This window comes from Strongylocentrotus purpuratus, unplaced genomic scaffold, assembly GCF_000002235.5.
Source record: "Strongylocentrotus purpuratus isolate Spur 01 unplaced genomic scaffold, Spur_5.0 spur5_scaffold_8, whole genome shotgun sequence".
NCBI lineage: Eukaryota > Metazoa > Echinodermata > Echinoidea > Camarodonta > Strongylocentrotidae > Strongylocentrotus > Strongylocentrotus purpuratus.
The window spans coordinates 33,081,472-33,220,439 of NW_022145614.1; the positions used below are offsets into that span (position 1 = coordinate 33,081,472).

At 36.1% G+C, this 138,968-nt stretch overlaps 4 protein-coding genes across 7 annotated transcripts; 3 read left to right on the plus strand and 1 right to left on the minus strand.

Moving 5' to 3' along the window:
• Positions 1-8,618: 8,618 nt before the first annotated feature.
• On the plus strand, positions 8,619-69,416 carry LOC583976 (WD repeat-containing protein 89). Of its 2 annotated transcripts, XM_030975264.1 has the most exons (15): positions 8,619-9,117; positions 13,953-14,084; positions 23,172-23,272; positions 41,630-41,714; positions 43,440-43,489; positions 44,772-44,874; positions 52,732-52,795; positions 53,961-53,984; positions 56,799-56,930; positions 58,470-58,556; positions 59,149-59,193; positions 59,607-59,692; positions 60,276-60,381; positions 61,059-61,214; positions 63,013-69,416. In XM_030975264.1, exons 2-15 carry the CDS (start codon positions 13,981-13,983, stop codon positions 63,085-63,087), a joined length of 1,218 nt encoding a protein of 405 aa, XP_030831124.1. In that variant the 5' UTR covers positions 8,619-9,117; positions 13,953-13,980; the 3' UTR covers positions 63,088-69,416. The 2 variants fall into 2 exon arrangements, with proteins under 2 accessions (XP_030831124.1, XP_030831125.1); XM_030975265.1 differs by lacking the exon at positions 53,961-53,984 and having other exon boundaries at positions 8,620-9,117.
• A 5,780-nt stretch (positions 69,417-75,196) lies between these two features.
• Positions 75,197-86,393, plus strand: LOC583941 (serine/threonine-protein kinase H1). 2 transcript variants are annotated; one of them, XR_004062243.1, is made up of 4 exons: positions 75,197-76,369; positions 82,154-82,465; positions 83,697-84,325; positions 84,376-86,393. XR_004062243.1 is itself a non-coding variant. In XM_783826.5 (3 exons), the coding sequence occupies exons 1-3, from the start codon at positions 75,488-75,490 to the stop codon at positions 84,228-84,230; spliced, it is 1,728 nt and encodes a 575-aa protein (XP_788919.2). In that variant the 5' UTR covers positions 75,197-75,487; the 3' UTR covers positions 84,231-86,393. The 2 variants fall into 2 exon arrangements, 1 of the variants encoding a protein (XP_788919.2); XM_783826.5 differs by having other exon boundaries at positions 83,697-86,393.
• Positions 86,394-89,745: 3,352 nt separating this feature from the next.
• LOC583920 (chromodomain Y-like protein 2) lies at positions 89,746-98,017 on the plus strand. Its single transcript, XM_783808.5, has 3 exons — positions 89,746-89,856; positions 94,353-94,682; positions 96,563-98,017. Exons 1-3 carry the CDS (start codon positions 89,839-89,841, stop codon positions 96,662-96,664), a joined length of 450 nt encoding a protein of 149 aa, XP_788901.2. The 5' UTR covers positions 89,746-89,838; the 3' UTR covers positions 96,665-98,017.
• Positions 98,018-102,299: 4,282 nt separating this feature from the next.
• On the minus strand, positions 102,300-114,566 carry LOC752926 (nuclear envelope phosphatase-regulatory subunit 1). Of its 2 annotated transcripts, none has more exons than XM_001175932.4 (6): positions 114,418-114,565; positions 111,296-111,367; positions 110,164-110,237; positions 107,810-107,919; positions 106,665-106,719; positions 102,300-105,591 (listed from the first exon to the last, which is right to left on the minus strand). In XM_001175932.4, exons 1-6 carry the CDS (start codon positions 114,455-114,457, stop codon positions 105,478-105,480), a joined length of 465 nt encoding a protein of 154 aa, XP_001175932.3. In that variant the 5' UTR covers positions 114,458-114,565; the 3' UTR covers positions 102,300-105,477. The 2 variants fall into 2 exon arrangements, with proteins under 2 accessions (XP_001175932.3, XP_030831348.1); XM_030975488.1 differs by lacking the exon at positions 102,300-105,591 and adding an exon at positions 105,644-105,742 and having other exon boundaries at positions 114,418-114,566.
• Between the last annotated feature and the right edge of the window lie 24,402 nt (positions 114,567-138,968).

Here is a 138,968-nt window from a genome sequence, read left to right on the forward strand (position 1 = left end):
ATAATCATGAAGTGCCTCAAAAAAGTAACAATCTTTGAGTGACCGGTTTTACCATACTTGTTTTCCCCAATACACTGTAGTGTTATGAAAACCGTTAAGATAACGCAAAATTTTATTTGGATTTAAGCGCCAGGTACCCATTTACACCTGGGTGGAGAGTAGCAAATGTGGATGAATGTCTTGCCAAGGGATGTTAGTGCAAGGCTTGGATTCAAACTCTCAACTCGTGGATTGAGAGGCAAGTGAATGAACCAAGATATCACAACATATTATAATATTAGAAATAGAAGTAGTAGTAGTAGTACATGTAGAAGTTTTTAAAAAGGGGGGAAACGAAGAGGAGGAAGAAGGGAAAGAAGAAGAAGACAAAGAAATAGAAGAAGAAGGAGAAGGAGGAGAGGAAGCTTATAAAGTAAAGCATTTTTGTTGCTAATTTCGTAGTGGTCCTCAAATTTTGTGGAAAAGTTACGGTTCTCATACTTTCAGAGTTCCTAAACCTTTCACTCACCTGTTTCTCTCATTTGTCTCTGTTGATGTTAAAGAATAGATACTATGTCCCTTTTGCAGCGAACATCAAATTCTGTAGAAGTTTGCAGGAATTATGAATATGTCATGTAAGTTCTATTTGTGAAATTTAAACATAAGCAGTGTCCTAGTATTCAAATTGTGCAAGGAAACCTGCTCACCGGTACTTTCTAGATTTCATTGCCAGATACTATTGAGTGACTGACTGACATCTGTTTTTCTTTGGTAATTACATAAAATGAGCTGTAACAGGTACATGAGCATTTGTCTACATCAATAACCCGCTACTTGTGATGGCCAAAATTAAACTGATTGAATCTTTGTGCAGCACAAAATGGTAAAAGGGTCTGAAAATCAGACTAGTACTTAGGTGATTGCAATCACTTAAGTCGATTCGACGACTAATGGTTGTTATTTTCCCACTAAATGCCATTTTCAAGCCCTTTTGTTGTGAGGAAAGTTCTAAATAAGAATTGTCTTTCAAACGCCGTTAGAACTTGACCTTTTCCTTTTTTATGCCTCCGTTACGAAGTAGCTGGAGGCATTATGTTTTCGGGTTTTCCGTCCGTCCGTACGTACGTCCCGTTCTTGTGATCGCGTTATCTGAAGATCCGATCGATGGATTCCTGCCAAACTTTGGTCATGTATGTATCTTGCAGAGCCGATGAACTGATTAGATTTTGGGGTCACAAGGTCAAAGGTCAAAGGTCACAGGGCTCATTAGGTATGCAAAAACAGCTCATGATCGCGTTATCTGAAGAACCGATCGATGGATTCCTGCCAAACTTTGGTCATGTATGTATCTTGCAGAGCCGATGAACTGATTAGATTTAGGGGTCATGAGGTCAAAGGTCAAAGGTCACAGGGCTCATTATGTATGCATAAACAGCTTGTGATCGCGTTATCTCAAGAACCGATTGATGGATTCCTGCCAAAATTAGGTCATGTATGTTACTTGCAGAGCCAATGAACTGAGTAGATTCTTGGTTCTCATAAGGTCAAAGGTCAAAGATCATGGGCTCATTATGTATGCAAAAATAGCTTGTGAACGCATTCTCATTAGAACTGACAGATGGATTACTATTTAACTCAGGACATCTTGCAGAGCCAATGAACTGAGTAGATTTTAGGGTCATGAGGTCAAAGATCAAAGGGTCATATATGTATATGAGAAATTGCTTGTAATCACGATATTCTGAGAACCTGTCAATGGATTACAATTGAACTTGAATTCGAAAAATTTCTTCTGTTTTGGTTTGTAAAATTGCTCTATGACGGAGGCATCATTTTCGACTGCGCGCAGTTGAATTCCATCTAGTTTGACCTGCAAATGGGACATGGTACCTTTAAGGTGGGATCATCATTTATATGCACTGTTTCCTTGCCGTGAGTGTTATCAATTTTTACAGAACCTTTTTGATTGAATTTTTGATTTAAATTCAGACACAGGTGTTGCAGAGAAATATCCATATTTTTGTGTTCTATAATAATGTGGTTCCAGAAATTTGAGGACACTAATTTTGTTGCTAATTTTTGTCCCCAATATTACGCAATCGCGAACAATAGCCAGTTCAAGTATCAACAGATAATTGTTGACAGCTGGTCACACTAGTAATCCTTGGTAGGAGAGTCTCAAATAGGCCAGTCAAATTGGTTTACTGTTTCTTAGATGATGTTATGTATCATGTTATGTATCACAAATCTTTATAAAAAAAAAACAACTATGCATTAACTTATGGAGTGCTCTGTCTCGCTTTGTGCAGGGATTTTAGGAAATATCTTTAAGAGAACTTAGATGTTTTAGGATGTTTTTATTTTTCTTTTCTAATTCCATTTCACTTTGGATGTGTTAAGAACTTGGTCACAACCACATTTGCTCATAATAGCAGTTGATAGCCATTATCACCCTTTTTGGGGGTGTTAAATTCATATGATTTACAATTGAAATGACATGGAGTTATATATTAGCCTATATTATCATGAATGAGAAATTCATTTATGTTTAGGATGTACTCCCTGCCCCATGTGCAGTATGGCTTAAAGATAAAGACCAGTTATGGTCGTGCGATTGCATTGTGAAAGAAATGTTGTGGAATCGATCAGAAAAGGTTGATCATCTAGCATATAACTATTGGTGTGTACTGCAAGGTTCTAGAATCATCAAAATGATAAGAAATTTGGCCCAGTCTTGGTAAAGTTACAAGCACTGTACACAGAAAGATGTATATGGGACTACGTGACACGTGCACGATATCTATCAGGTCCAAATAGATATAATAATTTACCAAATATATCAATTAGTAGGCGGTTTCTCTGCAAAATTTGTATCATCATGTATTAGTCAAAACATATTCTTTCACATGATTGGTATTTAAATAAGAGCTTCCATTTCATTTTTTGAGAGGCGTTTCCAAAACTGATCTTTACCTTTAATAAAAAGACACAACAGGAGGTAGAACACTTTATTATAATAATAATGATAATGGCCATGGCTTTTTGTATAGCACACATGTCTGTTATTCTGTGATGCTCCCTGCGCTCCAACAATATCACCCGGTCATAGCTGGCAGCCAAATATAAAATACTCTGGCGTATTGGTTACCCATCTACACCTGGGTGGAGAGTGACAAATGTGGATTAATGTCTTGCCAAAGGACAGTGGTGTCGGGCTGGGATTCGAACCCTCAACCTTTGATTGAGAGTTCAGTGATTGAACCACTAAGACCACAATACCTCTAATATGTCTTTAGGAATGATTCAGCTACCCTGTTGAAATGAAATAAAGTCCAATTACTATACCGAGATGGAGAATGGCAAATGTAGATTAATATCTTGCCAAAGGACGTTAGTGCCAGTCTGGGACTTGAACCATGAATCATGTGATCCATAGTCTGATGATATTACCACTAGACCAGGCCTAGACCATGACACATATTCAAAGAATATATATCAAGGGTGTAAACATGTGTTAAGTGTGTACAAGCATGATGCAAAAAACAAATTTAAGGCATAAAGTGCCGTTGTTTAAAATCAAACAGCGACATTGACACATTTAATAATTGCCTTCGAAAACACGCACCTGATTAAGTTACATTGTATGTAGTATTTCTTATGTAAACTCTTTTGCAGTATTATTTATGTCAACTCTATTACAGTATTATCAAGGCATTTATTTTCATGAACTGTTTTTTTTTTAACTGGTGAAGTGAACATAACATATATGATCGAGCACTTGTGCATACATATAATAAACTTACATGTTTATACAGAAAATACATTTACTGCAGTAATTGTCAAACAAAATGTTTTTTCCCACAATTGTCTTTTCCATTCTCCAATAAAATTAAAGTAGTTTTTTACAAGTGGTAATGTAGTTTTCTACATGTGAATTTACTTTTACTAAACAATCAATTTCTGAACATGATTTGATGGGAAAAAGTTTAGTACACATGCAAGTGTTGGATGCAGCTGGTGTTTTCCATTTTTGCATTGATTATTTTTCAGTTGAGTACATATGTTATTGATTGGCTGAATATGACATGTTTTTATCAGGAAACAACCAAATATTTGTTTTGTTTTTAGGATGTTGATTACTTTCCCTGAATGTTTTGTTTGTTGGTGCTAGATGCCTTGAAAATTGTACAGTTTTACATGATAATAAAGTGTTATATCTTTATATACAGTTCTAATGTTGGATTGTGATTTATAGTCCTTTGTTTGTTGCAATGAAGAAATGTGTTATCTACCCGTATGCAGTTCTTTTAGTTATTCATTTATTGAAACATTTATACAGAATAAAAACATGTCCATGACCCCTCTAAATTGTTTGAGTGCCCCAAACTTTTGATGGCAACATTTCACATAAATTGCATCATAATGTGACAGAGGATGTGATTTAAGACCTGTTTCTGCAAGGATTTTCAAAACAAATATGTTTGAAGTCGAATATTGATTAAAGAATACAAAATTTAAGTTTTCTGCATACAACAGAAAACCCAAATAATGTATTATTTAACAATATTTCTCTTCAAGCACATTTTTGGAGGGAAAGTGTGTTTAAAATGGCACCCCCTTTCACATTATGATACAATTCAAGTGAAATATTGCTTTCAAATTTTTGGCGGATTTCAGGCTCCCAACACTTTAGAGGGGCTTTAAAGACATACAATTGTAAAAATAAAATCATTTCAATTGTTTCAGAGCAAAATAATACCGAAATTCATAGATGCACATTTCAATGCAAAAAAATATTATCAATATTTTATTGTTAACATAAAGAAAATGGGATACATTGAAAAAAAAAAAAAAAAAAAAACATAGAAAGCACTAATCCAGTGAACTATCTGCTTTGTGGGCCCCGATCAAATTGTAAGACTGAGAAGAAAGCAAAAGTAGAAGGAGATCGAGAAGAAGAAGAAAATGAGTAGGAGGAGAAGGAGAAGAAAAGGAACAAGGTGATATAGAAATTTGACCTCTTAGAGACAACAATACTGATAAATTATATGGAAAAGAATGATTTCTATCTCAAATGAAGATATACACATTTTCCACTTCATTATAATTTTAGTTGAAAATCGACTCTTTTCTGTTCTGTTTCTGTAAATAAAAACTGAGAGAGAAAAGATAATAGGTCTTCATATTAGTCGGGGTTTATATTTCATTCAAAAAATCACTTCTCAGCGCCCGCTTGCAGCAACCCAGCGCCAACCACTTTTTTTCAGGGGACGATCACTGAACTGGAATAAAGGTTCAGTGGGGGGGGGGGGGCATCATGTATAGTACAGGAGCAGATCTACGAGGGGTTAGGGGATTCACCCCCCCCCCCCCCCCCTGGGCTGCCAAGTGAAAATGTGATGGGCACTAACACAATGGCATTGTGTGAGTAGATGCCAGGAAAACATCAATTACGGGGATTCAAAATATCCCCCCCCCCAACAACAACAACAACAAAAAACCCGCCTTACCGCTACGCGGCTCGTGTGGACGATGTCTGTATCGTCACTGGGCCAACCCCCCCCCCCCCCCCCACCCCTTAGCAAAATGCTAGATCTGCCCCTGTAGTACCACGCCCCCATGGTTCAACCCGTATTATAAGATTTGTATATCCGTTTGAGGACATCTCATTTCAAAAACAAACACCGAGCTATTCACGTCTGTGAGCTTCTCTCGCATACGTCAATAATTTATTGTTTTCTGTTCGTTTGTCGGCACTCATCTACAAGGCGATTAATATCACTTCATGTGTCGGATGCATGTGAAGAGGTAGTATTAAGACTTCTCCCAGATGTATATGACTGTTCCGTCTTTATTGCATGCTGGAGAATGATATGAGCAAAAATGCACGCTTCTATACTTTATTTGACCAACGGTATGATAATTATTATCGCGTACAAAAAGGTCTCCATCACAAAGAGCAAAACACGATCTTTTTTCATTTGCAGAATGTCCTTCTTTTTTAATCCACAAAATTGTTTTTGCAAGTTAAACGCAAAGTATTCAATTTGTCATACTTATCTCGTTAATGACATTCATACTATTTGATCCTTAATGCCCCCAAATGAACGCTTTTAAACCGTGATCAAGCGACTTGTTCACTAAGAGGTGATAATATTAGGGATGCTTCGGCTTCCAGTAACAATGTGGTATAGATAAATCTAACAAGAACAAAAAAGGGAAAGAGAGAAGAAAAGAAAGACAAGGGGAAAATGAAGGAAGAAATGGAGAACAGGGGGAAATGGGGAGGGGGGATTAGAAGGAGAGAGAGAGAGAGAGAGAGAGAGAGAGAGAGAGAGAGAGAGAGAGATGTATGCAGTGCTGATTTTTATTTTGTTGCCCGCTCTCGCAATTTTCCAGCAATTTTTTAAAAACATATTTTTGTTCAGATACATGTAAGTCAGAGAGCTTGTACTCGCCAGTCAGCCGAATTCATAATTAGCGGAGCGGTGGAGGCATGCATAAACGTGTCCCTATAGAGCGGGCTGAGAAACTCCATCTTATAGCCCCCCCCCCCCCTAACTGCAGGCTGAAAATGCAAAAGCTCACTAGAATGGGAGTTGAGGGGGGCACCGTGATATTTCAAAAGGGGTAGCCAGGTCGATGTGCCTGTTTAGCAAATTTATGAAGCCAACCTTCGAAATTGAAGAGAAGATTGAAGTTGGTGCACTTGACTAAGTTATGATTAAAGCTCAAATAATCAATAGAGCAACAACAACAAAATCAAAAATGAATGTCGACGCTCTTTCGTTATAAATGTAAAGTAATCTTCAGATATATACTAATCGAGAAATCATACATGCATTATTAATGCATCTGTTTCAAAAAAAGGAAATAAAAATAACTTGTGAATAAAAATTTTGCTCGCTCACTGGCATAAAAATGTCAACATAATTATACGACATGCAGCACCTAGTAATGACTGCAAAACAAAGTCTGTTGCCAGAATACACACTAAAACGTAAAGACTGGTTTCAACTTATCTATTTGTTCTGCATTAAGTCGGGGCTCAGAATACTAAATTTATCCACATTTTCAAATAAACAAAAAGGAAACTTAAAGGTTCAAATTACACTTGAAATGGTAATATAAATGCAGTTTATAATCATATTGCAATCAATGTATAAGTGTTATTTGATTTCCAATTAATTATTTTCAGAATGATATTATGCTTGTGATGATGCACATTTGCTATTATTGCTATTTGTATATTTCTTCTTGTACTATGTTTATGTACAATGATTGTAAAACCAGTGAAAAAAAAGAATTTCCCGAATTGACAATAAATGGCAATTCAATACAATTTAATTCAAGTCTTCTCTTGGAGTGCTCTCTCGTACCAACCCCTCATCTTGAGTCTATATTAGACCCCCCCCCCCCCCCCATGCAGGCGTAGGCTATTTATAAGGTAGGCATAATGTTGAAATGAAATTCATGGACAAACTTTTACGATGGGAATGTGTTGAAAACGCCTATAAAAAGCGTGTGAAACCCCCGTTTAGGTACTTTATAGAGTTAAAAAGTTATATAATATTTAACGAGGAGTTGGATAGGAGACAAGGGTTCCTTTCCGGTCTACCCTATAGTGATAAAAAAAATATATACATCTGATGTGAAACTTGCATGTCAGGTTTTATAATCAAAGGGTCCTCATAAGATTTGCTAACCATTGAGTTAACATTACAAATAAATTATAAAGAAAAGAAAAAGCTCATCGGAGCGACTAAGACAAGGAACATATGAAGGTAGATGAGGGGGGCGATCCAGGAGGGGGGGGGGCAGGGACACGCCCCCCCCCCCCCCGCGAAAATTTGAAAAAGTGCACACACACACATAATGTATAGCATAATACTGACTAAAGACTGCACTTTTACGCTCTGGAGGGCCAAAGAGTGCAGCGTTTAGACTAATAAAAATGCAAGAATCTTGTCGCTCCCTCGCATAATATCCTTCAAAATATACAAGTAAATATTGTAGAAATCTGTATTCCGTTGGTATCAATTAAGCACAGTTTATCCTGTATGTTTACAAGACTAAGAGTTATAGAAATAGTTCAGTGCTGCTCCATTATACTTACCGGTACTACAATTTACATACTATGTATTTACAACCCTTCGGACTGCAAAATAATTTACCGGCAAAGTAAAAGTGAAGTGTGAGAAAATTATCATATTGCTCGTTTTTATACTTTATATATATTTTTGCTTTGGAATATAATTGTTTAATCACAACAAAACTTCAAAACATGAGAGGGGGATAGTCACTTCTGTCACCTTGTCCCCTCTCGTTCACTATATGCTCCCTCCCTCCCCCACACCCCCCCGTCATGAAAAGAAATCACCACCCCTGGGTACGTATATAATTTAGTGGACTTATAAGTCCACTAAATTTTACATTTTTTGAAATAGAAATACAAAAATAACCGCATAGATTTGCTTACAGAATTTGTATCGGAAGGGGTGTCGCCTCTAACCCCCCCCCCCCCCTCCCCTCCACCTCCCCTCCCCCCCTCCACCTCCCCTCCCCCTCCTCCCCCTACGCTGACTCCAGCGACCTCCGATCCCCCATAGACGACGCGGCGCTCGTGCATAATATTTAGTAGCGCAATATGATCATGTGCGGATATGGTTCCGCACCGACACCACTATACCTGCCAGCGGCTCGCCACATAACTATAGATGTTAGTGTTACCCATACGTAGCCGTCACTGTGCTGTTCATCGCATTCATGAATACAATTCTCCAGATTCGAAGCTGATTTGAACAAATTAACTCTGAAAGATAACAGAAAATAGAATACAAGCCACGGACATCTATTCATTGTGTGCTGGAAAGACAGTTGGTTGGTAATAATAATTGGTTGTTACACATAGCCGAGGCCGAGCGAACGGGAGGTACCGATATACTAGCCCGGTAGGATCGGCTAAGTTTTCCATGGTTTCACGCTTAACACGAACGACAACTGTTTTGCACGTCGAAAGTCTCTTCATTCATTCCGCAGTCTCCTCGTGAAAGATCACATTTAATGGTAGTTTTCGCCCGATATTGACGGGAACCTCAATCAGATCAGTTTTCTGAAGATGCACACGTGTTTAATTGGGTAAGTATTCTTTACATCTCATTAAGTAGTTTACGTTAAATCCTTATATAAATCATATTTTGTGGGTTAATGATTGAATTCATAATCATGGGGTTAACACGATTTACACATGTAGTCGTTTCTTGAAGGATAACAGATTTGACTGTGAGTTAACAATAGACACCTAAAAACTGTATTGTCATGAATGTCAATTATATTGCAAATTTTCTTGATGATATTGAAGATAAGTAATAAACAACTATGTGCACAATTATATATTATTTCATATTTATTATTATTTATTTTATTTTTTATTTTTGTGTGTGTATAAATGGGGCATTTTCAAACTGTATTCAAATTTATGCATTTTCACCCAGCATCCAGCCTGTTGTATATTCACCTGTTTATTATTTTATCTTAAGAAAAAAAACCTAAATCACTGAATGTAGTTTGCATGCCATATTTGTTGCTAGGTCAGACAAATATTATGGCTTGCGGAATTCCTCTACCTCCGAACACCTAAGAACACCTAAGAAACTGCAGTATGCTTCTTGACTATTGAAAAATAGACCCTTCATATTGCAGGTGAACAAAATCATTCATAACCAGGCACTTCACAAAGACTTGGCATTAATTTGATTATGTGGCCCTTTTTAAAAACAAAGAAGCCCGGAGCTTTGAAGGCTAGATGGAGAGGAACTTATTGCAAAATGGTATGAACTCTGTGAAGTGAACAAGAATCATTCAGTTGGATTTGGATTGTACGTTTCTTTCTCTTGGAGATTTTCGTTTTTCTATAGATTTCTTGACCCTGTTATTGTCATTGTTATTATCATTATTATTATTATTATTATTATGATTATTAGTATTATTATCATTATTACCTGTATTATTATTATTATTACTACTATTGTATTTTTTAATAATTGTTATTATTGCTAGAATTATTATAATTATTATTCACAAATTGTAGGGTGTATTGGTAATTTGGTATCATCAAATCGTCCTTGTTTTCACGAAGTGACGGTAGCGAGGAAAGTCGTAATGCAAAGTGAATGCAATTTTTTTTCACTACCGTCACTTCGTGAAAACAGCAACGAAATGTATCAAATTTCAGAGCGCTTTAAACTTTAAAAAAATATACGGATTATGGATGTACAGGGGTACCTATATTTTGTGTGAATGTTTTCATATTTTTCAGAAATCCTTCTCAGAAATAGCTAGGTTTCTCTTTTCAAAATTTGAAGCATATGAGCACTCTATTTTAAGAAACTATGTCCCTTTTGCAGCCAACACTAAATTCTGTAGAACTTTGCAGGAATTATGAATGTGTCATGTATGTCCTATCTGTGAAATTTAAACGTTATCAGTTTCCTAATATTCAAATTATGCAAGGAAACCCGTTTACTTGCTAGACTTCACTGTCGGACACTATTGAGTAACTGACTGGCTTTTTTCTTCTTTGGTAATAACATACATAAAATGAGCTGTAAAGGGTATATGAGCATTTGTCTACATCAATAACCCAATTCCTGTAATGGCCAAAATGAAACTGTTTGAATCTTTGCCCAGCATAAAATATATACGACCTTTCGGTACAATGGTCTGAAAATCAGACTATTACTTATTGGCTCTATAGCTCCTAAGTCTTTATTTTCCCACTTAAAGACATTTTCAAGCCCCCTTTTTTTTAGGGAAGTTCTAAATTAGTATTGTCTTTCAAATGCCGTTGGAATTTAACCTTTTCATTTTTTGGGCCTGCAAATGGGACATAGTACCTTTAGTTTAAAGACATGTTTGCTATAAGTGCAACTACAGTATATGAGCCAAATTGTAATGTGCAATAGATTGAATTATTTTAGTCTATCATGCACACATGTACATGTATAGGATGTACTGTACTTGTTGTATTGTACGAGGCATAGACTGAGCATCATAACAGCATGACCAGCACCTACATGTAGCTGCATTAATGATGCTGGGGTTTTTGATGAATTATAAATGAATTGCTGCGTCCATGCTATATATACCGGTAGTGATGAACACCTTTTTAAGTTTCTATACATTGGATTCGGATCTCCATTTTGTAAACCCATTTCACCCTATTTAATCATGCATAAATTACAAGCAGAAACCAGTGGGTGAATGAAATCATTGCCATCGCAAGTACTGATTCTGTTGTCTAGTTGGTCAAATTGAGAATTATTCTGGCTTTCAGATGTTCACATAATCTCACTATACATGTTGATTAATTCACCTTTTCAGCTGATATTACTTCTGTGTGAAGATCAATTGATCATTGTATGCTACATTTAGCATTTTCCTGGTGCCTGATTTTACATTTTGTCAATTCATTATAATGTTTTCAGGCTTCTCACCCCTCCCTTTGGTGGGTTATTTTCATATTCTAAGGTAAAAATATTTTAGATTTGAAAAAATGCAAGATTGACAACACTGCTGTATACATGTACTTGTAACCTACAGTGTAACATCATTTTCACAAAAGAGAAATCATGCCAACATGTTCATGTACAATATGAGCTTGAATTAAAAAAAAAATCAACTAGATTTCCAACTTAGATATGGATGGTACATTTAAGATTTATGTTTATCTTCAATCATAACCCTTTATGTACCCTAATGGTCTGTGGTCTGGAGGTAAATGCACATTCAAACTAAAGTAGATGTAGATCGTACAGTCATCTTCATGGATGAAAGTTTAGCAATCCTGAGTGAGGTGTAGTGAATGTTAATGATATAGAGCCTATTGAATATCTCTAACTCTAAGGTCCTAGTATTTGATTTGGTCTGATTTTGAAGGTACAATGTACATGTTGTACAGGGCTCATATTCATTAAACCTTACTAAGATAAGAAGTCAAATAACTAACTACATACCATATAGCCTATGTCACTAGTTGACTAGTAAGCTTTTATGATGTATGTATGAGATTTTGACATGGCTGAGAAATATCAATTTTAAAAAATTGTTTCTTAATGTAAGAAGAAGAAGAAAAAAATAGAAAGTTTTTGAGAAAAAAAAAATCATTACATGTTTAGAAGGAAAATAATAAAAGGCAGTCCAATCTGATCAACAGATTGAATTGTGTGAAGAAAGTTAATCCGAGAAACAGGTTGGTCAAATCCTAAAAGAATTTTTTTTTAAATTGTTTGAAATCTGAGCTCATGCACTATAAAATCTTTGTGAATCTCGACTTTTATTAATTGTTCATTTGAAAGCAAGAGGACAAGTCTCCTATAGTATGGACATTTGCTTTCCTAACTTTAGGGTGTATTCCATGTACTGTAGGCCTATGTCTATAGCATGGTGTTATCAATAAAGAAAAGATCAAACTCAATAGGAACATTCAAAGTAATGATATTCTTGTCATTTTGTTATGTGTTTGAGACAATTGTAGAATTATCTGATATTTCATCTGATTTTGTTGTCACTTAACCCAGTTTGAAATTCCCATGATCTCAACTGAATATTTATAGATCTATCATGTTTCTCTGATGTCATTCAAACTGAATTAGTTGATCTGTTTCTATTAGTATTCTCTTTTTCCTTCAAACCTCCTTAAGTCATTAATGGTCGATTTCCCTTCGGATGTTTGTGATCATCTGTCTAGCATTTAGAAGAAAAAATAAGAAGAGAGACGTCAGCCAAGGAAATACTCAGAAGGTTTAGGTGTTTTGAAAAAGGCTTAAATGATGAACATGTTTTTGAAGAGTTCATTAAGTGCATTCATTAAGTGACCTTCGGCTTCACTAGCATCAGTTTTCTGTGAAGTACAAGCAACGATAATTAGGACAATTAAATGCTAATGATAAAGGGGAAAAATGAAAACACCGGAAGAAATAAATGAGAAGCAGATTGGCAGGAAGTAGCAAAGATACATTGTGCATTAGAACCAGAATAGACAAAATGATAGATGATGAACAAAAATGGGATCACCTTACATTACATGAAATTATGAGAGAAGAAAAGAATGAAGAACAGGAAGGTGAAAATGAATAGAATAATTAGAGAAAGAAGGTAAATGGAAGAAGAATTTGATATAAGTAGAAGAAAAACAGATGATAAGCATGTGTGATAATGAGAAAGTAAGATATGAAGAAGACGGAGATGAAGAAGAAGGTGGAGAAGAAGAAGAAAAGAAGAAGAAAAAAAGAAAGAAAAGGAGTTAAAAGAAGGAAGAGTTCTAGAAGAAGAAGAGGAAGAAGAAGATAAGGATGGAAACAGAATAACTGCAAATAATGAAAAGGAGGGTGGGGGAGGGGGGGCGGCAAGGTGGACTTGCAGGAGGAGAAGCAGAAGAAGAGACTTTATTAGAAAATAAAAGTAAATAAGTAAAACAGCAGAATAGGGGTAAGAACATACAGGGAGAAAGAAATTGATGTACAATTGAAGAACAAAATAGACATTTGCTACATTCCTTCTCCCAGGGGAAAATGATTTGGTTGAACTGCTGCAATAACCATGTAGAACCAGTCCCCCATCTTTACAATATGGAGTGCTTTCAAAGTTTCAAACGTAATGATCATGGTAAACAGTCTTTAAAAGCCCTGATTTTAAATATGTGAGAACGTATAAATGCATTCAAAGAATGAGGCATCAAAGGTACATCTACATAGAGTACAGTATGTGTACTACACTGTACATGTTCAAATAGTGGGGAACATGCAGATTTGTAATCTGTGATCTTTATTGATTGTAGGTCTAATGCTAGACCTGTTTTAAAGGGTAAAGGGGATCTCTTCAGGATGTTTACATGACTTTTCTTTTCAAAATATTTAGATTGTTGGCAAATGTGTGTACCATTGTTTGACATTCTAATGGATGTTATTTTGCAGGTAAATCCATCAACGAGCGCAATCTACGATGTCTCTCTTCACACCGATCACCAACCTAAGACTAGGAGGGAGTACCCCCATCGCTCCCGACAACCAAGCAGTCTACATCACAGAGGTGGATGCTCAGAAAAGGTAAGATCTAGGACCCGTTTCACAAAGCCTTTTTTCAATGACAATGACAAAAATCATTGACAAATCTGCTGATAACCAATCAGAAGCAAGGATTTCAGTAGCTTATCACAAAAACTGTCATTTGTCACTGATGACAAGTTTTGTGAAACACCCCCTGGTGTGATAGGACATGAATCAGAATCAATCCGCCTACATGGGATCCTAAAAAAATATACATACCGGTAAGCCTTGTATATCAAACATTGCCAGTTGTCTCAGCAAGTGTGATCTATTGGGCTAGTTACAGAATATAACATGCGATGTAGTTACCCCCTTTCCAGGAGAGTTGATTGTAGAATTATTAAAAAAAAAGGGGGGGGGTGGGGGGGGGGGGGGGGGAGGAAGAGTTACTTGTAAATTAGAAGTATAGTATTCCCTATTATAAGTGCATATCAACACAAATTTAATTATAAGTGCATATCAACACAAATTTAATTTAATTATACAGATATTCACCTCGGTGATCACATTTCAATGAATTCTCTGCATATTCACAAAAGGGAACCATTCATTTCCATTTATTATTTTAATTTCTGTCCAACTGAATTATAAACTATTTTTTTCAAATATTAATACAATAATAGGACTAGGGTGGATGGAAAAGGAATTTTGAAAACTGGCATATAGGAAATGACAAAAATATGTTATCACTCAAATGGAAATGTACATTTTTCAATTTTTCACAAGTGTTTTGATAAGATTATTTAAACTCTGATATATGAAATGAAAATATATTTTATCTTAATAGTAGCTTAACAATGTGATAGAAGGCCTCTGCATTAGAAGTTGTTCCATGCATACACAATTGGACTATAGCCTAGCCAAGATACAGTGGCGTAATGAGCAAAACTTTTTTGGGAGCAGAAAGAAAGTATAATTTACAAAAAAGTGAGAAAAAAACCCTAGAAAATCATATCATTTTGGCAACATTTGTAAATCACTGTTATGAAATTAGAATTAAACCATGCTTGAATTGTATTGGGGGGAGCGGCAACTGTCCCCCCCCCCCCCCCCCCCCCCCCTTCGCCCCTCATCAGCACGCCAGTGCTAAGATGTATTCATCTTTTACTGGTGTACACTCTGAAAGATTACTATCCTCAAAGACCTCAAGCCATGAAAAAAATGCTTTTTAATGAGCAGAGCCTTTCATGTATAAATACACCGTAATCTAGCTTTTATTGGCCTTGCAATTAGTACAGAGTGGAGATACCTTTTCATTTCTACTGACAGTGCGATACCTCTCTAAACAATACCTCGTGTACTGAACAAACCATAATTACTAGCTTGCAGCGCCGGAGCATTCCAGCGCTGGATTTATTTGCAGTAGTATTACAATCATGCTTTCATCATCCAACCATGGTCCGACTAATGAAAGGCTGGTTGGCTAGCTGGTAGGAGATGAGTGCTTATGTGGATTTTTTGCAATCATGATTGTTAACACGTAGATGTTATGAGCTAAAGTAGTCACGTGATATCGGCCAATCATGAGGATGATATTTTGAGCCTTGGGCCAAGTCATGAATCAATAAAATCATATTAGTGAACGGAGACATTAGTCAAGCGTATGTAATGACAGGAATAAATCATTTTCCTATGATTACGTCCCTCAGGAATCAAGTTTGCAAGTTGTGTAATAATGATATATATTCAACAAATGGAGACGAGTTTGGCCAAAAGGCTAAAGATCATATTAAAACTTTGGGTCTTTTCTTTGCCTCTCTGCACTCATTTGCCACACTTGCATTTTTGGCTTTTTGCACAAAACAATATATGTATAAACTGATGGAGAGAATTCTTTGTGCAACACAGTAGCTTGGTTAAATGATCAATATCCGTTTTTGATTAACTACTGAGTAGATGAAAACCCTAACATTGGTATAGATTAGTATACATGTATGATAGATACATATGTGGCATAAAGAGATTATTTGTGTGGCATGTAAAGAGTTAAGGTTATAAAGATAATTGGAACCATGAATGTGATCGTGCTTTATTAAAGACCCACAATACTAACCATGTAGGATGAAATAACCATCGTTTTCCTACATGCATTTTGAATACATTTGATAATATAAAAGTGATCTTTTCTTACAAGTTTACATTGTAGCTCTGTTTCATGCATGAGGCTGTATAGGTAATTAGATACTTTGTTTACTTTCTATAACTGAATCACTATATAGTATGAAAGCAACATCTATTACACAGAATCTTTGCTGTATGGTACATTACAAACCAAGCAGTGTTAAAAAAACCCAGGATAAACAAAGATTTTTGTCCAGGATTCAATGTAGAAATTCATGCTTTTCTATTCTATCCCTTGATATACATGAACATGTAGAATGTTGAATCATTGTAATTACAGTTATCATGAAGATACAGTTCATTTTCTTTTGAACTGGTTATGTTTATGATAGCAATGTGTTAGAAGCTAAAAGGGCGTTATATCATAAACATGTACTTTGACATAGAGTTAACTCCCTTTTGGCTCTGAACAGGTGGATTCCTGTCATACCCATCTCCCTAGCTCTTTTTGTATTTCTTAACCTGTACTGCATGTAAATCTATCTATTCCACATGCATGTCCAGTTGAGTGAGATGATGACTCACAAAGCTGTCACTATTCCTCTGAAATAAACACATATCATCCAGAAAGAGATGCATGCAAGTGGATATGGAAAGTGATGATGAAATTCTTAGAACTAGCATAATCCCCCCACCAGGGAATATTCACATCTAAATTGCCCAGAGTATATTGGGGAATGATATGTTTCCCTCTGAAGTTCACAGTCTTTGTACAAATTGTCGTCATGGCTCCATGCGATTAACATAATGCATGTGTTGATGATTGTACATGCAGGCAGGCTCACACATAGGGATTAATTTAGTGATGAGACGGTGTGAAAATAGAGTGCTTCGATCCAGACACCTGACCTACATGTACTCCTTATTCAGGAGACATTGAACTTGAAATGGAAAAATAGGAAGCAAGAAAGATGATTCTTTGAAACAATCAAAATACTGAAGTCAGTTACATTGTACATCTTGATAAATGAATGTGCTATTGAATGTGTTAGAAAGAAGCATCCAAAACGCAAAAGACAAAATAGTTAGTGATATCTGTTACTTCAAAGTTCCTTTTTGACATCTACATGTATAGCTAAATGAAAGTTGAGGTAAAATTAGGTCTAATCAAAATGTATTTACCAGGGATGTGGTTTCACCTCTGTGTGATGAAATGATGATTTTTCAACACATACACATTTTGCGTTCTGGACGCGTCTTTTTGTGCTAATATATTGCACTATGAAAGTTACCTTTACTGTTTGTTGTGTGTGAGTTATAGGACACAATGAGAGTAAGCTAATGTGAAAAGAATCCATTCGATTTCCATAATTCCATATAGTAATCATTTTTAGAATCACTGATGTTAAAGACTATATCATTAACCCCTCTCAAGAAATGTTAATGTCCCATTCAAATAGTGAATAACTGTTTTCTTCTTTTTTCTGTCTTCTTTTCTTCAAATGCCTGCAAGGCTGCAATGCTGCTTCAATTTCTGTCAACATTCTAAAATCTAGATTCCACCGTTTAATTTGTTATAGTTGTTGTTCGATAAATTTAAAGACATGAAACATAATCTATATCCTTAACTCTGTGTTACTACTTTGTTCAACAATTATGGAAACTATGAACATTACCGGTAGGTTAATTGTGAGCATGTCAGTCTCGGATGTAGACATGATTTCTCTTGTGTCGTTAACATGTCTCATCCTACTTTCTATCATCCTTCCCATCCTCCTAAATGAAGTCATTATTATGTATGGTAGTGGGTTCATTCTATATGACTGATTTATCATGGATGCGTGCACTGTATTTCAATGTTCATATTTGATCATTATGGGCCCATTCAGACTATAGGATATTTTTTACAATACTTGTATAAGAAAAGTTGTAATATAGAGAAACATTATAGCGAAAGGGGTGTACAATACTAGAAAACATTGTATAAAGAAACAAGTCTTGAAGAGGTCACTTACAGGACTGTTGGCTAAGTTACCGTTGGCTAATCATTAATGCTTGCTCACTCTAAACCCACTTAGTTACACATGAACATGAACATACATGTCGTTATTTGTATGAGTCGAGATTCAGAGTTTCAGTCTACAGTGGGAAACTTATCTTTCTCAAGTTTTCATTTGAAACGAAGCTCAAACATGCGTTGAGCTACCGGCATACAACGTTTTTGTTAGACAATATTTTGTTTTACAGTGTTTTGTTGTATGACGTTCAAACTAAGAAATAATGCTCAGCTACCGGTATACATGTACATGATGAATTCTTCTGGTGGACTGAACGCGCGCAGGCTAATATGTTTTCATGTTTAGAACTAGCGCTTTGAGTTTGGTTTTATTGCAAGTGTAGTGGAGCTGAATGATATGATTGGTAATTGAGGGGGTGTGAAATGGACTGGAAGCAAATTAACTGATCCCAGTCCAGGCAGGAGAGATTTATATCAATAAATATTTAATATCATATTTGGAATCTAGCTCCGATCCCATGTAATGAGTCTGAGATGAACTGTGTTCAATTCAAAGTGCGAAGTGAGCTTGTTACTGAGCTGGAGCAGCATGTAGGCCTATTCAGGTTTGTCTTTACGTTACTGTTTCATAATGGTGATGCTTATTACATGTACTATAAGTTTTTGGTAATATAGAACTGTGTTATCCAAAGAGTAAGTCAAGTCAAATTTAAATAAATGCAAACCTAAAGAGATTTTGTTGTGAATTAAATCAAAGTTGAGTAATTTTGCTCTACATTAGTTTGTCTACAAATAAACTTGAAAAAAAACATTCCAGGTAGATAACAGCCAATCTCAATAATTCTTATCTCAAGGCAAATTGAAGATTTTGAAATTCATATCGATGTTTGCACAAAATATCATAACTCTTTCTCATTGCTTCATACATGTATATTGTTTTCAGGCACAATTTCAAGTAATTACTTGGTTAGAAAGTGCCTCACAGCCCACTGTACTCTTTTACGATACATTATATTTGAGGAAGAGACAAGATTTATCGATTTGTGTGGGTGGTTGATGATCAAATTCTAAAGCAAATCATCTCTTTTACAGGAATTCAAGAAACGGTTTCAATACCCTGTTGACCCATGTATGTGACCAAGGCCCTGAGGTAACTTTATACTAGGATGCCCTATTTCCTAGTGGATAGCATCTATGTAAATGAGATGCTAGCTTGTCTACATCCTAGTGGTGAAAAGGGCTTAATCGTGACAGTGCATGATGATGCATCGCTACACTTAATTTAAAGGGATCCGCTAACTTTGTCTCAGATTTTGAAACAAAATCCTGGATTTAGCTTTATGCTGCAATCATAATTATAAACCTTTAGGTCAGTCAGGAACCCCATGACTTTTATAAGCCGATCACCTGTCTGATTATCAAGATATTTATGATTGGAATTACAAATTTTGAAAACCGTTTGCCAAACGGTTTTCATAACACTACAGTCTATTGGGGAAAACGAGTATGATAAAGCCGGTCACTCAAATATTTTTACTTTTTTGAGGCACTTCTTGATCATTTTGAAGCACAATTTTTTTAGGGCTTCAATATTACACCATATCACAGACACTGATAACACATAGGGTCATGCATCTCAGATTTAACAGTGTTAACGGATGCCTTTAAATGTAAAGATTCTTGTGAAATTGGTAAGTCACGAAATCAGTACCCTGCATTCAGACTTATAGTATTTATTGTATAGCTGTACGATTTAAGTATTTTTTTCTAGTCTCAAAGTCATATAAAGAAACGTTGTATAGCGAACCGCCTGTTTGCTCATCATTTTGAATGAAATCTCGATCATTGATGAAGAATCAGGTCCCTACTGTAGTGTGAATGTTGTTGTATCGTACAAATAAAATCATGTAACTGGGCGGGGCTTTTCATGTTAACTGACCTAGTCAAAATTTATTTCTTTATGAAATGTTTCTTGATACAATGTTGTCTTCTAATCTGTATGATCCTTTTGCTATACAATAATTTAAAATGGATTATTTTACTGAAACAACATTTTAAACAGAATGAATATAAGTGATTCTTATAAAATATGCTTTTGTTTTCCTTTCCTTACAAATTTGTTATGTACCCAACCTTAATGGAATTTTTACACTGGATTTCAATTATAAGCTTATGACTTTTTGAAATGTTTGGATCGCTGTTTCTCTGCATCAGTGATTTTGATAATAACAGAAAAATGAGACAATCCTGTTAGTGGAAATATTAGAAAAAATATCAGATAAATCATCCTGAACGTAATGCATTTTTCAAGATCACTTTACAGATTGGTGTGTGATTGCTGTACCACCTCCTCTCTTTTTGTATTTGATTATAACCAATATATCCCTTTTTTACAGTTGATGAAATAATAGATTATTTTTATATGTAAATTAATTGGATTTTTATACAATTTGTTGATTGCATCAGCAATTTTTTTTCCTGAGAAGAATAATTTCTGAAATTATAGCATTGCCTACACGTATTTCCTTCAAAAGTTTTTTTCCAAATATCCATAAACATTCACTGTCCTCTTTTTATCATTTTTTTGCATTTATTCCCAACCATATTGATTTCAAGGAAGGTTTTCCCTAGAAGTATACATGTATGTTTAGCAAAATGTAAAATGAGATAACTGGGTGTCAGTAAAGTTATCATCCATTTGTTGCAATTCTGTAAGAATCATAATTTTTTTCAACAAATTAACAACTCAAGGGGCAAGGGCAATTCAATACCCTATTGTTTTTCCCAGAAAAATCATGTTTAGATTACACAATATTTCAATATCACGTTCACACATTTCATTAGGTGATGCACAAGGCTATTGAAATCGCCTTAGATTGATTTTTCAAAGTAGTTGCTCTTGTGGTGTTTTTATAATGATTGTGAAGAGGAAAGGTGTATGGAGGAAGGTGGGGAGGGGGGGGGGAGGAGGAGGAGGGGGGGGGGCTGGATGGGATGACCCATTTCTGTTCCTGACTCTCTTTCCTATGGAGGGGTTGTAAACACTTGAGATGTGCAGGTTGTATCCATCCTCTGTGTCCTGTGTCTGTTTCAAGCAGGTAACTAAGTGCATGTAAATAGATCAAGATGTAGAGGATATGAAGACTTGACCTATAGATACAGTGCAGTCACTATTAAAGGCTGGCTGGCCTACAAACACCTGAGGTTCTGGGGTTTGAGCCCCTCCCCCTTTAAAAATGTTTGAAAAAAATGTTTAAAAAATAGATAAATAAGAATGAAAATAAATACATTTCCCCATATAAAAGGGATCCCCAAAACCATGTTTTTCTTTCTTCCTTGAGGTTTGTGGTGAGTGAAAATGCACCCCAAAATGTGAGGACTTTCCTGCTTCTGTACATTTACCGCTATACCTCAATGGTGTATGCTAGAGTCAAGGTTGTAATGAAACCAATTCAATTCACCACATATCCAATTGGCTATAATCCTATTGTGATCAATACAAGCTGTACAGGAGCTATCTCTCTGGTTTCATCATACATGACGTAGGGGTGTAGGAGGGGGGTATGTCGTGGGTTGATTGATTTGGTTTCCATCAATGGGCATACGAGAATCAATCAATTAGCATAGATTGGTTAGCGTGCCAAACCAAGCTCAATTTGATGACACTAGATGAGACCTCGTCGCTCTGAAGGCCACAGGTATTTTTAATTCTCATGATAAAAAACAATATGAACAGAGTATAAAGCAGGGTAGGTATTCAGGCATGGAGTGATAGTCATTCTAAAAAGGGCATTGGGAATATGGGATACAGTATAGCTATAAGCAGCTTATAGATTTGACTATAATCACTTAAATTGGGAGTGAGTAGAAAGAGTAGGGTTGCAGGCTATTGTTTAAAGGGAAAGTCCGCCTTGATATAAATTTGTTTTGATAGAAGTGGAAATATGGATGGGGGAGAGAGAGAGAGGAGTAACATTAAATCAATACATGCACCCTTAATATGATCGTTGCATACAAATATGTTTTCTGAAATATCTTTATTAAACAGGTTTTATCATTTCTTGATAATTCATGCAAAATTTAAATACCAATTCAATGGGAGAGATGCTTGCAAGATGCGTCATTTGATGGATGATACCAGTTAAAACTCACAACTTTCATATTCTTATCACATTTTGCTCAAACTTTCACTAATCTGTTTCTCACACTTTCCTGTCTTGTTTAATACCAACTAAATGTCAGGGTGGATTTGTCATTTAATTGGACACCACCGTGGCAGCTAGAATAACCAAATGTTATTGTCCCATGAGTTTGTAACACAGAGGTTATTTTTGTTTGCCTTTATTTCTCACAAACAATTTATAGTAAAAATATTTATTTGCCTTTATTTTCACAATAATATTGTATTTTTTTAAAGCTTTGTTTGGTTGCTCATCATAAATATATGGTTTAGGCCATCGCTTAGGTTTCAATTCCCTCCATGTGAAGAATATGAATACATAAATGATGTGTTCGAGTTCACACACCCTATCATATGAACACATGTGAAATCCTACTCAGTCAGTCAAAGCCAAGGGCATTATTGATTGCTAGAAGGAAAAGGCCAGATATCGGGAACGCTGAACATGTCTTCCAGGTCCTTGCATGGGTTGTATTGCGCGGTACCTTTTTTAGCTCATTGAAATTTTGTGAAGACAGTTATTTATTTGATGTCGATAGCTAGTGATGTGGGCATTTAATGACAACAAACCACAAAATCATGATTGTTTTATTTCAATTTTATAAAAGTCACTAGATGATTATCATTATTATATTTTATCATGAGGGCATCTTATTTTTTTCATATAATATGTATGTGTGGGTGTTTTTTCTTTTCTTTTCATAACATTATTTATCACAGATACTTGCTTCAGCCTCAACAGCTGTTTTCAGAGTACTATCTATGGACACTCTAACAATGAGAAATAAATCCACATACATGAATATGATACTGTTTGTTTGATTTGTAGGTTTGCACGATGTGGAGAGCCATTGATAGCGATGGTATGCTCAGATCATACTATCAAACTGGTTGGCAAGGAAACCATGTCATCAGCAGGTCAACTCAAAGGTGAGTAATCAATATCTCGAGTTAAACGCTTTCTCATCAGGTTTATCCCACAAAAGAGGGAAAAAAACTTGGTTTTCCAACTATTTCAGATTTCCATTTTTGTTTTCCCTTGATGGCCTCCACAATAAATGACTAGTGCCTTATGCAGGCCTGATAATTACCTGATTTTTTTTTACTCAAGGGGGGGGGGGGGGGTGCTCACTATCACCCCTGCTTATGTAAAAAAAAAAAAATGTTTTATTAATATATCTGTAGTAGCTCCTGAAGAAAAGATGATAAGTATTACCTAGAAGGTGGGTTTTTAAAGCAAGTGGATAGGAGCAATGGAATTTTCAGCAAATCAAATTTAAATTTCACTAACATTATGAAGATGAAGTAGTAGCAAATTTCATTTTTGTGTACGCTTGAAGAAATATATGTGGAAGCTTTAATTACAGGATTGTAAATATTACCAGAATAGGATGATCATGCATCATAGAGGAGTCATCTTTCCCAGTATGAATTCTTTTGAATGTTTCTTGCTGCCTGCATGCTATCAATATTTCTCAATGGTGTTACGATTGATGAGACATCCATTGCTGACTGTAACAATTCATCATGTGTTCATGGGTATACACCAGTATATTGAAGAGATAGTGATATAAAGTGTGTGTTTGTGTGTGTGGGTGTGTGTGTGTGAGAGAGAGAGAGAGAGAGAGAGAGAGAGGAGAGATAAAGGGAGAGAATGGAGAGAGAGAGAGAGAGAGAGAGAGAGAGAGAGAGAGAGAAGTTATAAAGGGAGAGAATGGAGAGAGAGAGAGAGAGAGAGAGAGAGAGAGAGAGAGAGAGAGAGAGAGAGAGATAAAGGGAGAGAATGGAGAGAGAGAGAGAGAGAGAGAGAGGGGGAAAGAGAGGGGGACAGTACTGAGGAAGAAAGTGAGAAAGGCTGAGCATAGAGACAAGAATAGAAAGTGTGGGTGTGTGTGAGGGTGTGTGGTTAGCAAGCAAGGACACTCATATGAACTCTATCTTCACTTTGACGACAAAAAGAGGATGTCCTCATTTTAAGGACCCTGTAAATTGTTTGAAATTTGAGACCCATTTTATTTAGATGCTCTATTTGCATGGTAAAGGTAGATCCTCGGGTATGACTCTGCAGTCAAATAATTTCCAGATCATCCTCAGGATGTTATATTCCTACAAACATGTCTGTCCTTGAATATGAAATAACATACTGATGTGTATTATGAGTCCTTGATTTACACCAGAAATGCTTATGTGTGTGTGAGAGAGAGAGGGAAGATGAGAGAGTTTTGAAAGAGAGATAATATATATATATATAGAGAGAGAGAGAGAGAGAGAGAGAGAGAGAGAGAGAGAGAGAGAGAGAGAGAGGGGGGGGGGGGGGGGGGGGAGAGAAAGATGGTATTGTTTATGAGAGAAAGAAACATGAGAGTAAAGCAGGGTGACTGCTTCCGGAGGGATATATATTTACTGACATACTTTGTACACATCTACTATAGATACACATTTACTGTATAAAAGGAATCTCACATGCTTGGCTAAGCTGAATGTTAATCAATCGTTTCTATAATCATCCTTACAGGTTTTACATGATTTGTATCAATGCACTTCACAATGTGAAGTGCATTGATTTGCTTATGTTCTGAAAATGGCCTGTCTAGCTGTAAAAAAGAGAAGTTTTAGCTTAATATTTAAAATTGAACAAATTGAACATCACCCTGACTCTGGAGTCTTACATCTTCAGTAAAAGTATCTTCAGAAAATATCAAGCATTTATTGACTAGTGTTACCACCTGTTGTGACTCTGTAGAGAACCAGTTGAGAGCCCATGTTATTAACTCTTCAAGTCATGCAGTGAAACAGCACAAACAATCAAAACAATTACCTTCCCTTTCTGCTATCTGCCGTTTAAGAGAGAACGACCATGCCCAAAATGTTCCATCAAACTCAATTTGAAGTATGAGGCATACGCACAGCAAGGTACAGTCCACGCTTCCTCATTCCCCCAATGTAGCTTACAGATCAAATGAGAATCCAATTTAGGCTCAAATTTCCCTCGTAAAGCTGAAAATTGAAAAGAAATTGCTGGAAGTAAAGGGCAAAGGGATAAGCTAGCAGGCATCACAGAAGCTGAAGATGCCTCGATTTCTTTTCAATTACATCTAGGAATGTCTTAGCGACTAGCTCCATATGTTTCAAAAAATTAAACCACTGAAAAGTAAAAAACATTTTTCTTAAGGTACTTTAATGCATCATGCTGGTAGAAGTTATATGAAAACAATAGTTTATATTAAGACTAATAATAACATTGGGTTTTTGTATAGCAGTCACGTCTGTCAGATTTGATGCTCATGGTGCTCCACAAGTATTACCTTGGTGCTAGCATGGCTGCTATTACGACGCTCTAGCATTTCAAAGAATTAATTCCTGCCAGGTACCCATTCATCACCTGGTTGGAGAGTGGCAACTGCAGATTGATGTCTTGCCAAAGGATATTTGTGCCGTGGCGGGACTCGAACCCTGAACCATGTGATTCACAGTCCAGTGACGTATCCACTAGACCATAACACCTATATTTCTAATGTTTGTGATGTGCACCTAAATGTGTGTGAGTAGAACAAAACATTTTGCTCTGGAATGCCTTATTCAAAAGAAATCACATTTTTAGTGGGTGCTTACCTCATGGAGGAAATTTGTACAAATGTACAGGTCACAGTTAAGTTCTGATCAGAAATATGCATCTTAAAATGGTGAAATTAGGAATTTCCAAATTTGTCATCAGTCAATTTGATGAAAAAACCTGACACATATTGTCCTTACAGCTTGTGGAAACATTGTGTCACTTTGGTCTGAGACCAACTCTATGCACCAAGAATAAACCTTTTCAATGAATCATAACAAAACATTAAAGCAAACTTGACATATTAAAATCATCTCTTTTGTTTAACTGTGTTATGAATTTTCAGACGACAAAAGAGAAAATCAAATCAATAAACATTTTTTTTAAGTATAAGATCAAATTGAAGATGTTACACAGCAGGTTATTTTCAACGTGAGTATGAAATATGGTATCACTGAAATGTTAATTTCTCTTTTAACATGTTATTTTATGTTATGAATCTTTCCTGTGGGTTGCACAATACAATAGAATACAATTATAGATTCCATTCGCTGTTGTTGTTTTGTTTTTTTTGTAATGGCAATCAGTCAAGACCTCACTATTATCACCAATGCCTTTCTTTTTAATAATAATTTCTTTCTTTCTCTTTTTTCTCTCTTTTTTAAATAAAAGTATCAAAAATAAAATTAAAATATAGGCTTCTCTCTCTTTTTCTCTTTTTTTTCCCCCTTAAAATGAAATGAAAGAGAAAATAGATGAAGATTAGGTTACCGCGTAGTCCTGTCTGTTCTAAGACACCATCCAGACACCGTCCTGTCTCTCGGGTGTAGACAGGGGGCTCCCTTTGGGATACATTAATAATCTGGAAACTCGAAAGAAGAAAGGAATTGATCAACAATTTTCAAGAGGGTACTTTTCCGGGGAAATTTGCTTTGAGCGACCTCGCAGACTTTAATGAACCTTTGATTTAAAAACAATTTTGTGATAAAGTGATGTTTATAATACATATTGCATTGGAATAATTAAACTTTTTAGGGGAAACAAACAAAATGTGGGCTTTTGTGAATGATGCGATTTAGTCACCGAGTTTGATAGTAAGAATGTAACGTACAAGCTTGGTTACTTGAATGATGGTGTTTGTAAACCATCCCTGATGAGAAGTAGGTATATCATGATGGTCTTATAATGGAGATGATTTTAACATCCTATCTACTAATGTCTTTATTAGCACTCACTGCACTCTAAACCTAATTCATCTGGACTCTTCATCATGATGCCGTACTAACTAGACAAACAGTCCTCCGGCAATGTAGATCTTAGCAACCTCTATGATGCCAGCACTCTCTCTCTCTCTCAAGGCTCGTCTTGCAAAGCGTTTAGGAAAATCAATGTTATATCGGTGTAATGTATGATAATGATGTCATTTCCAATTATTATAAAGTCTTTCTGTATTACATTATTCTTGTTAATTATTTTAATTGAAGAAATTATTGAGACATTTCAATTATTGTGAAGTTACCCAATTCTATTCATCATGACATGTAAACTATCATAGCAAGAACATTATACCCTTTCTCTCATATGAGTAATTGTTATAATCTGAATACAAGTTGCACAATTTGTGTTATTTGTGAGGCTTCAAAAGAATTGTTTGGCATAGATCCGCGATGTTAGCTTGCTTCCCACAATCTTATTCCCATCTAAACACTAGGAGCCTGTGTGTATGCATCATATCATCTCTTGACTAATGCTACCCTATGATTGTTGATTTGAAGAATGCTTGCCGCTCAAGACATTTCCATATCCTGAATCTACCGCTCCGCTTCACATCTCTCACCGCTTTTCTGCTTTCATCTCGACAAACATAGCCACAGGCTTTCTCCAAACCCACTGCTCCATGCCAAATGCATTATGACCTGTGGAAGGAGAGTAAAGGAAGTGTGTGGGCTAGGAAGGAGAAACCTCTCGGCTTTCTATAATCTATCATGTTCAGCATTACATCATCACCAACTGCTTGATTCAAACACAAGATTTATATTGCTAATGAAATTGGTTGTTGAGGAAGAGAGAGAGAGAGAAATGTCTTTAGTTGTGTATGTGGATGCATGTATGTGGGTGTGTGTATGTAGGTGCATGGGTGGGTGGATACTGAGGACTCTCATAAAAACTTACCTTCACTTACAGTTGTATGTGGATGTCCTTTGTTTGAAAACCCTTAAAACAAATTTAAGCCTTTTCATATAGGGTTGCATTTACTTGGGTACTCTATTTGCATAGAAATAAGTACCGGAAGGTCCTCCCTCCAGTTAATTTTCAGATCGTCCTCACTCCTTCCTTTTCCTGTTCCTCTTCTTGCCACCGCTGGGCCGAGGTGCCTTGACTCTAAAAATGTAAGTCCTTGAATATATAATAACATACTGATGTGTACAAATGAGTCCTTGATTTACACCAGAAATGTATGTGTGCTGGTGTGTGTGTGTTATATATATATATAGAGAGAGAGAGAGAGAGAGAGAGAGAGAGAGAGAGAGAGAGAGAGAGAACAGAGAGAAATTATAGATACTGTATATAGAATATAGTTGTAAGTTTTATTATGTACACCTTTAAAGGTTTCAGATTCAGAATACACAAGATGGGCAGAAGCTAATTTCCTTTGAGTCTTCTCAGTTATCATGATCGTTTACCCAGGGATGACACCCTTTATTGAGTTGAATAAAAGTTGTTCATTTAGGCCTTTGGAACCTGAGAGAGAACAAGAATTTATCTTTAAAAATGTGTTAACAAAGATTAGAGTTAAGTCAGTGAAGTGCAGGAAAAAGAAATGGCATTCAAGGAAACAAGTAATAAGGTGTGAAATAAAGTCAGTAACACTGCTATTGCTCAGAGGAAGGTTGAAACATCCAAAACCATTTCCTACATGAACATGTAATGTTATATACACCCAGATCATCCGACAGTGCAGTTTATTCCTACATGTTTAATGCATGAGAAACCCTAGAAGAGGAATCTGTACAACCTCTGAATAATTCTATTTAAGATACTTTATTGCCAGTCGATTCACTTATCATATCACTCCGATAGCAGCTGGAATAAAAAACATGTTACTGCGTGTGTGCAATGCATGGTAATGGCGTATAGATGGTCTGTTCCTCCCTCTAATGTGTAAATCACATGCATAGGGATACATATCAGCTAAGGCATACATCTATACTCAAGTCATTACTAACTATAGAAGCTTATTCAGTTGGTATCCATTTGAAAGTCAGAGAATTTGTATTTTCTCTCTTTTTTTTTGGTATCATAATCCTTTATCATCTTGATTAATTCGTCGCTGTTTTCAAGAAGTGACGGTAGTGAAAAAAAATTGCATTCACTTTGCGTTACGATTATTCTCACTACCGTCACTTCGTGAAAACAAGGACGAATTGATGGTAATAATTTTAAGTGAGCATATACACTATATTTCCTATACATAAAACAATAGATATTGTATATTTGTTAAGGCTAAGTTAAAAGTTACTTTAAAAAGGCACCATTACAATTATTTGAAGTACACAATGCCTTTGTTCTAGAAACCAAGTTATACCAAGAGAACAAACATTGAGATATGTATCCTGCTTTGAGCTCCAGAAGGACTGCAACTATGTGCTAAGATTATGCAATGAAATAAAGTTTATAGAAGACCATCATCCCTTTTTATATGTTTGTTTGCAAGAGGGGGTTAAAAAATCAAGCCTTATTCTAACATCTAGAATGAAAATTGATTTGTTTTGAACGAGGGTTAATATAAATTACAAAAAGACACATATTACCAAAAGAGTAATTCAATTTTGTTCCTGCATCCTCAGTCCATCTTTGTTATTCTTCAAATCAAAGAGACACACATCCAGGCATTTGGGGGTATTGGCGATAGCGAGAATTCAATCATGTGAACCAGTTGGAAATTGGAAGCAGATTTACATATTGACTAGTTTGCGAATCTAAAAGTGAGAATTCTGAAATATCAGATGACATGTTTACAGAGGTCAAAGGTCATGAGACGAGTCTATATCCAGAGTGTATTATACATCTGTAGTAGATGTGAAGGTATTCTTTGCAAGTTTCCATTTCTGGTTTTGCCCTCTTTTTATAATATCTTTTGATTATGAGAGATGTGGACAAATAGGATTGGAGAATCTTTGAGAATGTTTAAATATTTTTTAATATGATTTTTTGTTTCTATAGTTAAAAAAGTGTGGTCGGAAATTTGTAAAATTGTTATATATTGTCCCTATTTTCACGAAGTGACGGTAGTGAGGAACTTTCGCATACAATTTGCGTGACGATTTTCCTCAATACCGTCACTTCATGAAAATAGGGACAATATATATAATACATACATGTACTGGTTACTTACAACATTTCTGTTGATTTTTTAGATGAGACATGTTTTGTGAAACTTCTAAAAAAAAAAGAGATTTGCTGGATTTTTTTTTTTTTTTTTTTTTTTGGGGGGGGGGGATCTTGTAACTATTCCATCAGCATCTCTGTTGAGAAACATCTTGTTACAAAGAATGCATGAAATGCAAAGGGATTCGTTTAATATTCCATTAGTATGGTGCTGTTATATACCACATCCTTGGTCGCTCATAACCGTGGATGGAAATTAATTTCTCCGGACCCCTCTAGTACACCATTGTCCTGCTAGCGGTGCTGTGATGTGATGCTGAGTAGAACTGAGTAATATATTCATGCCTTTAGGGGTTACAGCATAGCTTGTGCTTGAACACAAGATGTAAAGAGTGCAATTAGACATTTGAATGGCCATTAGGCATGAAGACTGCATGTCGGAAATGTAGATTGTAGGGCTGTTCAACTCTAGATTGCCATTAGTTATTCCTAGAGGGCATATAACGTAATGTGGTGACCTCGTGATGCTTTTACATGTAGACTTACTGCCACCATTATGACATCATCAGCATGTGACTAATCAGAAGACTATCTAATCGGATTATAACACACATCTAAGTACGGTATGTCTAAAAGTATCAAGCCAATTAACCTTGATGTTTGTCAACTGTTGCTATTTTAAAATGCTCTTTGCAAAGTAGATTACAAAATGAATATATAGATTGAAACTGATTTTCACTTCTGGCTAGCATTTTGTAGAAAAAACCTAATGGTTGTAGCCTTTAGTTAATTCCTCTTCTTGATGTAAGTCTTTATGATGAATTACATTCTACTGCAAGGTTGTATGATCATGCATTAAATGATTTCCTCAGTCTAATGAGCAGTAATAGAAGCACCCATAAAAAGAGAATTATTTTCTTTCATAAACACATTGATATCATTCTGACTAGAGAATGAGTAATTTTCATTTCAAGAAAAATTAAAAAAGTGTGAAACCTGATTATTATGAGCAGCAAGCCAACTAGGCAAAAACTAATATGATTTTCCTTAGCCCTGTACTATTGGGGCTAAGGGGTCTTAGCCCTACCTATAGTCAGGGGCTAAGCTAAGACCACTTGAATTTCACACTCAGTTTTACCAAAAGGAGGCTAGCCCCACCAATGGTACAGGATTATTTGGCCCCAGAAAAAGCAAGGTTAAGCGCCGCAATTAGGTTACCACTGCAATTGCGGCGCTATTAATGGGGTGCTGCGAGCTCAAGTGAGAACAGAAGTCAAAATAGTCCAGGGCTAAGGAAAGGCGGTGCTGACATGTGGAGGCAGACATGCTGTATCCAATCAGAGACAGCCCGGGGCTAATGATTTTGAGTGAGAACAGGGTGGATTTCTTTAGCTAGGGTTAAACAAATAGTATGGGGCTAAGAAGAAAACCAAGTGTAAAGAGCAGGGGGGGGGGGGGGGTGGGGGGGAATAGCATTGGGCTAAGGTTAGTACAGGGCAAGGAAATATAAGCATATAACCAAGGTTTGCAATTTCTCCCAAAGAGTGAATAGAGTTTTTTTTTAATGAGATGTACACTTTGTCTTTGCATTCCATGTCTTTTTGGCAATTTTACATTGATTTCCTTAATGTTGGCAGCACATGAATATCTAGATATCATTTTAAATATTGTGTAGGCAAATGTTTTCCTTTACAGATATTTTCAGAGATGACGGGGATGCAAACATTTTTACAAGTTGTTGTAACACAGACAACATACAGTTCGGACTTCCATTGTCAACTCATTTTCATGTATCATTAAAAATATTGCAAACCTAAAACAATTTGCAACATTTGTGAAACATAACTCTTGCAAAGGTGCTTGTGCAGTACTTGATGCAGTGAGAAAAATACACAGGACTCTACGTGAGCCAATTATTGCTTGAAAGCTCCAAAAGTGCTCCGGTAAATTCAAACATAGCTCTGATATAAAACAATAAATACCTTAATATCACTGTGAGAAAAACGTACTTAGACAACACCACATCCTAATAGAGCTTCGAACTGAAAAGTAATTTTGACACTGCATGATCGAGTTCTGATGTATTCTACCGGTATACACAACACATGATGCGAGTACATTGATGCATAGCCTCTACCTGTGGTGTGTTAAGCTTTAATTTCGACATGTTATTGATCGTTCAACCGACCCATAGTTCATCCATTAATAAATCAATTATCTGGTTTCATTGAACACCACTACTTCTCTGCATCCGAATACATTACCCTCATATGAAGTGATGGTAAGCTGCAAAGAGATGTTTGCTAAATTTTATGTATGGCTAAAGTGGCATGTCTGCCTGGCACCCTTGTCTATATATAGTTGCATGCTTTACTGCGCGATTTGAATAAAACGGAACACGCAATGAACAGAAAAATTTCATCTCCGTAAGAGTGTTTTGTATTCGTGCATTGAGGTAAAAACTAATGAGGCATCTCAAATTTAAGTAATTTTACTGAAAAGTCTTGAAATGCTATCTTTCACGTCAAGAATTCACTAACTGTACTGTAAAATGAATAAGTGCGCAGACGTGGGGAATCTTTGTGTTTTTGTTGCAATTTCAAAATGACACGCCTTCATTTTCTTTTTCTTGTGAAATGACTTTCTGTTCTGTGAATAAATATTATTATTAGGAATAATGAATAATACCAGATTAAGCATCAGATGAATATGAAAGAAAGTCCTAGTCGGTTTTAAGTCTATATTAGGTGTGCACACATGGGGTTTCTCATCATAACTTAAACTTACAGTGATCTCTATGAGAATATAATTCTAAATAAAAAGATCCGAAAAGAATGATTAATCATTAATAAATGGAATAACATTTTGGAATGCGACCCATTTAAAAAGACAATCTGATAATCCAAACACATTATTGAGGTCATTATTCCATTTCCTATAATTGAAATACCTATACTAATAAGCTCCATTGATTATGACAGGATGCCATCTGCCTAACACACTGTCCGGAACCATGTTCACATTGCCTCAGAATAGCACACAGAGTATATGTCATCCATGGCCACCTGTATGAAGTAAAGCAGATATGGATGCAGTGTGAACGTGTTGTTTGATGCTTTTCTAAATGCATACATGCTGTGAAGCACTCATTAGCCTTCTTCATTCATGGAGCAATCATAATAACTTTCATACAGACCTTCGATAATCGCTATCCAGCGAAGTGGGATGTCATTGAAAGTATTCTCATTTAGGTTGCTAAGCAAAATGTAATGGCATGAAAAGAGGCATCCGGAATGAAGATGATGTTTGTGAATTCAAAGTGTTTTTTTTTTTTGTTACATATATATATATCGGAATGAAGGGTTAGGTAAACATTAAGCCTAATCGAGATAGTAGAGTCAAACCTGCTTTAGTGACCACCTGTCTATAAAGACCACATTTTTTGTTTCCCTTGTTGGTCTTTATAGTCATGTTTCACTGTATGTATTTACCAGCTCCATATTGTAATGATATGCTTAACTACCTCTATGTGATAACATTATGATTTTTGCATTCTGGATGTCTTTTCGTGCTAATTAGTTTTTGCTAAGCTGCCTTATTTGCCTACTCATATACTACATGTACATCATTTTTGAGATTCTGAATAAGGGAATTCAGAGGTGTTATATCCTCCTTGGTTTGATTAACAGAAAAACATACAAAATGTGAGATCAATCATAGTATTATCAGATGAGAGCAAGAATGTAGTTAGCTCTGTGATATAGCCTTTCTACCTCTCATCATGTGCTGCGTCCCGGCTACTGATATGAGTTTGAGCCTGAATCAGGTTTTATAATGAGAAGAAAGAATACATGTATCACTTCTTGAAAACATTATTCAGTCCTTCCCCCCCCCCCTCCTTTGTATTTCTTTTCTCTCCTTTTTTAAATAGATATTGGAATATTATGAAAAAAGGGATATTTCCATTCATTAGAAAAATGTTTTCTTTCTGTCACTACACATGTACCTCAACAAGGTTTCAAAGTTTGCAGGAAAGTCATAAAAGAGCCCCAAAAATTGCATAGAGTTCAATGCAAAACAAAACAAAGAGTGTTATTTTCATGCAAGCAAGCTTGAATGTAGCCCCCAAAATTTTTAAAGTATTTTTTTCCCTGTATGTTTGTGAAATGCAGGTCAGTAACCTGGCTTGCATCTTACATTCATTATTAAGTTTGACTTGTTCCTATTTTGATTTGGAGGCACATCAATTTAAATGTAATCTTATACTAATGAGAAAAATTGAGAAATGTAATTATAGCCGTGATTGAATGAGACAGAGTATTTGATCCTGAGCTTTGCTCATCAGGATACTTGCTGTAAGGTCCAATTTGATCCTTTGTGTATATCATGCTGCCTCCAACCCTAATCTACCTTTGATCTTTTATCTAAGCTCCTTCAAAAGTTTGCATACATCTTTTTAAAAGAAGTTAGATAAAACGACAGGCTACAAATGAAAAGAATTTTTCTTTGGCTGTGTTTCCTTGACTTTTTTAAGGGAATTTACATTTTAAATGGCATAACCATTATTCATTTCATTTATTCAGGGTAAAAAAGAGAATATTTTCAGTATTTAATTCTTTTGGTATCTGGTTGTCTAAGATACCTTGGGCTGATGTGCTGATTGTTAGGGAGATTTCAGAGAGTGTCTGTCACTTTTGTACTTGCAACCAGAATACTTCAAATGTATTAATGTACTGAGGGAAGGTCGTAGACACTTATTTATTTTGTCTTCTTCTAGGGGTTGATTCAGTGACATATCGTCCCTATTTTCACAAAGTGACGGTAGTGAATGAAAATCGCATTCACTTTGCGTTACGATTTTCCTCACTACCTTCACTTCGTGAAAATAGGGACGATATGTCCCATACAATATGGGCCAATTGTTTTATTGCTTTATTGCATCAAAAAATGAAAAATCACTCTACATCATTAATATGTATTATCATTTCATAATGGTATATTGACAAGACAGCAAATGGTTATCAAATATATAGAAGTATGGGGCTAGAAATGTTCCACTTATCCATGAAATAACCTTTGAGAAATATGTCACTCAGTCTTTTGTTTTCATGGTTGCTAAGATAACTATCCTAACCTTGTAATTGATGATGTTGAAGTGGAACAAGACTGTTTTCACCCCCATGCTTACCCTTTTATTCATAGCAAGCATTTATTATGTCACATCAATTAATAATCTATATAAAGCCTCTAAACATTTACTTCATTACTAGTGCATCAAATGAACCTGTCTCTTGATATTAACTTCATTTACATGCAGAGATCACTGGTGAATGAAATACAAGGATCACTTGAATTAACAATACCATTGAATATAATTTCAATGAGCCTTCATCATGATGGAACAATATTATTATCAAAATGAAGGAAAGTATTCATCATGTTTCCTAGTTCTCATTTGCCTTTTCCATTTCATGTTTAGTATTTTTGTGTCTTCCCTGGTTCCCTCTCTCTCTCTCTTTCTCTCTCTCTCTCTCTCTCTCTCTCTATCCATCTCTCTATCTCAACCACATACTTTGGTTTTTTAATTCAAGTCGTTGCTAAGATTATTTTTAAGATATAAAAGTGTTAGCAAAAAAAAATAATACTAAGCTGCCAAAATTGTTGAATATACTTTAATTTTTAGCCTACGTTATTTTTCACTCAATCATTTAGTCATTAATGTAAATATGTATTGAAATTATGGAAAGAAAAAACTTGCTTGAGGAAAAGAGAAAAATAAAATCTCTCTATCTCTATCTATCTCCCTCTCTCTTTTACCTTCTCTCTCTTTCTCTCTCTCTTTCCTTCTCTCTCTCTCTCTCTCTCTCTCTCTTCCTTCTCTCTCCCCCTCACTCCCTTTCTCTCTCTTCCTCCCACCCTCTCTCTCTTCCTCCCTCCCACTCTCCCACTCTCTATCTCTCTCTCTCTCTCTCTACCACTCTCTCTCTCTCCCTCTCTCTGAGGTGATATTGACTAGCATCACGTTGTAGTCTTAGTCACAATGAGATTGCTCAGTCACACTTGCCCATATCTTCCTCTCTCAAGCTGTTAATTCTCCCTGCATACTCCTAACCCGAGCTCATACTCCTGTGAATCTAATACCGGCCTCTGACCGCTGAATAAATACAGAGGTGGGACAGAGCACTGACATTTCATCATCACACGCTATAGGTGTGCTTCAGCGCCACACTCTAAAAAGGGGTTTCCGCAGTCGGCGTTTGATGGTGTGTTTACACTGCCTTGGTGTGTTTTCACTGTCTCACTCTCAAAACATCATCCACTCTGCAACTGTGACCATGTTTTCTTTGACACAGTCTAATATTATTTCTTCTGTCACACTTGACAGTGTTTTCGATATCTCAAGTTGCTACCCCAAACAAATCACTGCAAGTTTTGCACCATTTAATCAGAATGAAAGCTGATGGTGTAAACTGATTTACTAGAAATGGTGTAGATTAATTAGAGAAGGACAGATGAAATGAAAGAGCATTATAATTGGTATGAAATCCTTGTTATACTTTGAAGAACAAACTACACATACTCAGCAACATGCTAGATACAGTTTTTATATGTGATAAAGCTGTTTTAGTGGTAGCAAATGGGAATTAAAATGAAACTAATTCAATGTATTGTCTCATCATTCTTCAGGGCCCCATGAAAATAAATTTGTCATTAATGACAAATGACAGTTTTTCCAAAGCTAGTGAAATCCTTGCTTCTGATTGCTTATCAGCAGATTTGTCACTGATTTTTGTCATTTGTCATTGAAAAAAGGTTTTGTGAAACGGGTTCCGGGGGTATTGAAAGAGACATGTGACAGATATGTTGATATTCCTTCCATAATAATTTGCGATGAATTCTGGTGTAAATGTAAAAGGAAAACTCAAAATCATTTCTATGTTGTCAGATTAGTGCTCACCTTGTAGGCCTATGATATCTACGGTTATGGTTATACAACTTCTTCATGTAAGAATCAGGCTTTTGAAAAACAGAACTTAAAGCTAAAGACCAGTTATGGTCATGCGATTGCATTGTGAAAGAAACATTGTGAAATCGATCAGAAAAGGTTGATCATCTAGCATAGATGTACTGCAAGGTTCTGGAATCATCAAAATGATAAGAAATTTGGCCAAGTCTTCATAAAGTTAGAATCACTGTACACAGAAAAATGTATATGGGACTACACACACGTGCGCGACACGTGCATTTGTATCTCTCAACAGGCGAGAGATACACTTATTTACCAAATATATCAATTAGTAGGCGGTTTCCCGTCAACATTTTTATCATCATGTATTATTCAAAACATATTCTTTCACATGATTGGAAATAAGAGCTTCCATTTCATTTTTTGAAATTGGGGCGTTTCCAATACTGGTTTTTACCTTTAAAACACAGGACTTTGCACTATTCAATGTCATAACATTGCTGACTCAAAACTATCTAAAGGATGCTTTTTAAAACAAGGTTGGTACAAATTGTCTGAATCTGATGGACGCAAACCAGATCATTTACATATCCTGCTTGGACTGCAAGTGGATTCATAATATACCGGTAACATCAACAGCTATTCTCAGAGGACATAATTTCTTGATGATAAAACTTGCCATAGTGTCTGGATAGGCCTATAAGATCAACCATTTGGGCAGTGCATGCCACATTATAATGTGAATATTGTAGGAGAGAGAAGTGTAACATATCCCTGGACATACTAGAGATTTCACACATCCGATTGCATTGATTAATCGTGTTCCAAGAAGTATTGATGAGAAGCAAACAGCTTGTAAAATATAGAAGCAGAGAGAGAGAGAGGAGGGGAGGGAGAGAGAGGGAGAGGGAGAGAGAGTGAGAGAGAAGGGGGAGTGAGGGGGAGAGAAAGAGAGAGGGAGAGGGAGAGTGGGAGAAAGAGGGAGACAGAGGGAGTGGGAGACAGAGAGACAGAAAGAAGGGGGAGTGAGTGAGGGGGAGAGAAAGAGATATAGAGATGGGAGAAATGGGGAATTTGAAACTGTATGAGGTGAGTGAGAGCAGCGAAATCTCATTACCCTAAAGCTAATGGAACATGATATGAAGAGAAAAGTAATATAAAGGAATCTTGTGAAATTGAAGAAAGATTTGGTTGTTGCTGATGAATCTTCTTTCACTCAGGGTTTCTTGTGTTGGTAACTGAATCCAGTCCAAGCTCGTGGTATACACAGGTTTTCAAACCAAATATTGATTTCCAAGTTATTTGCATTTAATTCGCTCCAAAGTGATTGCCTGTAAAGAGATATATATTCAATGAAGTTTCTTCCTCTTAAAGGTTCTGTGTTCATTTGCGCCACTCCCTTAAGAAACAAGGAATTATATGTAACACCCTAAAGCTTGACATGAAAGGGCCATATACATGTACCTCTAAATAAACATGAAAAAAATCCAAAAAAATCATTGTAAATCACAACTAATGAGGCTTCTTGATAGCCTTACTGCCTTTAGTGTATCCTTCAGCAAACCTTCATGTACGTGTATGTATGAATAAAGAAGAAGTCTACCCTGATAGTAAGGTACTTTAAATAGAAGCAGACAATGAGAGAAACAGGTCAGTGAAAGTTTGAGCAAAATATGATTTCAAATGTGAAAGCTACAAAATTTTAAAGTTGTAATCAGTGAAACCCAAATTGGCAACACTGTGATATATCTTGCGGGGTCCTCTCCAATTTTCTCTGTACAGAAATTTCTTAAACTTTAAGTTTCTTTGTTATTGATGACAGAATTGCATTTTTTTATTACATAGGTTGTATATAAACATATTTCCAATGATTATATTTAGGGTGCAAAAAATTCAAAACTTTATCAATTTTAATAAGCTTTTTTCATATTTCACCGACCTGTTCCTCTCATTATCTGCTCATTTTAACACCCAATTTAATATCAGGGTGAAATTTCTCTTTAACTCACTGTGAAATAAAATAGTTCAGAAAGCCATTTTCAGGCTCTATATCTTTGATGGTATTTTCCCATAATGACTGTTCTTTTCAAGATATCTAGTGCTACCAATTTTAACATGTTCATTGGAAGTTATACTAATTTCAAATCCAGTATATGCCACAGATTTAATGTTCTATTTCACAGTTTTCGGGGTGTGACAACTAAGCTAGTGACAACATTTTGTATCAAAACTTTTGGATTATGAAAATAATAAATTAAATAGAATAAAGCATTTTCCTAAGATTACTTTTTCCCTTCAAATTTGGCACTTTCATCCAAGTACATTTCTCCCCCCCCCCCCCCCAAAAAAAGCATTAAATTTATAAAATAAAACATAGAAAAAAGGTTTACTCTTTTGTTAACATCTTCAAAAGTCAACTTTAACCTTGAGTAGTAGAGTATTTTCTTGTTTTATAATCACAAATCCAAACTGACCTTCAATGTATATGAGCAGTATATAGATTGCTGGATATGTGTGTGTTCCAACAAACAAGGTGCTAGAGCAGAACCATTATGGTTTATAATGAGTGTTTGTAAGCTGGAGATGACATGCATAATGCATACAGACCTTGAGATCTTGCGCTGTATAAGCCTATAAGGGTCTGCTGTTTAGACACTTAGCATTTATGATTGTGCTTCAAACCCCATAAATGTTTCTAAGGGGGTTTCTCAGACCTGCCAACCAGTACGATTTTATCCTATTTTGGACGATTTTAAAAAGTAAATACGACAATACAATTTTTTTTCTTTTTTTTTCTTCAAAATTTGTGTGTGTGTGTCATTTTCAATGGCAAATTGCCCATTCCTCCTGTAAAGTATCCTACAAGCATCTCACATCAGCAATTTGGGGATGTTCATTGATTCATCGAACACACCAGTCATGACGAAATCATGCATATTCAACCAATGATCCATAAAAAATGTTCTTCCAGTATGTAGGAACTTATGCAGGTTGACTAAAACATTTTCGCTGTGAGAAAGTACTTATCGATCAAAATTTGGATTTTTTTTTTTGGGGGGGGGGGGGAAGAATAGGAGTTTTGTTCAGGTGGGATTGGCAGGTCTGTAAGAGGCATTGATCTGCATATCAACTCATGTTTTTATTGTAAAATACAACTTTTGGGATCAAAGAATACAGTTTTTGAATTCCAGAGGTTGGCAGGTTTGGTTACTGTTACTTTGAGTCAAAATAATTTCTATTTGAGGACAGAATTTTTACACAATAAATCTTGAAGGTCTTAAAAAGATCTGGGAAAGTGGAAAGCAAATAGTACGATATATTATACCATTATCTAGCGACAAATTATATTGTAATTGTCAATTGTCAATACTGCTAATATATTTGCTTTGGTTACTAGCAATTTGCCAGGCACCACAAACTTTTATAATAAGCAATGATAAATGACTCTTAATTGTGGCTGACTTTTTGATAACACATACAATCATTGATTAAATGAAGGATATTGATCTGCGCTGGAAATCAGAAGTTTTATTGACACAGTTTCATGTAAGTCAACAATTGCAAGATCAAGAAAAATGTCTATCGAAGGTCAATAATGAAAATTCATGCCAACGACAGCCCTAATATTTTAAAGCATTTTTGGAATTCATGCACTGTTCAAGAAATATTGATTTCCATGTATAATGTTTGATTTTACCTTTGGTATAAATATTGAAACGCATGGTATTGAGGCCTCTAGTCTATGTGTGTGTATTGATTTGCAGTAATGTATTTTGAGTCGTGATGTAGACAGACCTGTTTAAATGTCGCTCAGTCTGGTGCCATAGTAATTACATCCCAGACACCAAAACAAATACTATCTGCTTGATAAGCCTCAAAACATTTGCATTCTGTTGTGGCTGTGACAAATGAATACCTTCACTGTTGTATTGTTTTGAATTACACATTATCTTAGTGATATCATTGTTAACTTCGTAGTTCTTAGGATTGATAACTTGCATTACTTTGTTGCAGGATTGGGGTTGGTAACTATATGTATAGCCTGCTGATGAAGAGAAAATTGATTTAGTTTTTTCTTTTCTTTTCTTCTTCTCCTATTCATTGCTCTTAATCTTTCTCTGTAAATCTCTCACTCTTTCTATTCTTTTATCCCTTTCTTCCCCTGGTTCTTTCTTTGTTTATCCACCCCCCCCCCCCCTTCCCCTCTCTCTCTTTCAACTCTCTCTATCAAACTATAATATCTCGAAGGAGTCAATGTTTTATTATTTTCAAACTGTTTTCCTTTATGCTTGTTTCTCCTTAGTATTTGTTTTCCACCTTATTTGATTATAATTGAGTTTCATTTTCTTTCTTTTTCTCTTTATTTTGTTTGTCCTAGGTCATGGTGGTCCAGTATCAGGCGTAAAGTTTGCACATAGAAACCCATTCACAGTATTCTCATCATCCCGAGATGGTACAGTCAGGTAAGCTATCTCATCAATTCATCAAGTTGGGAAGAAAACTACAGAATTAAGAAATACAGACGTCTTCTATTAAAGAGCACCAGGGCTCAAATTAATTTTTTGTCCACGGGGGCTCTTCCCCCCCCCAAAAAAAGGCCCCGTGAGCCTTCTCTTTTAGTGCTGATGGGGGCTCTTATTTTTAATACAAATTTCCATTGAATGGGTACCCATGAAACTCCTAAATTCCTTGTTTTTTATCATTATCAGTTATCGTCCATGAGCCGCATAGCGGCAAGGCGATTTTTGTTGTTGCTATTTTGAACCCCTGTAATTAGACAGTGATGTTTTCCTGACATCTACTAACATGCGGAGCATCGTCCACGAAGCGGCGAGGCGATTTTTTGGTGCTATTTTGAACCCCCGTTAGTGATATTTTCCTGGCATCTACTAACGTGCGGAGCATTATTTGGGTGCTATTTTAAACCCCCCCCCCCCCCTGTATGTGATGCTTTCCTGGCATCTACTGACATCTATACTGTGTAGGTCTGGACACATGATGGCATTTTTCTATGCACATCACATTTTCACATGGCAGCCCAAAGGGATGGGGGGGGGGGGGGTAGGAGGGTTAAACCTCCTAAACCGCCTAGATCTGCCCCTGCAACATATTTGGTCTTGTTCTTCTTCTCGACATTGATTTACTGGTCGAGGTACATAATTTGCTGGTCTTTTAGAATCACCAGATTTCAGAGGATTCACACTTTTCACAACAAAAACCTTCTACATATTTCAGTCTTTGCGTGATCATCTCCAGCTCCAGCAGATATAGGGCGTCAGCGTGCAAACCTGTACTACCGGCGCAGTATAGCCACTGCTGACGGCCGCACGATATAGTGCGAGCTTTCGTTTTTTTTGTATCGGTAATACTCAGAGAGATGGGAGAGATAGCGCCATCTAAGTTCCATTTCATTGGTTTAAGGTTTGAAAATTGTTACTCAATATTGTGTTAAAGTTATATCAGAAAAGATAATCTTTATTTTATAATTCCACGGGGGCGATTTTTAATTTTGCAATTGCCACCGTGAGCAACCTGACGGGGGCGATTATGGAGCTCACGGGGGCGAATCGCCCACCGCTCACGGGGGCGAATCGCCCACCGCCCCCGTGTATTTTGAGCGTTGAAGAGCACACAGGTGGCTTCAACATACTTATGTTATAATGATTATGAACTCCTCATACACTTCATGTATTCCTTCAGCAAGCTAAATGGAAGGATATTAAACATAGATTGTCAAGAAGTCTTTTTTTTTTTTTTTAGAGAGAGACGATGTTGAGTCATGCGATTGCAATGTGAATGTAATTGTGTGGAGGCAATCGGAAAGGTTGATCTTGTAGCGGGCAAGTATTGGTGTATACTGTGAAGTTTTGGAATCATCAAAATGATAAAACATTGGCTCTGTCTTGTTATGAGTCACATGCTCTACACAGACATGTGGATGAAAGCTTTGGTCCACAACCATTAGCCATTACTTACTTGTCATGTCGAACATGAGGGCATTTGAAGAGCCATCCTTTTCAGGGGACATTCTTCTATGATACTCTTTCACACTCAAATAAAGAGAAAGAAAAAGCTCACTAATTAGTCTTCACCTTTCCCAGTACTCAACCTTGTCTTTCATGATGGTACATGTATGTAGAAGAGAAGCTAACACTTTCTTGATTTTCTTCTGTTTTTTTCTTCTTCAGATGTTGGGACACAAGGATGAAAAGAAACAAAGCTCCTCAAGTATTCACAGGTATGATCAATTGTAAACACTCTTTTGTAACCAAGAACAAAAATAAAATAATTACCAAGGAATAAAAGTACAATCAAACATGTCTTAGTAGCCACCTCTCCATAAAGCCCACCTCTCTATAATGGCCATGTATTTTGTCTCCGTTGAGATAGGAAAGTGCTCTGTAGAACCTGTCTATAAAGACTACCTGTCTACAGTGACAACATTTTCTATTCTTTTGGGTGGCCTTAACAGACAGGTTTGACTCTAGAATATTTTGTGAATAATTTGTTCAATATCTAATTGGCATCACTGATATTTTCATTTTTCTTTCACAAATTCTCAATGTGAATGATTTTACCGAATCCTCAAAGAAATACTAAATGAAAGAATTAATATCATCTCAAGAGTGATGTAGCATGTTTTGTAACATTAAAACTGAAAATGGTTTGCCGCATGTGCAATTGTTCACAAAACAGTATGCACAAGTTAATGGTACGATTGCTTTTGTGTAGCACACTGGCTTTGCAAAATTACCCCTTTTTTAGTCTTGATTAGCTCCATGACAACCCTTTTTCACCTGTCTAAATTAATCTTGCACTGCAATAATTTGGTATACCGGTATCTTTGCTATGATAAATACAACATGGCACGAGCAGATTGTTTGTGTGGCATATAAAGAGTTAAGTTTAACAGTATTTTTAGTCCAAGCAGGTGAATAGTGTTGGGAGTCAGTGTATGCTTGCCAAAATACACTAGGCTATCTGAGCCAATTTGGGTTAGAAAAATAGACTAAATGGATTGCATTTAGGTTCTAGTCTGGAATTACAGACTCAGTTGGAAACTTCGAACTCATTTTCACAAAACGGAGCTTGCCCCCCTCCCCCCCCCCCTAGAGATATATTATGTTTGCTTATAAACACTTTGTGGGATATTTGTCTGCAGACATTATAAATCCTCCTTGTCTCACAATTATTTTAGTATTATGTATATTAAATGCATCATAGTGATTATTTTAAGTTGTTATAATGTCCAAGAGTTTTAGAAGTTCTTTATTTGGAGAAAAGTGATTTGCTCTGATCTGTTCTGTCATAATAGAAATATCATCAGCCATTTGATATGTATCTTTATGGAGTAAGAACAATGAATAATATCATGATCATATCAATATTTCTTTACGGATTTGCAATTTTGCATTTTCATAAAGGTCAGTTTTGACGTAAGCTATAGGGACATGTTATTCCTTTTTAGTGTAAAGTATGTAAATGATGTGTTTATCAGGTGTTATCATCTTTTGATGCAGGTTATGAAGGGAATTCTTTTACAAGCTTTGACATCAACTCAACTGATGACATTTTAAGTGCGGGTACAGAGGCAGTAGACAATGATGCATATCTCATGTTTTGGTAAGTCTCTAAAGCTTTCTTGCCATTCCGATCAATGAAGATAAGATCTTCTGTGAAAGCTCACACACCCATCAAAGCCTGGTTTTCATTATCCTTTAGCTTCCAGGAAATTGTTATCTAGAAGCTACACTGCAGAGAATGAAAGTATGATTGCCACATCAAAATTTCTAAGGAAATTGAAAATCCCATGTTTATATTCCTGAACAGAAATCCAATATGAACATGTACATATCTACTTTGGATATCAGGGTACAATTCACTGTCCTCTCACTTGTGAGTTTTTTATACATTTTCTGATGCTACTGATATCTTGATTGTAATTGAGCATTTCCCTAGAAATTTTGAAGAACAAAAAATACCCCTGACGATTGAGTAGTTCCTGTGAAATTTAACAAACAGCAGTAGTGTAATTTAGATGGTATTTTTGCTTGCAATCAGTAATTAGGTGATACCAGTATGATAAAGTGTTGCATCTCCAGCCATAGCCCAAAGTGATGTTCTTCTTTCTAGATGTAAGCATGACTAAGGCTCCTGCTGACATGTTAGGTCAAGTGTGAAGACATTTCCCTCCAGCTTTCAAGCTGTTCTTGAGGAAAATGAAACCTGAGTCTCCTCCTTTCTCCTCCTTTCTCTTTCCACCATGTCAAATGTTTTGCTTGGTTTGTTGCATTTATTCGGCTGATAAACATGCTTGTGTATGCATACATGCCAGCACAGGCATGTGTTAATGTCTTTTAAGTGAATGCCTCACCCTTCCACTGTCATGGCTAGTTTGAACTGTTCCTTGTTCTATGATGTATCTGGCATTCTTATAAGAGAAGCTTGTATGTGCTCGTAGAATGTGAATTTTGATTCTTGGAACAATGAAATAAGGAAGACAGATTATGATACAAGGACAATTTGTTTTTGTTTTGTTGGGTTTTGTTTGTATTGGAACTGATAATGGAATTAGCTTGTTGTGATGTACATGATATACTAGAGATTTTGCTGCTGCAAACATTGAATTAATCTCTCACTATCATATATAGATATATATATATATATATATATATATATATCTCCACCTCCCCACCCCCTTCTCTCCTCTTACTCTCTTACTCTAGCCTTGTTTTTCACCTGGCTGATTCAGTGATTACCTGATGCACTCCTCTCTCTCCCCTCTTCTTGAAGTAACCTCTACATAACTCCCCTCTCTCTGTTTCTCTCTCTCTCTCTCTCTTTCTCAGCCCGTTTTTCTGATTCAGTGGTTACTTGATGTACATGCTACTTTCCCAGTCCATACCAATCATCCTCATCCTCCCCTTTCCCATTCCCTCTTTTCTCTTTCCTCTTCCCTCTCTGTCTCTCTGTCTCTCTCTCTCTCATCCCTTTTTTCTGATTCAGTGATTACTTGATGGATATGTTATGTTCCCAGTTCATACCAATAATCTTCTTCCTCTCCTTTCCCTCCCTTCCCTTCCCTCCCCTACTCTCTCTCTCTCTCTCTCTCTCTCTCTCTCTCTCTCTCTCTCTCTCTCTCTTTTCTTTCTCTCTCTCTCTCTCTCTCTCTCTTTCTCAGCCCGTTTTTCTGATTCAGTGATTACTTGATGGACATGCTATTTTCCAAATTCACACAGCCCCTGTTTCTGATGCAATGGTTATGTACATGCTACTTTCCCAGTTCATACTGATCATCCTCATCTTCCCCTTTCCCTCTTCCCTCTTTTTTCTTTCCTCTTCCCTCTCTGTCTCTGTCTCCCCCTCTCTCTCTCTCTCTCTCTCTCTCTCTATCTCTCTTTCTCTCTCTCTCTGTCTGTCTCCCTCTCCGTCTCTCTTTCTCTCTCTCTCTCGTTCTCTCTCTCTCTATCTCTCTCTCTCTCTTTCTCTCTCTGGCTCTCTCTCTTTCTCTCTCTCTCAGCCCTTTTTTCTGATTCAGTGATTACTTGACGGACATGCTATTTTCCAAATTCATACCAATAATCTTCTTCCTCTCCTTTCCGCGCCTCTCTCTCTCTCTCTCTCTCTCTCTCTCTCCCTCTCTCTTTCTCTCTCTCTCTCTCTCTCTCTCTCTCTCAGCCCCTATTTCTGATTCAGTGATCACCTGATGTACATCTTACATTGCTAGTTGATACCAATCATCCTCTTTCTCCTCTTTGCCTTCCCTCTTCTTGCTCTCTGCTCTGCTCTGCATGTTTCCCATGAGTGATGATTACCTGAAGCGGATCCTGTGAGCATAGTACAGTCTGATATCAAAGGCCTCAATTCAACTTGACAGTTTAAAAGTCTACCAATTTCCCATGTAGAGAACATAACTTAACCTTTTAAACCTTGCCACATCATTTGCAAAGTGCAACAGATTGTTAATATAACCCTGCCATGAAGTTGAATCTCAAGGAATGCGATGAGTTCCCAGCTTCCAAATCACTGCTAGAAGAGCAAAGATTATGTCAAAGATTTGCTGAACCTTAGGCAGTGATAGGTATGAGATATTGAAGATTTTATTAAGTCTCTTCCATTCTCCCAATCCAAAGACTGAATTACAATGGTTACAATATAATGTTAAAAAATTTAATGCAAAATATAGATAGTTCAAACAATGGTAAATAAAAATAAGTAACAAATACATTGCAATTTTTACCTACTTTTTTCAATAGTTATTTTGGTAGAGATAATTGCAAATTCATTGATGAAAGAAAGATGATGATGATGATTATGATGATTTTACCTGACTGCTAAGAAGTCATCAAGTTGCTTGTAAGTAAGCAACCAGGGGATCTAAGGCTTTAAAATAACAGACAACCGCACTAGTTGAAATAATCGTAGTTTATGCTGGTCACTACTGCTTTGCTTTTATTAAGATAAAACAATGAAACAATTCTAATCTTTTAAACTTAATCTGGATCATAAATCGTGATGTATAAGTTTCACATTGATAATGGCACAGTACAAGTTGAAAATTAAAATCGGCAATGTAGATGGGAAAATTTAAATTTGCTTTTAGAATTTACGGGGTTAGGCTCGACTAGCACATGTGCCCCTTTTTACCAACCAATAGTTTCTCTTCTTGTATATGTAAATACATTGTATAACATTTATTACTGTATTGCTGTTGCTAAATACAATCAAATCAATCAAATCAATTAACATTTTATATTTTCATAGATTTGGTTGGTAAGAGGTTGTTTGACTTGTAACACCTGCTTTTTGCCTTTATATGTGCTGCTAAATTGTGAAGTCAAAGATTATCACGTTTTAACTAATACAGTTTTTTTCTTTGTGAAAGGATATTTATTGTAATGATTGATATGTGAGGTTCATTCCAGACTGCTGGTAGCTTGAAAATGAACGAGAAAACCATAGGTGTATGAAAGACTGTATGCATAACTACATGCATACATTATTCAAGCTTCAATTTGATTAAACTCAAAGTCAAGGTTGTATTAAAGAGCACTAGTTTGACGTCACCTCCACCAGTTGAATAACTGATGAATCACTCTGAGATGACACTCATACTGAGCCATCCATTTTAATCAATCGTAAAGTTCAGACATACATTATGGCAGGGACGTTGTGATCAAGTATCTCAAATCCTCAATTTCCTCCATTTGTGACATTTGAAGGTAAAATGAAAGCCCTTTGGAATAATCCAAAAGCTTGCTCCAGCATAGATTTTTGCATACAATATAAGTATATAAGCATACATACAAAAGTATTGAGAAATTACCATAACCAATTTCCTATCACACATAACTCTTGTTGCAAAACACTATTGATTATCTGTGTAGTCAGGTTATTACAATATTCTAAACATACGTTATGTATGGGATAAAAATCTTGTTGGAGTTTAAATCTGCTTTTTTTTTTGGGGGGGGGGGATTTTCTAAAATTTACAAATCACTCTTCGAACACAAATTTAACAACATGCAAAAACTATTTCCAGCAACGTTCATGCAAGTGTGTAAGCGTGTGTTAACTAGTCTGCTCCAAAAAGACATTTTACTATTCACTGTGAGTGCGTTTTAATCTCTTTGTAAAAGTAATATTTGAAGCTTATACTTTGAATAGTATAATAATATGAAATCCCTTCCATCAAGAGCAAAATATTTGTTGGTGATTGGTATACCTTAAATCATCCTGTAACAGGTGTAGAAAGGGATTTTTTAAAGTAATATATGGAAAATTGATGGTATGATTTCTGATAATTTCTCTTTGCTTAATAATATTTCAAGCTCAGGGCCTATTTGATACTTTGATAAACCTATATAATGCATATCTTTAATGCCTCTAGTGATCTGTATGGGGAAGGTTGTCAGTGCTATGTTCAACATGAAAATTGTACAGCTCTCCTGAAAATTGAACATTTTTGAGTTATGAGGCTATGTCCCCAACGATGATATGAAGACACTTTGTATTGAGTATTTAGATTGGCTGACTGGCTGGCTGACTGGCTGGCTGGCAGACCCATCATAATCATCATCACCACCTAGCCTAATTGAAGGTGAAATTGAGCGTGGTAGATGTGGATTAGATTGACAGGTTATCTCAAATCCTTTTATTCCTCAAGACTAAACTTAACACTTCTAAAATAACATATGATATGAATGGGTGGGTATATGCAGTAATTCATCGCTTAAAGGTAAAGACCAGTATTGGAAACGCCCCAATTCCAAAAAATGAAATGGAAGCTCTCATTACCAATCATGTGAAAGAATATGTTTTGACTAATACATGATGATAAAAAATTTGCTGGGAAACCACCTACTAATTCATATATTTGGTAAATTTGTTTCTCTCATGGTCTGTGAGAGATATAGGGTAGTCCCATATACATCTTTCTGTGTATAGTGCTTGTAACTTTACGAAGAATGGGCCAAATTTCTTATCATTTTGATGATTCCAGAACCTTCCAGATGCTAGATGCTAGATGCTAGATGATCAACCTTTTCTGATCGATTCCACAACGTTTCTTTCACAATGCAATCGCATGACCATAACTGGTCTTTACCTTTAAAAAAATCAGGAAAAGAGTATTAATTCACTAGGCTAGATGGGATGGGATGTGTGTAAGTTTTGACACCTTCCTTTTATGATATGTAGCTTATCATGAGACATATAAACAGATAGACCTGTTCTGAAATTCCGATTGTGGAAATCCTTTTAAAGGAACAAACTTATCTCTTTCAGGGCAGGATTATGTTCAGGGCTATTAAATTGATCACATCCTCTAATTAAAATTGGTAACAGCAATAGTTTTCTAATGTCTCTGAAAACAATATACCTTGGTAAGAATGTTGTCAGATAATAAAAAAGAATGGCGATTTTTGTTGTTGTTGCCAGTGTTAGGACTTTAAAGCTTTTTTTCCTTCAAAAATGGTTTTTGATTCACCGGCAGTGACAACAAATTAGATTGTATTTTAATTATACCAAGCATTGCAAGCATTGCAAATTAAGGACAAGGGTTTGTTAATAACACTCATTTTGGAAATGAAGAGACAGCGGCAGAGAAAAAAATTCCCTTAGGAGATAGATTATTAGTAATAACTATACTCCCTGCCAACTGACCTCTTTTTTTGTTACATCATTCTGCAAATTAATGTGCACGAATGGAGCGGGGAAGCACTGTAGAGCAAGAGGTCTTCCGGTGTCTGCCTTGCAAGCGACTAGTGAGTGACAGGGAACAACTTGCAGAGTTTATGCCATGTTTTTGGTAGATATAAACAGGATTTTAAATGTAGGACAGTGACAGCCCCTGGAAGCCATGTTTTTCTTTCGTCTCCAACAATAGAATGAATTCACTCCCAGGGAAACCTCCCATCCTAACTCCCTGCTTCTACTAGGAATGAAGACTGGATGGCTAGAAGGAGGAGGCTGTCTATTCAAAGTGCATTCTGTTTAGACAGCTGTTCAATTTTGTTCAAATTAAAGATTTTGAAGGCTCTCTGACCTTTTGGCTCTTTTATCAAGTAGTTATTCCAGAACCTCCTTCCAAACTCACCTTACATTCTATCTCTAAATAAATATTCTCACAATAATCAATATGGACACATTGCACAAACCCCATCTCGATGTGACCTATTTTTGATGATAACTATACATAAGATTTTTTTTTTATATACTCCATGCAGCATTCATCAACTTTATAAGTAATAACATGATTTTGTTTTTTTGAAGGAGGAATTCCTGTAGAGAAGTATCAAGATATACATGCTGAAATATTTACCTCTACAGTCAAAATAAACCACATGATTTTTTGAACACTAAGTCTGGAACAAAAACCATTTTTACCTCCTTAGATCCGGTCCAACGCTCCAACTCGTGTTATTTACTAAAGACATTAGATAATAGACCTGACCTTTCATCGTGTATCGTTACCAGACGGTGGTTTGACACTCTTGACTGCTTTCAAAACATGTAATCATATTCTCCAGTGAGATTAAAAATAAGTAACTTATTTTCTCTCAAAGGTAAAATTTTTAATTTTTTATAAAAATCTAAGCATATTTTGTCAGACAATGTTGTAAAATACAATTTTCATTAGACAAGAAATTGATGAAAATCAAATTGTAAAATCTTCCAATTACTGATGTTATTCTCTAGAGAGAGGTTCATATTTCCTTGTATGTTTTTCAAAATGTCCTATGTGTATTTTGTTTCTAACTTCCGCATGCTTGCATTAATGATTTCATGTTTCTCAGTATCTCTTTGGTTGTGCAAAGGTGCCCCAAAATACATTTTCTTGCAAACATATTTCCTCACCATATCAGGATGAGCCTGATGTGTTTCTTTAGTTTTTGTGTCTGTAGTGTTTGTCTATTAAAGGTGTGTGCCTCTCTCTCTCTCTCTCTCTCTCTCTCTCTATATATATATATATATATATATTTATCTCATTCTCTTTCTCTCACACGCACACTCACAATCTCACCCTATCTCCCTCTTTTTCTCATTCATTGCCCCCCCCCCCTCCCTGGATCTTTCTTGATCTTTTATGTTCACGTTTTACCACTTGTGTCTCTGTATTTTCTCTTGTCATGTGTGTCAATTTATATTTCTCCTTAATTCTGTTTGTTTCCATGATGTTTCCTTATTTCTCTCCTCTCTGTCTCTCTGTCTCTCTCTCTCTCTCTTTCTCTCACTCTCTCTCTCTTTCTGTCTGTCTCTCCCACACCCTCTCTCCCTCTCTTTCCCTCCTGCTCTCTCTTTCTTTCTCTCTCTCTCTCTCTCTCTCTCTCTTCCTCTCTAATTATTCCTCTTTTCTGTTTTCTCCCTTTTGCTCTCAGCATGAACTGTCATAAGTGTGTTGAAACTCTATCTTCATGAAGATAATGATCTAATCATGAATCCCATCTCTTTCCTTTCAAGAAACATCTACTTGAATTTCACATTCTATATGCACTTCTTCCACATCTAACTCAGATCACAGAAAATCTCATTATTCATAACATGTATCAAGTCACACAAGGCAGGCTAGGTACAACATCGTCAAGTCACAATGCCAAGGAAATCCTGCGTTAATTGAGTGCATCTATTGGATATAAACAACTTCTATAATTGGCTGTTTGCCTAAAGCCTACTGTGCTAAGATTTTAAAGGAGATACTCAGAAATATGAACTTATTTAAATGGCAGCTGACGCAATGAATCCCTTTATCATCCATGTTTTTCTTCCTACTTTTATTATATTATAGAAGTATATACCTTTGCAGGTAACTTTGTATATGATGTTGCTATTCACAAACTTATTTCAAGGACATTTAAAAAGTTGATTTGATGTGTTTTTCCAATCTTGTACTTTTAAACAATTTTTGTCCTGCTATAAATAAGTAAACTAGAATGAATGTCTTGTTTAGAAATGTTTTATTTTTCCTTTTTATATTATCAGGGATAGAAGAAGTACCAATCTTCTTGGTACATACAAGGAATCACACTCAGATGATATTACGCAGGTAAGAATATGTAATAACATTGTATTCCCTTATTCAGATTTAGTTTCAACAGCTCTATGTTTCAAGAGAAATAGTTCATTCCCAGGATGAGGGTGTTAATAAGAAAAGCAAATTTTACTTTGGGTTTTCCATATTCTCTTTGAGAGTGCTGATAAGTTGTAATAATGAATGATGATAATAATTTGATTTATATGACACCTTTCCAGAGGAAACAAGGCACTGTCCTTTAGTCTAAGGACAAGTTAAGAATTGTAGAGGTATGTTTTCATGTGTTTTTGGAGAATTCAAGGAAAGTACTATTCTCAGAAATGCAGGGAGTTTGTTCCCTAGGCAAGTGGCTACAGATTGAAAGGATTTGAAGCCATCCTGTTTTCGGGATTTGCGACTGAGAGAGGAAGGATCTGATGTAGATCAAGGTGAATGCGATGTTCTCTGTCAATCAAGTTGCTGCCCCAACTCTGTTTATTTTATTCTTTGTTGTTGTTGATGATTTATGATGATGATGATGATGATGATGATGATAGTAATGATGATGATGGTCATGGTGGTGGTAATGGTGATGATGATGAGGAGCAGGAGGAGGAGGAGCAGGAGGAAGAGGAGGAGGAGAAGAAGAAGAAGAAGAAGAAGTAGGATGATGGTAGAGGGTGCTTTAGAGTTATTTCAGTCATACATATGGTTTGATGAGGTCTGGGTATATGGAGATAAACAAAGAACATTAACGTTGAGCCTCAAGTAGATAAATCTCCGGACTGTGAACCACTCGGTACGAGGTTTGGATCCCTGTTGCAGCACTATTGTCCTTTAACAAGACATTAATCTGCACTTGCCACTCTCCACCCAGGTGTTAAATGGGTAGCAGATAGGATGGGAACATTAATGTTGTTGGATTGGCGTGTGTGCACTTTTATTTTGGTACCTGGCCAAAATACTCCACATGGAGCAGATGGCACTATACATGTGCAGGTTAGCAATGATCCAATGACCAGGGTAATACTACTTACAGTGTAAAGCACTTAGAAATGTAGTATGATAAAGATGTGACTATTATCATTTGATTATTATTCTTCTTCTTATTATTATTATTATTATTCATCTTTCATAATCATATTCATAATTTGTATATTACTTGCAAATTCCTTCTCTTTTTTTTAAATGCGGACAGAAAAATCCATTTGTCATACAACAGGTAAAAATGATATAAATGCATGTGCTGTTGTGTAGAAGTAAAATATAGATATCTTTGTATCAGTTTCTATTATTTCAGCTACCTGTATAGGCTTCTGTTTTGAGTACCTGTAGCTGTCCTTGCTGTATACCCCTCCCTAGCAGCACAGTGTCTCCTTTTAGTCATGTGTTGTTATCAACTTTTGATCTAGAATGCTCGAGTAGAAAGAGCAAAAATCACAGAAAAATATTTGTCTATTTGCAATGCAGTATGTTCTTGTAAACTAGTCATCAAACTCTCTAAATTGCAATGCCATGTTAAATATAAAAGGGCTATATTGTGTACAAATTGGCAATATTTTCGGTTGAATTTAGTTTTTCTTTCGCATTATCCAACTATGAAGGAGTGAAAAATGAGATTAATTGTTGCCAATTTAAGGAGGGAAACAGATTAATTTAGAAAATATGAAAAATTTGAACTGTTTTATGTTAAATGATTTAAATAAAATAAGTTAGGTAGATGTGCCATTGTGTCATTGATGGATCATGTGCTTTGTAATGTTTTCATGAAGCTGTATTGTTATAGAGAAAAAAATAGATGCCCAATTTATATTCTACAATTCTACTCGCATTGTAAGACTCTTTTCGCATTCAACTACCATATTCATGTTTTCAGAGCAATCAAGATGTACCAGCATGATGCTATCTTTCACTGAACATATATTCTTTGCTATGGAAGCAAAGATGCAAAAAGGGGTATCAACAGGGTGGTGGTGGGGGGGAGGGGGTGATAGAGGAATGAAATAGAGGAAGTTTTATTATATTGCTTAGGTAGTCACTTTGTAGGTGAAGCATTTTTGAAATATTTATTCTTTGAATGGGTTTATACACTCTCGTAGTAAGAACTAAATGTATTTAGAATCAGTGCCTTATAACAAAAAAGTGTTTACCATGATTGTTAGGTGTGAAAGCAATCCTCGTTGTCAAGGTTGACAATTGTTTCTGCATGGATGATTGCATCAGTTCAACCAAATCATTTTTTTCTGGGGGGACAACATATTCTTTCCATTAAAACAAAAACTGTACACTAATTCCTTTCCTTCCTGTCTGTTCTCCAGCTTGTTCATTTGTTTGCCTTTTCATTTCTCATCTTTTCTGTTTTTTTTTGTTCTTCTTATTTTTCTTCATCTTCTTATTCTCCTCCTCCACCTTCTTCTTCATCTACTTCTTCTCCCTCTCTTCCTTCTTCTCCCTCTCTTCCTTCTTCTCCCTCTCTTCCTTCTTCTCCTTCTCTTCCTTCTCCTTCTCTTCCTTCTTCTCCTTCTTCTCCCTCTTCTTCTTCTTCATTTTCATCTTCATCTTTTTTTTCTACATCTTCTTCTTCTTCTTCTTCTTCACCTTCTTCACCTTCTTCACCTTCTTCTTCTTCTTCTTCTTCTTCTTCTTCTTCTTCACCTTCTTCACCTTCTTCACCTTCTTCACCTTCTTCACCTTCTTCTTCTTCTTCTTCTTCTTCTTCACCTTCTTCACCTTCTTCTTCTTCTTCTTCTTCTTCTTCTTCTTCTTCTTCTTCTTCTTCTTCTTCTTCTTCTTCTTCCTCTAATTATTATTACTAGTATTATTTTTTCTTTGAAAAATTGAGAATTCCAGTCTGTCAGCCTATTTGTATCCTTATGGTGTTTGCATGAACGTAGTATTTCTGTCATGTAAAGATGATTCTAAGGTTCACAAAATAAGCTCATCACCATTGATACTGACGTATCTCCCAGTACACATCTATTATCTTTTCCTATGAATATTTAATATATTGTGTTTAATAATTCATAGATGTAACACGTTAAGCATCTGGCCATGGAAGGTCAATGATAGATATGTGCTAAAAGGTGATTAGGGAGTTTATATTGTGAGTCAGTATCATAATACCTGGTATGCATGTCCAGTCACTCACCTTGTAAGTAATTAGATTGTATATCGCTTGCTCTCTCATACACCTGTCACAATCTTTTAAGCGTTTTCGTTTTGAGGGTATTTTTTGCTGTTTACCTTAATTTTATCAACATGATATGTCTGACATACAATTTAAGGATGTCAATTGTATTTAAAGACAAGTGTAAATATATAAAATACAACCAAGAATTAAACTCTAGGGTATTTTAATTGTATGCAAGATGCAGATTTTTTCAAAGAACTGAGGCAATTGAAGAATACACCTTGAGGAATTATAACTACAATAATGTATAATTAGGAAGCTAGCCTTTCCTTTTTCATTTACTATTCTTGCTATTTTATAATTGTGTGTATTTTCTTCCCTGTTCTTGCTTTAATCAATTTCCATAGCAACTGCCTGTGCTTATTTTCTGAAATGAATTACTATTGAGTTTAATCAACATTAGTCATTGGAGCAGAATGATTGTATTATTCTGTGTCTGAATGGAGATGAGTTTTAATGAGTGTGGAATGTAGACAGTGAGAAGCTACTTATTGAGAGGGATTGTTTCTCCATAAAACTGTCATAACTGCTCTCATAAATGAATAAAAGTAGCTGTCATGAAAGAATTTTTTAAACTGATACAAATCCATGTGGCTTAAATTAAATGAAACACTCTTACATCATTATTTCTGTTTTTACTGAGGAAGGTACATACTCTATTGAACATAATAACAGAGAGACACTGAGACAGGTTCGTGTATTATTTCATTATGATGCCACATTTGAGTTCATGAAACAGTTACAATCTTCCTTGTGCTTTTCTTGTTAGTATGTCTATATGATTTTCTTAGTTATTGTGATGTGACATTATCAACTGATTCTATTAATATTCTTTTTTGTTTACAGGTCAAATTTCACCCCACCAAATCATCAAGTTTAGCCACAGGATCAACTGATGGTCTTGTATGTGTGTTTGATACCAGTCAAACGAATGAAGAAGATGCACTTGTTACAACTCTCAACTCAGAATCATCAGTGGTATGTTCTCTCAACTTACTCAATTTGAACATCCTTTGTATGAAGAAGTCACCATCAAATTACATCTCTGATTCCTATCAAGTATTCATAATGGATGCTTGTCTGGTAGCTTGTTCAAAGTGGAGGAAAATTATATGAAATACATATAAAGACTCATGGTCCAGAAAGCAGTGTACACACTTGAAAACAAAATTGTATAAAGAAATGTGGTATATGGAGACTACCGGTAGTTTTGAAGAGATGAGTTGGCATGGCAGCTGGCTAACCACCCGTGCATGCTCGCAATAAGCCCTGCACATGCAGTTATGTGATGTTCATACGATGTGAAGTTCAGATGAGAACATGACTAGAGCATCGTTTCATTAAACCGTCAAAGTACAGGTTGAACGACATCCTGTTGAAACACGCATTTCAATGGGGGTGTCGGCGAACTGGTAATTATGACGGTTTAATGAAATGTTGCCCTTGATTCTAATTCTCAAACTTGAGTTTTTGCTCTACAGCAGTTTTGTATATAACATTCAGACTAGAACAATTTGATTGTATAGATATGCAGATTTTGTTTAATAACTATACAATGAATGTATGTAGTCTGAAGGGATGGGGGATGTTTTGAGGAGCATCATCATTTTCCATGTATGACCATTTCGGGAGTGATTAGTAATCATCCATTGATTAAATGAAGTGGTATTATCGTATATTGATTTAAAATCAAAACAAAACAAAATGCTATGGCAAAATATACGGGTAGTTAGACAAGCATAGCGCACTTCAGTCTTAAGTATCTTATACATTAGACCATTTTCGTAATGTAATCACATTTAATACACAAATCTTTGTTTAGTGCCTCGTTACAAATTATTTCATTCACCTGGTATGAATAACTGTATTTCAATAGTCAGAACATATATTGCAGTACTATGTGTTGCTAGGTAGGACAAGCCATAGTGTTTGTCCTACCTAGCAACAATTAATGTAGGCAATTTGCATTCTGACTATTGAAATAGAATAATAATAATAATAAATTACATTTATAAAGCGCTTAATACAATGTTTCTAAGCGCTTAACATACAAGTAAGGTACAACATGAAATGAACATACAGCAATAATAATACATAATTCTAATAATAACATTACAGATAATTATACAAAGTACAAATATAAAAATACAATCATTAAACAGGTGAATGACATAATTTATAACATGTCACTTAACAATGATTGATGCATTTAATGCTGATTACATTAGGATAATGGTCTATTGTGATCCGTCATTCAAGTGGTTAATGCATGCGCCAATATGTTTAACTCCACATCATTGCGCCATTACCCCCTGCCATTCATTGATTACAAGTACAATGTACTGTATTGTGTCTGAAGATGGCTTATATTACGATGTTTAATTTGTAATGATACAATAGTTTGAAGTGTTATCGCTTTGAACAGTGTTGAGTAAGTATTCTAAGGACTTATTTGATGAGAATATAGAGTGATTGAGTGTTAACATTGAGAGGATATCTGTTGATTGATCATTACAGAGTCACATTGATTGGTGTGGTACAAACAGTGAATATCTCTACTGCTTGACTCATACGGAAACCATTCGGATCTTTGATGCTGTTGAGGTAAGTGTTTATAGAATCTCTCTGTAGAATCTCAATATTTGTTTAGATGCTTAAGTTTAGCTTCTTTTTTTTTTTTACTTCTGCGTAATGTTTAGTCATCACACTACACATAATTTCAAAGAAAAACTACTCATCTCCCACTTTTGTATTTTCTTTACCACTTTTCTCGCTGTATTCCTCATAATCTTCTCTACCCTTCCCTCTATCTCTCTCTGTCTCTGTCTCTCTCTCTCTCTCTCTGTCTTTATTTCTCTCTTCCTCTCCCTCTCTTTCTCTTTCTTTCTTTCCCTCTATTTCTTGTCTCCTCAATTTTAAATGTCTGTCTCCCTATTTCTACCCCCCCCCTTCCCTTTTTTTTTTGCTGTCTCTTCAGCCATTGGCTGCAAGACCTTGGTGCTCCCTATATTAAGCCTACATATATGGGAATGAAGAATTCAGAAGTCAACGTATGTGTGGAATATTCTCATGCAGGACTTGTCATAAATCTGTGTTTTACATGTTTGTGTGACTGTTTGATAAACAATTAAATTCATGAGGTTGTCTAAGGATATGAATTGATAATATGTTTGTTTTTCTTTTCTTGTTACGACAGTCTTCAGAAATTACCAAGTTTGATTCAGTAAGAGAATCATTGAAGGTAAGTAAATGTGTCTCTATGCAATGTTCAAAACAATCTTGCGTTTAAGTTTGTCTGTACTCGTATGTCTTCTTATAATAATAGTGGCTTTTCATATAGCGCACATGTCCATCACATCGTGACACTGCTGGCGCTCCAACAATTACCCTGTTCATAGCTGGCAGACAAATATGTAGTGCTCCGGAACATCTTACCAATATTTGAATGAGATGGTAATCTTATCATATGAAATAGCTAAGTTTCATCAAACAGAAGACAAGACAAGACAGTTGTCAGTACTCAAAGAACATAGAGGAGTGGCTACAATAAAGAATTATATGTGATACACTATGTTTTCTTTCAATAACTACCGTAATGTATTAACTAAGTTAAAAATATTTGATTGATGAAATTTATCTTTTTCTTTTGTACAGGAGGATCGGTGTAAAGTGGACTATCTGGTTGATTGTTTCTATCATTCAGGTCTCAAGTCCTTAGTAGTACTTGGAGGAACAGTGGGGTAAGACATTAGACTATCTGGTTGATTGTTTCTATCATTCAGGTCTCAAGTCCTTAGTAGTACTTGGAGGAACAGTGGGGTAAGACATTAGACTATCTGGTTGATTGTTTCTATCATTCAGGTCTCAAGTCCTTAGTAGTACTTGGAGGAACAGTGGGGTAAGACATTAGACTATTTGGTTGATTGTTTCTATCATTCAGGTCTCAAGTCCTTAGTAGTACTTGGAGGAACAGTGGGGTAAGACATTAGACTATCTGGTTGATTGTTTCTATCATTCAGGTCTCAAGTCCTTAGTAGTACTTGGAGGAACAGTGGGGTAAGACATTAGACTATCTGGTTGATTGTTTCTATCATTCAGGTCTCAAGTCCTTAGTAGTACTTGGAGGAACAGTGGGGTAAGACATTAGACTATCTGGTTGTTCATGTACCACTTGTTCTTTTGACTTTCCTTGTTCCGTATGTTCCCATATAATGACTATCACTTATCTATAAAGAAGCAATTACCGGTATGTTTGGGATCCAATAATTGATATCCTATTTATTTCATGACAATTTGTCTTTATTTTTTTGTCATTGGTTACAGCGGAGATTTACATCTGCTGACAGTGGGGAAAGACAGACTTCATTTTGTTCATTCACTCAAAGGAACTCACAAAGGAGTTGTGAGGTGCCTTCATTGGGATAATCAAGTGAGTACCCCCTCTTCCTGTTCAGACCAGATGAGAGGTCTTCATTCGCATTCAGATCATATGAGAAGGCCATCCAGTTCAGTTCAGTTCAGTTCAGTTCAGTCCAGTTCTGTCCAGTTCAGTTCAGTTCAGTTCAGTTTAGTTCAGTTCAGTTCAGTTCAGTTCAGTTCAGTTCAGTTCAGTTCAGTTCAGTCCTTATTTTCATTCTCAATAATAACAACATACATGAAATAAATAAACGACAGAGCAACATCAATAGAAGTCAATACAGAACAATTGGACAAAAACACATTATGAGAATGAGAGCAGATAGCCCTATAGTATGTTGACCCCAAATGAACAATACATACATACAAACAAACAGACAAACAAACAAATAAAACAATGAAACAAGCATGCATAATATAACATTTCACATTATGAATAAGAACTTTAAAGACTGGATTTATATTGGCGTTTAAAAGAATTAAACTATATGGTTGATTGTTTCTATCACTACGGTCCAAGAAGTTTTTTCTGTATCCTTTTCATGAACCATTAATGGGTCTATTCTTTCATGTAGAGCAAATGTCTTTGTAGTAAGACAGCATGTGGATGAAAGCATACATGTGAATTATGTTGAATTAGAAAGTGTAATGTGTGCACTGTAGCAAGGATCTATCTTGATTTCATTCTAGACGGAAACATTGGTCACGGGAGGAGAAGATTCCATTGTATCGGCATGGCAACCCGATAGGAATGCCAATCAGTCATCTTCAAAGAAGGGATCACCAGCTCAAACAAGTAGGATCCGGCAAGGCAGGAGAGCAGAGAAGAGAGGGTCACCAGTCAAGGTAATATACACACTGTCATCTGCTTATAGGCAGAAGGGTGTTACATAGATGTATTACTCCTTTCTGGCTCTTAACAATTGATACATAGCACACTACCCTCATCTTCACCTTTGATGTACAGTCATAAACAACTATGAGATAGCAATCAATATACAATATATCAGACTGGCCCTGCCGTATGAAACGTTTTTTCCTTTATTTGTGTAATGCCTGTCAAATGTTACATGATGGCAGATTTCATCAGCTTTAATGGAGGCTGTCTTTAAAAATGGATCTGGGAATTCCTCATACTTGTCCTTACAGTATGCGATCTTTGATATTGCACAATCAAAACTATTTAGGCTAACATCAATTTTCCCCAATATTTAGCATCAGTATTACTTGCAATAAGTATTGTTAATGCACTGGATATCAACAAAGTGTCAATAATTTACTCTGTGAGTGCACAGATTATTGATCATCATTATCATCATCATGTTGATAATCATGATCAGGGTCTCGTTTCACAAAGCCTTTTTCAATGACAAATGACAAAAAGCAATGACAAATCTGCTGATAACCAATCAGAAGCAAGGATTTCAATAGCTTATAACAAAGACTGTCATTTGTCACTGAAGACATGTTTTGTGAAATGTGGCCCAGATGTATGAACACTAAAACTAAAGCAGTGCAATCAGTGGTCGTATTATATACTTGTATCATATGTACCATAAGCAATGTGCTGCATCTCTCTCTCTCTGCTCTGTCTCAATCTGTCAATCAATCTGTCAATCACATTGTGAGTCTCTGTCTTGTTTGATACATATCTACTCACATGTTATCACAAGAATTAGTGTTGTGCCGTATTGTTGCTTTTGAAAGGTGTATTGCCATTTGATCCAATGCCAATTTGTCTAGTGTTCAGCTGGTCTAATCTCTTCTTGTCTATATTTAGTTTGCCTATCGAACTATTCAACAAGTCTAATGTCAATTTGATTTCGACACAGATATACACAAACTGATGACCTATAGAGTACCAAAGCTGTGACATCATAAAATCTTTTTTTAGAATTTCTCAATTTTTCCTTTATTTTCCGAAAGAGCATCAAAAATAATGTTCACATGTCTAAAACCAATTGAATATGTTAAGTATTGGCTGAAATATAACCTTCTGAATAAATAGATTTCCTATAGGAACTCAAGTGTTTTTTTGCTCTGGTTCGTGAAGTTATGAACCAGAGGTGAGAGCAAAATAACAATACTTAACATATTCAATTGGTTTTTGATATCTGGACATTATTTTTTATGCTCTTTCGGAAAATGAAGAAAAAATTGAGAAATTCCAAAAATGGATTTTTGATGACGTCACACTTCACCACTCAATTGGGTTAGTATGCGCTTGGTATAGCTGACTAGACTAAGTGGATACTAGCTCAATAAGGTATTAGACTAACTGGCGAGTGGATATAGTGGGAAGTAGACAAATGAAATACAATGAGACAAATCATGGATTGAACAAATTGGCGTTTGACTAAATAGCAACTAAATCATACATCATAGAATTACTTACGGTAGTCTAGACAACAAAGATGTTGTCAAGGATAACAACTTTCCTTTTTTCTTAGTTTAGCCTGCAAAATTTAGCACTAGTTGTGTTATTAAAATGAAAAGTTTGTCACATAAAATGAATATTTATGTCTTTGTTCTTTGTACTTTGGTAGTGCCTTCCTTGTTCTTGTTCTGCACATATTTTTCTTGCTTGCTTATGATTTTTCTTTTCTTTTGTTTCTCTCTTCTTTCTGCTCTCACTTTACTGCAGAGCCAACCAGAGAAAATTGCCAAAAGACTGCAGAGGATGAAAATACAGCATGGATCAAAACCCTATTCACCCTAAACTGAAATTAAACACAATGCTTTTCACTCGATCTTATATATGTCGTTATGTCAACTCTGTGATTGCTTTGTACATGCTTCTTTGTGTATTGTAACATGTTCGTTGGAAAGTAAAGGAATGTGCAATTTGAAATGACTCATTTTTAATCCATCTTCAATAGGCTTCCTCACAGTGAAAAAAAAATGGAAATAATTCCTATGAGATTGCTTTTGCCAGGCACATGATTGTCTCGTCAATATTAAAATTAGATTTCAGTGTTGGTTGCATGTATGTATGTATGTAGGGACATGTATATCTCTGTAATTGTATAAATGTGTGTAGCGTCTATAGATATCTATATTTGAAAGTATGTTTACTGATATGTATTGATTGTTCTAATGTTCTTCATGTGAGTAAGGCATCCGTTTGTTTTACCTAAGGTTCTAATTGATCATGATCAGAGAGAGATATATTCAATCTTATTATAGATACATGTAAAGGGGTAGCCTTAATAACACAAATAACAATGAGATGTGGCCCTGTAGTGGTTTTTCACTTTTAACAAGGAGTTTTGGCAGATATCAATTTTACATGGTGCATCTTCTGTGAGATTATATTACTGGATACCTCCAAGTAAATCAATCGCTTAACAATATTATTTCTTTAAGGAGGCTTTGCAAGTTGAAATACGCTCTCAATTAACATAAAAGTGACTTGTGAGTAAACTACTCAACGCACCCATACGGGCTTGCTTAATATAGGGCTGGAAACGTGGGATTTCTGTATTTTCTTCATACTTCTTATCTGTTAGCCCATAGAAAGCCAGGTGAACTTGTAGTTGCATACACAGTATCTAAATTTCAAGGAATCAACAATCTTCCTTGGAGAAGAAAAGCTAAATCAGCTCAGAATCGTAGTGACGTCACACCAGTTGTGCGATTATCTATGATTTGAGGCCGATTCGGCTTTTATTCTGATATGAAAGAGGTAAATGCACCAAATTCCGGCCATTAATACTCTTGTCATTATTTGTTCAGAATTAGTTGTTTGGCATATAGGGCTGATCTTATTAGTACCATGTGTGATACATTTAGCAGGAGTCTCTGTTTAATTCTGTGACTGTCTTCTGGCAGTGTGTAGTAAAGTGGTACAGGTTTCATTTTGTTTGTTAATGATTACATGCTTGATATACTACAGGGCTGGACACAGTGCTGTTGGAGTTGCTTTCAGTTCATCTTAAGTCCTGCACGTAACAAACCTAAGGGTGTGATAACTGGTCAACCTGTCTAGTCCTGGACTAACAGATACAAGATTCTGATCACTGGACATCCTTACTAGTTCTTCAGAAGTCCTGGACCAGGTAAACATAATGGTGTGATTGCTGGACAACCTGTCTAGACCTGGACTAACAGATGCAAGAGTGATCGTAGGACATCTTTTGTAGTTCTTCAGAAGTCCTGGATCAAACCAAGACAGAAACTGGACCAAACAAACACAAGAGTGATCGGCTAGACAATCTAGTTCTTGACGAGTCCAGGACCAAAGAAACCTAAGATTGAGGTAACAGAACAGTCTCTCTAGTTCATCAGAAGTCCTGGTCCTAGCAAATAGAAGGATGTGATGCCATGTAATGTGTCCTGTGCGACATATCTATTTTCCTGTTATGTCACACACTAAGAAGATTTCTCAATAAGACCGTTACAAATGGTTGTTTTCTTGTATCACAGACAGTATTCACTGGTTACATCTAGATAATATTCAGATTTGGATGAAATAGATAGAAATAATACAGATTTTATTCTTGACACATTGCATGGAATCAATCAAGGGTGAGTTAGCCAAACAGTCTGTTTTCTTCTTCGGAAGTCCTGCAAACTATTTCTTGGAAGATCTTTAAGCGCAAGAAATTTGTTTTGAAATCAGAAGATACCGTACTGATCTATAATGTAATAGAGAGTAAAGGCAACAATAATCTTGTGCTGCAAATATTTGCTATCGTTTCTTATTAATTATGACAGTATATTTGAATTATCACTACAATATATATTGAATTTAGCAGAGCTGTTTAATCTTATATATCCAGGATATTTCAGTTGTGTGTTTTGTTTTACAGATAAAGGGAGTTCCATTGATTTATGCAAAGCATTTATTTCAATAAAACATCATTTTCAAAATGCTCGCACTTGGGCCTCTGACAGCTTAACTTTCTGTTTTGTCAAAATTAACAATTTATTGATAAAAAAGAGTTTTAGGTCATTATCTACGATTTAAGAACCACATGATTCCTAAATATCTACAATAAACACTCTTTCAATACTACCATAATGACAATTTTTTTCCCGGATATTTTGTATAAAGTTGTATGATTTGTATTTCTTTAACCCCACCCCTGTTAAAAATAAGTTTCTTTCTATTCACCCTAAAATTACAATTAATACCTTAATTCAAGAATTTTCATTTTGCCACTCTGTTTCATTACTATTCGTTGTTTGTCTTTTTTTTATATACAATCTATGTGATTCATTGAAAGAGTGTATTTATTATGCTAGCCAGCTGATTTGTGTAAAATGTGCTGTTGATATGATACAGCGTTGTATAATTTTATGTTATAATATTTGTTTTTTATTTGGGTAATGATTTAATAATGATATCTTTCCCAATTCACTTGTGTGTGATGACTGTTTTCAATCTATGGTTGGATGTCCATTTTAAACTATAAGTGATTCATCCTTTCTACCGATGTCAGAAATTAAGTTTTTACAACCAATTGTTTTTTATCTATTGCATCTGAGCAATAAAGACCCAGTAATAATCATTATGTCATATGTTTTTGTCATATGAATGACTACATGTATGAGGGGTTGTGAGTTGTCCTATTTTAAATCCCGAGCAGTATGATAGCTTGATATTACAGTGAACTTCAGTGAATCATGTTCATGTCAATATACCCCCCCCCCCCCCATCACCCCTCCCTGGGTGCAAGAAAACAAGGATAACAACTTTAGAGAGGAGGAGGAGGAGGAGGAGGCGGTTAGATCGTCTTCTTTTCATACTCCTCCCTTTTCTCCATTTCAATCTCTCTTTCAATCTCTCTTTCTGTGCCCCTCAGCTATTGCACTGACTGAAACTAATCAGATTTTAAAGCCCTACATGATTTTATCAAATAACATTTTGTTAATTCTGGGGTTTTGTTTGTATTTCATTGTTTTTTTTATAAATTTGCTGCATTACAAGAAATATATAATTTCGTGAATCAATGCAAATACTGTAGTGCTTACATTTTCTCTTCTTCACAAATGTTTTTTGTAGTTATTCCTATTTTCTGGTTTATCTACTACATGTATATTTGAATTATGGTCCTTCATGGAATATTGTATATCACTTGAAATCAGTAGGTCTTCCAGTAAATAGGAAGATGTTATTGTACTGCAAGAAACTGCGTGAATAATCACTATGCTTGAGAAAGTCCACATGAGTGGATGAAAGCTTGCCTTCTAAATGTTAAGGTTGGTAGAAGCTGAAACTACCTGTTATATTATGATTATCCCCAACCAATGCAGGTTTTCTGTTCTTGTGCTGTGTGAGCATTATAGGAATGCAGTATCTCCATGGTTGAGATTCGCAATGTCAATACTCGTAATAAGTCAATGATTACATTCTATGGGTTAGTGTTTGAAGGCAGGGTATTCTAATCAAACTGCTTCAGATTTATGTGTGCTGCCATCTGCTGCTCACAATGTCCTGATGTATCAACAGCCTTGTCCCACAATGCATCACCAACCATTGACACATGGGATGATGCTTGGGTACTGGACCCGGCCAGAAATCGCTCCATGTACGCCTTCATCGAAAGGAGGCGCAATTGAAAATACATTACAGTAGTGGTAGCGATGTCGGTAAAACACCCTGCCTTTAAGACCTTTCTAATATCAACCTGGTAGATTAAGTCTTTCATCTGATGGCAAGAAATGAGATATGGACAGCTTGGATTGGTAGTCTTAAGAACACAGCATATAGTTACAATCCTGTTATTTGATTACTTCTTACAATTGACACCCCCCCCCCCCCCCCCTCCCCCCCCCCCCCCCCCCCCCCATAAAATAGTGTCTGAATGTGAAATTAATGTGTCATGAGCTTAATCCTTTTCAAAATTATCAGAAATATAATATATAATTTTTTATACCCATTTTTACCTTTTCCTTGCAGAGGCCCTTCCTCAAATCATTATAAAGGGGATAGAAAGTGGTGAATCTTTTGAGAATAAAATTCTAGTCATTCATTTAAATATTGAAAATTGATATTTTCTGTATTTTTAGTTTGGAGGTTGCAGCCTGTTTGTATGTGTTACTTTCTAGATCCACATGCCCATTATGACCAGTATGTGTATACATGATCCAGTCAATGATGTATGTAGTGGGAAAACTTATTCTCAAAGAAAATCAAACATGTACAGATGTAAGTAATGTTATCTATTTTGATTTTATATATTCATATATACATGTAAAGAAACAAATAATCATGTATTTGATAGTATAGAGAGAATATTATACATGTACATTATACATATAAACTTGTATGCAAGAAAATCAATATTTGTATTATGCATATCGACTACATGTATATTGCATGCAGATGATATAGCACTGTTTTTATTATGATTTATTCTATTTTCATTCTTTAATCATTCAAACCCTCTGAGCCTGGTCATACCTCACCAATTACGATAACTCTAATGATAAATTGTTCCCAAATTGCTCCCCTGTCGTTCATGTAAAAATGAAAACCGGTAGGCCATTTGTTATGTTATCAAATTTAATGCATACATTTTTTTGAAATGTCTCGGTAGAAATTATTTTATTCAACTGTAACAAGTAATTGTCTTTCAACAGTCATCGTGTTTTTAGATAGGGAAAGCAAAAATGTTTGTTCTACTTAGCTGCAAATAATGAATGCCATTCTGACTATTGAAATACAATTTTTTGTATCAGGTGAATGAAATAATTTGTACCAAGGCATTCACTTGACAACGAGGTATGAATTAAATTTGGTTACATTATGAAAATGTCCGATTGAAAATCGTTGTTATAGGTCAGTCCTCAACAATATATGCAAATGAGCCTCCTTCAAGGGGTTTATCTTCTTGTGGGGCTTGCTCGACCACCAACGTTTTTTAGGACAGACCCCATAGATTAAATCTACGAGACAATAATTGCAATCTTTTGATGTTACATCGGTGACAGATACATTTTAAAGTGTCCATTGTGTTAGGTATAACCAACAATGTTACCATTTCGAAAGCCTGACCTCTCTTATTGTTATTTATGCATTATATGAGCATATCGTTTATCATTGTTGTATTGGTGAGGTCTGGCCAAGCATTCGGAGTTACTAGTATCTTCCATGTCTTCTCTCTTTATCTGTCTCTTCTCTCTGTCTCTCTCTCTCTCTCTCTCTCTCTCTCTTTCTGTCTCTTTCTTTCTTTCTCTTTTTTTTTCTTTCTCCCTCTTCCCTCTGCATCTCTTTTCTTTGTTGTACCCCCCCCCCTCTCTTTCTCTCTTTCTCTCTTTCTCACACACCCTCTTTCAATCTATGACTACATTTTGAATAGTTTTGTAAAGCCCTTATTTGAATCTACCATTAAATAAAAGAAATAGAATGATGAAAGTTTGAAATATGGGATCACCAAATATATGCAAATCTCAACTTGGTAATATGGTCAGCATATTGTGATGTAGTCACTGACAACTTTCCCGTTTGTACTGGTATGTAAACAAAATATCACTAATTTCTGTTTTTCTCCTTGGTGCCTTCTTCCTTAGGGCACTGCTCAAAACATATTATGGACAGCATATTATATTCTAGGTCCTCGAAAAGAAAAGACCCACCTGAGTCATACAATTTGAAAAGAATTGACATTATAATCATTACGTGTGTTGGAACAAACTGGAAAGTTGTCGGTCACTAAGCCGTTTCTAAGTCACAATGACATTACCATTTCAGCCAATTTGAAGTCCCAATATGTATAGTGATTACCACTTTCAACAATTCTTAACTTTCTTGTTTTGGTTCGATTTCATTAAAACTTTCACCATCTGCTTCTTTGATTTTACTGTAGTCTTTTAGAGCAGATGTCTATTAAGGTTTGATTACAAAGTCCCTTGGATAGGACTGTAAGCCAGAGGTCCCCAGGTTGCTTTTCTTAGAGGGCATTCTTACTCTTGTGAAAGTTGATAATTGATTTCTTGTGTATTTCTCTTCATTTTGCTTTAATTATGTGAGTTTATGTAAAAAGAAGCACATGTTATTCAAATAAGAACATATGTGTATTTTGAAATAAACTATGAAATCCATATTGTTGTCTTTCATGCCCACTTTTTTCTTGATAAATGGAAGTGTGTTTGTTTTATTTTGAGTGTTTTTCTTGGCCCTGTCTTAAAAAGAGTATAAAAGCGATTAACTAATTTGCAATTGATATCATTCTACTCTTCCTCTTCTACTTCTTCCTCTTCTTCTACTTCTTCTTCTTCTCCTCCTGCAACTTCTTCTTCTTCTTCTTCTTCTTCTTCTTCTTCTTCTTCTTCTTTTCTTCTTCTTCTTCTTCTTCTTCTTCTTCTTCTTCTCCTCTTGCACCTTCTTCTTCTTCTTCTTCTTTTTCTTCTTCTTCTTCTTCTTCTTCTTCTTCTTCTTCTTCTTCTTCTTCTTCTTCTTCTTCTTCTTCTTCTTCTTCTTCCTCTTCCTCTTCCTCTTCGTCTTCCTCTTCCTCTTCCTCTTCCTCTTCCTCTTCCTCTTCCTCTTCCTCTTCCTCTTCTACTTCTTCTCCTTCTCCTTCTTCTCCTACTTCGACAAAGAACCCTGTGTTCGCATGCATCACAATCATACAATCAACACTGTAGAGAAGAACCTATGTGAGGGCGTGAGTCCATTCTGTCCACCGGTCGGTCAGATGGCTAGTTACCTCGCGTAAAACGGGTTTATAAATGTAACGCTGAACTTTACATGTATGATCATATAGACGTATATGTATTCAGCGATACGACACCCCTCATTAAAAGTTTTATTTAAAACAAGTATCAATTCATTTATGTTTTACGATGTATGTTCAACATGGATATTTGTTTCGCTCACATGTCAAAAAAGGGCTCGGACATAATTTACAGTCAACAGAAATAGGATTTTAAAAAACAAAAAACATGAATACATGCTGTTGTCATTTGATGACAAAATGATAATGATACATAAATTGGTAATATTGATTTCTTTAACTTATTATTTTTACTTTCCTGTATGCATATCTATAAATGTATATATATTTATCAGTAGTATAGTAGTAGAAAACTCAGCTTTTTAAGTGAATTCAAGTATATCGGAAATATGATAAACGAGAAGATAAAAATACTGAATCATAATGCGCAAATGACAACCGTGTTAATGATTATGAAACACTCGCATATTATTTTCTTAAATAATCATTTTGATTGCCTATCTAATTGATTTACACAAGTTAAGAATAAATAAACCAGGTGGTTATGGTTTGGTGTGTAAAATCTTTTCTTCTAAAAATGCCTAAAATACTCTTTAGATAGAGGGTGATTAAGAATAGACAATGAACACAATGTAAAATGATATGATGTTTGATCTCTTTGGTTTCGCGTGCAACGAACTGATACTGCTCCCAGATGCACAAATAACTGAAATCATATCACTTTTTCGTCCAAACTCCTCGACGATGCTGAAAAAATGTCAGCCGCACATGCATCCACGTCCAAACCAAATAATTATATCAGTGCATGGGAACACGAATGTGGTCCCTCCGAGTGGGGGGGGGGGGGGGGGGGGCTTTCGATCAAGAGGTTTCAGTCCATGGGAAAATATTTACACGCACGCTGATGATGCATTTATACAAAATCATGGGCATAACAGTAATAAGAACACTCTACGCCTTTGGAACTTGGAAGAGGGGGCTCTGGGCAAGGCGAATACCATGTCATTTTCTCTTCCCAAGCATGCATTGTTTCGGTGACTGTGTGTTATCTATTATACCTTGAATACCTTGAATACCAAAGCTTCTGCAAGATAGCCGTCTCCAGCTGCCGAGCTGTCATATTTTCCGATAGACAAATAAATCGTTTTTGATGATGATCGGAACATTCATTTTTGAAGTGCGGCATTTTACATTGAATGATTAACAAGTTGTAAAGAAGAACATTTTTCCCATGAGACAAAACATTTGGAATTGTTCGCAAAGATTGGGGTTAAAGACCCTGTGAAGAGTTTATATCAATTACATTATTTTGATTAGAACATGCAATGTTTCTCAGCTATCTTATAAATGGTTCATGAGTAGACAATAGTGGATTGATGGTGACGCAGCGCTCTTAAAGTCGTCCAATATATAGTAGTCATATTATATTGAAATCCTCTTCTGTAAATATACATACCTCTTCTCTATTCATACATCATTTGAATCACAACGAGTTAACTACAAAGGGTCTTGTTCTCCTCTTACGTAACACCTCTTTTCTCATTTCCCCTCCTTTTTATCTACCAAGGGGCTTCTTTTGAGCTAGATCGCTGAATATAGACAATCAATGAGGTCTTTTTACTAGCGTTGACAGGCAACAAAAGCAGATTAACTCCCATTGTTGAGTCAAAGAAAGGAAGAGGCTCTATTTTGTTTACTTGGGTCCTTCTACAAATACTCCCTTCTCTCCCACTTCTCCCTCCCTCTCCCTCTCTCTCTCTCTCTCTCTCTCTCTCTCTCTCCCCCTCTCTCTCTTTCTACCCACCCCTCCTCGATGTCCCGTTTTTGTTCGTAAAATGTTTTGGTTCACGAACAAATTAATACAGGCCTGGAAGGAAATGTTATTTACGTACCCCTAGTTCCCTAGACTTTTTCGCAATCGTATCTATCGTTATGTTTTATTTATCTCCACCGGCTTGACAGCCCCAATTTGTTTGTAATACTCTACAAACCCAGCCATTACTTTCTGCAGTCTCTCCCCCGCCTCCTCCTTCTCCTCTTCGTCTTCTTCTTTTTCTTCTTCAAGCTTCTTAATACTTCTTCTTCTTCCTCTTCCTCGATTTTTGTTTGTAATACTCTGCAGGCCCAGTCATAACATAAGTTCTTTCGTCTCCCCTCCTGCTACTCCATCCCCTCCTCCGCCTCCTTGTCCTCCTCGTTGTCCTCTTCATCCTCCTCCTCCCCCTCCTCCTCCTCCTCCTCCTCCTCCTCCTCCTCTTCCTCCTCCTCTTCTTCTACCTCTTCTTCTTCTTCATCATCTTTTACCTCCTCCTCCTCTTCTTCCTCCTCCTCCTTCTCTTCTTCTTCTTTTTCTTGGTCTTCTTCTGATGGCGATTTGGTGGTAATCCGTCTAATCGCAAAGCAGACCGATCGACCTTGTAGAATATAACGGGGTTATTAACGTTGTAGTGGACATGAAATGGATCAATAGTAACACAAAAATAGCGGTTTGATAATAAGGGTTGGGCGTGAAGACAATTGATTATTTTTAAAACCTAGAATACATGGACCAACAGCCTACTTGACAACGTCTTTATTGTTAACGTTCAAGAATGAGCTCATTATAGCACAATTAGCAGCAACACGAATGATTTTTAATCAATGAAAGAAGATATAGATGAGATGATGATAATATTAGGCCATATATACGATCAAGTTGATTTCAGAATGTATTTATTCATCAATCCAAATATTATCTATAACTAAACCTGCATGTCATCAGTGTCGAATAACATAACATTAATGAAGCATTATGTAATTTTGTTAGATATGGTCTAATAAAGGCATGATAATTATTTTTGGATTCCATAGATCTAAACCCAATATACTTTAAACGGCAGATAAATAAAAAGATTTACAGATCGCACTATTTAAAAAGTTTCATCTCTTTTTGTTTGCGTTTGGTATTTGCATAAAGTTTCTCTATAGTCAGCAACTGATTGACTGTGAATACCAGAAGCCACTACAACAAGATAACTTCCTCTGTTTCATTTTGGTATTCTGCCCAAGACATGGAACAAACATGGACAAAAATAACACAGGAAAACAAACAAACAAACGAACTTAAACAAACCATAAAACCGAAACTGCTATTTTAGGATTTTGAGAATAAAATGACGGGCATATCTTGGATTTGAAACAAAATGATTTTTGCACTATATACTGGCAGGCTACATAATTGCATCTCAGCTGAACACTGGCTTGCACAGGGCTTGCACTCTTCTCGTTATAGCCTCCTGAATAATTTGCTATAACTTTAATTTTAAAAATAGCAGGAATTTCTTATATGTCACATCACCTGCATTTCTCCGCTGTCAAACCTCTCAAGATCATGACGTCAGAAGGCTCTAATACTATAGGACACTACAGTTTCCCCACAAAATGCTTGATTTTCGGCGCCATAGACCCCACTCCCCTAAGAAAGAAGAACACACCCGTATAATCATTTCGTTAATATATATATATATATATATATATATATAATGATTATTTTGACAATGTTAGCATCTTAATTAGCACCACGATTCTTTAAATGATGAAAGTAAAGAAGATATTGACTTGATAAGAAATGACGGCACTTACAATATGTATGACTATAACTGATGTTAACCTTTGGGGCCCCATGCAGGGCTCCCCAAAGAAATGTTTAAAGTCAGGAAATTGTAACGGAAATTGAAGAAAGATCAAGAAAAATCAAGAGGAATTTAAAGGTACTAGAGGTCCCATTTGCAGGCCCAAAAAATGAAAAGGTTAAATTGCAACAGCATTTGAAAGATGATACTAATTTAGAACTTCCCTAAAACAGGGGGCTTGAAAATGTCTTTAAGTAGAAAAATAACGACTATTAGTTGTCAAATCGACTTAAGTGCTACCAAGTTAGTAAGTAATAGTATGATTTTCAGACCATTGTACCGAATAGTCGTACGTTTTGTGCTGCACAAAGATTCAATCATTTTAAGTTTGGCCATTACAAGAAGTGGTTATTGATGTAGACAACTGCTCATGTACTCTTTACAGCTCATTTTATATATGTTGTTACCAAAGAAGAAAAAAAAAGCCAGCCAGTCACTTAGTAGTGTCTGACAGTGAAGTCTAGCAATTAAACGGGTTTCGTTGCATAATTTGACACTGCTATTCTGCTAACATTTAAATTTCACAGATAGGACATACATTACATATTCATAATTCCTGCAAAGTTCAACAGAACTTGATGTTGGCTGCAAAAGGGACATAGAGTCTTTAAGGAAATACAGACAAAGTGAACAATTTCATTTTTTAAAAATTATTATTTGAAAATGTTTTACCCATTTCCATCCACTTGAAGTTCAAAGCTGATATTCTAGTGCGACAGATTATGTATATCTTAGCCTCCGTAGCAATACATGAAAGAAAAACAACAAAGATGGGACGTAAGAGGAATTTTCCAAAATAAAAGTAAATTCCATCCAATTCGTGGAATTTTGTGTTCTATTTCAGGAACTTTTATTTTGACGTGTGGAAAACACTGCATGGCCCCACGACCTAACCTGACATTTTACCCAAAGAGACCCCGTGTAGTACCTATGGCTCATATTCATAACACATCATCATCTCAGAAAAAATATTAAACTCATAGGGAGGGGGTGGGTAGGCCCGGTAGGGCGTAGTCACAACCTTCATAATAAGAACCATTCACCTGCAAAGTCATAGTTTTTATTTAGCTTTCATATGACGGAAAAGACTGATAATCAAAATGATAACAATTTATAACAGACAGCTAGATGATAGAATAACAGAGTTAAGGCTCTGAACAGACGACTTTATGTCATTATTGAGAAACAAGATATATATATATTCACATGAAACAAACATTTTAAAACTTCATATTTTTCGTATTCATAGATGACAAATATGAGAAATACTTCTTCATCACAGTCACAAGAAAACACAACTACAACACGAACTATTTAAAAAAAAGTATATTAAACAAAGAAACATGTAAATGCTCCGAAAATAATACAGGCTTATCTTTTGTGGTGGTTGTTTTGTACGTCACCACGCACCCGCACACAAGCAAGCTAGCTTCCCTGCCTTGAGTAATATATTATTTTCTTTCATCCCATTGTGTGTTTGAAGAGGTCGCTGTGTGTACAAGAAGACTGTATGCGATGCAGATCGGAGAAGATTACATACATCGAGCGTATTATACCGTGCGGATTTATTACAGAGTTCTCATGCACCTGTAACACAGCTTGGAGTGTAGTTCTGAAAAGTTTGATGGAGTTTGAAAGTGGAAACATCCATCACATGAGCGGAGGATTATATCCCACCATTTTGGAATTTACAATTTGGACATTTGGATAAGTCAAAGAAGAAAGTGATGATTGTTTTAATTGTTAAAACTGGAGGAATCAAGAAGCAATGGGGTGTGGGAGCGGCAAGTTAGCCCCCGACTCACCAATCATCGATAAACATATTGACTGGGTCAAAACTGTCGAGACTGGTGGTGTGCCTTCGTATGCTGGTAATAACAATAAAGTAAGTCAGTACAATCGCGTCAATAATGGCGAAAATAAAAGTCAGAGGCGAGCCAAATGGAAGGTTAAATTTGACCCTAGAGTCAATGCAAAGTATGATATCAAAGCCCTTATTGGGACGGGGACATACAGTCGTGTTGTACGAGTTGAACATCGCTCAACCAGACAACCCTATGCAATCAAGATGGTTGAGAAGAAGAGAGATGGAAAACAATTTTGGGAAGTGGAACTGACAATCTTACGTAGAGTAAGGCACACCAATATCATTCAACTCTTAGAGGTATATGACGGTAAAGATAGGATCTATATGATCATGGAACTAGCTACCGGTGGAGAGCTATTTGATAGAATAGTAACCAGAGGAAACTTCACAGAACGAGATGCTACACGCGTTCTTCATATGGTCCTTGATGCCATGCGATACCTACATGGACTGGGTATAACACACAGAGATCTGAAGCCAGAGAATCTACTCTACTACCACCCTGGTAATGAGTCTAAAATCATGATCACTGACTTTGGTCTGGCTAGTTTCAGAAAGACTACAGAAGGTTCAGAGAATAACATGATGAGAACCATTTGTGGAACACCAGAGTACATCTCACCTGAGATATTACTGCGTAAGCCGTACACTCAATCAGTAGACTTATGGGCTATAGGAGTGGTGGCCTACATACTCTTGAGTGGAAGGATGCCGTTCGATGATGATAACAGGACACGATTATATCGGAAGATACTCCGGGCCAAGTACTCTTTCACTGGAGATGTAAGTAGATCAAGCTAATCATTGTGCATGCATTCTTCAATCATGATATTACTCACTATACTATTGTTCTGAACTTCTGAACTATTATTTAACATATGACATTTCTCTCTTGATGTACAACAGCATGTCAGCATGTAAAGAAGAACAACAAAAACATTTCAATAAGTATAATAATATTATTTTCTGGTTCATTTCTTTAGAAGTGTAGGTGTGTACAGGTAGGTATCTTTAACTACATGTATTATGTATGTCTATCTTATTATCATATCCGTGTTGGCTTAGATGCTATTGTTCAGCTAATGTTCACTATCCCTTTTTCTTCATCCTCCTTCCTATCTTTTTTGTCTGTCTGTCTCTGTCTGTCTGTCTCTCTCTCTTTCTCTGAACCTTCTCTTACTTCTCTTTCTCTCTCTTCCCTTCCTTCTCTTTCTCTACATTCTCTCTCTCTCTCTCTCTCTCTCTCCCCTACCCCTCTTTCTCTCAATTCTCTCTTTCTCCCCTATTCCTCTTTCTCTCCATTATTTGATTTCTTTCCAATTTTCCCTCCCTCTCTCCCCTAATCATCTATCTCTCTTTCTGTTCTGTTGTATGTTTCAGAGTCTCTAATTTCTTATATTTCTTTGATAATATGAATTCACTTTCTTCCTTTAAAGTCTTTAAACTCATATTTCTCTTTTATTTATTGTACAAATATAGCTAGATATCATATCTCTCACATATCACTCTCAATCTTTTTATTTTAAAAGAAAAGAAGAAAAAAATCTTGGTCTGATTACTGTTTTAAGAGATATACATGTAAGACTGAATAATCTCTTGGTTTCTGATGAACTATGTGGCAAAGAAATTATACTACTGTTGAAATTGATGAATTTCTTGATGGGAGTTATATAAATTACAGCATATTTAGTTGGTTTTAGCACAAGATGATATACAGTACAAATGTACATGTAGTTCATTATCATGGCTTTTTCTGTCTTTGGCAATGACTTGTTAATAGCTGAAATTTAGTTTGTATGGTACATGTAGTTGTGATCTTATAATCGGAAAATCTCATTTTTGTGAATGCCAATTATTTACTGTAAATTTACTGTAAATTTCACCTCACACTTCCGTATACTGATGCTGATGCTGAAATGTTGAGGTTGTTCTTGCACATTATTTTCATAAAGCAGGCTACATGTACTCTCAGAATATGAGTGGATTAATGTTGATGTTGATGTTATGATCATATCATATACAAAATACAATTCCTATCAAAATAGTTATACAAAAGTTACAGGAGTTCCCAAATAAATCAAAATGAAATCAAAATCTTAATAGTTTTAGCCAAACTTTAAATTTTTATTGTTAGATGATTTTTAGAATTTAAAAAAGGCTATAACTTCTAAACTTGTTATACTTTAGAACTGTGAATAAACTAAATAAAAGAAACTAGGCAATCTTATATGTCTTACCAACATGGTATTAACAAATGTGAGTGTGAGGTCATGGTTAACCTTATAATCTCAACAACATTCGTCACAAAATCTGAAAATATCAAAAAATATCAAGACATATTAAATACCACTCATTTATATATTTTTGTTACCTACTGTACAATGTATCTAAACATCATTACATGCACTGCCAGTTTGTGAATGAAAAGCTATTACTTGTTTAGGACAAAACATATATAGTGTGAAACATACTGTACATGTTCTATCTATCATGTAGGCTTTCTGTCGTTTGTTTCAAACTAATTCAACATTCCAAGAGCATTGACTGTAGACTAGAATACATGTCCAGCTAACGACTAAATTATTAATACCCTTATTGAGTTTTTAATTTTTTAAGTATGGGAAAAATTGATTTGCCCCGATTCATGTTTCTTGAGAATGTAACATTCAAGCTTCCATCTAAAAGTATTCAACAAACGCCCAAATTCAATCGATCCACCTTTCATTCTTGAGTTTAGAAAAGAACAAAAACATCACATTCACAAAGGGGTATGAACAGTGTACATGTAGAGAATTGAGGAACATGGATGTGGAGTGAAGGGTGATGCGTGTTTGTACAGTAGTCCATATAAGCCTGTGGAATGTGTGTTTCATTGAGGGGGTAACATCCAACCAGCACTAAATCCCTCCTCTCGTATGAATTCAATAACAAGTTTGGATCCTTCTGAAGTTATTATTTAGTTGAATATTGAATATTGAATAGTTTTGAATCATGCATTTATAAGCTTATAAATTAAATTCAGACAGCTGAAATCACCAGCTGTAACATAATACACATCTTTGTCAACTTTAAATAACCATGCCACCAATGCTAACGAAGTTTCATGTAACATCAAGTTTTCAATAAAAGTTTCATCTATTTTTGACTTTCATGATGGTCAAAGAGTGTTTCATGCTTTCATCATCTTATTTAAACATTGATGAAAGGATTATTCAGTATCAAGGAGAAAGACATACGACATCATTACATGTTTCATACTTGCCAGAGGGGGTGAAAGGGTTAAGCCTACAGTTATGTGACATGCTGTTATTTTTTAGCAGTTATTCCTCATTAACCTGTCTGCTATCCACCAAGTTGCTCCCAAAGCATGAAACTATGAAAGTACTACATTTACTGTAGATGAAGATGAAGATCAGGGCCCCCTGTCTTATAAAGAGTTGAGATTGATTTGAATCAGTTGCTAATGTTTATGATACAGCCTTACAGGGCCCAGTTGTCAGTCCACAAAATAAGGTTCCATATATACAGCAGGCCTGAAATAATTTTTATAGCCATGTTTACTTTTTGGAGTTTAAATTTCGGAAGAAATTGGTCAAGTTGGATGATGTCACCTGCAATGATTATTTTGTATAAAAGCAGTTGAACTTGAAGCAGGTGTCAAAATCTTCTTTGATATGACCACATATACATGTATGTAGGAGCTTTTAAATTTAAACATTGTGAAGTAAAGTCAGCTTCATGTAGATGTAGTCTTTCTACACTCAATTGCCACAGTCCTATTGTAGTCTGTGTAACCATGAGGGAACACATTTCTAGCTGGAAATCTGCAAACACAGACAATGCTATTGTTCTGGGTGCAAGACAATAAAACACTAGTTGACCTTTAACATGCGCTCCTACTGGGAATGTGATATTGTTAACCTTGGTTTCCATGGTGATGCTCTGTATTAAAGTTCTTGAACTGCTGTGTATTTGGAGAATGTCTTATTCATTTAAAGGTACTATGTCCCATTTGCAGCCAACATCAAATTCTGTCGAACTTTGCACGAATTATGAATATGTCACGTATGTCCTATCTGTGAAATTTAAACGGTAGCAGTGTCATGTGGAGCCGTGTTGTGGTATTTATTTTCATTTTTCTACTCTCTTAAAAGCAGTCACAATGATGCTCAGAATAGGCTTCCCTTAAATTGTTTTTAGGGAGGGTGGATGCTCAGGTATGAACACTTTGATCCCTGTCACAATCAAGCAACTTGTCAGTAATGTACTAGTGTGATATCAGAATTTCACGAACAAGTCAAGATATTTTTAAAAAATGTTTAAAAAACCTGAATGGTTTTGGAGAAAACATTTGAGGATAAAGAAAAGCATGTAGAAAATCAATCATTTTTCAAAGGTTTCAATTGATCTTTGAGACTGTTTGGATGCTGATAATGTTCTTTTCTAAACAACCAGTCCATACAATGCAAGCTCAATACAGGACTACCCATCCCAAATTCCTGACCTTTTGTGTGCCGTGTTCTTTTTTCAAGCTAATAAGATAAATTGCAGATAATCGGCACCAGTATTCAAAGTGTTCATGTTGCTTTTAGGGGTAATTTGTTATAAATGTAATGACTGTTTGATACATACCGGTATACATTGTGCACTGATTATATATGACAAATGACACTGTACATGTATATTTTGCCTAAAAACAGATTTATTAACCTTGATAATAAAGAATCATATCATCAGAATCCAGTTTAGAAGGACATTAAAATATTACCAATTTGATGTGTAGCATCATACCCCCACCCCCACCCCACCCCCTGTTGATAGATGTCTCTTGTAAGACCCATGAATAACATTTTATTTTGAAGCCCTTCATATTCCAGAAAGGCCCTGAATGAAAAGTTTTAACAATAGATTGAATAAGAATAGATGACTTGGAATGCTTTTCCCTGTAGGCAGGCAGGCTGTGGCTGCTTCATAGTTTCTATGCCTAGGCCGCATATAAGTGTAATAACATGTTCCTTATTGATTTGAAACATACAGTATAGTTGACCACTGCAAGACCTTGTGCAGATGCAATGACACTTTTTGAAACTATAGGTGTATATTTTATCATTGCAAGATAATTTAAGAACACTTACCTATTTTACATTTTTATTAAGGTATTTTATTTCTGTTAGATAGGGGGTTGTCATTCTAAGTTTTGTGCCATGGGGACACAATTAACTTGAGGTAACGCCAGCTTGTAATTAAAAGGCTTTCCCCAGCTTAATGGTTTCAGTCCCCCCCCCCCCCCCCCTTCACTCCCGTGAGAACCTTTCCCGTAGTTTATTCGATTGTTACCAGGCCAGGCCCGCCGGAAGCAGTTTGGGATTTGGGGGGCAAACATTCCAGGGGGCTCGTCTTTCAGGGGCAGTGGCGTAATGATAAAAAACGTTGGGGGGTGGGGGGGGGGAATCTGCATCACCACCACTCTTACATGTTACATGCCGGCCCTGCGGAAAGTATTAACGATCAGGTGGAACTGATTGGGGTCCAGGAAGCTCAGGTGTTTTGTTTTAGACATTTAATTACGGTCAGATGTAAATAAGATCTGGCTATTTGTGTCAGTCAATCAGTAGACTTCAACAATGATCACGGTCTGTAAACAAATAAGATAAAAGAAGATACCCTTAATTAAGATCAAACTATAACATAATCCTCTAAGATGAGAATATTTTGATACCTCATTTTTGACACTGGCAGGTCACTGAACACTGATTCTTTCTTTCTTTTTCTCTTTAACATACTTTTTCAAAAAAGTGAGGGGGGCTTAACCCGAGCCCCGGCCGCCGTCCTGCAGGCCCTGACATGAAGGCTTCTAAATAAGCATTTCTTTTTGCCTGACTGTAAATATGGGAATTGGTAAATTTTCCAACAAATGCATACAAAAGTATAATTTACCCCACAAATTGAGGGAAAAAACGGAAAGTCCTGTCATTTCAGCAACATAAATATTTTAAAAAAACATTTGTAAATCACTGGTATCGAATTAGAAATAAAACATGTTTAAATTTAATTGGGGGGGGGGGCAATTGTTATTATTATTATTATTATTATTATTTAAAAAAAAAATTCTGTTTGGGGGGGGGGGGGTGGGGGGGGGGGAGAAAGCAAAAATGCGTTTTGCCCCCCCCCCCCCCCCCCCCCATTTCCGGCTCCTTATTGTTATGCTTCAAGGTTTTGCACACGTAAAGCTCAAAACTACATGTCATATTAGTGGTGCCCATTGACTTGGAATGGACAAGATTTAACTTTTAAAGATCTCTTTTCTCTATTGTCCCAAATCATTTTATCTTTTGCCTGCATGTACATGTACTCTAATACTTTTTTTTATAGTTTTGAATCTACATGTACATTTAAATTGACACTATATGTCTTCATTCATCTCTCTGCGATAACATTTCTAAAAGCTACTACATGTATATTTGGAAGCGCGTAACGATGTTATATAATTTGATATGCATTATTCAAGAATGGAATATTATTATTGATATTATTATTATTAAGTCTATATTTTTGTTCTGATTACAGCCATGGAAGGATGTATCACCAGCAGGAAAGGACTTCATCGATAAACTCCTCTTGATCAATCAATCCGAGAGAATGACTGCAACCCAAGCTCTCAAGCATCCTTGGATCATTACCATGGCAGCACAATCCAGTCTCAAGAATCTTCAGCGTTCCATCAGTCAGAACTGGTTGAAGCACACATCTACTCGTAGCCGTTCTGCTCGTTCCACCAGGTCCAATCATTCCAACAAATCATCTAAATCTCTTCGTTCCAACCGTGGACAGAGAGTTAAATCCAAAGATCTGGACAAGCTTGCTAAAGAGATCAAGAAGGTTTGTACAGCTCTCATTTGATCGTAACAGAATAAAATAATGGTACCCAGACATACATGATTATTGCCTGTACAGGTAATTACCTATTTATCATGAAAACATTAGCAGCAAGTGCTTTGGGGGATTTAGTTGACTTAAAAAACAACAACTTTTGACTACATTTTTTTCAATTTAGTACAACAATTTAGCATATACTTAGCCACAAGATTGACAATGTCACTCTCTAAAGCCTTCTGATGTCAAAGATATCAAAGTGTCCATGAGATGGACAGACCACGAGACTGGTGTATCAGTCTGGTAGGCACTCTGAGGGTTCCAAGATCATTATTGGGATTATTCACTGTTTGTCTATGCTATGCCTGATGAAGGATTTTCATGGGTTTCTCACTTTGGAATGACAAATCAATCTAATTATAAATCAATCTCATTAATCAAAACTTATTGATTGTCTGCTTTAAATGATATTAGTTGGTACATGATATACATATTTTACCAACAAAACCTGTATTTGTACAAGTCACAATGTGAGGTGGAAACGTCAGCAAAGGGATGCCTTGAAGATACATTGGGTTCAAATTGTTACTTGATACTGTCAGTCCTATTTTAGGATAGTCTGTATGTACATGTATGGCAAGGTATCCATCAAAACATATGCTTTGTCAACATAAACACTGAAGATTTTTGATTGTACCTGATTCAAACATTTATCCTTCATCAAGTAAGTGTGAAATACCATCAGAGAACAAATGAATACATGTACATGTAGGTAGAATTTATTTCTCCTTTTTGTAACCAATGGCCTTCTGGAACAGAGTGGTTTCTGTAGTATGGAGAATATGTGAAGTGGGTTATTATTGTATATTTTCCTGAAAGTGTTTTGTGTAATTGTTTTTTTGAACTTGAAACTTTACAAAGAGGCAAGATGGTTCAGTGGTAGAGCAGTGGTCTCATAACTGGGAGGTCCTTGGTTCAAAACTGAGTGGATTCATTAGTACAATTTGGTGAGGTATTACTCAGTATTACCAAGTTCCTCTGAGAGGACTTATAGCTGCTGGTTGCTTACCTACAAGCAAACATGTACATGTGCTTTCTCAGCAGCCAGGTAAAATAAACCATCAAACATTTAAACTGTGAAATCTTTTCTTCCCTTAAGAAATCTGAGCATACTGTGTGTGAAGCCTGAAAAACAATGCTCCAAAATTTGTAATTGTTATTTGGTATTTATCTGCAGGAAACAAAGACATCGGATGGGAAGAATGGGAGGACTTCAACCACACCAGACAAAAGTACCAAGTCTCTTAGTCCCAAACCATTGCCAGGTATCACTCAACATCCAACATCAAAGAGCAGCCAGTCTTCGTCAAGGAATGACCAGTCTTCAGCAAAGAGTGACCAGTCTTCATCAAGGGATGACCACTCTGTGCGATCATCAAGGAATAGCCAATCTGTCCTATCATCAAGGAACGACCAGTCTTCATCAAAGAATGACCAATCTGTCGTATCATCAAGGAACGACCAGTCTTCATCAAAGAATGACCAATCTGTCCTGTCTACACCAAGGAATGGTCAATCTGTTCTATCATCAATGAACCACCAATCTTCATCAAGGAATGACCAGACTGTTGTTACACCAAGGAATGGCCAACCTAATTTGACATCAACTGAAGATCATCCTTTGTCCAAAGTTAGCATTGACCATCATCTGACCAGACCAAGTGTGCTTCCTCCACTCAACCCACAGAAAACTTCTTCATCTTCATCTTGATCAAGATGATCTACCCATCAAACCTGTCTCACCAAGATAGATCTTGTGTTCAATCAAACAGCTCAAGGCCAAATTACAAAACAGAGTTGTTTCATCAGATTTTAACAAGTGATTTTTTTTCTTTCTTCTCACCCTCTGTCTCTGACGGTGGAGGCAAGACTAAGACATCCAAATGACAATGATTTCATGTACAAATTGACCTGTAATAATATTATTCCTTTGGCAAAATTGATAGTCACTAAAAGCTAAAGTAGGAAAAAAATCAAAGATGCAATATGTCACTCTTATCAAGATTTTATCATAAACATTCCTGAAATATTATACACTTCTGAGTACAGATTTGATATTAAGGCATGATGTTATAAGCAAGGGGATCTACAGTGTACCCTGGTTGGAATAATTGTGGAATTTGAGAGTCATTTTAAATTTGAAGTTGACCTCGTAATAAATTCTTTTCACAATCTTTGCGAGAAGTGAAGCATATTAACATGCATGGTAGGAATCTCTTACACACAGGCCTAGTTAAGGTTCTGTCAAAGAGACTGCATGTTTTCCCCTGAACCCGAGCCTGCATCAAGAACTTAGTGGAGGGGCTCACTCACACACATTGCGGCGACAATCATGTTTGTCTGCTGAGTGCTGAACCTGTGCTCATCGGATGAAAGCCATATTGAGAATCAGACAACAACCACCTGCGTCTTATCGCCTCATTGAAGAAGAAGATGAAGAGATCCCTTGTGTTTCTGGTAAGCTGATCTAATACAGAGCTCTGGGGATTTTAGTCATCTCATCATCTATACATTTCATCTCTATAGTTCTTTAAGAAATGTACATACATGTAAAAACAAATGAATTAAGGTGAACATAGAATTGAAATATTTATTAGGATTATTACATGTAGATTATGTTTTCTAAACAAAATGTCTAATTGTTTAGATTATATAAATGAATCGATATAACCGTGATCAGATAGTGATGTTCTCTGGTTGATAATCACAACTTAAAGGTATGTTTGAATGTAAAACAAACCAGGTAAACATTCACATATACAAATGTAGTGGTGAACTCATAGCGATATGACATAGTAATTCATGCCTATTTAAACGGAGTAAGTTCACTCTCATTATTTTGTTCATTTTATAGGGTTGACAATCGAGAGAACTCCTTGGAGATATTAATGTGTATTGTTTGTGTGTACTGTTGGGATTTTATTTTGTAAAAAATGAAACCATTATTAGAGGGACTGCAGACTGTGATTGATAAAGATTGAATAAAATAGAAACATTGTGAGATATAAAGCAGCACAGTTTAAGCTCAGTTTATTCTTGGAGTTTGAGATGTAATCATCCACAGAAGTTCTATTGTTGAACAGAAACCAATTGTGTTCTAATTAGTGGTGAAATAAATGGTTTGAAAATGGAAATGGTAAACTCTTTACCCGACAGAGTAATTTCAGTAATCCCTTACCGAAGGAGCATCAAGAAGAAAAACTGAAGTTCCAGTAAGAAATTGTATAAACTCTTGAATAGTTTTGAACATTACATCATAGTGTAGGCCTACATGATTTACTGTGCACTTTGTAAAAAATGACTTGTGAGTTGTGATGATACAATTAAACAGGTAAAATATTGATGTGCATATATAACTTAATCATTTTATTTAATATGATATCATGATGTAGAATGTTATGTTGTAGTATCTTTATGGATCCTCTTCTGGTCTGGTATTATTTAGTTCAGTGGAAGTAATTCAAACATGAAGTGAATTAAAATGTGCCAATTTCCTCTTGATGTTTGGGATGTAGGGGAGGGACAGTGTTATATGTGTACATAAAGTCCATGTAGTCATGTATGTATGTAATGATAGTTCAGTATACATAGTTTATTTATTCATACCTATCATTACAGAGAATAGTCATATTTGAAGTATAGGTTTGTCATGATGGTATGAGTTCCATGTTTAGACATGGTTATCTGTTTGTGTTGTAAAATCTGTAAATTTGTGTAAAGTATATTCTGCACAAAAGTGCCAACAACTAGCAGGGGACATTTAATCACTTATCCCCCCCCCCCCCCCCCCCCAATCTCACCCAATGTCACTCTACAATACATAAAAGTACTGTTTTCAACATTCTAAATTTAAAAAGTCCTTTTTGTTGAAAAATGCCCACCACTTTTCGAAACATGTTGATAGTCTTGCTTCTGCTCAAGCAATGTCAAGTAGTCTATGTACATTACTTATAATTGGAATTCATTAGCTGTGGGAATGGGCAGTTACTGTATTACATGTGCTATAATCGAGATTTCATTCAGTAACTCCCCCATTGACAGCACTGATTAGTGTTGCCATTTTCACTAAAAACATGTAACTATATCATGTACTTTAAGATGTCAGATTAATGTATACTGCCATCTGCTGCTCACAATGTCCCGATGTGTCAACATCCATGTCCCACAATGCATCACCACCTGATATAGTGTCCAGGATGTGCATAGGTACAGGAAACGGAAATCGCTTTATGTATGATTTCAGCAGATGAACATTGTACTGGCCCAAGTATTTCATGTACTGCACTTCAAGAAAAAAAATGCACGACTTTAATGTCACTTACAATAGTTCCCTTTTTATGAACCAAAACAGTTACCAAAGTGTGCCTCTATGTATATCAGTATTATATGTATTAAGATTTTATTGTAGAGCATAATTGAAAATATAGGCTAGTTTAGAAATGGACAGTTCCAAAAATTAGACAATTCTGTTTAAATTTATTAACATGTCAACATTCTTAACTCAAGGAAGGAGGTTACTTTAGATTGACATCGTGCCTGTGAATGTGACTATGTCAGTCTTTAGACTATTGTGGTCACATGTGTGTTTAACCATGGACTTACTAGTGTTTAACAGTGTATGTATGTCCATAGTAATGTGACATGTAGATAAATTAATTGCCAAAGACTTTTAGAGAGAATATTGAGTGAAAATGGTGGTCTCTGTGTTTCCAGGCATTGTGAATAGATTTGCTTAATCAGTATTACAATGATGAGAATATTATGTATCAATTTCCATACAGATTGATTTATCTTGTTTATATTATATGTAATTGATAGAGATCGAGTTTCAAACTTTGGACATACATTATAATTCATTAAACTTATGAAGGATATATAACAAAGTATATACATGTCTATTTAAGTTTTCATTTGCGTTATAAGGTATGAGTGAGAGATAGAATGAGAGACAGAGCTGTGCAATGGTAGAGCAGTGTGGAACGTGTATATCAATCAATGAACACCTCTTGCTTCATTTCATAGATGAGGATATGTTAGGCCTAAAAAAAGAAGATGTTGTATTGCCCTTTAGGTGCCAAAACATGACACCTACAATTTTGGTCGAAAATCTTTTTTAAAACTAAAAAAACAGTAAAAAAAAAATTTAAAAAAAAACTTGTTTAAAAAGTGGACCGTAGATTTCAAGATTTTGGGGTTGGTCTCGAAGTGCAATACAACATTAATTTTTTAGGCCTTATTTGGCATTTTAAAGGAAAATCCAACCTAAAAGAAAGCAGAAAACCAGAGACATAGAATGGTGAAAGTTTGAATGAAACTATGGTAGACAAAAAGCAAGAAAATTTTGGCTTTTTTGTTGTTGGTATGGGCTCTCCAAATTGGCTGAATTGGTAATGTCACTTTTAATGTAGTGGCGGACAACTTTCCCATTTGTTTGAACACTCAAAATGACTAAAATATGATTTATTGTTTTCCCTTTAAAATGTGTGACTCAGGAGGGTCTTTTCTTTTGGAGGATCTATAATAATGTCACATCCATAATATATTTTGAGCAGTGAGTGAATGGGAAATCACTTAAGAAACAAACAGAAACGGCAGAGTTGTCCATGAATTCGTCACAATCTACTGACAAAGTTGCCAATATGAGATTCTCATTCACCATTAATGTTTCTCTTATTTTCTGCTTCATTCAACGTCTAAAATTCCAGCTCCCTGCATGGTGGCGTGTAACCGATAGATGGCGCAATACGAGTTTTGGATTTGGAGGAATCAGAGACGGACGTTCCCTTTTCCCGTCCATCTATTCTTTTAAAATGTATTTTGCTTTCGATGTGATATATACACAATTATAGACAATATTTATTGCTTTTGGACAGGTGCGTTATTCTTATTACATGCAAATTGTATTGATTTGTCTGGCAGATGAATTTGAGTCGTGAAAAAAGGGCGTTCATTACATATTGTTTATTGGAGTTTACCTATATAATATAGTTGTACAGGTATACTCATGTATAGGCCTGCCTCGCCATGTGCAGTCTCCTTTTCATTTTTAATTAAGTTTTGCTTTACAATCTAAACAATAAATCTAAGCAGAAAGTGTTTTAAAAATATTTACGATTAATGACTATTTAACAACGATTTGGTGATTGAAAAGTCAAGTATTATCGGCTTGAATTCGTAGGGGGCACAATTACTGCCCTAGCCCCCTTAATATATTTTTGCATATAGTTATAGGGTGTTACAGTCATTGAGAAATTCTGATGCTATGTTTTCCTCATGCTTTGTTACTATCTCATATTTGTCAAAGGGCTCTTTTCAAAATTGAGTTGAAAGGCTCTATCAAACATGTAAGATCATGGATCATTTTGGGGGTCAAATAGTCATTATGATGGACCTTTCATACAAAACGCTTAAATACAGCCCCGGCATAGCACCTGCAGGCACGTAGCCAGAGTTTGATGTTTGGGGGGGGGGGGGGGGGGGGGGGCACATACATGTAATCGATCGAGGTAAAAAAAAAAAAGGTCTACAAAATTTCAACCGATCCTGGACATTTTAGGGGGCACGTGCCCCCCGTGCCCCCCCCCCCCCCCCCCTGTGGCTATACGTGCCTGAGCCCCTGAAGAGCTCTCCGTTTGCAACAAAATACACACATACACAAAACTGAAGGGCCGGGGGTTTAACCCCCGAATCTCCCCCCCCCCCCCTACGTACGCGCCTTGTACACATAATTGAAGCAATGGTATAATTTAAAAAAGAACTAAAGAATTTGAAAAGGCAGGAATTTTTTTTTTTAAAGGCGTGAAACCGTAGCTTTTGTTCCTGTATACTTTTCTCTCACCTCCTTTCTTCCTTTTGTATTAATGTTGTTGTTCTTCTTTGCTTTCCCCTCTCTCTTTTCCGTCCCATTTGTTTACATTTCACGTGTGGTATTGTGGGGGGAGGGGGGTGGCAGCATCCCTCAAGCCCAATCCCCAGTTGCTGTTTTTTTTTTTAATCATTTTTTATTGAATCAAACAACTTATCAACGGGGCTTCGTCTGATCACATTCATATCAAGAACAACTTGATTATTTTTTAGATATAGATCTATGTGTACATAATGTATGCGCAAATAGCAGCATGGCTCATTTTTTATTTATAGTAACTCCCCTTAGTCCCCTATTATGGGGGAGAGGGAGAACAGGGGAAGGGGACAAAGGATAGGATTGGGAGGAGGATCAGTAACTTGTTGGCGTACGGTGTATACCGTGGAGACGAGGTTGTGATTCAAACTGTAAAAACGAGACGTTGCGACGCGGTAATTGTGAAATCAATTTCATTATGGGTGACACATTCGAGGTAGGTTTATTATGTTTTCTATATGCTTAGGATAATTTTTTTAATAAGAGAAAGGTAAATATTAACTGAAGAGGTCTGACGCATATTATCAAAGCTAACTTGGCCTAAAACAAATGTAGCAGCAGCAGTGAACGTGACATGGTGGTCAATCATGAATAGCATGGTGAATGTTTTAAGCTGACCCAAACCGCAAACGGCCGTATCGCGGGCCCGGCCCCGTGACTAGTTTGCTAGCATTCGATGGCCGGTGGCCTGCGCGTGGGCGACTTCATGCTCGATTTTGTCGCTGCATGCTGCACATGCAATGCAGTGACCACACCACAATATCCTTGTTTAGTTGCTGAAAAGGGCATTTGACGAGTACCAGCATAGACGTAGATGTAGATTGATAAAACTGAAGAACTAGATCAGGTACGTATCTAGATGGAGTTGGGCTAACTCGCCCCGCGAGACATCTCGCCCCAGCCTCAGAGTCAGAGTCAAACTCAAAGACTGGGGTGAGATGTCCCGACATGATTCATCAATCGAGAAAACAAATGTGTATATGTTTGTGCTCACTGTGACTTAATAATGCCATATCCAACCACAATCTGTAATGGAATTTTGTCAATTGATACTATTGAAGACAATCTATATCTTCTCTTTAGGTAAAATGACAAAAAGATGGCATTTTGGACAATTTACTCACAGCTCGCAATTCGCATCGCCGCACGTGCATTAAATTTGCGTTGTATCGATACGAACCACTGAAATTCGATCAGTGTTTTTGTCAGTAAATCACTGCAAAAATATCATTTTCATAATGTATGAAGGTCTATTTTTGATTCCTGATATAAATTTCGTTTTTTGAGAAGTCGAATGTCTAGATCTACTACATTTTAGACGAGATGGCTGATGTTTGTTCACATTCTTCCGTCCTGGCCGTAAATTATCTCTCGACCGATGAATCATGTCGGGACATCTCGCCCTAGTCTTTGAGGCTGGGGCGAGATGTCCCATAGGGCGAGTTAGCCCAGATTCACGTAGATCTATAGATAAGGCTTAAATAGGTCTACCTGTAGGCCCTAGAGGCTAGACCTAGACTAGTCAAATTTAACTTAACAGGAAATTAATCTACAAACAAACCAAACAGCAACAACACGATGACAGATAATCAATGAGCAGCTTGTAAAAACAGGCTGAACCTCAGCAGACTTGCAGAGCTTAATTAATGATGATTATTTGTGAATTTGTTGCTGTTGCACCTTCAACCTTCACTTGAAAAGTTCCAAAAAGGTGCAATTGATGACAGCAGATGGTAACTAAAGTCGAGTGAGTGATACTGATAGCATCTGGGTAGAATCACACATAGGAGCATCACTATCCTGGCTGTGTAGTAAAAGCTGTGCTTTTGATTCTCAACATTTCAAACACCACTGTACAAAACTCAACTGATTTCACTAAAAATTGGTACTTTAGATAGATAGATAGATAGTTTATTGGTTTCCACAATATCTCATTTTACAAAGAGTGTAACAACATATTGAAAATGATTATTTCATACATGTACATACAATACCGGTATACACTATTTAGAATATTGTCCATTAAGTTTAACTTAAGAGATAAAGTGGCCTATGAAAAAGCAGAGTTTGTTGTGGATAGGCTCCTTGAACTAAAAATGACATAATTAACTAAAGTAAAGTTTATAAAATACAAATACACGCTAAAACAGGGAAAGGGGGATTACAGGGATACATGAACCGATGTACAAAAGACAAGGAAAAGGGAAGGGAATATATCTGCAGCTTATTGAAGCAATATTACAATATACTAGTAGTTTGTTCTCGATATGAGTATATTATAAACATAGTTGGTATGGTCATACCGTTAGTTACTGTAATGAACAAAAGTATACAGTTTGGAGACAAGAATAGTCAGGAATCAGGAATGACAATATGTATTCAAATAATAACTTTTCAATTTTCTTCTGAATACATGTACACTTACAGACCTTTTAATCACAGAATTGAGAGAATTCCAGAACTTAGGACCTGTATATATTAAGGTGTTTTGAGCAAAGCTTGTTCTCGTTCTAGGAAGGTGATAGGAAAACGCCTGTCGGGTAGAATATTCGTGGACTTGATTTCTTTTCTTAAACAAATAAAATAGTGCCTGGGGCAGTTCATTGTTATTCAGCTGAAACATGAGGCAGCCTAATTGTAAATTAAAAATATCCCAAACTCTCAGTACTCTAGTATGAAAGAAAAGAGGGCTCGAGTGAGTACGAATAGGTACATTGCAAATTGTTTGTATTGCTCTTTTTTGAACAACCAGGATTTTGTCCAGTTGAAGTTTCAATGAACTACCCCCGGCAAGAATACCATAGTTCAAGTAGGGCAACATTAAAGTGGAGTACAACATTTGCAATACATATGATGGGAACATATGTTTCAGTTTGTATATCACACCTGCATTTCTTGATAGTAATGAACACAAATAATTTGTATGTATTTTCCAGGACATTTAATCATCGATAAACAGGCCAAGAAACTTGGTCGATTTTACTTTCTTAATTTTAACATTGTTGAAATAGATATCTCCAGGTAAATCGGAGATTGAATTGCTAAATAGTATGAAATAAGTTTTGTCCAAGTTCAGTGACAGTCTATTCGCAAAAATTCATTGTGCAATATTCTCAAGTTCTGAATTTACAGTTTCAACAAGAATTTGAGGATTCTGATGAGAATAAAATATGCTTGAGTCATCTGCGTATAGTATAAATGACAATAGTTGGGATGAAAATTTGAAATCATTTATATATGTTATGAATAGTAGAGGCTCTAAAAGAGATCCCTGAGGAACACCGCACGTGACAGGCTTGACACTCGATGCAATCCCATTTAATGAAACAAACTGTGTACGACTACTGACGTGACAATTGATGACACCTAAGTAGCAGTAAAATACATTTTTTCAACTTACTGATGTTAAAAAGAATAATTTAAACATTCAAATTGTAAGTCTAGTGTCAAACTTTGCTCACAGCTGCATCGACATGATTGTGTACAGTCTATGCGATATTGTGTGGTGTGTGTATTTGTGTATAGACTTCTAGGTCCCTGCCTCACAGCATGTATGCAGTGCTAGAGGTCAATACGCATTGGCATTGACTTTCTATGCTTTGCTGGAGTGGGTAGAATGCGGTTTGGAATAGCAGAGTTTGAGCAAATGGGACCTGTATTCTGTAAATGTTGTGGATTTCCATGCATGGGTTTAATTATAGACCATCAACTGGTAATGGTATGAAGTTGGTGACTGGAAGATCAACCATGAACAATGCCGTCTAGTAGGAGTAGATGTAGACCGAATTTTCCGTCTCTTTCGTTCGTTAGCCTCTTATTGGGGTAGGGTCGGCTCAAGAGAGAGCCGACCCTACCTAAATAAGAGGCTTAACAAACGAAAGAGACGGAAAATTCGGTCTAGCGTAGATGCTGTAGGCTAGTCTAGACTTTGCTGCTTAAATGTGCGCTGATCGACAGTGACAAGGGTAGTCTCCCAGGACAAAGCATGCACAATACTCATTTGTCAATAGTGTTGCACCATTTCCGTTGGCTTTGTGTGTGGATCATAACAAAGGGATTATCTTGGCTCAAAATGAAAATAAGATACCGGTAAGCAGATTAATTCCTCATGAAAAATAACTCCTTTTCACCGTTTATTAAAATCCACAATCTTCTAGGTTTTTATAATTACCGAAACAGTTTTGTTATGATCCACACACAAAACCGATGGGCTCCTAACGCTAACCTAGCACAACTTGCATGTATACATATGCACGCTGCACTAATCAATCGTGACCACTATGAGAGACACCACACCACAATATCCTTGTTTAGTTGCTGAAATGGCTTTTGACGAGTACCAAATAGCATAGAAGAGGCGAAATTTTGGCTGAGAAAAATGCCTTGTATCTTCGTTCTTTTGTAAGCTAAATCTTCAATATTTTGCACATTTTGCTGCGAGGGTTGTACTCCATGGAATTGGTGCCAGTGTCTTCTTTTCTGTATTACTGCAGTACTTGTACAGTCAAACCCGCTTTAGTGACCACCTGTCTACAAAGATCACATTTTCTTTTCCACTTTCTCTTGAAAATGGTTTCTCATTGAACATTGAACATGAATTAAAGGAACCTGTACATAAAGACCACCTGCCTATAAAGACCACTTTTCCTGTCTCCCTTGTGTGGTCTTTTGTTTCACTGTATGTGCATTCTAATTATTCATAATGATTTACAAAGGTGACTGTTCATAGCGAAAAAGCTGGAACTCGATAACCAGGTCTGATTTTTGTTCTGTGCCTAGATTTTAATGTCCTTTATTTTCATCATAACCTCCAGCCATTAACCCTTAAAAGACCACATAATTTGTATTACCGGTATACATTCTAGATGTACAAACAAATGGCTGATTGATACCTTTAATTAGTCTACTGATATTTTGTATATATGTACATAGGTACAAGAAATTTTGGGTTCCAGAAAGACTGCAGATGGAGAAATAGAATACAAGATTAGATGGAAAGAGTTCAGCCCAATGGAAGATACATGGGAACCAGAAGAAAACCTTCTTGACTGTGAAGAGATCCTGAGTGACTACAAGAAAAACATGGCTGCTGAGCAGAGAACCAAGGGACAGAATCAAACAACAGAATCAACGCCAATCTCACAGAGAACAAGATTACGTCAGAGAAACACACCAAAGGTTCAGAGGGTCTTAGGCGTCAAGCAAATGCCTTCTCAAGTCAACTGGTCTGAATTTTCTATGGAGAGTGAGAGAACGAAAAGAGTAAGATTCTTATTTGTAATTCATCTTATTTGCTATAACATATTAGGATACATCTATACAAACATGTATGCATTAAAGGTTATATGTCCCATTTGCAGCCCCAAAATGAAAAGGTTTAAATTCCAACTGCATTTGAAAGATAATATTAATTTAGAACTTCCCTCAAAACTTTCTCTTCTCACCATTAGGCCTAAAAAAAAAAATTGATGACTTGGCGTAACCCACCCGACCCTATTTTTATCGCCGACCCTACGCTTTTTTATTTTTTTTTATCCGATTGTGATTGCGTAAATATCGATATTGCAGTGGGGAAAACCCGGATGTTTGTTGCTTTCGTTCTGGGCTTTGCCGCGCCGTGTTTGGGCCAGCTCGCGCGCCGAGGTCTGTTGGAAACCTATTATGCGTTCGTATGTTTGCATTTTATGTGCATGAGGGTGTATGTACATGTACATGTATGTATGCAGGGGGGGGGGGGGCAGGTGTATGTATGCATCCCCCAGGTCCCAAGGTGATCAAGATTTCAACAATTTCTTGCTCACTTTGCTCACACAGTGTGTGTGTCCATATATGTGTGTGTCCATATATGTGTGTGTGTGTGCGTGGAGTTATTTGAACATATTGTGGTCTACCCCTCTCATCAGATCATCCCCAAGGTCTGAGGACCTATCTACGCCACTGTATGTATGTATGTATGTGTATGAATGGCTAATTTCATGTATGCAAATATAAGCAACAACAACAACAACAACAACAACAACAACAAAAAAAAAAAAAAAAAAACGCCCTACCTACCCTAATTTTCAGTGACCCGTTACGCCAAGTCATCAATTTTTTTTTTTAGGCCTTACCTTCAAGCTTCTAAATTAAGTTGTACAATAAATACAGTTACTGTTATGTAATAAAAATACACAGTTGAAAGTGTGTGAAATTATTTTTTTTCCTTATTGTTTAAGCTTTTAAAGGCTACAGGGTTTTGCATACTGTTTTGTTTATCCCATAGCAATTCAGATTTGTTTTAAAGGTCAAAATTAATCAACCTTCACTCCTCAAATTGACACAAATTCTTATTTTCTTCTCCTACAAAGTTTTTTTTTAAAGTAAAAATATATAGGGGTCTATAGTAAATATCCATTCCAGTTTGGAAGAAAATGGAAAAAATGAAAGAAAAATGTATTCCAATTAAGAGAATTTAATAATTAGTAACAATTAAATTGCTTATTCCTGAAAGGCACAATGTACTGCATTAGAAATTTATTTTCTGTGACTGTTACTCGTGTATAAAATGTAGTTTCTAGCATTTTGGATCAGAAAATATTGCCAACCCTGCGTCACACACTGTACTACTATGGGGCAATTCCACGGTAACGGAAGGACACTCAGACAAGATTTTTGAACTTCAGGTTCATACTAAAAGAACTGTTTTATTAGTATAAGATGTGAAACAGTACAGATATAATACCTATATAAGTGCCTTTAATTCTCCCCCAAAAAATTGTCATTATAGTTAAGTAGTTTAAGAATGTGCATATTAATTATCTCGGTAACGGAAGGACATAAAAATGGACATGGTTTTTCCAGTTAATTAGTGTTTATCCAAACTTTGTGAAGTTGATGAAGCTTTCCACTTGACTGAAACACATTTTGTTCCCCATAGTTTAATACATACTAATAAAACATTTCTTTTAGTATGAACCGGAAGTTCAAAAATCTTGTCTGAGTGTCCTTCCGTTACCGTGGAATTGCCCTATGGGTTTATGTGTACCGGTACATGTATGTCAATATGATATTTATTTTGAATTCCTCTTCATTTGTTGCTTTGAATTGTATTGAAATAGAAACAATATTCATACATGTACCTTTATTTTTGTTTTACTCGCCAGATTCCACATGAGAGACCACTGAGGCATTTGAAATGGGCAATGTGTGGTGGTTTATTATGTATCCTGACAGCCGCAATACTATTATATCTCACTATGGACTGATCAACAACCTCAGCTCCAGCTCAGGGAACCTGCATTCATACAGACCAAGCTCAAACAGGATCAGCACTACTTGAGGAGAGACCTTGTACAGCGTATCACTCAAATTGGAGAAGATTGCTTTGAGAGTTGCACAGCTGATGGGATGGTTGAGTGTTGTGTTTCATATACTCACAGCTGTGATCAAGATTAGAGATCACAAATGATGATGTCATTACTTGGTCCATGAAGACTTTGGTGTATGGGAAGGTATCTGTATTGTTAGTCATCTCAGCTTTATGAATGCATATCATGTCTTCCATCATCTTCCATTACTTTCCTCAACAGATGAAGATCTCTCCTCTGTAATTATGTATCGTACATTCCTACATCAGACATGGGTCACACCCATCCTATAGGGAATGTGTATACATGTACGTCCTGTAGGTATCATTGGTCACAAGGCGTGTTTAGATTATTGCTGTGGAATCGGAAGAACCTCTCAAAGTTTTTTAAAAAGTTGTAGATATATAGGTAAAGAGGTGATTTCATGATGCATACCTAAGCCCTTTGAGTGGTATGTGGAGGATCATTGTCAACTATAATTCCAGTCTGTATTCAAACTTGTTGATTGTTGCACTAAGTACACAGGGAAAACAATACCTTTTACTAATTACTTAGCATTGATTTAATGCCATCAGAATAAGCTTAACTAAGTATATATTTTTGTGGTATACTGATCAGCATTATATATGAGCTATGCATTAACTTCTTATCCTTGACAAATGGGTGTATAGGAGGTGTTCTGGTTGATGTCTCTTCATATTCAAAGACCTAATATATAAGCGTAGTAAAATAGGATCCCCTCTTTGCATACTCACAAGAACATTTTAATACTAAAATATATCCCCTTTTCTCATTAAAAAGGGAGCGAAGACTTCTTACCCGGTACTTAAAAATAAAAGGAAAACAACCACTGTGTTTCTAATCTCTGAACAATTTGATATCCCCCCCCCCCCATCCCATTACTCCTTTTATGCAAAATGTCTGACTAACTTTTAACACACAAAGTCAACGTGAAGTGGTACCACCAGGTGTTAACTGGAACTAAAATTGCATTTAGTATTTTCTAATTTCTATTGTATATGCATGCACACTTTTAGCCATGTACATAATTATAATGACTGATGCTGTGTCAGTAATTGCAATGTTTTTCTACTTCAAGCCTTTTTTTTAAGAGAAGAGTGTAGGGGGCAAAACACACACATAAAATGAAAAAAAGTCAAAAGTGACCCTCAAATTATGAGAGTCATTATCTTGCTTGCTTGGTTTGATTCATATTTCTATGTCTGGGAAGGACGCTTTTTGAAATATAGATAAGAAAAATATTATTAACTTGATAAGATCAAGTATAGAGAACCCTAGTTATAAACATACATGTACTAATATTTCACTACTAACCAGTGCATTTTTAAGGGGTAATCTAACCCTTGTAATAAGTTTGTGACAGCAGAAAAATAAGAATGATAGAATGGTAAATGTTTGAAATAAATCTGACCAATCGTTCGTACGTGTCTCCTTAGATCAAGATTAATGTATCTTGATCTTCGGAGTAGTTGCTACAACCGGTCGTGTCAAGACACGTTGCCCCGGGGTGTGAGATAGGACTCTTGTAGCATGCCCCCATGCTACATATCTAATATGACCAATCATAAGAGAAGTATGAATGTTTGACATATGAAATCACTTAGTAAGTGCGAATCTCAAATTGAAAAATTTGGTCTGTGGAATGTGTAGTAGACACAGACAACTCTCCCATTTGAAGAGTACAAAAATAATCATTAATTTCTGTTTTTCTCCTAAATGCCTTCTGCCTTGGGACCACTACTTAAAATATACTATGGATAGCATATTATTATAGTTCCTCAAAAGAGAAAAGATCCACCTGAGTCATAAAATTTGGAAAAAATGACATTTTAGTCATTTTGTATATTTGAACAAATGGAAAAAGTTATCTGCCACGACATTACCGATTCCGTCAATTTGAAGAGCAAATACCTATAGCTATTGCAACTTTCAAAATTCATAACTTCCTCATATTTTGTCTTGATTTCTTTGAAACTTTCACCAATCTGCTTCTCCGATTTTTCTGCTTTCTTCTAGAGTTCTTTGATATCAAGGTTGGATTTTTTTTAATAGAAATGTAAAAATATTATATTTGTATAGATTATCAAAGTTTATTATCTAATTTGATTGCCTATTACATACTTGACTAAAACAAACAAAAAGGAAAGTCAATCTGGCATTGACTTCTGATAGTGTGTTTATAAAATGCACTGTGAAACCTAGATTGAGAATTACGAGAGATAAATCACTCTTTCGACACAAACTAGTTACACAGATCAGGTTATACAGATCAGGGAAACATAATTCAGTAGTTGTGTAGAAAAGTGTAATTCAGTGCAAGTCAATACACTGATGCCTTTGGATGAATGAGTTACCTTATTACATTGCTTGCTGTCTGAGGATGTTATTCAATTAAAGATTATCCTGTGGGAGTTTATGTGAGGGGACAATCACATACCACACCACCTGATGATTTTAAGTGAAAGCTTGATGTGCAGTCAATGTTATTAATCTGATTAACAATATTCCACAGTCCAAACCACCCCAAAATGGACTTGAATATTCCAGGTAGATATATGTAGTACTATCAAGCATTTCCCGATAAAAATGTGTTTGAAGTTGTCCATAGATATGTGTATATGTATATTGTCATATATATATATATATCTGCTTAAAAATTTTTTGGAATATTTCTACTACCAGTAAAATAATGATGCGTCAGTGTGTAAACAATATTTTTTTTCCTTCTAAATGTGGTAATAAATACCAATTTTGCAATAAACATTTGAATTCTTTTGAGAAATATTGAGATATTAGGTCATTATTTGCCATTCGACACCTTTAATCAATTTCGCATGATACCGAAACAAAAATCTGACAAAAGAATTTACCAGCAAGTAATGCTTTCTTTTTACTAAATCTGTAGCACCCACTTTACTGAAGGTGTACCAATCACCTATGAAAATAAGTTGTGTAAATGTGTCAGTTATACAATCATGTATAAAAGTAACCTCAAAAAAACTTTACCCAGCAATATACATGTACAAGTATGTGCTAAAGGAGTATGAATAAAGTACACGGTTAACATAAACGGAACTCCAGTTGAAGCACAGAACCCATTTAGGACTTGGGTCGGGGTAAATTGAGAGTGTACATAACTTGCAATACAATGTATCTCTTATTGAATTCATATTTGAAGCTTCTATTTTGAGTATATTATTATAGCGTCGAGGAATCTTAACTAACGGAGTGAAGTGATTTTAGGCGATTGGTACACTTCAAGTTGGAGAGTTCTTTATCTTCCATCTTTTGGAATAAAAATGTTTGTATATATTTTTACAGATTTAAAAAAATGTAAATAGCAGTGTGTGTACCAGATGTATACATTAATCTTATCATGTATGAAAGAGAACATGTATCGTGTGTAGGAATGCATGTAAATTATTACTTGTATAGGATCACACAATTGAAATATATATAGGATATTACTTCAATACATGTATACAGTAATTGATATTTAAAAAAACAAAACATGTAAATTCAATTCAAATTTATTGGTCCAAAGGTAAATTTGTTGCATTATAAACTCTTGCTTTAAGAAGGTAATTTTGCTGGTCACATGTCTTTGTATTCTTTTGTTTTATCACTATCATTATTGTTACATTTTTTTTAAGAGCCCTAGATACCGGTGTGTTGTCTCAGTTAGTAGAGCGTCCGCCTCACAACCGGGAGGTCGTGGGTTCGAACCCCGGCCGCGTCATACCAAAAGACGTTAAAAGACGGGAGTTGCTGCTACCTTGTTTGGCATTCAACAATAAGGGATAGAGCAACGTCGATCTGGCGCTGCTCAGTGGCTGCCGGGCTCACGATCAATTGGGCAAAAAGAATTTCCATTTTCGGTTTAACTTATTAAAATTTGGAGTGGACTTTAAAAGATTATTATTATTATTTTATTTTTAATATAAAAGAGTTTGTTGTTGCAATGATGTTCCACTGACCACTGTTTTATCTATGGCCATTATTTAGACAAATTACTGGTGTTAATATATTGAAGAAAAAAAAAGGATAGCATTTTTTTCGTCTTTCAATAAATGATTCCCCAAGCTCTTTGCAGTAACTGTTACTATTCATTCATTCGTTTTGGTTTATTGAATGAAAAATCCTTTTAAAAGCAGTCCAAAGACTGATACATACAAACATTACTTAGTTGCAATGTTGAAAATATATACCGGTATAATTTTTTTAAAGGGAAATAAAGGTGACACATATTATGTCAATAAGGAGGAATCTGATTCAAAGGCCAAGGTAATATGTATCATTTCATAGGAGCTAGGACATTAACTTGTATATTTGTCAATATATTTAATTATCTTTTAGTTCTTAGCAGACAGTTTCATACACTCAGTAAAATAAGTTTGGAAATGAGATAGCTTCATGAATACAGATGAGATTAGCAATAATTATATTAAGGATGATTTCCTTTGCATCATAAAACGTTTGGATATAATATGCTCCTATGATTATTATAAACATGATGTAACCAATACTTAAATTAGTATTTATACAGTGATGAAAACTGTACATCAATTTTGACATATTAATGTTGGTGTCTTCAGTTGTTTGTATTTATTCTTAATTAAAATTATAGCTGTTCATGAAAGTATTCATAATTTTTTTGCTCACTACTACATTTATATCATGTTTTTAATTTTACCTGTCGTATGTACAGTTTTATGAAGTTTGACCACATATGTCTTAAATACCCTGCACTATACTTATTACTGTATTGTCACTTTGCTTAATCTCTATCTTGGCGTGTGTTTATTTTTGGTGCCATTTTTTTTGCCTGGTCATATTTACTGACTTCTGTATTTGTGCCTTAGAAATGAGCATACCAGTTGGTTCTGTTCTGTTTGAAAGTTTAGTTCAGTCTGTTGTGACCTTGTTACACAAGTAGGCTAATGGGAATTAATTCTCTCATCTTCAGATTATGAGAGTTGTGTGAAGATTGGATATTCATTATGAGCAAATAAATTTATCATTTGCACTTTTCTATGAAAACAGTTGTGTATGGTTTGATTTGTCTGTTGTTATTGTATACACTGTGACACCCTCATATCAATCTAACCCTTGTTACGTGTTGAATTTGTGAAAACGCAGATTTAGAAAAACAAATCAATCAAATTGGCCATTTTAGTAATGTAAACAATTTTAAAGGAAACCTAACCCCCCCCCCCCAATAACTTTACTTATTCTGAGAGGTTAATTGTATTCCTGCCTATTTATTTTTAAGAATCCCCACCAAATTGCAGAAGAAAGGTATAAAGCAAGATATTTGTAGCGTAATGTAAACTCTGTCAGCAGTCAGCACGAAACGGCCATCTCCATTTACTTGACAATGTGACGTACTTGAAGTCATTTTTACAAATTTATGAATGCTTTCTTCCCAGGTGTGTGTGTGTGGGGGGGGGGGGGGGGGGAGGGGAGTTAAATTGCAAAGACAGCTCAAAAATTGGAAAAAGAAGATAAGTTGTATTTTCGTTTACCATTGCTTGGTAGCTTTAATACAATATACATCATAACAAACATTAATGAAGAACTAAAACAGGAATTTTATACATATATATATTCACCTCAAAGTATCATACATGTACACAAAGGATTGCATTATTCTCTAATCAATAGAAAGAGTGCTCGTTTGAAAAAAATTGATTGCATGTTATCCTCCATTCGATTATCAAGATAAAGTCGAGTTCTGATCATGCAATTGCAATAAGAAAGAAACGGTGGACCGTGGAAGCTATTGGAAAGGTTGATCATGTAGCTAGCACGTATGTAGTAGTGTACATTGTGAGGTTTTGGAATCATCAAATTGATAAGAAATTAGCTCTCCTTTGCTAAGAGGCACATGTACTGTGGATGAAAGCCTTTAGCTGTTACTTGTCATATTTCAAATGAGAGGACATTTGAAGAGCCATCCCTTTTACTGAACATTTTTCTATGCTACTCTTCCACACTATAACATAAAAAGAATGAAAATAACAATATTTGTCACCTTTCCTAGAACTTGACAGAGGCCCAGGAGTGATCAAAAGTCGATGGCTCTTGATCACTCCAGGGCCCCCGTCTTATAAAGAGTTGATATCAATCGCAACTTATTTGTGATTGATATCAATGTACATATGTACATAAGAGATAGGAGTCTGCAAACTTGCCATTGATTGGAGGACTTACAATTGATTTGGATCAGCCATACTCTTTATAAGACAGGGACATTATATACTTTCAACAGTTTCAATGACAATACAAATTATTAATAAGGAAATGTTACATTCACAATTCAGTTCCTTTTTTAAGAATTAAAAATATTAGTTTTATTCAAAGGATATTATCTCAGGGTTGCAATCGCTATCCATGATCTTTTCAGTAACAAACTTCCTCATTGTTTTATATGAAACTGAATTCTCACTAATTATTCATACACTTTTCATTCACAATACAAATAAAACAGAAATGTTACGTTCACCATTTAGCTTTTTTTTAGGAGTTAAAAATAACAATTGTATAATTGTATTCAAACAATATTGTCTCATGGTTACAATCTTTATCCATGATCTATTAAATAACAAACTTCCTCATTTTTATATAGATTATTTTACATTTGGACAATATGCTTATGAAACAAGAAGTAATGAAAATCAGAATGTTAGTCTCATAAAAGTAAAAACAAACATAGGAAAACATTCCGTTTCATATTCTGGTGCATGTATTTGGAATGCTCTGTTTCAAATATTCATCAAGAAGAAGCTTTAGACATATATTTGAAACAGATCTTGAAGAATATAATCTAATTAATTTTAATTATTGATGCATTTATTGTAAAAAATTCACTTAGAGTGTGTAAATAGTGTTAATACACATTGTGTATATACATTTGAGTTATATAACTTATATTTCATAACAAACAAAAACTAGCGCAAACCCAAACTAATTTTTTATGATTTAATGTTTACTCTTAGTGATTGGTTTATTGTCATAAATTATGGTATATTGAACAGCGCCAAGCCTGACTAACTCTTGCTATTTGTTTGCTCCAATTACCAAATGTATAATTATTGCAATGCTGAAATACAACATAACTTGCACTTTTGGTAGTTAATCAATGAATGATTGAAAAATTCACAACATTACACGGCGAACTTTTCATGGAGGAGCGACGGCTCAGTGGTAGAGCAGTGGTCTTGTAAGTCAATCCGCTAGTGCCCTTTAGAATGGCATTAATCTTTATTACCAAGTCCCTTGGAGAGGACTTAAAGCCGTCGGTCCCCTGGTTGATTTAAGAGCATACTCATGAATAGCAGTCAGGTAAACAAACCATGCACCATGTCATTTAAATGTTTGGGCTTCTTAGCATGAGATGTTCATCCAATCTATCACCTAATCAAGCCTTTTTTTTTAAAGGGTTTAAGGCATTTTATTAAATTCATACCCAACCAAACAATTTGCTTTACAGTTCATTGTTTTCCATGCATCTGTATCAAAAACGAATGACACATTCTGATGCACACAAATTCTATGTACACAGTGTGACTATGCTGAAGTCTAAATGACAAAACCAATTTGATGCCATATCAACACCCCTTGTCCAATTAATTCATTTTACCAAGAGACTTTAAATAGATGTTAAGAAGAGATTTTAAATTGGATAGATTTCATGTAAACGATTGCAGTTGGGGGTTTCAGGTGATACAAAAACAAAGATAGTGTCATGTTTAGCAGCTCATAAGATATTCAACATGAATACATTTCAATATAACAACTATACAGAGATAATGAAAGAAGTATATTCAGTTTATATACGCCACATGATACACTATTTAATTAAATCATTCAAATATTGATCATCATTTAGCCATCTATTCATGAAATGTCTTTCAAAAAGGAAAGAGTTGAGTCTTATCATACCTTGTGTGTCTTGCTATGTAACCAAATTCATTTCTGGCAAATTTATTTATAACTACTAAAACTCCATGTGAATCATAGCAAATGTAAAACATTACAGCATGAAAAGAAGACTTCTTGAGGTGATGAATCCTTTGCTGGCTACGATTCTAGAGTAAAAGAATTTGAAAAACTATTGCAATGCACACCCTTTGGTGAGAGTCAGGAGGAGGTTTAAGATAAGCTTGAGTTCTGGTAAATAAAGAAAATAAATTCTCACATAATCTAACAAAACTTGCACTAAATGTTCAAGTTACAAATAAATGACATGTGCCAAACAGATTTTGTAGAAAATCTAGTGGCCGAGAAATAAGCATAGAAAGATAAGAAAAATCCTGGTAAGTAGACCTGACACAAGGGTCACTATGTGCAAATGGGAGTGGTTTAAAAAAGAAATCTAAGATGATGCCGGTAAGTTGTTAGGTTGTGGTAAGGTGTGTTTGTTTTTATTTCACTGGTTCAAACAACCAATCTACTGCAAAATGAACAATCCAGACTAATAATAGCAATTTTCTCTCAAAATATGATTCCAATACCAGAGCTCAAGATTAGCTTTTAACTCATATATTTCAATAGATATAAAGTTAATACCATCCTGACTCCAAACAGACGATAATCTTGTGATACAAAAACATTCACTCTACCACAGAAACAAGACTGCACTTAGTTGTATCACAGTGTTAATAGCAAACCTAGGTGTGGTTGGTAGATCATTGGTTGTGTTGATGAGTGGTTTGATCAGACTGTTGGTCATTAGGCCATCGAGTGTTTGGTCTGTAGGGTGTACTCCTACTCCTAGGTGGCTTCAAAATAAGCTTTCCAGTCTGCAAAAAAACCAAATCAAAACCATCATATATTATTATTCATATTAAATTATAAAGCATAGTAGGATTAGTAGGAGTAGCAGTAGTAGATCTTATTATCATTATCATTATTTTTCCAAGCACTAGGTGGCTTCAAAATAAGCTTTCCAGTCTGCAAAAAAACAAATCAAAACCATCATATATTACTTATATCATACAGGGGGACCCAAAGAGAATGCAACACCTGAGATCTGTAATCTTAACGACATCATGGACAAAATGCCATTGCTAGTTTTGTTTTGAGTAGGAAATTCTTTTCCAAGCAAGATGATATATAGATCATCAATTTTGATGAAATAAGTTTATCCAAGGCTTTTCTGTGAGGAAATGACACTTTCAAAATTTGCAACTTGTACATTTGCAAACGTAGGCATGCTATAGATGCAGCGACAAAATTCTGCCTGATGGCTTCCCATAATGGTTTTATTTTGAAAATGCAGAAATAAAAACAAGCCAACAAATAATATCCCTATGTTGCATAATGAAAGCCCCTGTTCACTTCATTTTGTCTTTATCTTCAGAGAGAGATCAGTCAACACAGCTGATTGAATCATATGTGTAGCCATCATTCACAGATTTCCCCCTGCTTCAAGTTTGACTAAGGTTGCAAAAGTAACAGATTCTGAAAGTGACAATGACATTGCCTCACAAAAAGAGCACTAGAATAAAAAATTCCTCACCCAGATTTGATAATCTTGGTATTATTTGCACTTGGAAAAGAAGTTTCTACCCAATAAAACACAAAATTACAGATCTCGGCTTTTGTATTTTTTGAGGGCCACCATGCATAGGAGCTCTCATATCTCATAATCACCCCTAATAAATTGATAAATAAAATATAATTAAATATAATAAAATGAATAAATAAACATAAATGAATAAACAAATAAATCTAATTCTTAAATCTGTGCCCATTATCAACATGTGCTGAGATGTGATCTGACTTGTTGAATCTGACCACTTCCAACTGAAGTATAATTATTAGTATGCTCTTGAAAAATAAATGTAAAGGAAGGTAAAAAAATAATACTTACATCGTCACATGACATGTTGAAATTTGCGAGAACTTTTCTACATCTTGCAGTTATTCTGAATAGAAATACCATTAAGGAAAATAAAATGTGACCAATAACATAAAAACAATCTACTGGTACTCAGAAAATGATACTGCTAATATTGCAAACTTACTTATATCTGTAATTGATGTACCAGATATATCCACTCCAAAAGAAAATTCTTACAGAAAACTATTTATAAACATTATAAAAGAGAGAGACAAACAGACAAACAGAGAGAGTGAGAGAGCGAGAAAGAGAGAGAGAGAGAGAGAGAGAGAGAGAGAGAGGGGGAGAAAAGAAGAATAAAAAACATACTGCAAGTAAGTAATTCAACAAAGTTAGACATTCATAATTTCTTAAAACTCAAAACTGCAGGTCCCATTTACAAATTGAAACATGTACATGTACACGTACTCCTTAAATAAAAAAGTTCTCTGCCAAGCGAGAACCTTTACTCATCTCAGCATGCTCGAAGCAACACACATTCAGTTGACCGACCCTCTCCTATGCAGACAGAAAGAGTTCGTTCGGATGCTCGTACTATTTTAGCGATTATCCTGGTATGACTGGTATGACCTCCTCAGTATATCCAGGAAGCTGTAACTAAATTCCTGGTATATCTCTCTCACTTGTTCATTCTTTGATCACCTGACACCTTGCATTGCTATAATTAATGAGTTGACTTTTGTCCTGAATTTGTGTTTATTACACAACATTAGACCTACTGTTAATTGTGCTTAATCATATGTTAAACCTTGTCTATTTACTGTTAATGTCTAGAATTTGGGAAAATTCATTACCAAATATTAATCTCAGTGTATAATGTTACACCGGTGAAAATCAAACATCCAGAAAAGGACAATAAAAACTAAAAATACAAATACAATCAGCCTAATTTACTGTTACCTTAGACAGCCAATAATAGTTTGTTATATTTGCGCCTTGTTCCTTAAAGTTTCTATTTATATTGTTGATTTTGGCTCTCTGTTTGCATTAATACATGTAGGTCTATGCCCTGCAAAAAGATAATTTTTTATTTAAATGCGTTAAATCATCACAATATTCCTAAGACAACATACCCTTTATATGAAGATCATCTTGGTATATGAATAAAAGGATACATTGCTGGTGAAATCACTCTTTTATGAATGCCTGCCATAAATAGAATAATAAGTGTAGAACCACTGCTGGCAAAGAAAGGATGATTCTTCAAAGACTGAATGAAAGATACCTGTGAGATAAATAAAGATAGGGGTCATTAGCCTTCACAATCGTCCTAGAAAGACATGCAATGGATAGAGGGGTCCTCCAGTGGTTTAAAACATGCAACAGTGACAGCTTTTAAGATCAGCATTGAGTTAATATTCAGTCTCAATCAAAATTACTTATGAAATATTGGTCATAGAATTAGTCTGAAAATGCCTCAAATTAATGCTCAGATTGCACCAGAATGCATTTAAGCACCTCAGAACCCTCAAGCAAGGCCTGAAGTCTGGTCACAAGGGACTTTGTGCTTCGCATACTTAAGTACACACTCTGTCCCATGTTCCAAATTGACATGTTTGTAGACCATCCTGCATGGATGTATACTACTACTGTACCAGTAATGTGTACCATGATATATTATTTTAAGGATTATGTTTGGAATGAATGTAATGGAAAAGGCAGTCTGCAAAGCTAGAACTATGCAATTTTACTGAGCCTGCATGTTCTTAACATGTGGAATAATGTGGTTAAAAAAAAAAGAAGAGGGACAAAAAAAAGTGTGAAAACAAAGAGCATTTATACAACTCATTCCTAGATCCTAAACAAAAATAACTTGTCAAACGTGGTCACATGTGATTCATTTACTGCGACTATCCTACATTGCATGCAATAATTTCCAATACTATCCAACAATTCCTATGTACAGTACATGCGATGTGCAGCATTGCGCATAGAGGTTTGTACACTTATTTATACAGTGCGTATAAAAAAAGTGTACCGATACCCAACTTTGGTAACTCCTGATTAAAAAGTCGGAACTATTATGACTTTGAAATTGATTTCATGATGAAGAGTAATTTATTTTCTGTCCAATGATACCCGATTCATAACATTTCTGCTACAGATGAATGAGCACCAGGGTTTTAAAAGTTAAATTATGCTTCATACTTCAGTGCTTCATTGTTTAAAATGAAGCATTGTATCTAGGCTTCCACAGGATAACCTTTAATTTTTTTTAAAAGCCTAATAACTTCTTGTCTCATGATATCTAAAGTCTCTCTGCTCACTTGGCAGCTGCGCCATTTCACATGGGTAAGGAGCATATAAGGTGTTTATCTCAAATACAAAGGTTACTACACCCAAATGCAAGAAGAAAGAACAAATGTGATGATAAATATCAAAGAAATTGACAGCAAAAAGATAACATCCCAAATAAACTTAAGCAATTTTGTATCACTCAATGAAAGGGTTACCTTAAACAAGGGATGCAAATGAAGTCAAGATTGTAATCATCATAACGAAGATATCATCAATATTAATTGTAAAAAGCATTTCCTTGCTTCAGCCTAAACTTGGTTCAAGATGGTTTTTTTAAATACTTTTTGAAAAGCCTGCTGTTCAGTCATCCTTGGCAGCACAATTATGAAATAGTATCATTAGACAGGTTATTAGTTATCTTTTACAACATTTGAAACATGATTTGATGTCACAAAGCTTATAGATTTGTAATTAGAAGCTACCAAAGTTTGGTACACTTTTTATACGCACTGTAGAGTATGGGCACTTATCTCTCTCTCTCTGTAATTAAGCCTATTAACATGGGATTGATTTGTCAGTGATAAGGACACAAAACATCTTGTAATTATTTTTTTTACATCAATTGCCAAGGATCTAGTAGTTTTGTTGTATACAACAAATGATGCATGTTTTCATTCATTCATTACAGGATCTACCCACTCCGGTTGAGGCTGTTTATGAACTTGAGTATACTAGATGCAGACAGCTTTAACTCAATCGTGGATAGATTGTAATAATGAACTCATTAACATAATGATAAGAGTATAGGTAGTGACTAGGTACATGTACATGAAACAGAATACAACAGAGAGTGATATCATGTATTAGAATCAAATCAAATAATTTCATTGAATAAAGCTGTCTAAAGAACAAGCATTCATAGTTCGTCTGACAAGCAGGCCTGAGGTGTTTCTGAAATTACAATATTTTCTTCCTCGATTGAGGTAAGTAAAAATTTGGTGTCCACAGATACTTATGATCGGCTATTTGTAAACAAGTGAACTGTACGTACTGCAATGTTTTAGAGCAAAGGTGGACATTAAAACGCTTGGCAGAAAAAGTATTCTTGAATCTTTTAAAGGTAAAATGTCACAGAATTGTAGGTGCATATGTATGAGATGGATACCTGTATACTAAACTGGATTCATCAAAGAGTGATTAAAAGTTCATACAAATATGTGTTCATAAATACCTTGGATGTTTCTTCATCTAATAGCCAATACCAGGCCCCACATGCTGTACATACAGCTATCACTATCAGAAGCACTGCAATAACAAAACAAAACAATATTTGAGGAAAAATGACAGATGCTTTGCCCATCTACAAATGCTTCTCTTTACATTTTTTTGTCCTTTATCAATCAATATATACAGCCTTTGTAAGTGTAAAGCATAACTTTCAAAACTATGCATCAAATGTTAAAAATGTCCCATCCAACCAATATCCTGTAGTCAAATGGAACATGTTAACTAAAGGTATAAAAGGCAAAATGTAACAAAACAGACAAATCAAAGAAACAAACTGTTTAAAGTTTGACCGATATTGGACGACAATCAAAGATGTGTCAGAAGGTATAATAAGCTATATTGCAAGACTAGATGAAGATGTAAGCAAACGATTGTTATTGTAGTCTTGATTACAGGCTGACTGAGATTTCTCAACCTCATAGAAGGCTGTGCTACAAAATAAATAAATCCAAACCTTCCTATAATCTACTTTAAGATACAACCCAAACCTTTTATAAATGTAATGCTTCCTGGCCAGGTGGTAGAGTCGCTGCCCGGTAAGCAGTAAATGCAGGTTCAAGTCCCGCTGGTTCCAATATTTTTTCTGACTTGTTTTTCAATACAGATCGATCAATCGATCTTATTTACTGGGTGTAAGCCACAAATATGTTAAAATAACCCAAACCTTGTTATCATTGCTCATACAGATGTATCATCCATGGCATATCTTGACTCAAGTTTGGTTATGAAAGCTATATATGTTTTATGAACCATATCAATTTTCTGTAGCAAAATGAATCAATATGACACATAAATGAATAGTAAGGAGTGTGTGTGTGTGTGGGGGGGGGGGATGGGATGGGGTGTTGGGAAGAAAAAAAGTACTGTGTATTCTAAGAATTCTAAGAATACTAAGATGCAGATTTGTGATGAAGTTATGTGATTTAATATTGCCTATGTGTTTTCTTTTAGGTTGTTGACTGTATCATGTTGAGCAATGCTTTAAAGAGGCATCTGCAAGAATCTTCAGTATTGAAGGAGGCAGATTATCTTGAAGAAGAGACATCAAACATTTGATTGCTTGATCATGATCTCACCTGTCCATCTCCATGCATACGGACGAAGGTATCCAACAACCTCGGTCAATCTCTGTTCAAATGCCTTCAGGTCTGCAAAATCAAGTGATATAAGAAACAAAAACATCAATGATTATATCAATTTTATTAAATGACAATGGTTGAACCTGGCAATGCTGCCCAACCCTTCAATATGTATCAAGGTCTTACCTAACATATATACAAGAGTAAGAGACTAGTACTGCGTATGGAGCACTGGTACCAGCTATATCACCTCTGCGTGCATATCTAGTCTCGTATTCATGTAATGCATGATAGAGTTATATAGGCGATGGGAGACGAAAGATCAGTAACTGATGACATTTTTGGCCTACCGTAAATCTACATTAAATTTTTTTTTTAAATTTGACATTATTATTTCAGTCAAATAACCACGCAGACAGCAGAGGGGGTAAGAACATGACTATCAGACGTACATGTACCTGTAAAACATCTTTACATGTAATTTTGACCTCATTTGTGGCCTGGTCTCCTATACCTCAGGAATGCCCAGTAGTATTAAAGAATTCCCCATACCAGATGTTTACTTCCGTCTAATGTTAAATATGAACTTTTACATGTATCACAGGAGACGATGGGTCAGGCTACTTCAAACTTTAAGGTTTGAGCTGGGTGCAATGTAGCCTTAAGGGCTTGGTGACCATATGAAATATGATATTGATATCTTCTTATTCATCCTGAACTGCAGAGCTGTATCAGAGTGATTCAATGGAAAATAGGCAGACAATATATATAAATAGGGGTACATAAATGTAAAAGATCACAAGATGTGCTAATGAAGTCTTATGTAGAAGCTGCTTTGATCAAAGATGAACGTTTAAAGTGCATTTCCACGATGAACTTGAGGGATGCAGCATGATAATCCAGGGCCTGGGCAGTTATGGGTGGGTCATCATAGACTCCAAGGAGGATGAGATTTGTGGTGATGTCAGCCACAAGATGGGGTGGAACTGATTGTACATGTACATTTAGTTGGTGTTGAGTCTGACAATTTATTTCTAATCTTTTTTTGGAGTATTTTTCACTGCAAACCGCTGCACAATACAATTGTGCATACCGTACCAACGGTGGGGTACAGGCGCGTGCGCGAAGTTAGCGACCGTTATCCCAGATCCTCATTAAATTCATGTCAGTAAATTACATCATGATGATGATCATCATCATTATGATTGCTAACTTCACGCACACCTGGGCTCGCACCCCACCGTCCGTACGGTATGCAATCGTATTGTGCAGCGGTTTCTTAAACTTTGTCTTAATATGCCTCCTTCACTCCTGAAGATTCTTTTGCCATGGAACCTGTGATAAAGTGTATATTATAATGTCTTCATTTTTTAGGAAAAATACTCCAAAAAGAAAAGAAAATTGAAACGAAACAGGTAATAAATATATTAACATAACAAATTTTTATCATGACTATTATTTGAGACGACTAAAGCAGGTCCAAAGAAGCAGCGCAAGATATGTCACCAGCACATATGAACGCAGATCAAGCATTACAGCCTTACTGAAGGATCTACAATGGCCAGCTCTCCAGAGTAGGCGCTGCCAGAGTCGACTTGCTATGCTCTACAGAATCCGCTGGGACCTGGTAGATATCAAGTGGAAACAACATCTCACTAATTCTACGTTGATCACAAGAGGTCATAGCTCACGTTTCTGGACTCCGTACTGCAGCTCCCAAGTTAGACCGAAAGCTTCAGTCTCTATACCGTCGGTTGTTCCACTGAGACTACGTCTGGCTCCACTAGACCTCCGGTTATAGAGACAGAACGATCGCCTATGCCAGCCTATGTTGAAGATATCACGGCTAGATTTTAGCCATTAGGCCCCTCCCACAAACATGAACAAACTTGCCACGGCCGTATTGTTATGCCCCCAAAATCCCCCAAAATGTCATTTTACCTCGTGCATATCCAATTTTACATTAGGCCTAGGCTATAATACATCGGTTCCACTTACTAACTTGATTGAAATAATCGGTTTAATGGTCCCTTTTAAGGAAATTATGGGTCAAAATCGACATCCATGTTGAAAATCTTGCAAGCCGTGTTAAACTCTCGCTGCCGTCAATCTCATCCCTTCTAGTCTACGCCGAAGGCAAAATGATTATGAAGGAAAAAATGTGCGCCATCTACACGTTCGTAATGGCGTTATCACAGTTTTTCCTTCATAATCATGTTTGTGGGAGGGGCCTAACGGCTAAAATCTAGCCGTGATATCTTCAACATAGGCTGGCATAGGCGATCGTTCTGTCTCTATAACCGGAGGTCTAGTGGAGCCAGACGTAGTCTCAGTGGAACAACCGACGGTATAGAGACTGAAGCTTTCGGTCTACTCCCAAGTGTACTCTTTCTCCATCTTGCACCGCATCAGCAAAGAATTGAACTCTCTGAAGAAAGACCCAAGAGAATTTGTCTCACTCAATGGCTTTAAAGCGGCATTGAGGGATGGCACCATCTAGCATGCAGACTAGCTACTTTTTAACCACACATCACTTTACAATGTACATACTTGCACCAGAAATTCTTGTCTGCGTACTACTGACTGTGCGCGCATCAACCCACAGTGCGTATCTTCATTTCATGAAGCCTGCACTTTTCAGGAAGAAGACTGAAAGTTGATTTTTTTTTTGTATCTCCACGCCCGAGTTACGGGTCAAAGTCTGGATATGATTCTGAACTACCGCCATGGGTGATTTTGAACACATTTTAGGTTTTATTGACATAGCTCTGCACGCAGACAAAGGCTAGAACATGGGACGTCGTGGCGTGCGTCTGTAAAGACAGTGTAATCCAGCTAAAAATGGAAGTTACAAACTGATTCAGCAGAGGACGCTTGTTTAAAACGGAGTCACGTCTTTCGGATGGTCCCCAGACGTAAATAATCATATCTGATTGATACACCTCTGAAAAAACACAATTACACAACACACACATACACACTGGTGGTATCAATCATAGTTGGGTGCAATGGCATTGCATGAAAGTCAATATGTGGGACACATTCATTTAATAATAAAATAAAATTAAAAAGTGGAAGACATCACAATTTTAACATAGAAAAAAGGACCAATTACATACCTTCAGTCTGCACCTGCTCGACGGACATATTGTCATTCATTTGGCAAACTCTTACTCTTAGGCTTTAAATCTAAAGATTTACGACCGAAGGTTTTGCAAGTCCAGTCCTTTTCTTTTTCCAAAATCCAAATGTCTTGTTTCAAGCAAGACGCCCTCTACGTCACAGTCATTTTTGTATTATTATTATTATATTTTTTTTGTCATTTCCGCATTCCTTCTCTTTCTTACTTTCCTTCCTTCTTTGTAAGAGGAAAAAAATGGTGATAATAATAATGATAATGATAATGATAATGATAATAATGATTAAAATTATAATGATAATAATGATAATGATAATAATGATGATAGTAATGATAATGATAATAATGATAATAGTAATGATAATGATAATAGTAATGATAATAATTAAAAAAACGATAATAATGACAACAAATAATAAAAATAATAATTATAACAAGAATAGTAATAAAATAATGAATGTTATTATCACTATATACTATCAGCGTCGTCCCCCCCCCCCCATCTTTTTTTTTTAAATTTCCGAGAAGGGGCCCCGAAACTACAAAAGAGAGGGACTTAGTAACATTGTTCAGATGAGAGATAGTGGTGCTAAGGTAGTGACTTCAATGCTAGATGTACAATTAAAGATAATCTGAAAATTTTAGTGATAACGGATTATTATTCATGGTACAAATTGGGGAAAACTGATCTGATCGATTCCTTAATTCTCCCAACTATATTATTCTACTTCTATTCTGCTACTTGTCAAAGCCTCTTCAGCATCAAGACAAGGACAATTTAATTACATTTTAGGTGTATGTAAATCGTCACAAAGCAATAAAATGGCTCTACATTCCATTCCAGACAGTTAAGTGTTGACAGATTTTTATAGCCTGTTTTAATGTATTTTTGTCATGGAAAAACGGTTGGGAAAATTCAAAAATGGTTGGGAGAATTTACTGTTAATCACTGTTAGAGGGTGCCTCACATCGACGCCTTCAAAGAAAACCATAGATATCTTTGTGGTTTGAGAATTTGTTCAGGATTTTTTGCATGTCAGAGGGTTAGTATAGTAAAAGGAATTTAGTAAGTAACATTTTATACAAAAATTAAGCAATTTTTTTCATCAACCTTCAACAATGTTACCGAGTCACTTTACCGAGCTTAATTAAACAAAAAATTATAAGCCTGATTTTAAAATAATAGATGAGGCTTTTAATTTCCTACTTGGAGCGCAAAGCTGAACGTAACCGACACACGAGAAATTGTAATTATTATAGGCCTATTATTCTATCCTGGAAGTTGAAGAGCTATACAAAATTAAACATAAGTCTGTTGGAAGAGTTTGCGAGACACTGACGAAGGGAATATGTTTATTTTTTTAGCCCAATATTGGCGATCTTTTGATCTTACACCGTGACGACTAGGGCAACGATAGTAAAATGTCTTTTTAAAACAGGCGCGAGGGAGCACGGCAAACGATGAACGTTACCGGTGGATATTGGGTAGCGCCCCTTTCAAGTTCCGCTAGGTCTAAGTGCCCCTCTGCCCCCTTTACCGCCCGTTGGTGTCATGTTGTAAACAGATACAGTCTATAATGTCGTTATTGTGTCTAGCTGGCCTTGTGAAAGATTGTATCGAATTGCAGATGATTGCGTTGAATTGAATGCTTTATTATGGCTGCCCGAAGTTTGAATTTCATGTTTATTATACAAACACAGGACTATCATACAACAATGTTTATTAATGCTAACGATAATACATCAGGAAAATGAAGTCTATTATATAAATAATACATCAGTTTGCGAGTGCATTAGTGAGTATGCGCTGCAAGTGAACGAAACTTGTCGAGTTCATTACCCGTCTCATTGTGACTTAACAAAGTGCAGTGCATATCACGATAGTACAAGAGCTAAAAACATGTATTATTCTAAGATGGGTCCAGAGGCGGATCCAGGATTTCTCAGGGGAGGGGGCCCAATTTTTGAAAATTTTGAAAATCGCGCCGGCCGAAAAGTTGGGGGGGGGGGGGGGGGGTAGTGATCACATTTTTTTTTTTTTTTTTTTTTTTTTTTTTTGGCCCTAGAAACCACCCCCCTTATCACCAAATTGCACTCCCCGTGCATATTGTAAAGATGAATGCTCGCACACGTGATCTGTCTGCATTCATCCGTTTTAATAATAGTAATAATAACCTAGGCTTCTATAAAATAACAATGCGCTTTACAAAGTACTAAATAAATATCAAAATAAGGACAAGATTAATAAAATTAAAAAAGTAATGATCACTTTACGTGTTGGCCCTTCAATAATGGCACTTTGACGTATTGCTGGACAACTTTCCCATTAATTTCAACACACAAAATGACTAAAATTTTAATATTTTCCAAATGTATGACTCAGGAGGTTTTCTCAAATCTGAAATTCGCGTACGCAGAGTTAGTAATCTTATATTGCAGACATTCATAAATCTCGATTTATTTCACACTTCCGCCATTTTGTTTCTCTTATTTTTCTGGTTAATGATAATACTAATAATAGTGGGTTCTTGTATAGCGCTCATGTCAGTCAGATTTGACCCTCCTGGCGCTCCCGAATATTACCCTGGCTTTAGCACGGCTGCCATACGGCGCTCTAGCATTTCAAGGAATAAATTCCTACCAGGTACCCATGTACTTCACCTGGGTGGAGTGTGGCAATTAACTGTAGATCAATGTCTTGCCAAAGGACATTAGTGCGGCGGCGGGACTTGAAGCGCGGACCTTGTGATCGACAGTCCGGCGACGCATCCACTCGACCCCAACACCTCTACATAGATACAAATGAACTTATCAAAACGGTCGTAAAATGTCTAATTTATGACCAAACATCCTCAAGTACAAGTATAACGCTACATAATTATTCACCGTTATAAGCTGGTCTGGCAGGAAAGTTTCCATGCATAATTATAATGATCTGGCATACTGCGGGCCAGCGGATCTGAGATATCACTCCTCGTTTATCCTTCCAAAATTGAAAGATATAATATATACATGTATGTATATCTACACAATTTGTGAAGAGCATGGACCAGAGTTTTATCATATCAATAAACAAAACAAAGTAAAGGTGATGAACAACAAGAACAACATATAGAGGGCCACTGCCCAGTCGTAATGAGCTATCATGGCATAAATCAGGGGCGGTGGAGCGTCTTTGAAAGTGGGGGGGGGGGGGGGGGGGGGGGGCGGGCACTAACAAGAAAGGGTATTTTCTAGAAAAAAGGGGGAACCTACAAAGGAAAATTTCAAGAGGAAAATGTACAATTTGAAGACATTGGTGTATACCCCTAGTCCCCTATATACATTGTGATAATATTATCTCGGAAGATTTCGATGTTTGTTTTTCTCTTTACATGGTCCAAGATACTGCTTTTAAAAGCATCATACTTTGCAGTTGGGGAAGAACAATCCTGATGGGGTTTTGAGCAAAATATAATCATGAAAGACTGAAAAGATCTGTAACAAGAAAAATAATTATTTCAACTTTAAATGCAAACGAGCGTAGCGAGCGAGCTTTGGGTGAAATTCAAGAGAAAGTTGCTCTTATTCGCAATAAATTAGGAGCACATTCTATGGTGAAAGGAATGGGGGGGGGGCACATATCAAAAGTGAAAAGGTCACTTATTAGAAAAGAAAAAGAGCACATGTCAAATGTAAAAAGGGGAATTGGATGTGAAAATGGGATACTTATCGCACCCGATAAGGGGCCTTCACCAGAAATGCAGAAAGGCATTTATTGAGAACGAAAAAGGGTACCTATTACAAATGAAAAGGGGCTATCATCAGAAGGAAAATGACACTAATTAGATGTGATAAGGGGCAAGTATCTGAATAAGAGGGGCCCTTGTCAGAGATGGTAGGGGCAATTCTTGTACCTGACTAGGGGCACACCTGAGATTAATAGGGGCACTTGTGGGAATGGGAAGGTTAATTCTTACAAAGGAAAAGAACACTGTTAAAGCAAAAATGGGCACCTATCAAATTTGAATAGGGGCATTTATCATAGTTAAAGGGGGGGGGGCACTCATCAGAGGTGGTAAGAGGCAATTGATGACTTGTAAGAATGTGGAACGGGCTCCTATTAGAAATAAAAAGGGCTCTTATCTGAAGTAAAAGGGGGTACCTTTCCTATGTAAAAAGGAACACTTTAGGGGTACTTGAAAAAGTGTGGGGCATTGTGCCCCCGGCTCCGCCGCCTCTGGCATAGTCATAGAATCAGTCTCATTCTTCTTGTAAAAGTTTCATGGATTAGGAACACTTGTGATTAATGTCCTCAATTTATCTACCTAATAATAATAATAATAATAATAAATAATAAAAACGTTACTTATAAAGCGCTTACCACCGAAGTCTCTAAGCGCTATAAAAAAAAAACACTTTTGTTTTGGCCCACATTAATCATGACCATGAGTGTGCTTTCCTTATTCATCTACCAAAGTTCATTACATTGTTTTTCATCACAACAGGAACTGCACCAAACCTTCACCACGCGTCAGTACATAATTCTCAATACCACATTTAAGCCAACCACAATGTTGTAATAGTTTGTATTACATTGACTATCATACTGATATTAAATTTATGATAGATCACCATTCTAGCAAGCAGTTGTAATGAAAGTTTACCATAACATTATCAATTCCCTTGAATTGATCCGACTTCGGTCAAAGCGTCGCGCTACTTGGCAACGAATCTCTCAAGGGGGGTCGACTTGACAAAGCTTTCCCGCTTTCAATGGGGTTAACCATGTGAAAACCATCTCGAAAGGGGAACACACACACCAATACTAGATCACTACCTAACAGACACACACAGAACCCTCCATTACGTTCTGCATGCTATAGAATTTACGCACGTCACGAGGAACACAACATTGCGGTCACTGAAGCTTCCACCAGAAGGAGCATAGCGCGGGAAGTAGAATGCATACAAATATATACGTAAAGTCACACCGGTTGTTAGATAGTCAGTCGGCATATGATAAGGAAGCACATGTTTCAGCCATCTTACTGTTTACATCACAGTAACTCTGTTTAAGTCGGTGTTTAGTTTTTATTACCAAGGAGTGGATCTTAATGAGAAACACTGCGTCTGTCTGGAAATACAAGTCATATTATCAACATCGTGTGTTCCTTATTAGGAAGAGCAAGGAGTTCGAAGAGGAAGGTTTATAAAGGTAATACTGTATTGAGTATATAGCCGCAGACCTACTTACAGTATGCCACCATCTAAAGAAAAGATGTCAGCCGTACTGAACACCTCTCAAGAACCTTGTCTACATGGTATGAACGGCAATCCGTACTACGGCTCCAAAGCAGACGAACCTGTACGACTGAGACGCGAAGTCGGTCTCCTTAACTGTGTTACCGTCATCGTAGGGTGTATCGTAGGATCAGGGATATTTCTCTCACCGCGATCGGTGTTGGAGTACTCTGGTTCGGTGGGTATGTCCCTGGTCGTATGGACTGTCTCTGGTGTGTTTTCCTTATTAGGAGCCCTCTGTTTTGCTGAACTTGGTACAACCATCACTAAATCTGGCGGAGAATATGCATATATTCTCCAAGCTTTTGGACAGTTACCTGCATTTATATTATTATGGGTTACACTTCTCATCATTAACCCTACCGGACAAAGTATCACAGCTTTAACATTTGCAAACTATGTGGTCCAACCTTTCTACATTGATTCGGACTGTGGACCTCCGGATATTATGGTTCGCCTTCTAGCTGTTATGTGCATAAGTAAGTAACACTTTCATGCATTCTAGTAAAAATACTCTTCTGTCATGTTTGTGAGAATGATGTTGATGTCTAAATTTGAAAGAATATTTTGTAAGGCCTCATACCAATTCATGTCACCATGGTCACTTATACTTCTGTCCAAAATGTCCATTTGCAGTCCAATCATGTTTATATTACATTGAAACAATCATCATAATTATGTTCCTGTCTGAGATCACTGGTACATATTGAGGATGGGGGCGAAACCGAGTGAGAAAAATTATAAACAGCTTGGTAAGTTGGAAGTCTAAGATATTTCATGTCCTATATACCCGACAATGATGATATAACCATGATAAGTTACAGCGTTATGGAATTATGAATTCAATTCTTGAACCAAAACCTTCCCTAGCGATGTATACGAGAATAAAGGGGAGTTAATCCACACGAGACAAGGGCTATCAATTGATCTCTCTAACGACTTATCATTTTGGAGGCTACAATATTGCAATATTGGACCGACGGAGTAAAATCCTACCACTGGTGTACTATTGAGTATAGGAAGGTGCACAAGTATAATTATAGGCAATCCATGAAATACAAAATCGCGGACTTTGCAATTAAATGAAGAATGTATTACTTCTACTTCTACTTCTACGACGATACTCGGCATGATCCATAAGTCAGGATGTAGAGCTAATGTATCGCGACATCGACCACTGACAATGGATTAAATAAAGATGGTGATTTTTCGTAGAAACAGCTCTCGATAATAGGATATTCCATCCACTAAAAGGAGGTTTATTGATGAGGCAAGGACCGTTCTTTTAGTTTGAATGGGAAGAAGAATTTAGAAGAAAAAGAGAAGAAAAAGAAGAAGAGGAAGGAGAAGAAGAAGAAGAAGAAGAAGAAGAAGAAAAAAAGGAAGAGGAAGAAGAAGAGATGAGTGGTAGTGCATGCTATGCTAGCTGTAGTAGCTTATCACTAGACACATTTCTTCACTTCCAATATTGTCCAGATTTATTATGGGAAATAACTATTTACGATGTAAATTTCCCATTAGAGTTTTAACAATCTGACCTCACTCTTTCCTTTGAGGGATAATAACTTTTTGGTTTTCTCACAATCCATTCGTCGAGTCTTGATTGAAAAAACACGCAGATGTCCTTTTTGATCACCATTCAGGTTTCCTGTTATTTAGGACCATACCAATTATAAGTTAGGTTAATGATCGTTAACAAAGAACAAATACAACTGTCAAAATAAATTCTGTTTTTCAAGGATGAACCAGAGTGATAACGTTCCTGTTCTATCATACTTCATACTTCATAGTGATTGTTTCTTTTGTATCATATACGCGTTGTGCCCTGATGAAGTACATGTTTGTGCACTATCACTCATTCTCTCTAATTACCATTACTAAGTTAAACTTGAGGCTGAAGAGAAAATTAGTTTTCAAAATCAAATATTCTTTTTATGTTTTACTCCGAAGATTTTGTTAATTAGATTTATATGTAATTATGGCCATCAACGACTATTTGCTCACAACTTTTTTGTTTGTTCTTTTACCCGTGTGTGATCATCCATTATAATGATCTCATGCATGGATATTGACTTGGTGTACTTTTTTCATGGCAAGGAGCCAACATCCGCGTTGCTAAAAATGATTAAACAAAAAGATATATCGCATTACCGTTATATTTTGATGTTCATCTAAGCATTTGCCGTAAACGTACCTCCTTACATTTATAGCTGATTGTGTATATTCTGAGATGTTAGGTCCATGTTTCACAGTGAATTGAGGGCCACTTGCCACATGGTAAATCGTTAGATATCAATTGATAGCCCTCGTCTCATGTCGATTAACGCCTCTTTCTTCTCGTATAAATCGCTAGGGAAGGTTTGGGTTCAAGAATTGAAATCATCCAAATCAAGAGCCCCCTTAAAAAGTTAAGAGCTAGACTGTTGCTTAGATTTGGAACAAAACATGCCCGTTCATATATGAACTATACTAGCACATGTATGTTCATAATTTCGAAGTACAGATTATTCAAGGTCTGAACTGGAGCCTTTGCATTACTTTTAGAAATTAGGATTAAAGAAATTAGGATATTAGAATTTGAGAATCCATGAAAAAACTATATCACGTGCCCGTGTAAGTATCGGGTGCACTGAAAGGTCGGTGTTTAGGAGGTGGAACAAACCCTTGTCATTCGTAATGCATAGCAAAGGGTCTAAGGAGGCTATATAGAGACTGCAGTATATGTACTGTACTTGCTCCACACAGAGACTGACAAAGTTAGCTTCTGCTCAAGACTTTCTGGATTGTGTTTTAAGTTTTAAATGAGAGTAAGTGCCTGTTGACTGACTACTTGTATATATCCGAATCACTGTGTTTATTCCATTTAAGATTAAACGTGTTGATAAGTCTTACTTGGTACCACATGAGAATGATTGGGACGTTGAAGAAAAGATGAACGATTTTGTGGCGTATATCCAGCATCGGACAGACCCGGCGCATGCCCCCTCCCCAGTGTATGCCCCCTCCCCAACGCATGCCCCTTCCCCAGTATACATGTATGCCCCTCCGAGTGTACGCCCCTCCGAGTGTATGCCCCCTCCCCAGTGTAGTGCCCCCTCCCCGGCGTATGCCCCCTCCCAGTTTATGCCCCCTCCCCAGTGCATTCCCCCTCCCCAGTATATGCCCCTCCTAGTGTATGCCCCCTCCCCAGTGTATGCCCCCTCCCCGGCGTACGCCCCTCCTCGGCGTATGCCCCCTCCCCGGCGTATGTCCCCTCCCCAGTGTATTCCCCCTCCCAAGTATATGCCCCCTCCCCAGTGTGCAGACCCAGAAAACAAAAATAAGAATCGATGAAAAACAATAAAAAATGAGGAAAAAATACAAAAAATTGTTAGCAAAGTATCAGTGGATCATGACCCGCACCTCCCCCCCCCCCCAAAAAAAAAAACACACACACACACACCTTTGGTTTAGCGCATGTTGTCCAAATTTCGCATCCCTATCAATATCTTGACACGCTAATGTAAACATAGGTAACAGCTCTCGTTTCAAATCAATAATAATATCATTATTCAATATTCATTACACAAATAGTCAATAGTGTATGAATGCAGTAAAACATTTGACATTTTCTGAAAAAATAAAAGAGGGGAAAATGTTTGGAAGACACCAGACGAAACTGAGATTCCCCTTCTCATTTTTAAATTTGTTTCCTTTCCAGAATGATATGAAGTCACTCACTCTCGAGAAGCCTTTTTACACAATAAAATAACAGTCGCATAAAGGGATGTGGTACTCCTTGGACTTGGAGTCAATTAATGGGCGGAGCGGTGTGAGGGAAAGCATGCGAGGAATGAGGATGACGTATGCATCTTGTATTAGGGCCGAGGGAAATGACCACTTTATATGAGTATACGTTCATCTCATGACCCGTGTAGCAGTCAATCTGACCAAGGAGATACTATTGCTGGTATCTCATTGGTCTGTCTGACCACTGCACTGTGCAGGAGTACACATTGTATGGTCATGCTAAACTGCAGTTAACATCATTTTGTCCTAATATCAAATCTAAAGACTATGATGAGTACTATTTTAGCATGTTAATTGCTATCATTTTTATCTCTCACTTTCATGAGACTTTCGTGAAGAAACGGTTTAATTGGAATGAGGCTTGGTTTCGTTGAGTGAAAACCTCTCTATACTCTTATTTATCTTACAAAATATCTGAATTTCTAATAATGATTGTTGGATCAGGGCATTTCTTCGTCTTTTTGGAGTGTGTTATATTTTCACCCCGTATATGAATAGACCTGTCAGACTTTACTACCCTATGAAAGTAACTCATTTTTTAAAAATAGGATACACTTAGGCCTATATACATATTTATATTTATGAGATAGATAATTAGATATTTTGATTACACTGTAGCTGAATAATGTGCTATAATCATAATGTAAGATTAATCTTGTCGATGACCGAACCATTGCTCAAGATTTCTATTGTTTGTTTCCCCTTCACCCCTTTTTAAATGTGAATTGGCATTATGATAGCGTTCGTTTGACCAATTAATCATGGCCTACTTACCCCCCCCCCCCCCCCCCCCAACATACAGCCCTGATCCCATATCTAGCCTTGATCCATCTACGTGCATTCCACAGCTACATGTAGCTATACACACAGTTGACCGGTTTGGCTTTCGTGTGTGTATGCCGTTGCTTTGTCGGGCAAACACACAACAAACAGTGAGCGCCAAACTTGTACATGTATGGCGGCACAGAACCGTTTGGTCAAACCACATGTACATTGTACATGTATCAGGCAGCGCTTGAATAAATAATTTAAAAATAAATAAATGAATTAATAAATGAACAGGTGAACATTATTGATTGAATAGATAAATGAATAAAACAAATAAAAAGAATACATATAATTTTTAAATACAAAAAAGAAAATGAATGAGTTGTAAGTATATATAAGTAGCCAGATTCCAAAGCTTCTGCATCAGGTGCAGCTTTTGATTCCGCTTAAGTTGTGGGTGTAGTTTGTTCAGATAGTGGATCCTTTGCATACAAAAGATGTAATTTGACAATGAAGAATGACCATGTTATTATAAGCGTCTTCTGAAATCCTATCTTTTGTTACTGTGAAAAATATTATCCCCGAAATCCGGTAGCAGGTTATGTTACTATGAAATAAACACAGAGTTGTAAATCATGTGACAACGAAATTGGGAGAATATTGAGTAAGTTTCAGTGAGTCTGCTCGGACTATAGGGTGCGTTCAATCGAATTTTCGAAGCTAGAATCACAAACATGAATCACAATTCAAAACGCCGTTACAAAAAGCAAGGTCACTGCGGTTTGCGTTCAAGCGATTTTTCATCAACGCTGATTCTAGCTCATTGCGAGCCAAACCACTGCGCATCACACTGCGCAGTATGGCCCAGGAACTTCGGCGCGCGCTTTCTGGAATTGTTTACGGCCGACTGTCGACTGCTGTTTTGAGCATAGATCGCAATAATAAGACAAAGAATGAGAAGGTGATAGAAGGAAGAAACAAGAATAACATAAGGAAAGACAGAAAGATAAAGTCGATAGAATGATTAAAACAAAGAATAACATAAGAGAAGGTGAAAGAAGGAAGAATCGAAGAATAACATAAGGAAAGACAGAAAGACAGAAAGAGAGAGTGATAGAATGCTTAAAACAAAGAATAACATAAAAGGTGATAGAAGGAAAAAACAAAGCATAACATAAGAATAGAAGGAAGAAACAAAGAATAACAAAAGAGAAGGTAATAGAAGGAAAAAACAAAGAATAACATAAAAATAGAAGGAAGAAACAAAGAATAACCTAAGGAAAGACAGAAAGAGAATGTGAAAAAAGGAAGGAACAAAGAATGACATAAGGAAGAACAGAAAGAGAAAGTGATAGAATGATTAAAACAAAGAATAACATAAGAGAACTTCAAGGTGAAAGAAGGAAGAATCAAAGAATAACATAAGGAAATATAGAAAGAGAAAGTAACAGAATGATTAAAACAAAGAATAACATAAGAGAAAGTGATAGAATTATAAAAACAAAGAATAACATAAGAGAAGATGATAGAAGGAAAAAACAAAGAATAAAGACAGAAAGAGAAATTGATAGAATGCTTAAAACAAAGAATTACATAAGAAAAGGTGATAGAAGGAAAAAACAAAGAATAACATAAGTATAGAAGGAAGAAACAAAGAATAACATAAGGAAAGACAGAAAGAGCAAATGATAGAATGATAAAAACAAAGAATTACATACGAAAAGGTGATAGAAGGAAAAAAACAAAGAATAACATAACAATAGAAGGAAGAAACAAAGAATAACATAAGGAAAGACAGAAAGAGCAAATGATAGAATGATAAAAACAAAGAATAACATAAGAAAAGGTGATAGAAGGAAAAAAAACAAAGAATAACATAAGAATAGAAGGAAGAAACAAAGAATAACATCAGGAAAGACAGAAAGAGCAAATGATAGAATGATAAAAACAAAGAATAACATAAGAAAAGGTGATAAAAGGAAAAAAACAAAGAATAACATAAGGATAGAAGGAAGAAACAAAGAATAACATAAGAATAGAAGGAAGAAACAAAGAATAACATAAGAATAGAAGGAAGAAACAAAGAATAACATAAGGAAAAACAGAAAGAAAAAATGATAGAAGGAAAAACAAGGAATAACATAACGGAACAGGCCACGATGGTATAGTGAACGCAAATTGCATGCAAAGCGGGCGCGCGGTTTTTCCCAAACCGGAAGAGGCTTCGTCATACAATCATGATTGAGAACTCCGTCCGTTCAATCGAATTTTAGCGACCGTGATTCTTTTGAATCATGATACAAAACGCATCTTTTTCAGCGTTTCATGTTTGTGTTTTCAAACACGTTTATTTTTACGACCGACGAAAAAATCGCTTGAACGCATTGCGTTTTAAACTAAACGTCTTTAGAAACCGTGATTCTAGGGTGAAAAAGTGTCGATTAAACGCACCCTATGAATAGGCAGTTGTGTCAGAATGACGAGGATGTCGGAGGGTCATGAAGAGTTACACTGGTCTAGGAAGGATATTTTAATTTTATTCACAAAGACTTTTATTTGTCCTTCTAATTATTTTGGTGAAAGGTAAAGTGGACAAGGTAAACAATACCGTTCTTTTACAAACGCATTCTAGAACGTAAACAGGAGTAACTTTATTGTTTGATCGTAGTTGGTTTGTTACAAATAGAAGGATGTCTGTGCTCAATCGATGATGATTATGTAACACCTGTAGAAACGGTGTAGGACCCATCGTCACACATCGCCTATATATACGATAGGCTTTTTGCCAATACAGTGGCGTAGAGAATAATAGCGTTTGTGACCGCATAGCAGGATCGAGATGGGTAGTAACTAGATCAATGATGAGACTTTCTTCACTCGTAAACCCAAAGAGATACCAGTATCTCTTTGGTAAAAGTAAAACTAAAACTTAGATGATTAGACCAAATATCAAGGAAAATACTGTACGATGTTTCTTTTTATTTAGTTTTCTCTCTTCTTGGTTACCTTCATGTATGGGACAAAAATATTTTTAAATTTCATTTGGCATCGTCTTTATTTCCATACACATATCGTCGTTTATTTTCAATTTTTACCAAATGAGGTAAGATAGAAAGGATGCCTATTAATTTATTATGATAGCTCTAAACAAACATAACTGACTATCAACCCTTCCAACAAGCTCTCCATAAATATTTCTATTGATTCATTGCGGATCCGAACCACCATTCATCATTCTCTTTCGTAATGAACTTTCATTCATTACTAGAACTAAAAATTAGGTATGCATTTTAACAACTGTACCTACATGTAGTCTAGTTATCGAGCTTTTAGCATTTACCAAAGTGAAAATGAGAGTTATCAAGGAACTCTCTGTATTCTGTAAGCCCCTTGGTTGTATTACTTGCTGCTCTTATACATGTATATTACAGGAGTTGTTTATACAGAATTATAGTATTCTTTATTACCGTGCCGACTGTTAACTTACCGTAACTTGACGGTGTGATAATATTGTTTGTTTTATACCCCTCTCCCATTTTTGGCGGTTTCATGGTAGTGAGTTTGACATCACTCTTTGGGCCCCACGTCCTGAATCATTTGATTTCTGTGGTAGTTTGAACCCGAGTATGATAATGAATTCATAGTGAAAGAATTTAATCGACTTTTCACAAAGCCATGCTGTACCCCCTTGATTCTTTTATTGTGAGATTATTCTCTCTTACATGGCTGACGGAACAGAACTGCTATTCAAAATGGACAGGTGTCAATAGCGCGCGCTTTTGCTCTAGAAACGTCAGCTATTAAATGTCATTAGTTGTATCTCGTGAAAATATCGCTTCAGTTGTTTACAAAAAATATGAATAAATAAAAAAAATATTGTGTGCAGTTTTCCACTGACTGCTCTTTGAGGTGTGTATTCATGTTTTCTTTTTGCAAGTCTGCATACCATTCTTACAATCGGAACAATAAAGTAACATAAAAGTAGAACAGAACTACAACTCGATTTATTCGAAAATCTTAAAAAAGTTTTATTCATTAATAATATTGTGTACAATGTAATAGCGGGAACCGGTTCCTGGCCCGGCAAAAAAACGTCGCCAGCGTGAAGTTAAATTGCGCGTTCGGGTTTTTTTGTTTCCAGCAAAACATAGTGTAGCAAAAGAAAGAAATTAGTTTGAGAACATAATAAAATCAGGTAAATATATTCTTCTATGCATAGTTTTGGCTACATGGAACATAGAAACGTTGTCGTTTTTAGCACTTGAAGTAGGTTTTAAAACTTCAAAAGCGTTTTTCTTGGTTCCCCCTGTTTACCAGCGCCCACGGTACGCGACTCTTTATAGGGCAACCGACCTTTCACCGGGCAACCGACGAGTTGATTGTACCGTCATTTGATAGTATGCTTTGATCTCAAGAGGCATGTAAGAGTTGTAACATTATCGGTATATACCTGTCTTTAATCGTATAACGACAAAACAAGAATATTTCCTTGGTCAAACCAACCACAAATTGATTTTCATTATAAGGAATAGGTCACTGTGAGTGCATGACTAGATAATCAATAATTAGTGTAGCCAAGTGAATGAACTCTTTTAATGAAATGCCTTGTCGTTGACTCGTATTATTTCATTGTTATCATTATCTTCCCTTTTTTGGACCTGGGGAAAATAACAAAATCTACTTTATTTTAGGAGGTTATGCAATGTATTATATACAATTATTTTTAGAGTAATCTACGAACAAAACTTAAAGAATTCCCCAATAAAACCTTATTCACTTGCGTTGCTTGCAATTCATACCTACAAACATGAACATGACTGAAAATGGCTCGCTATTGAGAAATAAATTTCTTTCACTTTCTGTATCTGTATTTTAGCACAGAACCAACAGTCGTTTAACAGTCGTCTAGTCACATTGAAGAATGTGAGTACACAGAATGTCGAGTAAATACACATTTTGGGGACTTTATACTATTGAAAGGGAACCCTACATATTCACGTCGTATAATTTTGAGATTGCCATTTATTTCTATTCCAGTGATAATTATTTTATTACTGCACACATCGCGGCTAACGGATACCGTGTTAATGGTTCATGTGCAGTGTTGAATACGTGTTAAGTTGCACGTAGGCAGTACTGATCCACACTAATCACAGAGTGGATGGATGGACGATGACAGATCTATCCGAGCACATCTCGTGTGTTTGCTGTTGACTTCATATGCAAACATATACAACTTTAATGAAGGCTTTATACAAACAATGTTATGAATTAGATTTTGTATCTGATACCCGCAATGGCCGCATTTTGCGCTGTGCTTGGCAACCCATTCCATTAATATTCTGTTTCGAGAACACAGCTACAGAAATGGATGCAGTTACCTTATAAGGCAAGCTATCTGCCATCATCTACGTCATCAAAATGAAACATGAGGGTGATTTAAAATATCTGGAAACAAAATACAATGTACCTTTTGGAAAACAGAATATTAAAACATTTATCAAATTTTTTTACCGTTTCTTTTTTAGTATTCATTTTTATTGGGGTTAGGGTTGAGGTGAAACGAAATCAGTGGTATAGGAATAGAATCTAGGGCAAGTTGAGGTTAGGGGAAATGTGAGAGGGTGTGTGGAGGAGGGGGGGGGGGGGGTGAGAGTTTCCGGAGCGCGTAGCCCGAAAACCAACATTGAACGGATATAATTATCATAAGGTATATAGTTGAACTTGATACTATCATCATAGGGTAGAGGATACTATGTCTTTTAAAATAGCATGCGTTGATGATGTCATGTTATGACTTGGGATGGGAGGGGGGAGGGGGGCGACGTGACAGAGTGTATGGTGACCAGCCTAGAAAGGTCAAGAAGCAGGTATCCCGGTTCCCAGACCACCAGAGTAAAGAAATAGAGAATGTTATCATAATAAAATATTCTAAAACGTTTGTAAACATGCATGCAAATCCCTGCCCTTTATTAAGAAAAAAAATCTCTCACAATAAAGTTCACATATTCTCCCAATGTATAATTGAATCCTCTATTTAACAAAAAAGCGATTCGTATTATCACAAGTTCCCATCTAACTAGCCCCATGCAGTTACTAACTGCCTAATAGGCAATATTTTTAAGATACAATATTTTGAACTTCTACGGTAGACCTACTATTAAACTTCAAAGTGCGTTTTCATGTACGTTTATTTTTCTCAGGTACTGCATACCGTGTTTAGCAGTCTCTTTACGCCGAGTTCAAACTATCATAGTTATAACAATAAGGCACTGAACGGCTATTCATATACCTCTTCTAAATAAAATATCTACACAGTCTGTTAATTTTTATGACCTTAAACTTTGGCCTCTGCTGGCTCCACCCCGCTTTCTCGCTTATGTTGTATATCTTGTAAATATGTATTTATAATTATGTATAATTATGTGTTTATAACTAGCCTTTGTTGTTGCTTTTGTTTTGTTATCTTGATATAAGTGGAAGTAAACTTGCGGACTGCTATTTCGTGAGTTGTTTGTCTTTTGACCCGTAAGTGGGGGTTTCTCTACAAAGGGGGGGGGGGGGGGGGAGGGGGTGTATACAAAGCTGGACATTTTAGGTGTAGATTTCATTTCAGAGTCTTGGTAAACAAACAAACTGATAAAATCTTACTTGGAAAACCATGAAAACAGGGAGGCCCTTGAGTTATGACGCATGACCTCCGTGTATACCGGAAGTGTTCATTTTCGTGCATGGGTGTGTGAATAATAATGGGAACTTTCTTCTTTCCTTATTTGGCTAATAATTATAACTCATAATACAATAACGATGAGTCAAAGGTGCACGAAGATAATAGGCCCCAGAGGAAACGAGTCACAAGAAGTTTCTGATATAAAAATACAATATGGACAATTTTATCATTCAAACTACATTGTAAGCTCTTACCGGTTTGTTATTTCTAATGTTACTGCATCAGGTCTGTTGGTATTCCTAGAATATTACACGGAAGTAAAACATAAATACACGAATGAGATATTGATTATGAATCTGGTCAGTAGTAGGGGTCCACAATTTACAAGCTTTGCTTTTCAGTGGACCTCTCCATTTTCTCAAAATATAAATGCAATTAAGTTTTAAAATTCATTTTTTGTCTTCCTAAAATGTATAAATTATTATTAAGATTTGTTTATTACCAATGTAACTATGTTTTGTATACATTTTACATTGTATTCGTTATTATGTATTGTATTTTGTTGGAAATGAAAAAATAAAAATGAAATGAAATGAAATGTAATAGGAATCAATAACCCTGATTATGCAGTCAAACATGTACTCTTGGTGGCCACCCAACCCCTCTATAATGGTCACCCATATTGGCTCCCTGAAGAGTGTAGGATGTGAATGAGTGTGTTGAATAACCCCAACAATCTAGGCTATGTAAAAAGGCCACCTGTCTACAGTGACCATATTGTATTGTGTTTCCCCCTGAGTGGCCTTAATATTATGCATGTATTTTAATATTTTCAAAATTGAAAATTCTCAGGAATTGTCATTCCGTAAATAACGCATGGAACTGACCAATTACCCTGATGTCCATCTGACCCACTGTACATGTACATACCCGACCCTCGTGTCGCATCCTAAGCGTCGGATCTTTGTCGCAACTGAGTGCCAAGGTAAATCTGATCAAGGCCAACACCATATGGCACAAGCATCATCAGCCAGATCATTGAGAGTGTATCATGAGTTCATGACCATCGTGGTAATGACTCCAATGTCTCAAGGTGAGATGCAGTAATTGATAAAAGATAGATAACATAATTGATGTGTCAGATAAACAAGGTAACACATCAGCTTCATGGAAATCACTAATGAACATCCACATCGTGTGATAAACGTTTGGCACTTTTCATAAAATGGAATAAAAATATATATTTTTAAGATGTGATGTCTATCGTCTGGTGAGTATTCAGTGAAATCAAGAAAGACCAGAAAATCAAACAGGTCACAGGTAGGCCCATGTAGGCCTATTTGACCAATATTACTAGAACTTGCTCTTTCTATCAATGGATGTCCAGTTTAGACTTTACTAGGCTTATGGTGTCCATGTGCAAAACTGCTATTCAATCTTTATTGGCAACATTAAATAATGCCTAAATGGAACACGTTGTTACGTATGCAACTATGCATTATTATTTCCTCAATGAATTGGCGTAATACGCTATGCATACTACATGGTCAGTACAGTATGTATCGTATTCCAGTCACACATGTACACAAGCAGAGTGACCCAGTTCGTAGAAATTCGCTACAACCATAGTGGCTACTATCATTGTGACGTACTTCATACGTCATGTACTGTTTTCATTCATAATCCTGCGTGGTAGACTCCGATCCAGACGGCTAGCCAGCACAAAGCAAGGCGCGAGTATCAAAACTAACTGACTTTTCTCAGTAGAGGGCTCACTATAACTATGTGTTCGGTTCAGAATGATTTTGCAATGATTCTCGTAGGCAATGATTCTATCTATAGGCGAAGACAGGATTTAGCCGGCCAAGCCATCCAGATACAAGATATTGAAGATAATGGTTAATCTAGAAATAACAAGGATATTCATCTGCTGGTGGATCGGGGGGGGGGGGGGGGAAGGAGGGTAGATATACGTGCTCCCCTACCACCAAAGAAAACAAGGGAGGGGGAGAACAACAGAATCATCGGCTGATGAACAGTGTGTCACATAATTTAAGTACTTGTGCTCCCCCTCAACAGAGAATGATCGATCCGTCACTGTGATTCTTTTTTTCTTCAATGTGAATGTGATAGTCATGAAAAGTTTGTCTTTACCTATGCTTGATGTATTTTTTTCTGTATTATTCTGCTGGTAATAATAATAATAGTAGTATTAATAATATTCCGCTTTTATATAGCGCTTAATACAATCTACGATGTCTCTAAGTGACTTACGGAATGATATAGGCTACTATTACCCCGTTCATTGGATTCAATACTTGCCCTCACACACTGTGTGCACATTCTCCACTCCATGGGGAGCATTTCATCCAGGCGTTATACTGAAACACGCTCAAAAAATGTTTGACCAACAATGACGGTCGCATCCTACCGGGTACCCATTGAACACCTGGGTGGAGAGTACATGTAGCAAGACAGTGCAGGTTAATATCTTGCCAGAGGCTAATTATGGGTGCCGTTTTGGGATACGAACCCTCGATCTTCTTATCTCCAATCAAGCGCCTTAAGCCAGTCGACCACGACACTCCTACAATGATGTGACAACGAGGTGCAAGTTTATTGTAGTGATTTGGTTTAGTATGATTCTAAAAAGTGGCAGAGGATAAATATATTTACTCACTGGTTTTATAGTCTCGCCTAGTATCCGGGCTAGTATATATCCCCATGGTATGATTCGAAAATGGCACAAAGTAAATCTTTTTACAGACTGCGTTGGGTAGCCCTGTTCATTGATCTGGTTTAGTACGATTTAGTGATTGCATAGCCGTGTTCACATTTATTTAATTTAGCATGATTTTATGATGGCAAGCCGGGTTCGTATTAGTTCGGGTTTGTATTAGTTCTTTCCTCTGCCAGACATGATGTTGTTGATGAGTTTAGAATAAATCGGAAGCGAAGTTCAGATTTATCCTAATTTAGGATTCTACGATGGCAAAACATGTCCAAATTATGACTGATATTTGGGCCCCTCTCTGTCCGAATTTGAGTTGATGGTCTCCCAAATAAATGTAACTTTAACCCCCCACCCCCCCCCCCCCCCCCGTACACCCATGCTGAGGGAAATGGAGATGTTTGTGTACCGAAGCGGACGTATAGAGTGAACAAATGCAAACTGCAATCAAGCAATATTAAATTTGTTTGAAGTTTATGTTGTAGTCCATGGAAGCAATATTTGCTACTTGCTACTTGCTATATAAATGCTTCTATTTTAGTTTTAAAAATACGGTTTGTGTGTGTGTTTGTGGGGGGGGGTGGTCGCGGTAGCTTTCGCTACATTCTATTTCGATATTGTGGGAAGAGCCGCCGTTTGCCCTTACCAAAATCGACGTTCCATGTCACAACATTTCCTTCCTTTTTACAGAATTTCATATTATGGGCTGTGTAAAATGATGAAACTACCATTGCATGACACCCAATCAGCTGAGAAAATAATACTCAAGGCTAAAACAGACAGTCCTTGCCTTATCACTCTTTCGACGCGTGTATATTTTCGGGGGTCGCGCGATCTGCATGGTGTAAGGGAGGACATTATGATCGAAGAATACAAACGAGATAAAAACGGACATAATCTGGACTCCTAGCAAAAGAATGTTACACCATCCGATTTACTCAAGTTTTGCAAACCCAAGACTACCTTTTCATAAACAAACCCCTGGGTTTGATAAAAATCGGGTTTAATAAAGGAAGTTAATCCACTGGGTCTAAGTTTTCATTGGTTAGGGGGAAGCCCATCCTGATTAAGTTCTTTATGATAAAGCAGACAAATGAGAGAAATAAGTGAAAGTTTGAGCAATAACCCATTAAAAATGGAAAGTTATGAGTTTTGAAGTTGTCATCAGTGAAACACAACTTGGCAAAACCGTGACATAATTATCTTGCAAGCTCCTCTTCACTAATAATAGCTCTGTACAGACAATTTCATAAACTTTCATTTTCTCAGTTATTGACGGCGAAACTTATTTTTTGCCATACAAGGCTTGTTAACAAAATATTTAAAATAATGTTGTTTAGGGTGAATGAATGATTGAAAATGTGGATTTTTATTTTTTATATTTTGTTAGTGGGAGCTCAGATATACGTCACATTATAATTGGCTTTATTTTGTTTGGGCTCAACGGGGGGGGGGGGGGGGGGGGGCCGGGGCCGGGGGGAGGGAACACTCCTTTTATTTCTCAACATCCATCCCCCCTTGAGCACAAAAAAAAGTATTTGAAATTATTAAACACCCCCTTCTGCCATGGGGGGGGGGGGGGAGGGGGAGGGGGCCAAAACACCCCCCCCTCGACACTAGGCACTAGTACTAATTAGCCACAACAGCTGACTAATGTATGCAATATTATTTGTATTCTTGTAACGAGGCATATTTTGAATACATTACTAAAAATGTTCTGTTGGGAGAATACAGCCCAAAGTCATTTACCTAACCTACATGCTGAAATGCTTGTTAGGAAACGAGATAGAACTCATACAAGGTCATTTCATTGTTCTATGAGCGTGGGATGATTAAGTATTTTAATTTATACTGAAACTTGAATCGTTTTTTAGTTCCCATATCCATAACAGATGGTCGTGGAGTTTATCAAATAAAACTTATTATAATCTGAAAGATTCATTTAGGATTTCAGCTTTAAAAGGTACCATGTATGAAGCAATTGAATACACATTTTTGTTTTGATCGTACGTACTGTAGCCTGCCCGGCTACCGCTCTCCTGAACCAAGTAGGTTTGTAGACGCAAAGGTTGATCAGATCAGTTTTCCCCAATATTCATCATTAATAATGGTCTGTTTCACTCAAACTTTCAAATTATCTTAACCCTAATAAGGCCGGGGGCCGCCCCCCCCCCTCCACGATTTTTCTGATTGTTCGGGTATTAACGCATATGGACAGTGCCCCGCCGCTCGCTGACTTTTTTTTTTCGAGTCTTGCGCATCTTTTAACAGAATTTTTTTGAAAATCGGACCTACAGTTACAAGGTGACGTGCCCTTTTGCCTTTGCATGTCAGCCCGAAAATCGCTCATTTTCGAGATTTGTGTACAAAACATATATGAAAATGTCATTTTTCCTAAAAATAAATCAAACATTGGTTATTGGGTCTTGTTTAAAGTTTAGGTGGTTGTTTTGGAAGTCAAAATAGTCGAATTGTAGTTAGAAATGAAATAAAACAACAAAAACAATAAAATACATAAGTTAAAAAACAATGAAATACATAAGAAATTATCAGAACAAGAGATCACATGAGGAATAAGCTGGCTCTTCCAATTTTTGTTGTCGTATTATTATTCCCAATGGTCCAATGAATATTATGTAGTGAAACAGAATTGCTTATTATGAATAATATTTGATTTATGGGTAAAAATTTGAATTGTATGACCTTATTTGCATAAATTACCATAAATATGCAAATGAGTGAGTTTTTCACAAAAAAATCTAAATTATCATAGTATTCTATACACTTCTCTTGACATGCGTGCACATTTTCGCGGATATCAGCCGTTAGGGGGGGGGGGGGCATTAGTACGGCCCCCCGGCCGTACTAAGACCTCAAATAGCCCGGGGCTTTTTAGAGTTAAATAAAAATGTGTACAATCACTACCCACCATGTTCTCCCATCTGAACAATGTTACCAAGTCTCTTATTAAAAGATACCATGTCCCTTTTGCAGCCAACATCAAATTCTGTAGAATTTTGCATGAATTATTTATATTTAATGTACGTCCTATTATCTGTGAAATTTAAAAGTTAGCAGTGTCCTAATATTGAATTGAATTGAATTCGCATTTATTTCATTCTCGATTAAAAATTACATTGATACACTGTGAAAAATTTGGGCAATATTTTGCCCAACGTTGTGCCATAGTCAACCCAACCATCTATTGGGCAATATTTTGCCAAGTGGTATTGGTAAACGTAAGCACCCTACTTCACACGTGCATAATTGTTTCGTATTTTGACCAACATTTGGGCAAAGATATGACCTTTCAACTGCCCGACTACGGTAGCCCACTTGTTGTTGGACCAGCTGTTGGGCCATTGAGAAAAATATTGCCCAATAGATGGTTGGATTGACTATGGCACAACGTTGGGCAAAAATATTGCCCAAATTTTTCAGTGTACAAAAGATACAAAATTATTCATCAACAAATTTAGAAATGAAATGGGGAACTTCATAAATAAAGCCCTTAGGCCTTGTACACGCATAGTTCCCAAAGCATTCATAGCATAATGTAAAGCAAAGATTAAAAATAGAAGAAAAAAAAGAACATTAAATAAAAAGAAACAAAAGACAAAAAATATATAACACAAATATAAACATAAGAAAAATATTCAAATTATGCAAGGAAACCCGTTTACTTGCTAGACTTCACTGTCGGACACTATTGAGTGACTGACTGGCTTTTTTCCTTCTTTGGTAATAACATACATAAAATGAGCGGTAAAGGGTACATGAGCATTTGTCTACATCAATAACCCACTTCTTGTCATGGCCAAAATTAAACTGATTGATTGTTTGCGCAGCATAAAACGTACGACCATTCGGTACAACGGTCTGAAAATCAGACTATTACTTACTGGCTCCATAGCTCTTAAGTCGATTCGACATCTAATAGTCGTTATTTTCCCATTTAAAGACCTTTTCAAGCTCCCCTTTTTTTAAAGGTAAAGACCAGTAATGGTCATGCGATTACTTTATGAAAGAAACGTTGTGGAATCGATCAGAAAAGGTTGATCATCTAGCATCTAGCATCTGCAAGGTTCTGGAATCTTCAAAATGATAAGAAATTCGGCCCATTCTTCGTAAAGTTACAAGCACTATACAGTGTGTCCCGAAAAAAACTATACACTTTTGAAATGGCTGCCGAATAACAAATATATGATTCTAGGGGAAAAGTTATATATGTATGGAAAGCTCATATACTCAACTTTCATATGACACCAAAGGTTGCGAAAATAATTCATGCTCGGGTGAGCACTGCTCACTTTTGTAAAGGGTATGAAAATTAGGTTGCGCAGGAATTAGCCTTCCAATTTGTGAGAGGTAAATCCTTTGGAGCTTACGGAATTGAGGATGATATGACCAATTTATGATCAATTGTGACGAGTTTGGGTTTGCTGAGTGAAATGTTTGGTTTATGGGATTAACATTTTATGCATGAGTGAACAGGAATTGCATTTTTTATTGTAGCACTGTAACTTCCCTGTTAGACTCAGTGGTGTGTTCATGGGAGTCAGGATGGGGTGATGGTACATGTTATAATTTCCATGTTACAAACTGTTATTCTCTTACATCTGTAACTTTGAATAAAAACCTTCACCCCACAATTCAATTATTGTAAGATTAGTTGAACATCTCATTGATTTATTCAATACCCAGGTAGGGATAATGTAAATCGAATATTCAAATACGGTTTGTTGAAAAAAGGAATGTCCAAGATGTCGGCTACTTATTCTTCAGGTAAATGGTAACTGAAATGTGGGGTGAAGGTTTTTATTCAAAGTCACAAATGTAAAAAATAACAGTTTGTAACCTGGAAATTACAACATGTACCATCACCCCATCCTGACTCTCATGAACACACTACTGAGTCTACCAGTGAAAGTTACAATGCTACAATAGAAAAATGAAATTCCTGTTCCGTGCATAAAAGTTTGGTTTAATAAACCATGGAATTCACTCAGCAAATCATGAATTTATCATATCACCCTCAATGTTGTAAGCTCCAAAGGATTTACCTCTCACACATCGGAAGGTTAATTCCTGCGCAACCTAATTTTCATACCCTTTACAAAAGTGAGCAGTGCTCACCCAGGCATGAATTATTTTCAAACTTGTTGGTGTCATATGAAAGTTGAGTTTATGGGCTTTCCATACATATACAACTTTTTCCCCTAGAATCATATATTTTTTATTCGGCAGCCATTTCAAAAGTGTATAGTTTTTTTCGGGACACACTGTACAC

Bases quoted from the DNA above. Each gene is read 5' to 3' on its own strand.
- LOC583976 (XM_030975264.1), top strand. From the start codon at position 13,981: ATGTCTCTCTTCACACCGATCACCAACCTAAGACTAGGAGGGAGTACC. The intron at 44,875-52,731 runs GTAAGTCTCTAA...TTATATTATCAG, and splicing joins GATGCATATCTCATGTTTTG to GGATAGAAGAAGTACCAATC. The intron at 61,215-63,012 runs GTAATATACACA...ACTTTACTGCAG, and splicing joins AGAGAGGGTCACCAGTCAAG to AGCCAACCAGAGAAAATTGC.
- LOC583941 (XM_783826.5), top strand. From the start codon at position 75,488: ATGGGGTGTGGGAGCGGCAAGTTAGCCCCCGACTCACCAATCATCGAT. The intron at 76,370-82,153 runs GTAAGTAGATCA...TTCTGATTACAG, and splicing joins AGTACTCTTTCACTGGAGAT to CCATGGAAGGATGTATCACC. The intron at 82,466-83,696 runs GTTTGTACAGCT...ATTTATCTGCAG, and splicing joins TTGCTAAAGAGATCAAGAAG to GAAACAAAGACATCGGATGG.
- LOC583920 (XM_783808.5), top strand. The intron at 94,683-96,562 runs GTAAGATTCTTA...TTTACTCGCCAG, and splicing joins AGAGTGAGAGAACGAAAAGA to ATTCCACATGAGAGACCACT.
- LOC752926 (XM_001175932.4), bottom strand. From the start codon at position 114,457: ATGAATGACAATATGTCCGTCGAGCAGGTGCAGACTGAAG. The intron at 111,368-114,417 runs GTATGTAATTGG...TTGATTTTGCAG, and splicing joins CGAGCAGGTGCAGACTGAAG to ACCTGAAGGCATTTGAACAG. The intron at 107,920-110,163 runs GTATTTATGAAC...TTTATCTCACAG, and splicing joins TAGATGAAGAAACATCCAAG to GTATCTTTCATTCAGTCTTT.